General features: G+C 45.1%; 1 protein-coding gene across 2 annotated transcripts; it reads left to right on the forward strand.

Moving 5' to 3' along the window:
• The first annotated feature begins 4,000 nt into the window (after window positions 1-4,000).
• On the forward strand, window positions 4,001-102,814 carry gxylt1b (glucoside xylosyltransferase 1b). Of its 2 annotated transcripts, none has more exons than XM_070900640.1 (7): window positions 4,001-4,421; window positions 68,325-68,520; window positions 69,089-69,220; window positions 81,872-82,123; window positions 89,149-89,272; window positions 89,637-89,809; window positions 100,528-102,814. In XM_070900640.1, the coding sequence occupies exons 1-7, from the start codon at window positions 4,240-4,242 to the stop codon at window positions 100,687-100,689; spliced, it is 1,221 nt and encodes a 406-aa protein (XP_070756741.1). In that variant the 5' UTR covers window positions 4,001-4,239; the 3' UTR covers window positions 100,690-102,814. The 2 variants fall into 2 exon arrangements, with proteins under 2 accessions (XP_070756741.1, XP_070756742.1); XM_070900641.1 differs by lacking the exon at window positions 4,001-4,421 and adding an exon at window positions 34,530-34,619.
• Window positions 102,815-144,179: the final 41,365 nt, after the last annotated feature.

The following is a 144,179-nucleotide window of genomic DNA, read 5'->3' on the forward strand; positions in this document are numbered from 1 at the left end:
TCATGAGGCCATAGGTTGTTGCCCCACAGACGGTAAGGAGGATCGCCCTTTGTTTGGCAGCGTTCTCGTCCCCTTCCAGCTCGTTGGCCACGAAGTATTGGTCGAGTCGCTCCACGAAGGCCTCCCAATTGTCCCCTTCTGAGAATTTCTCCAGGATACCAACAGTTCTTTGCATTTTCGTGCGGTTGTTCGTTATCTCATCGGCAGTTGTTAAGCTCATGAATAAAGTAATGCAACTGAGTACTGTAGACAATGAGTAAGTGTGACCTTAACTCCTTTATTCAAACATCCAGAGTGCTGGTACAGCATGGGAGGCCTGCCTATATACAGTGCTCCCAAGGGATGCTGGGGTCCCTTGGGACTCCAATGGGCGAGACCTCTGGTGGCGGTATGATACGGGTTGCCTAGGGTTGCATACATAACAGAGGGTGTCCGAGAAGGACATCTGTAGCTTCCTCTACACACACACACAGCTGTCTTCCCAAAGCCATGAGGCAGCCACAGCAGAGACACTGCGGCATACTGCAAGGATAGGTCTGCATCAGAGGGGTAATAAGGAGTTGGACAAGGGTGATAATGGATGTTGTGAGTGTTTTGGAGACCCATTGTTTGGGTTGTAATAAATCCTTATTTAGTGTTTGGGGTTTGTGATCAGGTCTGTCATTTCAGTGTGTGGGAATGGTTTGTGAAAGTGCTCACAGGTTGGCCCATGGACACAGCCAGATGCAGGCTGAAGTGGGCATCGACTTATGTGAAGCAGGCAGCTATGAGACGGCGTTGAGCTTCCTTTGCGGGGTTAGGATGGGGACGCTGCCTCCTGCATGGCTGCCCACCCACTTCCTGCTCCTCCTCCTCAGCCTCCTCCTCCTCATGGGCCTCCTTCTCCAACTCCTCCTCCTGCACTGCTGCGTCGTCCTCCAATGGCTGTGCCCTCATGATGACGAGGTTGTAGAGCATGCAGCAGACCACCACACATCTGGAGACACACTCTGGCGAGTACTGCAGCACACACCCTGAGTGGTCGAGACAATGGAACCTCTGCTTCAGAATGCCCATAGTGTGTTTGATTATGACCCTGGTGGCCGTCAGACTCTCACTGTACGCGACCTGCCCATCAGTTCTCGAGTTGCGCAGAGGAATCATGAGCCAAGTGCTGAGTGCGTAGCCCTCGTCACCCTGCAGTCCGTTCATTGGGACCAGTGAAGACGCGTGGCACACCGCTCTGGTGCAGTATGATTGAGTCATGGGTGCTGCCAGGGTATCGGGCATCCACGTGCATTATCTTGTGGCTGTGGTCACAAACTAGTTGCACATTGAGGAACAGGAAGCTCTTACAGTTCCTGAATTGCTCAGCAGCCTGGTGGGTTGTCGTGAGACATACATGGTGCAGTCACATACCCCCAGGACCCTGGGGAAGCACACAATGCACATGAATCGAGTCTGGCATTCCAACTGCTGCTCCCTGGTCATGGAGAAGGAGGTGTAGTCGATCCTCCTCACATAAAAAGCATCTGTGACCTCACGTACCGCTGTGTGGGCTGCAAACTGTGAAATGTTGCAGATGTCCGCAGTGGCAGCTTGGAACGAGCCTGTGGCAGAGAAGTTGAGGGCTATAGTGACCTCCGATGGCTGTCCTCACCCGGCTGCAGGAGATTACAGATCTCAGTGACAACGTCCTTCTGAAATCAGTCTGTAAAGGCACTGACCGTCACTTATATGTGTGTATGCAAATTGCTGCTGGAAGACCCTTCAGCGATATGCCCTCTTGCCCCCACTTCTCTGTGGCCGTCTTTCTATGTGAGGTGGTTCATTCGCTGCTCCCTGCTGCTGTTCTGCCCCCTTCAACTCTGCAGGCTGCTGCTGCCCAGCATCTGGCTCCTCTGCAAGCTGCCTCCTGGGCTGCTCGCCCATTATCTGGCGGGGGAGGGGGGTGGGCCGACGTACCAGACTCTCCTCCTTTGGTGGAGGCCCTTGCTGAGGGCCTTCATGTGGCACCTCTCTTGCTTGCCCTCTGTGGCTATCTCCCTGGCCCTCGCCACTCTGGTCCGCTATGATGTCTGCGGTCCTTGCCTGCTGCCTCTGCAGCCGTTGCCCCTAGCGCCACCTTCTCATCCATGCCTCGGCGGCATGCACAATGCGCAGGACGCATTGGCCTGGAAGCACTGTCCCCATCTCCAAGGCCTCCACAAGCTCAATCTCCTCGAAGTGGCCTTGCACTGCTACTTAAAGAATGCAACAAAGTTGCCGAACATAGTCAGGGAGACTAGAACTAGAGGAAATGATCTTAGAATAAGGGCCGTACATTTAGAACTGAGATGAGGAGAAATTTCTTCTCTGAGGGTTGTGAATTTGTGGAATTTGCTACCTCAGAGAGCTGTGGAAGCTGGGATGCTGAATAAATTTAAGACAGAAATAGACAGTTTCTTAAACGATAAAGGGATAAGGGGTTATGGGGAGTGGGCAGGAAAGTGGAGCTGAGTCCGCGATCAGATCAGCCATGATATTGAATGGCGGAGCAGGCTTGAAGGGCTGTATGGCCTACTCCTGTTCCTATTTCTTATGTTCTTATAAATCTAACTAAAGCACCAACCCTTTAATCTACTCCGGCGGTCCGAATCTCCAACGATGCACCACTTCAAAAATCCAACTCTTCGCACCGCTGAGTGGCCAGACGACTTTTTAAGGGGAATGTCGCTTCCGGTCCGGGACCTCGGTGGTGCGCGTGGACTGATGATGCACTTAAGAGTGCTGTCAATCACCGCCGCGGAAGTGACGGGGGAGAGGTGTGGTGCGGCACATGGCGACTAAGCCGTGTCAGGGCAATACCTATAGTGGCGGCCATCCCACGAAACCTCGACGGTCACTGGACTCCACAGCATGGCCGTCAGGTTGAGCTGCAAACAGGCCTTTCTCAGAGCGCCAATTTCAGCCCCAAGAAGTCTTACTACAATTATATGGAATTCTCTACCCCAGAGAGCTGAAGATGCTGAGTCGTTGAGTATATTGAAGACAGAGGTCGATACATTTTAGGGAATTAAGGGAAATGGGGATAGTGCGGGAAGGTGGAGTTGAGGGAGAAGATCAGCCATGACCTTGATGAATGGCGGAGCAAGCTCCAGACTCCCCACCCACCCTTTCCTTCAACCACTGTCTGTCCCACCTGTGATAGAGACTGTAATTCCCGCATTGGACTGTACAGTCACCTCCATTATTTGAAAGGGCTGCTCCTCAAATTCTGGCTGCACTTCAATCCCACACTCCTGATCTTTGGGCACCCTGTGCGGAGGGGAACGGGTAGGTCTGAGGGCCTCCTCGAAGGACTGCTCCTGGGCACGGCCAAAGGGGCCATCAGCAGGTCCAGGCAGCCGGCGGTCGAGGGGGTTTCAGCCTGACTGCCTGCCTCTCTTCTGCGGTTACATCCGAGCCAGGGTGTCCCTGGAGATGGAGCACGCGCTGTCCACCGGTACGCTCGCGGCCTTCCGCGAGAGGTGGGCGCCGGAGGGACTGGAGTGCATCATCACCCCCGGCAACCAAATTTTAATTTGATTTAATTTGATCTGACAAAGGTTCCCTTTAATTTCCAATTGTTAAATTGTGGTTTTTGATGCCCTCAAAAAGGGAGGCACTTGATTTAAAGTTACTTTTCAAAATAGTTGTTCAGTCACCTGAGAACTCACTTTGAGAGTGGAAGCAAGTCTTCCTCGATTTCGAAGGACTGCCGATGATTGATTGGAGGGACTAGAGTGCTTCATCGACACACGGAACCAAATTTAATTTGTTAAGTTGCATTTCTTTTCATGTTTAATTTACAATTTATTGGTTGTGCCCCTTTAAGAAGGGGGTTACCACGTGATCCTTCCTCATCGTGGATGACCTCAGTCATTAACCGCATAAATTAACATAATGAGGCGCACACCTGTTGCCGAGCAACCAGTGCCCGCAACTCAACCACCAATCAGACCTGGGCACCCCCCCTCCTCCGCAGGGACCAGAATGTGGGCGAAGCCGCCGTTTAACCCTTCCTTGAAGAAAGTTTTCATGTTTTAAAAAAAAAGAGCTCGAGACACTTTCCGAACGGGGAGGGCGTTCGGATTTAAATATAACTGTCAGTGCGCACGTGCGAGTCCGCGCCTCGGGGCCGCGTAGTGCGCGAGCTGGGGCTCAGAGGCGCGCATTGCGGGAGCGAGGGCTCGGGGCCGCGCGGGGACTCGGGGCCGCGCAGGCGGGAGCGGAGCTGGGATGCGGCGCTACCTGCGGGCGGTGCTGCTGTGCTCGGTCTTCGCCGCCTTCTTCATCCTGTATGTGTTCAACGAGATCGCCGAGGCGGAGGAAGGAGATCGGGGGCCGCCCACTCGGGATGGCCGAGGTCGCGTTCGGGAGGCGGGCCCGCCTGGTGCGGCGCGGCCGGAGCCGCTGGACAGGTAGGGGGGAGAGAGAGGGTCTCTGAGCGGGGATCCGGGTCCCTCAGCACGGGCACCTCATCACATGGGGCCCCGGCCCCCCATCCCACGGTGCTGGGGGTAAATGTACCCCCCCCCCTTCCCCATGGTGCTGGGGGTAAATGTACCCCCCCCCCCCTTCCCCATGGTGCTGGGGGTAAATGTACCCCCCCCTTCCCCCTGGTGCTGGGGGTAAATGTACCCCCCCCTTCCCCCTGGTGCTGGGGGTAAATGTACCCCCCCCTTCCCCCTGGTGCTGGGGGTAAATGTACCCCCCCCCCTTCCCCATGGTGCTGGGGGTAAATGTAACCCCCCCTTCCCCATGGTGCTGGAGGTAAATGTAACCCCCCCTTCCCCATGGTGCTGGGGGTAAATGTACCCCCCCCCTTCCCCATGGTGCTGGGGGTAAATGTACCCCCCCCCTTCCCCATGGTGCTGGGGGTAAATGTACCCCCCCCTTCCCCATGGTGCTGGGGGTAAATGTACCCCCCCTTCCCCATGGTGCTGGGGGTAAATGTACCCCCCCTTCCCCATGGTGCTGGCGGTAAATGTACCCCCCCCCCTTCCCCATGGTGCTGGCGGTAAATGTACCCCCCCCCCCCCTTCCCCATGGTGCTGGCGGTAAATGTACCTCCCCTCTCCATGGTGCTGAGGGTAAATATACCCCCCTCCCCTCTCCATGGTGCTGGGGGTAAATGTACCCCTGCCCCCCATGGTTCTGGGAGTAAATATACTGCCCCCCCCCCCCAATCCCATGGTGCTGGGGTAAATGTGGTCACTATCCAATGGTTCTGGTTAGAAAGTGAGAGGACAGGATTTTACAGCCTGCTGACATGCATTGTCTAGGCTAAAAGGAACTGAACACTGAAAGGGATACTGGTGAGCTTCCAAGACACAAAGAACCTTGCCCAAAAATATTAATGCTTTCAGGAAACCAGGAGAGAATAAAGGTTTTGGATAGCTTTAAGGATGGAACTGTCTGTCTTTACCCTCCCCCCGAGCTTATAAGGCAGTGGTTTTCAAACCTCTTGTTATGGGAACCTGTGGCAATAATGGTACTTAATATTCTCACTTTGAAAGATTGTGTCAGTTATCCAAAGAGGCATATTGCCGAACATAGTTAGTATACAGCTAGCAGTTTAACAAATACAGTAAAAAAAAAAATATTGAATATAGAATTCTTGAGATACTGAGTTTGCAGCGTGCAATATGCCTGGCCCCACACGAACAAAAATCTGATCACCTTGTGGAGCTCCTAAAGTTCTCCAACAGCTCCCAGTTATAAAATCTATCTTCTAAGGTAGTTGTACTGGGAAAAGAAAAGGAAGAAATTGTTTTTAAAGGAGAAGCATAGATTAGATTCTTCTTCTGAGGCAGTCCCCTGGAGTTGAGGATGACTTGCTTCGTGACTAATGAGTTCTATGCGGGATCTACAGACTCTGCCACAGGTGGGGCAGGTGGTGGTTGAACAGACGGGTGGGTGGGTGGATTGCTTGCTTGGGTTGTTGTGCGCTCCTTTCGCTGGTTGTACTTGGCTTCCGCACGCTCCTGGCAAAGAAACTTGACGTGTTTGGTGCCTTCGCGAACATTTCTCCTCCACTTTGAGCGGTCTTGGGCCAGGAATTCCCAAGAGCTGGTGAGGATGTTACATTTTTTCAAGGAAGCTTTGAGGATGTCCTTGAAGCGTTTTCTCTGCCCTCCTGGGACTCGCTTGCTGTGACGGAGCTCGGAGTAGAGTGCTTGTTTCGGGAGTCTTGTATCAGGCATGCGGATATTGTGGCCCATCTATCGGAGCTGATTGAGCGTGAACAATGCCTTAATGCTGGGGATGTTGGCCTAAGAGAGAACACTGACAAGTTGCTTCATGGCAACACCCTCGTTCCAGGCATTGGCATCTGTTTGACCACGTCATCGTCCGAGCAAGGGATCGCAAGGATGTTCGCATCACCCGTGCCATGACAGGAGCTGACGACTGCTGGACTGACCACCACCTAACCACCACTCTGTTATTTCCATCAACCTAGCTTCGGAATGGCGACTGCAACAAAAATGCTGCAGCACTCAAAGACCCTGCAAAGAAAGCCCTATTCAGTCAACGCCTCAGAGCCAACCTGACAACTCCCAATGAATCAGTGCCTGGTCTATCCTGAAGTCCACCATAATTAGCACCTGTGAAGAGATTCTTGGTTACTCTACCAGAAAACATCAAGACTGGTTCGATGAGAACGACGAGGAGACCCAGGAGATAATAAATCGTAAACGCAAGGCGTTCTTAAATTGGAAACAACATCACGACTTGAGGGAAAGAAAACGGATCTACAGACAACTAAAGGCCGAGGTCCAACAAAAAACTCATGACCTCATCATCATCATAGGCAGTCCCTCGCAATCAAGGAAGACTTGCTTCCACTCTAAACGTGAGTTCTTAGGTGACTGAACAGTCCAACACTGGAACCGCAGTCTCTGTCACAGGTGGGACAGACAGTCGTTGAAGGAAAGGGTGGGTGGGACTGGTTTGCCACACGCTCCTTCTGCTGCCTGTGCTTGTTTTCTGCATGCTCTCGACGACGAGACTCGGTGCTCAGCGCCCTCCCAGACTGATCGAGGGCGCTAACGTTGGTGCGTCTGTCCTCCCAGGGGATTTACAGGATAACAGATCTAAAGACAACTGAAGGCCAAGGTCCAACAAAAAACTCGTGACCTAAAGAACAGATGGTAGGTGGAAAGAGCGCAGATATCCAACAACTAACCGACAATCATGGATTAGATTAACGTGATAGTGGCCAGGGACTGAGCTTTCTATAGGGTAAGTCAGATTTATAATTAATGTGTCCTTTTATTAGCTGTCAGTTTGGTTTAGTTGCAGCACTCTGGGCCCTGAGTCAGAAGGTCATAAATTCAAGTCCCACTCCAGAGATTTGAACACATAATTTAGGCTGATGCTTCATTGCAGTACAGAGGGAGTGCAATACTGTCAGAAATTCCACCTTTCCGCCAAGATGTTAAACCAAGGCTGTGTCTGCCTTTGTATGTGAAAGTAAAAGATCCCATGCCATGTTTCACAGAAGAACTGGTGTCCTGGCCAATATTCATCCCTCATTCTACACCACTAAAGCATTAATCTCATTGCTGGGACCTTGCTAGGAGCAAATTGGCTATTGTATTTCCTCGCACTTCCTGCATTGCAACAGTGACTACACTTCAAAATACTTAATTGGCTGTAAAGTGCTTTGGGATGTCTTGAGGTGGTGAAAAACGCTATATAAATGCAAGTTCTTTCACCGATTTATGGTTCTCATCAAAATAGATAGATTTAAAGAATTTAATATCTGATTAAAAAGCCCAGATTACCTGTATCATAATAAAACTGCAGTTTGATTTAATTATTCACTTTAAGTCAATGGCCCTGATATTAAATTGTGTATTAGATGTTATAACATCTCTGTTATAAAACACTGTATCCTATGATCCACTGAGCGATGCCATGGAAGATCTGCTAGTCAGTAGATATTTGTATCAAATTATGCACATCTGGTCGGAATGATGGATGTATGATACTAGTTACAAGGTAGAAATCTAATCGAGGTATTCAGATGACATCCAACTACAAGAGCAAAGCTTCAGTTGTTTGTTAATCATCTGAACCATGAGATTGAATGATTTCCTTGTATTCCTGTGCCACACACCCACATTTTAAATCAGTCAGCATTGCTGCTTTGAGATGGTGTTAGACTCTAGGCTATTGAAGCAAATAGACAGATAATCTTGGCTAACACAACTTGCAATTCTCCTCCATATTATGGTCAAATGTCTGAATTTTTATTTATATTGTAGAACGAAGGCAGATTTATAGACCAACAACAAAAGCCATAAGTGCAACTTTAAAGTAATTACACATGCATCATCTTGGGCAGGCACACTTTATGGAAAATCGCATGTTTATTCAAACTGGGCAGTGCTTTTATCCACAAGCAATTGGAAGACCTGCTTGCCCTAGAGGGAAGACCACTTGTTTTCATGAAAAACAAGGAGAAAGGTCTGTGATGTAAAACAACACAAAAGTTAACAAGAGTAAAAGCGATGAGGTAAATCTGGAGGCAGTGATTAAGTGATGCCCAGCCGAGTTCTTCAAATCCAAAAATCACATGAGGGAGGAATGACTTAGCAATATATGGAGTTTAACATTAGTGTAAAATAAGGAGAAATTGATGAGGAAGATATAGCTTTAAAAAATTTCATTTCATCATTCACTCTGGGGCATTGAGAGTAAGCAGAGGGAATAAAGCACAGCTACTTTGCTGTTGTTGTGGACTTGATGTGAATCACAGATTGATTCCTGTTTTTAGCCAAAGTAGATGGCACCCTTATTGAGATCATTGAAGTTTTGTTGGCAGTCTTGTATCCATTATATTTTTGCTGAGTGAAGAAGCTACAGAGAAAATGCTTTTGCAGGCATCAAAATTGAACTATTTAAGAATTTGATATTTTGATGGAGAACTTGAATTTCGAATTTATCATAAAACAGTTGAAACCTCTAAGTTTAAAGTTGCCTCTTTTTTCAAAATATACTTTATTCATATAAAAAAAAATGTGCACAATACATTTGAAAGCAGTTCGGTACATTTGGATGCGGTCAGCAATTCCATACATTACATTTGGATGCTGACCGCAGTTCCGTTCAATACATTACTTTACATTTCAAGGTACGATTCATACGATCCAGGATACATTGAGGTACATTCATCAAGTTACATTACATGTGTCACCATATGGTACACAGTGAGGGTACAGTTACATTTGTTTCCAACGTGCATTAAGCAACAGGACTTGCATTTCACATGGCACTACATAGGTGTTTGCAGATCATGGTGCTCTATGTATACAAAAGGTTTACCATTGCAGCCCGAGGGAAGTTTTATACTGATTCCATCCCCTGGGTTTACTGTGGCGGAAGGGATTTAAACTGTGGCTCTTCCCTTGTCCACTCTACTAGTTACATCTTCAAAAAATTCTAGAAGATTTGTCAAGCAGGCTTTCCCTTTCATAAATCCATGCTGACGTGAACCGATCCTGTCACTGCTTTCCAAATGCGCTGCTATTTCATCTTTAATAATTAATTCCAACATTTTCCCCACTACTGATGTCAGGCTAACCAGTCTATAATTACCCGTTTTCTCTCTTCCCTCCCTTTTTTAAAAAGTGGTGTTACATTAGCTACCCTCCAGTCCATAGGAACTGATCCAGAGTCGAAAGACTGTTGGAAAATGATCACCAATGCATCCACTATTTCTAGGGCCACTTCCTTAAGTACTCTGGGATGCAGACTATCAAGCCTCGGGGATTTATCGGCCTTCAATCCCATCAATTTTCCTAACAATTTCCCGCCTAATAAGGATTTTCTTCAGTTCCTCCTTCTCACTAGACTCTCGGTCCCCCTCCAAAATGTCCTTCAACCACTCCAAGACATCCATGACCCTTGCACCAGGGAGGCAACATACCATCCTGGAGTCTCGATTGCGGCCGCAGAAAAGTCTTATCTATTCCCCTTACAATCGAATCCCCTACCACTATAGCTCTCCCACTTTTTTTCCTGCCCTCCTGTGCAGCAGAGCCACCCATGGTGCCATGGACTTGGCTGTTGCTGCCCTCCCCTGATGAGTCATCCCCCCCCCCCCCCCAGTACCCAAAACAGTGTATCTGTTTTGCAGGGGGATGACCGCAGGGGATCCCTGCACTACCTACCTTCCACTGTTCCTCCTGTTGGTCTCCCATTTTCTATCTGTCTGTGTAACCTTTATCTGCAGTAAGACCAACTCACTAAACGTGCTATTCTCGGCATCCTCAGCATCGCGGATACTCCAGAGTGAATCCACTTGCAGCTCCAGTGCCGCATTGTGGTCTGTCAGGAGTTGCAGCAGGATGCACTTCCTGCACATGTAGTTGTCAGGGACACTGGAAGCGTCCCAGAGTTCCCACATAGCACAGGAGGAGCATGGCACATGTCTGAGCTCTCCTGCCATGACTTAACCGCTAGATTAACTAACTTAATTTGGCAACAACAATGATAAAGGTTACCTACTGATAAAGAAAAGAAAAACTACTCACCAATCACCAGCCAATCACTTACCCCCTTGGCTGTGACGTCACCCTTTGATTTCTTTCTACTTTTTTGCCTTCTCTCCCTGCTGCAGTTGCACCAGCTGGCCTTTTATAGGCCTCCTGACACTGTCGCTCCGCCTCCTCAATGTCCCGCTGGCTCCCGACGATTGTTGGGCCTCTTGACGCTGCTCTGTGGAATCCCGCTGGAAACAGCCTTTCAGTCACAAAAACATCTGTCGCCCATTACCTTTTGTTTCCAGCCACTGAGCCAATTTTGGATCCAGCGTGCCACTTTCTTTTAAGAACATAAGAAATAGGAGCAGGAGTAGGCCATTTGGCCCCTCGAGCCTGCTCTGCTATTCAATAAGATCATGGATTCAGCTCCACTTCCCTGCCTGTTCCCCATAACCCTTTACTCCCTTATCGCTCAAAAATCTGTCTATCTCCGCCTTAAATATATCCAGCTTCCACAGTTCTCTGGAGCAGAGAATTCCATAGATTTACAACCCTCTGAGAGAAGAAATTTCTCTCATCTCGGTTGATCCTCTCTGCATCCACCTTGTCAAGCCCCCTCATAATCTTATACATTTCGATAAGATCACCTCTCATTCTTCTGAATTCCAATGAGTAGAGGCTCAACCTTTCCTCATAAGTCAACCCTCAGCTTCGGAATCTGTCCCTCAGAATTTTTTCCAATAATTTGTCCACCGCCAAGGTTGGGCTGACTGGCCTGTAATTACTTGATCTAGTAGCCCTTTCTACTTTTTTAAACAACGGTACCGTCCAGCACCAAGCCTGTAGCCAGAGAGGATTGGAAAATGATGGTCAGGGCCTCTGCTATTTCCTCCCTTGCTTCTGTTAACAGGGGATACATTTCATCCGAGCCTGGTGATTGATCTACTTTCAAAGATGCTAACCCCCTTAATATTTCCCCTCTTTTTTTTTTATCTCATCTAATATTTCACACTCCTCCTCCTTAACTAATTGAGTTGTATAAATTGAGGGGCCTAGATAGAGTGGATTGGAAAGACCTATTTCCCTAAGCAGAGGTCAATAACAAGGCGGCATAGATTTAAAGCAAGGGTAGAAGGATTAGAGGGGGGTTGAGGAGAACTTTTTTCACCCGGATAGTGGTGGGGGTCTGGAACTCACTGCCTGAAAGGGTGGTAAAGGTAGAAACCCTCATATCATTTACAAAGTACTTGGATTTGCACTTGCAAGACTATGGACCAAGGACTGGAAAGTGAGATTAGGCTGGATAGCGCTTTTTCGGCCGGCATAAACAGGATGGGCCGAATAGCTTCCTTCTGTGCCGTTAACTTCTATGATCCATGCCGGTGTTTATGTTCCACACAAGCCTCCTCCCACCCCTCTTCATCTAACCCAATCAGCATAACCTATTCCTTTCTCCCTCATTTGTTTATCCAGCTTCTCCTTAAATACATCATATAGTGCCTTAAGTGCTCTACTTATTTTGGGCAGAAAGGATTGTGCTTACTCACTTTTTCCACATTAAATTTAAAAAGAAGGACCAATTTCTGCTTCCCAACAGGTTCTATTTATTTTTGTGGCACTATTTTCATGTTTCAGGCTGTTGTTTGAGAAGATTATTTACCAGCTGAGCTCCATTGTGTAATATAGAAACCTGTTTGCAGACTGGCCGAACCTGCTCCCACGCATTTAGCTTGGGTGATGAGACCCACTTGATCCAATGGCTGACTCGGAACCTGATTTTCATTGGTCTACGTGCCCTCTATTCTCTGCAGGTTAATTATATACTGTGCACTTGTATGTGGAGCAAGCCACATGCTCTGGGTTAATGTCCCTTTCAAAGTTATCCACTCCATGGCTCACTATTATAGAATCATAAAATACAGAAGGAGGCCATTCGGCCCATCATGCCTGTGCCGGCTCTTTGAAAGAGCTATCCAATTAGTCCTACTCCTCTGCTTTTTCCCCATAGCTTTGCAATCTTTTAATCCCCTTTGAAAGTAACTATTGAATCTGCTTCCACCACCCTTTCAGGCAGTGCATTACAGAACATAACCACTCGCTGCATAAAGACATTTCTCCTCATCTCCTCCCTGGTTTTCCTCCCTGGTTCTTTTTGCCAGTTACCTTAAATCTGTATCCTCTGGTTACTGACCCTTCTGCCAGCCGAAGCAGTTTCTCCCCTCATCAAAACCCCTCATAATTTTGAACACCTCTATTAAATCTCCCCATAACCTTCTCTGTGTTCTAAGGAGAACAATCCCAAATTCTCTAGCCTTGCTACATAACTAAAGTCCCTCATCCCTGATACCATGCTAGCAAATCTCCTCTGCACCCTCTCCAATGCCCTGGCATCCTTCCCAAAGGTTGAGGCCTTTTTTGTATTAGTACACGCAACCTACTGTGCCACTGGAAAGTTTCCAAAAAATGTCTGGCACTGCAACTGAAATTACTTTTTTTTAAGCAGTACCGCCTTATACCGGCCATCACACGAACACGCCCACTATAAGCCCCCATTTCATCATCCTGTCTTGGAGCGTGTTTACATTTCACCGATAAGATGACCTCATTTCACACCTTCGATTTGCAAGCTTTTGAAAGTGATCTATAGATTCCCAAATACTAATATGTAACTCAGTGTTTAAGCTGTGCAGTAGGCCTCTAATCTTCACATTTCCAACATCATTGGTACAAATGTGAAAGTGCTTTCCAAAAGCACATTTGTTGTTGATTTCTGTGGAATTAATCTGGCAACCTATTCCCCATTGTAGTGCTTAGCTTCAGGAACAGCAGATCATGAAACACAATGTTTGAAGCTACATCCAACTCAAGGCATGTGTAATGTATTTGCTTCATGGTTTCTTTGCTTAAGAATTAAGAACTAGTTGTTTTATTAACAAAGGTTTAAAAATTAAACTACATATTATCGGTTCATCCACAACTGCATACCTCGTGGATGACCTAGACTCAATTGACTGGTCTTTTATTGAATTTTGTGAACGTCACATGACTGGCTAAGCCATTCACAGTGCAACAGCTCTACAATTCTTTTAAATTATAATTTTAAGCCAAGTGCCCCCTTTGGTAAGGGCACTAGAACCTGCAAATTAACAAATAAACTTTAAGGGAACCTTAACAAATCAAATTAAAATTCTGTTCCCTGCTGTAATGATGCACTCCAGTCCCTCCGGTGCCCACCGCGTGCTCCATCTCCAGGGACACCCTGGCGCAAACATAGCCACAGAAGGAGGCAGGCAGTCGGGCTGAAAGACCCCCTCGACCGCCCGCTGCCTGAACCTGTTAATGGCCACCTTGGCCAGACCCGCGAGCAGTTCCACGAGGAGGCCTTCCGACCTGCCCACTCCCCTCCACACCGGGTGCCCAAAGATCAGTAGCGAGGGACTGAAGTGCAGCCAGAAATTGAGGAGCAGCCCCTTCAAATAAAGGAAGAGGGGCTGCTAACTCACACAATTGTATAAAAACATGGAACATGGACTCTTCCAGGCGCAACAGCTCTACAACTATTTTGCTGGAACTTTAAATCAAGTGCCCCCTTTTTGTAAGGGCATAGCTACAGTTCTACAACTATTTTTGGTAGAATATTAATTCAAGTGCCCCCTTTTGTAAGGGCACAACAAAACCACAAATTACCTAAATTAACTAACAAACATTAAAGGAACCGTGACAAATTAAATTAAAATTTTGTTCCCTGTTGAATTGATGCACTCCAGTCCCTCCGCTGCCCACATCTTGCGGAAGGCCACGAACGTACTGGTGGACACCACATGCTCCATCTCCAGGGACACCCTGGCGCGAACGTAACCGCAGAAGAGAGGCAGGGAGTCTGGCTGAACGACTCCCTCCACCGCCCGCTGCCTGGACCTGTTAATGGCCACCTTGACCAGGCCCAGGAGCAGTCCTATGAGGCGGCCTTCCGACTTACCCCCTCTCCCTTCCACACCGGGTGCTCAAAGGTCAGGCGCGTGGGACTGAAGTGCAGCCGCTTCAAATAATGGAAGAGGGGCTGCAATCTCATGCACTGTATAAAAACATGGAACACGGACGACTCCAGGCGCAACAGCTCTCGCAGGTGCATACATTATTATAGCACGTGACAGTTTTATTGGCATTGAGCATCCAATCTGCTCAGACGAGTTTTGAAGTAGATGAAACATCCCAGTGGCATAGGTGATCAATCTTTTCCAAAAAGCCAAATTCTTAGCCACGAAGGCAACTACAAATCCCTTTTTGATCACTAGAATACTTCAAATAATGAGTTATCTTTACATACTGAGCTAATTATTAAAAATAAGGGCGTGGAATGAGAAACAGTAGCACTGTCCCATTTGTCAGATGCAGTGTAGCAGGTCTTGACTACACCTGTTTCTGGCGGCAATTAATTTTCATAATTAAAAATCGTGACTGTCAGGAAGGAACTGGCTAAATAACTGACTTTATTTTGCAAAGCAGTGACAGCGCACAAGCATCCCTCTTCCTTTTATGCATTGATTTATCTATTCTAATAAATTTGATCATTTGTGACTTCAGTGCGGCACTAATAATAATGCTTTTATTTATGTGTGATAGTATGGATACTACTTTGTACATAACTTAATCAACAATCTTCCACATGTTGGGTTTAAAAAGAGCAAAGCAACAAGAAAACAATCATACATTTAGTAACATTTGTTAAATTTATTCTGATTCAGAAAAATGTTATGGTAAAAATAAATATTTTTGTCCAAAATATTAATCAGTAAGACTGCTTCCAGATAAAACTGTAGCATTGGTACTAGGAAGAAAAGTAGGGTTGCTCCACCATTGGTAGAGGGGAAACAAATCTGGCTGCAGTGGCAAATTATTTTTCCAATTCCGTGCTATATTTTATTCTGCTGAGGAGGAAGCCTGTTTGAGGATTGATTTCCTAAGTAAAGTTTGAGAGTACGGTTGTATTAATAAAGCAATGGACAAATTTATACGCTGCCTCAAATTCAGCTCTGGATCATCACAGCATTTATGCTGATGCTGTCCGTAAATTTAGAGAATTCAGAATAGACTTCGTTAAAGAGCTCCTCACTGCCACACTGAGGTTATTCAGTGAGTAACTGAGCCATACAAAGCGAGAATATTCCAGGTTCAATCCTTGGTTTGTGGTGAGTTTAAGCAGTCTCCACTGAGGGTTTGGTAGGGCTCGACATTCTGTCTTAGTGAGCCTGGTTTAAGGAGGAGGAAATTGGCCACGATACTTGCTCCTGATTGGCAGCCAGTGACCACTGCTGAGAAAATGTGTGAATGTCATGCGAAGACCGAATCTGCCTGGTTGTGATGCCCCTTTCGCTGAATAACCTGCTGACTGTCTCTAGCTCGCACAAGAATAATTGCGACTAGTGAGTGGAACCATTCCCCAGCAAGGAGTCAGTGGGAGAGAAAGGGAGGGAATTGACAAAAAACAGTTTTTAATTACAAATAATTTTCCCGGGATATATGAATGCAGCTCTCCTAATTCAGTTCCAGTTTGCAACTATAAACAAGTTATTGGAAGAGCAGTTTATCTGATTTAGAAAGGGGGACATAAGAAGTTGCCTGCATTGATGTCAGGTAAGGTTCCTAAAAGGTATGGACTGCCTGAGTTCTATATGAATAAGTTAACTAACAGTTGAATGTTGCGATCATAAGATGTCTAGCAGTCTTGGTACTTTGAGAAAAACAACTTCTCCTCTTGCAGAATTGCTGTGTTCTCATCTTTGGTTCTAACCATATGTTGATTTTCATTTATTGAATGTTTCAAGTTACTTAGTAAATCCATTAGAGTTTATTCGAAATGTTGTTTTGTTCAACTTTATGTCTGATATACTTAAGAATCTCCCAACCAAAAGCCACACTGGTGGAGTTTCTTGTTGTCTGATATGGAGTGCACACTTCCCATACACATCTCGCTTACCTAAGTTCAGGGAGTTTAGGCTCGGGTTGGCAAAGTCGAGGTTTAGAGCTTGCTCAGGATTACTGCTGGATTGTTAAAAGAAAAAGAAAAACTTGCATTTATATAGTGCTTTTCACGACCACCCAAAATGCTTTACACTGTTGTAATGTAGGAAATGCAGCAGCCAATTTGCGTTCAGCAAGCTCCCACAAACCAGATAATGACCAGATAATCTGTTTTTGTTATGTTGGTTGCAGGTGATGAGTGCAACTCACCATAAACTGTGCACAGCCACCATCCTCCTGATCACAGCATGGACGGGGAAAACTCCCCTGCTCCTCTTCGAAATAGTGCCATGGGTTCTTTTATGTCCACCTGAGAGAGCAGACGGGACCTCGATTTAACGTCTCATCCGAAAGACACCACCTCGGACAGTGCAGCGCTCCCTCAGCTGTGAAGTGTCAGCCTATATTTTTGTGCTCAAGTCTCTGGAGTGGGTCTTGAACCCACAACCTTTGGACTCAGAGGCGAGAGTGCTACCCACTGAGCCACTGGCTGACACCAGCCAAAACCACCTTTCTACTGCCTATCTAGCCAGGATCCTCCTATCCATTGGGACATTGGCTTACAGAGTTATTTAGAGTCAGGTGTGAAGAATACCATTCACCAGTGACTTGTCCTATCACTGAAGCAAGCTGCATGGTTAATCATGATTCCCCCACAGTAATCCTTTGATTATGCATGTACAGCTCTTTCCAAGTCCTCTCCAGTACTGTAAACTTGCCTGGCTCAGGTATTGGATTATTGAGTCTGCTATTGAGTATATATTTGGTTCCAAAATGGCATCAGTGGCCATGCCATTTTTCAATCAACTCCATCCTAAAGAGAGCCTGCTTACATCCATCTCCCCCAAAGAAATGTAGTCATTAGATGGAAATTAGACAGCTGATGAGAGTGGGTTTCAATCCTGGTGAGTAGGTACCAGGAATAATTGTGAGCAGATGATGAGTGCAACTCGGCATAAACTGTGAGTGCACAGCCACCATCCTCATGATCACAGCATGGACACATACCATGGCCCTTTAAATAATGGTTTCACTAGTTGGAGGAGGTGTGAAGTTACAGTAACCGCTGCTATTGCCATTTCAATCAAGGTAGGCACACTGAGGTTTAAATACTAAAAGGGCAATACACAAAACAAAATGATCTGAACTATTTTTATTCTAATATGTAATAATCAGCACTTTGGAGCGGTGCTTTTGAAATGTGTATTTTCATATAATTTACTTTGAAAGCATTTGAGGGAAGCTATACATTTGCCAATGGAAGTATGACAATATCTTCTACTTGGAAAGAGCTGTACATGCATAATCAAAGGATTACTGTGGGGGAATCATAATGTATATTGGAGTTTGGTTAAAAGATTAGTGAGAATCGTGTGTAATGTGAAACAGTCCTCAGTTGGAGATTATAGTCTGTACCACAGATGAAAGTTTTGAATTCATTTTTTTGAAGATTAAAAAAAAACTTATTATTTGCAAAAATAAAATGCGTACAGATAGTGAAGAGACAAAATACAAAAACAATTTTGAAACCACTGAGCTTTGACAATTGGCAAAGAGCAGAAAGTTAGAAATTTTAAGTATCAAGTTAATCCAAGATCAATCTGGAGCACTGGGAGAATAAGGAATGCTGCAGAGCACAGCAGACTAAGGGAACGTTTTGAAGGCTTGAAAGGAAAAGAACAAACAGAGCAATTTCTGATTAAAATGCTGAGAATAGAATCCCATAATGCAAGGAAAAACGGAGACAAGCACAATCAAAAAAACCTGACTGTTTTTGGGTGGGAGTGGGGAAGAAGAGGAGGAGGAGAACAGTGTAGACCTACACATCACACAGCTAATCCAGAAACACAATGAATGGGAAACCTACGGAGACGAAATCATAAAACGGAATCCCTATCAAGAGGTTAACATAGAATTACATAGGATTTACGGCACAGAAACAGGCCATTCGGCCCAACTATTCCATGCTAGCGTTTATGCTGCACTCGAGCTTCTCCTGTCTTTCCTCAGCTAAATCCATCAGCATAACCCTCGACTCATTTCTCCCTCATGTTTTGTACAGCCTCCCCTTAAATGCATCTATACTATTCACTTCAACTATTCACTTCAACCACCCACTGTGGTAACGAGTTCCACATTCTCATCACTCTTTGGGTAAAGAAGTTTCTTCTGAATTCCCAATTGGATTTCTTGGTGACTATCTTGTATTGATGATCTCTAGTTATGCTTTTCCCCACAAATGGAAACATTCTCTCTATATTGACGATATCAAAACCTTTCATAATTTTAAAGACCTCTATTAGATCACCTCTCTGCCTTTTTTCAAGAGAAAAGAGACCCAGCCTGTTCTTTTTTTCCAGTTATGTATACCCTTGCATTTCTGGTATCATGCTTGTAAATCTTTTCTGCACCCTCTCCAGTGCCTCTATATCCCTTTTTTAATATGGCGACCAGAACTTTACGCAGTTAAGTGTGGCCTAACCAAGGTTCGAAACAGGTTTAGCATAACTTCCCTACTTTTCAATTCTATCCCTCTAGAAATAAACCCTAGTGCTTGGTTTGCTTTTTTTGGGGCCTTGCTAACCTGTGAAACAACCTTTAGTGATGTGTATTTGTACTCCGAGATCTCTTTATTCCTCTACCCCACCTAGACTCGCATCCTCCAAGTAATAAGTGACCTCTCTATTCTTCCTACCAAAATATATTACCTCGCATTTATCTGTGTTGAACTTCATTTGCCAATTATATGCCCATCCTGCAAGTTTATTAATGTCTTCCTGTAATTTGTTGCATTCCTCCTCAGTATTGACTATACCCCTAATTTGGTATCATCTGCAAATTTAGAAATTGTGTTTTTGGTTCCAAAGTCTAAATCGTGAATGTAAATTGTGAACAGCAATGGTCCCAGCATTGATCCTTGTGGAACACCACTACCCTCCTTCTGCCACTGTGAATACTCCAACTCTCTGCTTTCTGTCTTGAAGCCAGCTTGCAATCCATTCTGCTACTTGTCCCCTGACTCCGCAGTGTCTAACCTTATTCATCTAGATAAATTACATCTACTGCATTACCATTGTCGACTCTCTCTGTTACCTCTTCAAAAAATTCAATAAGGTTGGCCAGGCAAGATTTTCCCTTTTGGAATCCATGCTGACTATTCATTATTATACTATTTGTTTCTATATGTTCTTGTATTCTCTCCTTTAGTAGGGATTCCATTATTTTTCCTACCACTGATGTTAAGCTGACTGGTCTGTAATTCCCTGGACATGTTCTATCTCCCTTCTTAATTTTAGGTAATACATTAGCTATCCACCAGTCCTCTGGCACTACAAGTTTTTCGAATAAATTATTAAATATGTGTAGCAATGCCTCTGCTATCTCTTCCCTAGATTCTTTTAAACTGCGTGGTTCCAATCCATCCGGACCAGGGGTTTTTGATCCTCTTTGAGTTTGACATATTTAGAACAAATCTAAGATGTCCTCCAGCACCATAGTGAAGAAGGGCCATCACACCTGTTAAAACTTAATCATAATGGGGTCAAGTTTCGGGCCGTGCCGAGAACAGCGCAGCCCCGCGAGCCACGCCTGATTTCCGCGCACAAAACCGTGCCGAAAACTTACCTCGGTATTCTCCACTCCCTCAGGTCGATCTAGGCTGTCGGCGGGGGGGCAGCACGAGTTGTGGAGGGCGGAGCCAGGTCCCTGCGCTGAAAACAGTGCCAGGACCACTGCACATGCGCTACAATGTACGCGCATGTGCAGTAGTTTCAGGCGCCCGAAACTGTGTGGGAGGGGCCCGAAGCACGCCGCCCCTAGCTTTGGCCGAATGGCCTCACTGGGGCGGCGAAGATCGGATTGTACCTCCCTCCCCCAGCTCCTGCTCTGGCTCCGGCTCCCCCCTCTGTTCAGCTCACGCTCCCTCTGGCTCTCTCACCTCCCTCCCTCCCACCCCACCCCCCAGCTCCCGCTCCGCTCCGGCTCCCCCCATCCCACCCCTTCAGGTCCGGTCCACTCACTCTTCCTTTGGCGGGGCCCGCCTGCCCGGCCGGCATCTTGCTGGGGGCGGGCCCTGCCTGAAGTGTTCGGCCCGGCTTCTTCACGTCAGCTAGACCCATTCTGCTCTTTTCCCCCTCTCCTCTCTCTCCACCCCCCTCCCCTCTACTCTCTCCCCCCTCCCTCTGCTCTCCCCCCTCCCTCTGCTCTCCGCCCTCCCCCCTCCCTCTCTGTCTGTCAGTGTCTCTGTGTTTCTGACAGCGAGAGAGACTCTGTGACACTGACAGAGAGAGAGAGATATACTGACAGAGACAGAGAGAGACACACTGCGGGGGTGGGGTGGGGTGCGTCCCAGGACGCTGTTGGAGGGCTCCCGGTGCTGCAGTCGGTGAGTAGAAACTTATTTTTTTATTTATTGATAAAAAAAATTTTAGTTTTGATTGATTTATTGGTTGATTTATTGATTTATTTATCATTTATTATTGATGATGGTTCTTTATTTGTAATAGTGATGTGTTTCATGTTTGTAAACACCCCCCCCCCCCCCTCATTCCCTACACCTGATTTGTAACCTACGCCTGATTTTCTAAGTGTAGGCAAGGTTTTTCTGAGCGTACAAAAATCTACACGTACTCCATTCTAAGTTAGTTTGGAGTAAGTTTTCGCTGCCTAAACTTTCAAAACAGGCGTAAGTGGCCGGACACGCCCCCTTTTTGAAAAAAAATCTGTTCCAAAATGAAACTGTTCTAACTGACTAGAACTGGAGCAAACTAAATGCCGAAAATTGCAATTTCTAAGATACTCCATTCTAAACGTTGGCCTTCATTGCAAGAGGGATGGAGTACAAAAGCAGGGAGGTCTTTCTGCAACTGTATAGGGTATTGGTGAGGCCGCACCTGGAGTACTGCGTGAAGCTTTGGTCGCCTTACTTAAGGAAGGACATACTGGCTTTGGAGAGGGTACAGAGACGATTCACTAGGCTGATTCCGGAGATGAGGGGGTTACCTTATGATGATAGATTGAGTAGACTGGGTCTTTACTCATTGGAGTTCAGAAGGATGAGGGGTGATCTTATAGAAACATTTAAAATCATGAAAGGGATAGACAAGATAGAGGCAGAGAGGTTGTTTCCACTGGTCGGGGAGACTAGAACTAGGGGGCACAGCCTCAAAATACGGGGGAGCCAATTTAAAACCGAGTTGAGAAGGAATTTCTTCTCCCAGAGGGTTGTGAATCTGTGGAATTCTCTGCCCAAGGAAGCAGTTGAGGCTAGCTTATTGAATGTATTCAAGTCACAGATAGATTTTTAACTAATAAGGGAATTAAGGGTTATGGAGAGCGGGTGGGTAAGTGGAGCTGAGTCCACGGCCAGATCAGCCATGATCTTGTTGAATGGCGGAGCAGGCTCGAGGGGTGAGATGGCCTACTCCTGTTCCTAATTCTTATGTTCTTATAAACCAGTTGCTCCAAAAGAATAGGAGCAACTCGGGTAGAAACTTGACCCCAATGGCACTCAAATTCGGTGATCTTCCATGACCACTTGACCCACTTGTGGTGTTCTGCCAACTAGATCCAAAAGGCTGAGATACACTGAGATGGAGCAAAAAGAATGCAGTCAGTTATTAGTCCATACTGAGATCGAAAGGGACTTCCATCCTGGCATACAGTAGGTCTTGTACGTAATCATTAAGTGCCCCACATGCAGGCAATTGCTTGTGAAAATTTTGTGAATATCTTAACACGTATCCTTCCAGTTCTTCTCTCAAATGTCCATGTCAAAGCAGTCCTCTCTTATTTCTTGAAAGCATGATAAGCTCATTGGGTCCATATTAGGCAAAACAGAACAGAACTGTGAAATCAAATTGTCTTCAGAAACAGAGTCAGCCAAAGTTGTCTCCAGTGTGGATACCTTGCTGCAAACCTTTTTAAATGAGTGGTTTGGAGAAAGCAAAATAAATGACTGCCTTTGAGAGAAAACTGATGCTATAAAGAAGAAAAGATCTAACTGTCCCTACCCACCCCCAGTAGATAGATGTATTGGGACTAAAAGCAGAAAAAACCCCTGGACCTGATGGCCTACATTCTAGGGTTTTAAAAGAGGTGGCTACAGCGATAATCGATGCATTGGTTTTGATCTTCTGTAATTCCCAAGATTCTAGAACGGTCCCTATGGATTGGAAGGTAGCAAATATAACCTTGGAAATATTGTTTGACAAATCTGGGCTTTTTGAGGGTGTAATTAGCAGGGTAGATAAGGTGGAACCAGTGGATGTAGTGTATTTGGATTTTCAAAAAGCATTTGATAAGGTGCCCCACACACATTATTACAGAAAATTAGGGCTCATGGGACCGGACAGAAAACAAAGTAGGAATAAACGGGTCATTTTCAGGTTGGCAGACTAACTAGTGTGGGGTACTACAAGGATCAGTGCTTGAGCCTCAGCTATTTACAATCTATATCAATAACTTTTATATGAGGCGACCGAGTGCAATGTATCCAAGTTTGCTCACGATACAAAGCTAGGTGTGAAAATAAGTTGTGAGGAGGCTGCAAAGGTTAAGTGAGTGAGAAAGAAGATAGCAGATGGAATATAATGTGGAGAAATGTGACGTTATCCACTTTGGTAGGAAAAATAGAAAACAGAAAATATTTAAAATGGTGAGAGATTGGGAAATGTTGGTATTCCTTGTACATGAATTGGAGGAAGTAACTTAAGAACATAACATAAAAATTAGGAGCAGGAATAGGCCATATGGCCCCTCGAGCCTGCTCCACCATTCAATAAGATCATGGCTGATCTTCGACCTCAACTCCACTTTGTCACCTGATCCCATATCCCTTGATTCAGCATTGAATATACTCATTGACTTATCATTCACAGCCCTTTGGGGTAGAGAATTCCAAAGATTCACAACCCTCTGAAGAAATTCCTTCTCATCTCAGACTTAAATGTCCAACCCCTTATCCTGAAACTATACCCTCTAGTTCTGGACTCCAGCCAGATGAAACAACTTCTCAACATCAACCCTATCAATCCCCCTCAAAATCTTATGTTTTAATGAGATCACCTCTCGTTCTTCTTAACTCCAGAGAGTAAAGGCCCAATCAATTACAATTGTAGTAAGACTTCCTTACTCTTGTACTCCCAAGGTACAGCAAGCAATTGAAAAGTTAGGAAAGCAAGTGGTATGTTAGCCTTTATTACAAAATGATTGGAGTACAAGAGTAGAGAAGTTTTACTGCAGTTATCTAGGGCTTTGGTGAGACCACACCTGGAGTACTGTATACAGTTTTGGTCTCCTTGCTGAAGGAGACCTACTTGCCTTGGAGGAAGTGCAACACAAGTTCTCCAGACTGATTCCTGGGATGGTGGGGTAGGGGGGGAGGATTGTACTATGAGGAGAGATTGTGTAGACTTGGCCTATATTCTCTAGAGTTTAGAAGAATGAGAGGTGATCTCATTGAAACATATAAAAGGCGCTTGGCAGGGTAGATGTTGGGAGGATAGGCTCAATTTTGGCTGAGCCCGTTTTTCGGCACGCTTACCAGAGTTGCGCCGCTTTTGTACGTTCCCAGATGTGCTGAAAAAAAATGTTGGAACTTTGGCCGCTGTCTGGCCTCTTCACTGCAGTTGCGCAGCGTGGCCAGTCGTTCTTTGCTGGAAAATGTGTCAGGACGTCTGCACATGCGCAGTGGTGATTATTGATGTCCGCGCATGCGCAGTAGCGCTGCGAGTCTGCGAGTTGGCAATCGGCCATTAAAGAGCTGCTTGTGCCTTTGTGACAGAATTTCTGAGGTAGAATCTCTTGCTTTCTTGTTATTTTATTCATCAATTTACTCAGGGCTTATGTATTAATGCTCTCGCTCTTAAAGCTAAGTAGGATACAGAGAAAGGCAATAGAGATGATTCTCAGATGCAAGCAATGCGGAGAGAGACCGAGCTGAACTTTGTTTCATTGGAGAAAAGATTAAAAGGGGGGAGGGGAGAATATGAATCCAGTCCTTAAAATTCTGAGAAGCACTAATTATGTGCCATTTATTTGGATTGAACTCTGGACATAGTGGGCCCAAGTTTCGGGCCGCGCCTAAAACGGCACAGCCTGGACCTGGATGCCCGTTTTTTGCGCCACAAAGTGCGCCTAAAAAAAAACTCAACTATTCTCCGGCTCCCTGCAGGTCCTCTGGAGCTGGGCGCGGAGCAGCATGAGCTGTGGGTGGCGGAGCCAGGTCCCTGCGCTGAAAACAGGCGCACAAAACTGTGGGAGGGGCCCGAAGCACCCAGCCCCGAGCCCTGGCCGAATGGCCTCACTGGGGCTGCGTGAATAAGGCTCACCTGCCACCCGACCCGACTTGACTCCTGTTCCCCGGACCCGACCCAACCACCGCTCTCCCAACCCCAACCCGACACAACCCTCGTTCTCCCCACCCCGCCCCAGCGACCCGACCTCCGCTCCCCCCCCCCCCAACCTCCGCGACTCTCTTTTCCCCCCCCCCTCCGACCTCCGCGACTCTCTTTCCCCCCCCCCCTCCGACCTCCGCGACTCTCTTCCCCCCCCTCCGACCTCCGCGACTCTCTTCTCCCCCCCCCCGACCTCCGCGACCCTTTTGCCACCCCCCCGACCTCCGCGACTCTTTTGCCACCCCCCCGACCTCCGCGACTCTTTTTCCCCCCCCCCACCCCGACCTCCGCGACTCTCACCCCGCCCCCCCCGACCTCCGCGACTCTCACCCCCCCCGACCTCCGCGACTCTCACCCCCCCCGACCTCCGCGACTCTCACCCCCCCCGACCTCCGCGACTCTCACCCCCCCCGACCTCCGCGACTCTCACCCCCCCCCGACCTCCGCGACTCTCACCCCCCCCCGATCTCCGCGACTCTCACCCCCCCCCGATCTCCGCGACTCTCACCCCCCCCGATCTCCGCGACTCTCACCCCCCCCCGATCTCCGCGACTCTCACCCCCCCCGATCTCCGCGACTCTCACCCCCCCCCGATCTCCGCGACTCTCACCCCCCCCGATCTCCGCGACTCTCACCCCCCCCCGATCTCCGCGACTCTCACCCCCCCCCGATCTCCGCGACTCTCACCCCCCCCGATCTCCGCGACTCTCACCCCCCCCGATCTCCGCGACTCTCACCCCCCCCCGATCTCCGCGACTCTCACCCCCCCCCGATCTCCGCGACTCTCACCCCCCCCCGATCTCCGCGACCCCCCCCGATCTCCGCGACCCCCCCCGATCTCCGCGACCCCCCCCGATCTCCGCGACCCCCCCCGATCTCCGCGACCCCCCCCGATCTCCGCGACCCCCCCCGATCTCCGCGACCCCCCCCGATCTCCGCGACCCCCCCCGATCTCCGCGACCCCCCCCGATCTCCGCGACCCCCCCCGATCTCCGCGACCCCCCCCGATCTCCGCGACCCCCCCCGATCTCCGCGACCCCCCCCGATCTCCGCGACCCCCCCCGATCTCCGCGACCCCCCCCGATCTCCGCGACCCCCCCCGATCTCCGCGACCCCCCCGATCTCCGCGACCCCCCCCGATCTCCGCGACCCCCCCCGATCTCCGCGACCCCCCCCGATCTCCGCGACCCCCCCCGATCTCCGCGACCCCCCCCGATCTCCGCGACCCCCCCCGATCTCCGCGACCCCCCCCGATCTCCGCGACCCCCCCCGATCTCCGCGACCCCCCCGATCTCCGCGACCCCCCCCGATCTCCGCGACCCCCCCCGATCTCCGCGACCCCCCCCGATCTCCGCGACCCCCCCCGATCTCCGCGACCCCCCCCGATCTCCGCGACCCCCCCCGATCTCCGCGACCCCCCCGATCTCCGCGACCCCCCCCGATCTCCGCGACCCCCCCCGATCTCCGCGACCCCCCCCGATCTCCGCGACCCCCCCCGATCTCCGCGACCCCCCCCGATCTCCGCGACCCCCCCCGATCTCCGCGACCCCCCCCGATCTCCGCGACCCCCCCCGATCTCCCCTCCCCTTCTCCCCCCTCCCCTCCCCTCCCCTTCTCCCCGCTCCCCCCTTCTCCCCCCTCCCCCCTCCCCTCCCCCCTCCTCTCCCCTTCTCCCCCCTCCCATTTTCGCCCCTTCTCCCCCCGCCCCTTCTCCCCCCGCCCCTTCTCCCCCCGCCCCTTCTCCCCCCGCCCCTTCTCCCCCCGCCCCTTCTCCCCCCGCCCCTTCTCCCCCCGCCCCTTCTCCCACCCGCCCCTTCTCCCCCCGCCCCTTCTCCCCCCGCCCCTTCTCCCCCCGCCCCTTCTCCCCCCGCCCCTTCTCCCCCCGCCCCCCCGCCCCCTCCCCCCGCCCCTCTCCCCCGCCCCTTTCTCCCCCGCCCCTCTCCCCCCCCCCTTCTCCCCCCAGCCCCTTCTCCCCCCGCCCCTTCTCCCCCGCCCCTTCTCCCCCCGCCCCTTCTCCCCCCGCCCCTCTCCCCCCGCCCCTTCTCCCCCCGCCCCTTCTCCCCCCGCCCCTCTCCCCCCTCTCCCTTCTCCCCCCCCCTTCTCCCTCCCCCCCCCTTCTCTTCCACCCCCCTTCTCTTCCACCCCCCCTTCTCTTTCCACCCCCCTTTCTCTCCATCCCTCTCTCCACCCCCCCTTCTCTTCCACCCCCCCTTCTCTTCCACCCCCCCTTCTCTTCCACCCCCCCTTCTCTCACCCCCCCTTCTCTTCCACCCCCCCCTTCTCTTCCACCCCCCCCTTCTCTTCCACCCCCACCTTCTCTTCCACCCCCCACCTTCTCTTCCACCCCCCCCCTTCTCTTCCACCCCCCCCTTCTCTTCCACCCCCCCCTTCTCTTCCACCCCCCCCTTCTCTTCCACCCCCCCCTTCTCTTCCACCCCCCCCTTCTCTTCCACCCCCCCCTTCTCTTCCACCCCCCCCTTCTCTTCCACCCCCCCCTTCTCTTCCACCCCCCCCTTCTCTTCCACCCCCCCCTTCTCTTCCACCCCCCCCTTCTCTTCCACCCCCCCCTTCTCTTCCACCCCCCCCTTCTCTTCCACCCCCCCCTTCTCTTCCACCCCCCCCTTCTCTTCCACCCCCCCCTTCTCTTCCACCCCCCCCCCTTCTCTTCCACCCCCCCCCTTCTCTTCCACCCCCCCCCTTCTCTTCCACCCCCCCCCCTTCTCTTCCACCCCCCCCCTTCTCTTCCACCCCCCCCTTCTCTTCCACCCCCCCCCTTCTCTTCCACCCCCCCCCTTCTCTTCCACCCCCCCCCCTTCTCTTCCACCCCCCCCCTTCTCTTCCACCCCCCCCCCTTCTCTTCCACCCCCCCCCCTTCTCTTCCACCCCCCCCCCTTCTCTTCCACCCCCCCCCTTCTCTTCCACCCCCCCCCTTCTCTTCCACCCCCCCCCCTTCTCTTCCACCCCCCCCTTCTCTTCCACCCCCCCCTTCTCTTCCACCCCCCCCCTTCTCTTCCACCCCCCCCTTCTCTTCCACCCCCCCCTTCTCTTCCACCCCCCCCCTTCTCTTCCACCCCCCCCCTTCTCTTCCACCCCCCCCCTTCTCTTCCACCCCCCCCCTTCTCTTCCACCCCCCCCCTTCTCTTCCACCCCCCCCCTTCTCTTCCACCCCCCCCCTTCTCTTCCACCCCCCCCCTTCTCTTCCACCCCCCCCCTTCTCTTCCACCCCCCCCTTCTCTTCCACCCCCCCCCTTCTCTTCCACCCCCCCCCCTTCTCTTCCAACCCCCCCCTTCTCTTCCACCCCCCCCCCTTCTCTTCCACCCCCCCCCCTTCTCTTCCACCCCCCCCCCTTCTCTTCCACCCCCCCCCTTCTCTTCCACCCCCCCCCTTCTCTTCCACCCCCCCCCCTTCTCTTCCACCCCCCCCCCTTCTCTTCCACCCCCCCCCCTTCTCTTCCACCCCCCCCCCTTCTCTTCCACCCCCCCCCCTTCTCTTCCACCCCCCCCCCTTCTCTTCCACCCCCCCCCCTTCTCTTCCACCCCCCCCCCCTTCTCTTCCACCCCCCCCCTTCTCTTCCACCCCCCCCCCTTCTCTTCCACCCCCCCCCCTTCTCTTCCACCCCCCCCCCTTCTCTTCCACCCCCCCCCCTTCTCTTCCACCCCCCCCCCTTCTCTTCCACCCCCCCCCTTCTCTTCCAGAAACACAGACACTGACAGACAGGGAGATAGAGACACACAGACAGACAGGGAGATAGAGACACACAGACAGACAGGGAGATAGAGACACTGACAGAGACACACTGGGGGGGGCCATCCCTGCACGCTGTTGGAGGACTCCCGATGCTGCAGTCGGTAAGTAGAAAATGTTTTGTTTTATTGATTTTTAAATTTTTTTTCATTTTTTATTAATTTTTTTTGATTGATTTATTGGTTGATTTATTGATGTATTTATCATTTATTATTGATGATGGCTCTTTATTTGTAAAACTGAAGTGTTTATTATTTGTAAACTTCCCTTTAAACCCCCCCCCCACCATTCACTACGCCTGATTTGTCACCTACGCCTGATTTTCTAAGTGTTGACAAGATTTTTCTGAGCGTGCGAAAATCTACACGTACTCCATTTTAAGTTAGTTTGGAGTATGTTTTCACTGCCTAAACTTTCAAAACGGGCGTAAGTGGCCGGACACGCCCCCTTTTGATCAAAAAAATCTGTTCCAAACTGAAACTGTTCTAACTGACTAGAACTGGAGCAAACTAAATGCCGAGAATTGCAATTTCTAAGATACTCCATTCTAAACCAGTTGCCTCAAAAAAACAGGAGCAACTCAGGCCAAAACTTGGCCCCAGTGAGACTAGAGCTTGAAAGTTCTTTTGGCACCTCCCTCCCTTCCTCTTTCCCCCTCCCCTCCGCCTCCGCCCCCCCCCCCCCCCCCCCCCAGCAGCACTAAGAGATTGCACCGGGAGGCCACTCGGCCAGGGGCGGGCAGGAGAACTGATAGTGCTCCTGCCTGCCGGTGATTTCTATCAGTTCTCCTGCCTGGCCCAGGCCGAGTGGCCTCCCGGTGCGTTGTCCCAGGCCTAGTGGCCTCCCGCACCGGCCCACTGCCTTCCCGGGCCGAGTGCAGAAAGGTGAATTGCAGTTTTAAGATGAAGGTAGGAGTTTAAAAATTTCTTATTGTTTGCAGACATTGCTAAAGGTAAGGCTGGGTTGGTTTAGGTCCGGGTCCTCTCCGCTTCCTGTCCCTAGCCCAGGCCGAATGGCCTCCGATGTACCTACCTGCGCAGATTTCTTTGTCTCTCCGCAAGAGTTTTCTCAAGTGGCCACATACGCTGGCCTAAGTAGAAATGGAATAATTATTAGCTGGCCAAAATTGCCTAAATGGGCAGAACTGGCGTAGGTGGCTGGTAATGCCCCCTTTTGAGAAAAAAAACTAACCTTAAAAAAAAAAAAAAAAAAAATTTACTAATTGAGTTACGCTGGTGCAAATTGATTGGGGGAAAATGGGATTTTTAAGTTATGTCAGAAAAAGCAGGTTACTCCAAAAAAAAACAGTATCTCCTGGCCAAAATTGAACCCGATGTTTCTGCTGGTTGGAGAGTCTAGAACTAGGGGTCATCGTCTCAGAATAAGGGGGTGGCCATTTAAGACTGAGATGAGGAGCAATGTCTTCATTCAGAGTTGTAAATCCTTAAAATTCTCTATCCCAGAAGGCTGAGGATTCTCAGTCATTGAGTATATTCAAGACTAAGGGAATCGAGGGATATGGAGATAGTGCGGGAAGGTGGAGCTGACATAGAAGATCAGCCGTGATCTTATTGAATGGCAGAGCAGGCTCGAGTGGCCCAATGGCCTATTCCTGTTCCTATTTCTTGTGTTCTTGCGTATGAATAACCCAACTGGTTCCAGCCGTGGAAACTCTGACATGTCATCGAGGGTGTTAGAAGGCAGCATGGGGCTTAACTGCTCTGTGATGTCTGAAACTTGGTTACTGGGACTTTCAGGGCTCCCAGACACCAGCAAAGTGGAATTGTAAACATTTTTATTTGTGATCGGTTCCTCCAGCTGTTCCATGGAAAATAAAAAAGCAATTCTATGTATTAGGACTGTTTCAATTCTAAGATTTCTTGTACATGTGATGAGGTGGAGAATTCCAGTGCATGAAGGGTGCCATCACAGTTGAATAATTTGAAGTGACATCCTTACTATAGTGTAAATCTGATGTGTACATTCGTTGATATTGTACTTGTGTCCCCTTGAAGTATGTCAAAGGAGTGCCATGAGCCAAGAACTCATGTATTGGTTTGCATAGGTTTGCTTATTAGCATAATTTGTATCCTCCAGCCACTACCACATGGCTTGTACTAAACATCATTCTTATGGTGTAAAATCGCATGACAGAGGGGTTAGAAAATGGATGAAAGCAGAATTTCTATGTTGTCATATGCAGAACATTTTTTAATGACTTTAGATGGAGTAAAATCAGCTTGATATAGCCATTATCCTTAAAGGTGCCTTTGCCTTTGTGGTAGGATAGTGGACAGTACACAAAATATAATTTATCCATTTTTTCTTTGTTGGACCAACTGTCTATTGGTTAAGAAGAAGGCGCTTGGTTGGTTTCAGGTGAAAACAGAATTTGTGGTTTCTTCAAGGGCAGTGGATATTTGATCTGTTAGCTCCAACAGTTGTCTGTCAGGCACGAGAAGGGTTAATGTTGCTGGCAAATTTCACAGTCTGGGTTTACAGAGAAAGCTCCCTTGATGTGCAACCTTTTGAATCAAATGTCAATAGCAAACAAGGCATCAGATGGATTGTAGACTACTGTTTACACCTTATCCGATGTTAGACTAGGGTAACATCTTAATTATCCTAACTGTCGAGAAGAATATATTTGATCATCAAATGAGTCTGCTTTAACATCTAAATAAAGTCAGACATTCAGTTGAGGAACCAGTTCCCTGCTTTGCAATGCCTCAACTAACCAGGGCTAAGGATTTCATGTGAGGTCAATATCACACACATCTATCTATCAGAGATTCAATTGAAAAGAACTACATGGATTACCGAGTGCTTTTGTTTCACAACAGTTTATGTATAGTGTAATATTCAACTACTTGTTATGTCCTTGCTTCTGTGTAATATTTTTTGGCGAAATATGTGAATTAGGTTTAGCCTGAAAATAATTGTCAATCTGTGGTATTTACAGCCTTTCAGAGTAGATAGGAGAATATGGTGGGCACCCCAAGTGATCTCCAGTGCAACGCTGTATATGTAAATGGTAATTATTAGTCCCATAGTATCTTATTCATGACATACCTAAGAATTTGGGTATCGGCTCATGGAAGAACTCTGCCAGTGGAAATTGTATTTTTCTTGTGAACGTAACTGAAATTGTTGGGAGGAAGCTCGAACCATTAGTGTGATGTTTGCCGTGAATAAAGCAGATTATGCTGAAGTCATTGCAGGAAGAAAATGTGTTCAAATATTATGATGCAGTGACAATACTCTAGAGTAGTGACTCTGATTTTGCAGCTTTTGCTTAGCTAATTTAAAATGTCCTTGCATGGTTTCATCAGCAGAAGGGAGAAAGCAGTGGCTCAAAATGTTGGTTACCACCTGCTTCCTGTTCCTCCTTTTCAGCTATTGAAGTGGTTTAAAGGAGCACTTTCTGTTGCTGAAGTTCTTTTTATCTTGCATTATAAGACTGATTTTAATTTTTAAAATTGTGCCCGACAAACTTTTTGAATTTTTAATTTGGTGAATTTTAAATTGCTAAGCAAAAGGAGTCACAACACTAGTTAAATTAGCATCATTTGTGTATGAAAATTTATTTGGCGGCTGTTATTTTTGGTTATTATTGGCTTCACTTTATTTGCCACTATAGTTATGGGGTTTATACTAGTGGGAAAATGATTAACTTTCTTGTGCCTTTTGGAAACACACCCAGAATGTTGATTTTGTTGGATTTTTTTGCAATACTCTAGTTTGTAGCGCACATGGGAGCTGAATCGTGTATTATTTGTAATTACAAATGAGGTGTCATACTAGACAATGAATGGATGTCCCACTCTTCTCTCTTCTCCCCGCGCCCACAAAAAAAGGGGCAATGTGGTAGATTAGAATGCATCTTGTACTTGATCCAGATCAAACCCAGTCAGCTGGGATTGATAAGAATTTTGATCAATCTGATTGTAAGCATCCTAAGTCAGGGATACCCACCCTTTTGGAGTGGTGGGTCAGATCTTTATGATGTAACCAGCGAGTGAGCAATGTCTGATTAATGGTGCATTTACACTATAACCTGGGGGTGAAATGGAAGCTACCTTGTCCTAATAAAGTTCAACTATAAATTGCTTTCTCCTCTATTTCTGTCTCTCACCTCCTTCACCTCTCTCTCTCTCTCTCTCTCTCTCTCTCTCTCTCTCTCTCTCTCTCTCTCTCTCTCTCTCTCTCCACTTAAATCATGTTTGTATATGTGTCTCCATATTCATTTCAGTTTTTTCTTCTTGCTGTTTTCACTACTGGTTCTTTCCTTCGACCCCTGATCTTTAAATTTTTTCCCTTATTCTTTTTTTATAAGCTCTCTAAGTATCATCATCATAGGCAGTCCCTCGATAACTTGCTTCCACACCAAAAGGGATGAGTTCATAGATGTTTCAATGGAGGACCCGATATTCCAGTCCTGAACTCCAGGGGTGGAAGATGCCTGTGCGTGGATTTTTTTTAACGTGTGGTGACCGTTGCACATCAGCCACCAATTGGGGTTCACAGAGCTGGACCTTTATCCAGTGGCAAGGGTAAACCAGGATGACTAGAGACCTGCTCTGCTGCACGACCTAGTGCGCGCAAACATCGCAGTGTGGGCTGGCCTGTGCTGCCCTTGGGGCCCTCGGCTCTTCTGGGCCCCGCACCCTCATTTGCTGCAACTCTGCTACGACCTTCCTGCTCCTCTGTTGTGCCTGGGCCCTGCCGTTGTTCCTGCCCACGCTCTAACCGGCGACCTTGGCCTGGATGATGTCACCCAATCGCCCACCTCAAAGTCGTTGCACACTTGGGATGACTTGCGCTGGAAGCTGTAGTGGCCTGCTCTAGCTCTTTATACTCTCAACCTGCGGTGGTGTCCTCTTGCAGGTCGGGGTGGCCCACGATGTTGCAGGGGCCCGGCGCTCCGGCTCTTATATTCCCGACCTGCGGTGGTGTCTTCTTGCAGTTCGGGGTGGCTCACGATGTTGCAGGGGCCCGTGCTCCAGCGCTCGAAGTATGGGTGGTTAGAGACAGCAGCATTGGGGTTTAGGTGAGTGTCCAGGTTGGTGGCAGCAGAAGACAGGGATTTGGGTAGTAGGTAGAAACAGCAGCATCAATATTTAGATGGGTGGGTAAGTTAGAAGTGGCTACAGTGTCTGGAACATGTTGGGAAGGGATGTTAGTAATGCTGCCGTGTATTGAGGGTAGAATCTCAGATTTTGTTGGTAGGTAGCCAACTGTAGGGCAGGTATGCTGGCAACCTTCAGCTAAGCCTTTGTGAACCTGGGGCACTCAGATGGGCGATCTTCCTTCTGCTCCCATCGTCAGTACAGAGCACAGACAAATGAGTTGTGTGCTGATCATGAAAAGTGCTCACCCCTGAAAAACCCAACAGAAGAAACAGATGATTTTCATTCTCTCCAAGGAATGAAAATCTAAAGTGACTTGGACAGCATCTGGTTCCCTCAGAAGAGGGTTTAAAGCATTCTTTACACTTGTATTAATCCTTGTTAAGGTACAATATAAAATGTAAACAATTTAAAAGTTACACACAAGTGGCATAAACCCCAAATATTCAATGAGGAAATTTGGAAAAGAAAAATCTAGATCCTTTCATTATGCTTAACTTGTGTGAAATTCTCTGCTCTTTCAACTTAGTAATTTCAGACAAATGTGTTAAGCTTCATAAACGACTATTCGATAGCATTAATTTTAGGTCATTAATGTTTTATTGACAGAATATATAATATGTAAACTGAATTCAGTAGCACTTTTCATGGTTTCCTTAATGCTTGGTAATGTTATTGTACTTTGCTTAAGAAAAGAGAACTTATTTTTCATACATAGCCTACTTTGTTTTTATTCAATCAGGTGTAAGGATGTTTCTGTGTCTTTCTGGAATCCATATTGGATGCTGCCCACTGGTGTTTGTGCAGCGAACTGCTTTTGGGAATCTGCATTTAGGTAGGCTGCCTTGTAATTTGTATGCAGAATAGTCTAACTTCTATGCTCCAGTTTTCATAGGATTGGTGTTTGTAGTGTTGTGGAAAAAATGTGCCTAAATTTGGAAAACGAGCAGAAAATAGTTACAAGCTGGTAGTTCTAATACACACAACAGTGTATTCCTATACACATGGATGCAAGCAAGTGCTTGCGTGTGGAGAAGCAGATATGCTGAATTTTAGATATTGAATGACTGAAATGTCGTTTATGTAACACGGGTATATTTCATATGCTTAGAACCATGCTGCTGACTGTAGCAAGGAATAAAGATGAAGGAGACAGGTGTACAAAGTTCAGTCTTTTTTTATGCCCACTGTCTGAATCTGTGCATTGAGTAGTTGAGCTAGCCAGGGAAGGTCCTAGACATAATCCTTGTCCGTAATCTGAGTTTGTTGAACACAGCCAAATTTCTACATTTGGACTCGGCAACCCCAGGTTAGAGAGGGAGGAGAAATCAGCCAAGATTAATCTGATTACAGAACAGTATAATGTGATTTCACCAATTTTGAGGAAGACAAAACCCTGATAAGAGAGTGAGCAGAGCTGGTGCTAATGAGAGGCAAAGAGATGGAGGCAGGCATGGTATAAGGTAGAAAACATTTTTTGCATCTTTTAGGCTGACACTTCAGTGCAATATTCAGGGATTGCTGCTTTACAACTACCTTGCACTTGTGTCTGTATCTGGCACTGCTTCACCAATTGATGTATTTTAGCTAACTTTTCTTCTACCCTCCATAAACATGAGGTCATCCAAAACTCTGCTGCCCATGTCCTAACTCTCACCAAGTCCAATTCATTTTTCACCCCTGTGCACGCTGTTGAGCCTCGATTTAAAAATTCTCATCCTTGATTTCAAATCGCACCATGGACGTGTCCATCCTTATTTCTGTAACCTCCTCGAGCCATACAACCCTCTGAGATATCTGCGATCCTTCAATTCTGACCTCCTTGAGTATCTCCAGTTTTAATAGCTCCACCGTTGGTGGTCATGTCTTCAGCTGCCAAGGCACTAAGCTCTGGAATTCCCTCCCTAAACCTCTCTACCTCTCTTTCCTCCTTTAATACACTTCTTAAAACCTCTTTGACCAAGCTTTTACTCATCTACCCTAATATCTCCTTATGTAGCTCGGTGTCAAATTTTATTTGATTATGCTCCTTTGCAGCGCCTTGGGATGTTTTACTGCATTAAATGTGCTACAAAAATTATTGGTGGTGGTGGCAGCTACCCTTACTTAATTCAGTTTCAACTAATTTTTAAGCAATTTACGGTGAGTTTCTGAATCCAAGTTGTTGTGGTAGAGACAGGGGATGCAGTACTGTTCTCTGTGGGCACTCTTTCAATACTACTTCTCTCCCGCCTCACAATTTCTACATAAAATATCCACTGCTTCCTTTCCTTCAGCCAATTTCTGATCTCTTTTGTAGGTTTTCTTTTCAGTTTCCTCTGCTTTCAGCCTCTACAGTAATCTTTTGTCTGTCAAACTTCATGGGGACACTAGCGCCTGAATCAGATGGGACCTGTGTCCTAGTGGAAAGGGTAACTAGAGAGTTGGCAAAGGCTTTAAACTAGTAAGATGGGGGGAGGGATCTACAAGAAATGTAACCAGCCTAAATATGAACAAAACAGGAAAAGAGAGCATAGGAAAGAATACGGTAAGGAAGGACATTGATGGCAAGGGAATAAATAGTTATAGAACAGGAGTCTTAAAAAGCTGGTTAAACATAAAATGGGAGGAAATCCTATTAAAAATGAGTTAAACTGTCTGTACAGCAATGCACACAGTGTCCGTAATAAAACGGGGGAGCTGGAAGCAATCAAGTGTTGCGAGGAACGAGACGTAGTAAGGATTACTAAGTCATGACTGCAGAAAAATCAGGACTGGGAATTAAACATGCAGGGTATAATATATTTAGAAAAGATCGAGAGGGAAAAAGGGGAGGTGGAGTAGCTGAACTTATTAGGGATAACAATGGTAGTAGAAAAAGGTGACGCAGCTATCAGCAAGACAAAAATAGAATTCATATAGGTAGAGATAAAAGATAAAGGATCAATCACACTAATGAGTGTAGTTTACAGACCACCTAATAGTAGAAGGGAGGAAGAAAAATACAGACAAATTAGGGAAACAAGTAAAAAAAACATTGAATAATAATCATGGGGGATTTCAAATGACCTCAATGTTAATTGAATAGAAGAGACAGGTAAAGGGGATAGGGGAATGGAGTTCCTACAAAGTGTACAGGACTCTTTTTTTTTAACCCTAAATGTAAAAAGCCCAATAAGGGAGGATTCGCTATTGGATCTCCTAATGGGTAATGAACCGGAGCAGATAAGAGAAGTAAAAGTAGAGGAATATCAAGGCAATAGTGGTCATAATACTATATGCTTTAAGATTAGGAAAAGGGGAGGTGCAACGAGACCTGGGTGTCATGGTTCATCAGTCATTGAAAGTTGGCATGCAGGTACAGCAGGCGGTGAAGAAGGCAAATGGCATGTTGGCCTTCATAGCTAGGGGATTTGAGTATAGGAGCAGGGAGGTCTTATTGCAATTGTACAGGGCCTTGGTGAGGCCTCACCTGGAATATTGTTCTGTTTTGGTCTCCAAATCTGAGGAAGGACGTTTTTGCTATTGAGGGAGTGCAACGAAGGTTCACCAGATTGATTCCAGGGATGGCCGGACTGACACATGAGAGACTGGATCAACGGGGCCTTTATACACTGGAGTTTGGAAGGATGAGAAGGGATCTCATAGAAACTTACAAGATTCTGACCGGACGGGACAGGTTAGATGCGGGAAGAATGTTCCCGATGTTGGGGAAGTTCAGAACCAGGGGACACAGTCTTCGGATAAGGGGTAGGCCATTTTAGGACTGAGATGAGGAGAAACTTCTTCACTCAGAGAGTTGTTAACCTGTGGAATTCCCTGCCGCAGAGAGTCGTTGATGCCAGTTCATTGGATATATTCAAGAGGGAGTTAGATGTGGTCCTTATGGCTAAAGGGATCAAGGGGTATGGAGAGAAAGCGGGAAAGGGGTACTGAGGTGAATGATTAGCCATGATCATATTGAATGGTGGTGCAGGCTCGAAGGGCCGAATGGCCTACTCCTGCACCTATTTTCTATGTTTCTATGACAATTGAGAAGGACACAAGTATGATGAAAACCAGGGTAAAAGATTGGAGAAAAGCTAATTTTGAGGGGCTGAGAATAGAACTTGGGGGAATAAAATGGGCAACAATAGTGACAAAAAACGATGTAGAACACCAATGGAAAACATTTAAAACCGTGTTCAACAGAGTGCAGGAACAATATATTCCGCTCAAAGGAAAGAACAAATTAAACACTAATGAGACTCCATGGATGAATAAATCCATAAGGGAACAATTGAGGGTAAGGAAAGAGGCATACATTGTTGTGGAAAAATATTTCCGAGACTGTATAATATATAAAGAGAGGTTTATTAAATCGGAGACAAAGCTTTGGGAGAAGTGTTAAAGACCCCTGTCTTTGAACCAGTTCTCAAATTGGTATCTTCAGTGAGGTTCTTTTATCTTACAAATTATGTCACTTTACATCACATGCTTTAGCACTACAAAGCTTTTACTATCGAAGGCTAAGCTTTTGATATAAACCATCCTGCATTGTGACAGGGCAGTATAAACAAGTGCAGGCTTTTGGCACCGGTATAAACAAACATACCCAGCACTTAACTCTCCAGTGTTCATTATCTCACTTTCCTATCTCCATAACTCAAGGCCAGCATACCTCGAAGTCTAACAGTTTTTTTATATAAAGCATAATGCATGAGTATTGTCCCTTACAAAATTCATTAAAGGGGAAAATAAAACAAATGTTTGGTCCCGTATACTAGTCCAGTATATGTCCAAAAATCCGCTCCAACAGTATTCCCCCTTTTGGTCCTGGATGATGTTCACGAAATCCAGATGACCACAATGATCCGTATGTCCACCTTGCCTGTAGCTCTAGGCTACCCTTCAAAGATAGTGGTCGGTGTCAACGTCGTCTGTTTCTTCATCCTTGGTGTCTTCAGGTATTTCCATCAGGTGTGCTTCTTCTTCGGCGATTACGCTGGCTACTGGCATCAGTCGAGCCATCATAACTTTACAGCAGATATTAAAACACCCGATAATCAGACAGCAAGTAATTATTATTACAACCAGAATAATTACTCCATGCATAAGATAGGACCCCCAGGATTCCCCTAACAGCCAGTCAAATCAGCCAGATCCTCCTGCTGTCGTGGATAACTTCTTTACCTCCCTTCTTATGTGATCAGCGAGGTTGATTATGTTTTCTGAATTATTGGGAATGTAAGTGCAACATTCAGCTCCAATTAAGGCACATTGTGCGTATGGCTACCATTTCAGCCGTTGTGCCCTCCATTGCTTCAGCAGTGTCATTAACTATCTGTTCCAGTACCCTCTCTAGGTTACGTAATTCATCCATGGTGCATTCTATCCTGAATGGGAGCATCATGACCCCAAATAGCGCCTCTACCGGGGTAAGATCTCGTCTTAGTCAACCTGGTGTCTGTACTTCTGCTAAAGTACGTACCCGTCTGACAAAAGGGACCACATATCCCAAATAACAGGACCCCCTCCAGTCCTGAGGCAACCAGGGGTAGGCCTTGTGCCCGCACACAAAATAAGTGCCATTGTATGCTGTTAGATTCGATCCCAATCTCTCTCTCAGCCCCCGTCGCCACCTAAACTTAGGGTCCCAGTCCTGGCTACTTGTCTGTTTTTTCAAACCCTCTATTTCAAAGAACCCCTGGTTTGTTGTTTTGCTGGCTATTATGTTCCACCTGGCGAGGTTAAAGTATCCTGCTACAAAACCTGTTTCCTCACCGGTCAGGTTTCTAGTGAAACAAATGTCAGCGGTGGGCCTTCCAACTCCTGAGGTGTTGGTCAAAACCAGGAACGGGGGTCGTACCGACCTATTGTATTCCGGCTGGTACCATCCGTCAAATGCATCCAAAAGGTAACCACCCCGATCTCCACGTTTCTTTATCCCCACTCTAGTTCCAAGTATCATTTACTTCCCCTGTACCGTTTTGTCGCATTACCCACTCCGCTACTTCCGAAATGTTAAGGAAGATTGACCTCAAAGGGATGCCTCCTTTGTTATGTATGGGGATGTGTGAACATACCCAGCAACTGGAAAAATTCTCATTTTGCGCATAAACATAAGACATGTACAAAAAAGTATTTACATGTAACTCTCGTTTCGGTCTAGCTAGCAGGCCGGACCTAACCCGAACTATGATAATCGCACCGATCGCAATATATAATTTCATCATCTTATTACTCTATATTTAACAAATAGTCAAAGGCAAAATGGCCGTATGGCTTGCTTGAAGAATCTCTCGCTGTCAATCTGTAAATAGACAAACAACAACAACTAATTATTGTGCTAAACGGCTGGTTCAAAAACCTTAAGCTGGGTCCGATGCTTCCATTGTCCGTTCCCTTTAACATCGATGCAGGCACAAGTGTCCCTGCTGATTATAACCTCATACGGTCCTATCCATTTTTGGGGCAAACCCCGGTTTTCCCGGGAGGACCCTTATCATAACGCGACTTCCTGCCAACGGGACTTCAGGGAGCTTTGTAAGCTCTGCTTCCGCGTCTCTTTCTTCCTGATTGTCCCTAACTAATTTACGCATCCCTTTTAATTGAGTACTTAGTTCCAAAACATACCGTTTTATTTTGTCTTTTAATGGGCCTACATCGGCCCCCCCTGTTATGATGTTCTCTGGTAATTGCATCGCCCTTCCTGTCATTAGTTCATAAGGAGTTAATCCGGTTGTCCGGTTTGTCGTGGCTCTTAACTTCATCAATATAATGGGTAATACTTCTGTCCACGTTTTTCCTGACGTTTGCATGGCCTTTGCCAGGGCGTTCTTAAGGGTATAATTCATGTGCTCTACCATCCCAGAACTCTGCGGGTGGTAGGGGATGTGGAATTTTTGTTTTATGCCCATCAGCTGGCATATTGTTTTTACAATTTTCCCGGTGAAGTGGGTGCCTTGGTCGGAATATCCTTGCCACTGTTGAGGCAGTGCAATCACGTGTGGGGAAAGCTTCCACCCACCGGGTAAATTGATCTATAATCACTCGGCAATATCTTTTTCCATGGGATGGGGGCAAAGGACCTGTGAAATCAATTTGTACATGTTCCCATGGCCCCCGTGGACGGGGCTGGTGTCCCATTTTAATTTTAATGGGCCTGCCTGGATTATATTGTGCGCACATAACGCATCGATGGCAATATTTGGCGATATCTCTCCCTATCCCTTTCCACTACCAATCTCTCCCAAGACTCCCGGTCATGGCCTCTCATCCTGAATGAGACAGGCCATGATGCAACTCCAATAATGTATTCTGTATGCATTCAGGCGCCATTACCTTGACGTTTCGTCTCCAAACGTTATCCTTCCCTTGCGTTGCGCCCTGCTTTGTCCACATACCTATTTCCTCCTCAGAAGTGTCCTGGTGTAGTTTCTCAATACTTATCTGTTTGTCTCGGGCCCCAGTGGCACTGACTTAATTTTAATAATTTAAAATCATTATCAATGGAGAGTGTTTTTTTTTTACCTCTTCAAATTCTTTTTTTTTTAGTTAAACCAATATCTTTTTCACAGCTGATATCAACTGGTATTTAGTAAGTTATGTCTTTATCCATCACAAACACCCCTTCTCCCCCATGCTGTCATATAATCGTGTACTACCCCAAATGCATATCTACTGTCCGTATAGATATTAACAATCTTATTTTCCGATAATTCCAGTGCCCGGGTGAGGGCTACCAGTTCTGCCACTTGAGCTGACAACCCCCATTAATTCACCCTGATTCAACTGTCTCTAGATCCTGGTTAACTACGGCCCATCCAGTACGAGGTAGTCCCTCTACGTATTTTCGTGAGCCGTCCACAAACAAGGTTTGTTCTGCGGTTTGAAGGGGGCGTCTTTTATTCTATCCTCTTCCATATCCTCACATACCTCTTCGCAAAAGTGGGGTACCCCCTCACCCATCATACCTTCTGCGGGGTTGTTTCCTACATCCCTAATTATGGTTACCGCTTTGTTGGGTGTTAAGAGGACTGCTTCCCACTTTGCCCGTCTCATATTAGATACGGTTCTCAGTTTTCCTGTGTTTAACATTTCTACCAATGTGTGTTTAGTGTGGAGAATGATGTTTCCAGTCATCACCACAGGCTCGCTTAATTTTACCGCCCAAGCTGCGCAATCTAGCGCGGGTATACATCTGGATTGGTAATGGATATTGAGGCTCCTGTGTCCACTAGCATCTCACACTGTCGGCCCCCTATTAGTGCAGACACATATATCCTTCCCTCCTTTTTACTTTGTACAGGGGCCGCCGGACATCACCGGGTGGCTTTGTACGCCTGCCACTTCTGGTATTCCTGTTCTGACAGGGTCCTTGCCTTATTAGGATAGCCATTTTTACCATAGTATGTCGCTTCCAGGTGCCCTTTCTTACCACAATACGTACATTGCTTTTCACTGCCTTTCCCTTTGCATTCCCTGGCAAAATGGCCCGGTTTTCCACAATTGTGGCAAGTCCCCCTTTTCTGCCGCCCTCCTGATCCCGTGGCAGAGACCTTTTCCTGCTTTATCATTTTTCTTTTCTAAACTGCTAAAGCTTACTGTTTTAGCCTTTTTCAAAAGTCCCTTTTACACCTTCACAGATAGCTCACCACTCGCCCAGGATTTTGACCTGATCCCTGAAGGTATTTCTAAATTTAAAACTTTTTTTTTTCTGAGCTAGACGTTTTCGTGTCAAGGTTTTACACAAGGGAAAATGGGAGCGTTTTAAAAGGCATTTTTTTCTCATTCCTGGACTAAATTTATGTCTTTCAACCCAATTGCATGTTTTCTTTCGACAAGTAAGTGAGCATGTCAAATTCTTTTTTTTTTACTACCGGGACCATGTATTTTTATCTTTTACTCAACAAACCTATCCTTTGTGCATTTCCTAGCTCCGTAACTTATCATCCGAATATATCCACACCTTCGTTTCTAACTTAAAATGTAATACCATAAGGTTCGCAGTTTCTTAAACTTCCCACATACAGGACAACACTACGAAGGGTTAAAAAAAAACATTTCACTCTGTTTGGAAAGAGTGGGTGGAGCTAAAACAGGCAGGCAACTCCACACCTTCCCAAGCAGGCTTTCATTCATTCCACAGTCAAAATCACTCGAGTACTCTCTTCATTCAAAATAGACACTCACAAAAGTCTCTCTTCATTCAACAAAGCTTATGTCTGGATCCATATGTCACTTAAGATAGTCACTATCAGCTTTTTTATGGCATTACGTAATTACGCAAGTTACAATTAATGATAGGAATTAATTAATGACTCGGGCAGCCCGCGTTTTACATTCCCTTCCTTACCTTCCATGTTCGCCAGTCTCGGACGTTTCTCTTTGTTTCTGTAATACTCACGGCCACGACTACTCTGTGGAGACCCTTTGTCTTCACAACAAAGCTTGCGTGTTTCCTTACCACCGGAGTTTTCGGCTCTAGGTTGGAATGATCAGTTCCCTTCCGCACCGACCTTATTTACTAAAGGGACAACTCAAACTGGTTAGTCAGCCTCTTCCCGCTATCTGTTTACTCGTATCTTATACACTATCCCGTCGTGCCCGTACACCTCTCTTTTCAGTCTCAACACCAGATTCCAGATACTGTCTTAAGTGATCACGTCTATCCTGTTCCTGTGACGCCATTTTGTTGTGGAAAAATATTTCCGAGACTGTATAATATATAAAGAGAGGTTTATTAAATCGGAGACAAAGCTTTGGGAGAAGTGTTAAAGACCCCTGTCTTTGAACCAATTTTCAAATTGGTATCTTCAGTGAGGTTCTTTTATCTTACAAGTTACGTCACTTTACATCACGTGCTTTAGCACTACAAAGCTTTTACTATCGAAGGCTAAGCTTTTGATATAAACCATCCTGCATTGTGACAGGGCAGTATAAACAAGTGCAGGCTTTTGGCACCAGTATAAACAAACATACCCAGCACTTAACTCTCCAGTGTTCATTATCTCACTTTCCTATCTCCATAACTCAAGGCCAGCATACCTTGAAGTCTAACTGTTTTTTTTATATAAAACATAATGCATGAGTATTGTCCCTTACAAAATTCATTAAAGGGGAAAATAAAACAAATGTTTGGTCCCGTATACTAGTCCAGTATATGTCCAAAAATCCAGATGAGTGCATGATGAGGGAGAATACAAAGAGTTTAGGAGAGAAGTCAAAAAAGCAAAGAGGAACTATGAAATTAAATGATCAAGGAACATAACACAAAATAGTAAAATATTTTACAGGCACATCAATAAAAAAGGAAGGTTGGGATGGGGTTATGGAATACTGGATAGATAGGATAATACCACAGGTGACGATAGAGAGATGGCAGAAATATTAAATAATTATTTTGTATTTACCAGGGAGATAGAACAGGCGGACATGACATTGGATGATGAGATTAGTAATGAGATAAGTGTATTTAAAATTTTTTAAAAAGGGGATATATTAAATAAACAAATCAAACTCAGAGGATAAAAACCCTGGTCCGGATGGATTTCATCCACACGTTTTAAAAGAATCCAGGGAAGAGATAGCAGAAGCATCACTACATATATTTAATAATACATTAGACAAAGGTGTGGTGCCAGAGGTCTGGTGGATAGCTAATGTAATACCTATATTTAAGAAGGGGGATAGGACATGTCAAGAGAATTATAGACCAGTCAGCTTAACATCGGTGGTAGGAAAAATAATGGAATCCCTACTAAAGGAAAAAATAGAAGAACATCCAGAGATCAGAAATATAATAATGAATAGTCAGCATGGATTTCAAAAGGGAAAGTCTTGCTTGACCAACCTCATTGAATTTTTTGAAGAGGGAACAGAGAGAGTAGACAATGGCAATGCAGTAGATGTAATTTATCTAGATTTTCAAAAGGCCTTCGATAAGAGACCTTAGAATAGACTGATGAACAAGGTCAGAGACTGCGGAGTCGGGACGAGTAACAGAATGGATCGCTAATTGGCTTCAAGACAGAAAGCAGAGAGGAGGGGTAAAAGGTAGCCATTCACAGTGGCAGAAGGTTGATAGTGATGTTCCACAAGGATCAGTGCTGGGACCACTGTTGTTCACAATTTATATTAACGATTTAGACCTTGGAATCACAAACACAAATTCTAAATTTGTGGATGACAGCAAACTGGGGGTTATAGTCAATACTGAGGAGGACTGCAATAAATTACAGGAGAACATTAATAAACCTGCAGAATGGGCATATAATTGGCAAATGAAGTTCAGCACAGATAAATGTGAGGTATTACATTTTGCTAGGAAGAATAAGGAGGTCACTTATTACTTGGAGGATGCGAGTCTAGGTCGAGTCGAGGACAGAGGAATTTTGGAGTACAAATACACAAATCGCTAAAAGTTGCGACACAGGTTAGCAAGGTAATTTTTTTAAAAAGCAAACCAAGCACTAGGGTTTATTTCTAGAGATATAGAATTGAAAAGTTATGCTAAATGTGTATTGAACCTTGGTTCGACCACACTTAACTGTGTACAGTTCTGGTCGCCATATTATAAAAAGTATATAGAGGCACTAGAGAGGGTGCAGAGAAGATTTACAAGCATGATACCAGAAATGCGAGGATATACATATCAGGAAAGAATGAACAGGCTTGGTCTCTTTTGGGAAAAAAAGAAGGCTGAGAGATGACCTAATAGAGGTCTTTAAAATTTATGAAAGATTTTGACAGAGTGGATACAGAGAGAATGTTTCCACTTGTGGGGAAGCGCATAACTAGAGGCCATCAATATAAGATAGTCACCAAGAAATCCAATCGGGAATTCAGAAGAAACCTCTTTACCCAAAGAATGGCGAGAGTGTGGAACTTGTTACCACAGGAAGTGGTTGAAGCGAATAGTATAGATGCATTTAAGGGGAGGCTAGACAAGCATATGAGAGAGAAGGGAATAGAGGGTTATGCTGATAAATTTAGATGAGGAAAGACAGGAGGAGGCTCGAGTGGAGCATAAACTCTGGCATGGACTGGTTGGGCCGAATGGCCTGTTTCTGTGCCGTATATCCTATGGAATCCTGTTTCTGAAAGGCTAGGTACAACATATGTGGTTTTCCACAGCCCACTTGGGATACCAATTTCTCCACAATATCTGAGCTTAGTCAGGCAATCCTTGAAGCCTTGTTGGCTGTTATCTTACCAGTTGTTGATCTACGGCTGAGGTATTTATAGTTGTCTGAATTGGATTTAAACCCTTTTGCATATGGTTACTTAAAGAATACGGGAAGAAATAAGTCCCCTGGTCCTGATGAAATGCATCCCAGGGTATTAAAAGAGATGGCGGAAGTTATAGCAGATGCATTCGTTATAATCTACCAAAATTCTCTGGACTCTGGAGAGGTACCATCGGATTGGAAAGCAGCTAATGTAATGCCTCTGTTTAAAACAGGGGGCAGACAAAAGGCAGGTAACTATAGGCCGGTTAGTTTAACATCTGTAGTGGGGAAAATGCTTGAAGCTATCATTAAGGAAAAAATAGCAGGACATCTAGATAGGAATAGTGCAATCAAGCAGACGCAGCATGGATTCATGAAGGGGAAATCATGTTTAACTAATTTACTGGAATTCTTTGAGGATATAACGAGCATGGTGGATAGAGGTGTACCAATGGATGTGGTGTATTTAGATTTCCAAAAGGCATTCGATAAGGTGCCACACAAAAGGTTACTGCAGAAGATAGAGGTACGCGGAGTCAGAGGAAATGTATTAGCATGGATAGAGAATTGGCTGGCGAACAGAAAGCAGAGAGTCGGGATAAATGGGTCCTTTTCGGGTTGGAAATCGGTGGTTAGTGGTGTGCCACAGGGATCGGTGCTGGGACCACAACTGTTTACAATATACATAGATGACCTGGACGAGGGGACAGAGTGTAGTGTAACAAAATTTGCAGATGACACAAAGATTAATGGGAAAGCGGGTTGTGTAGAGGACACAGCGAGGCTGCAAAGAGATTTGGATATGTTAAGCGAATGGGCTAAGGTTTGGCAGATGGAATACAATGTCGGAAAGTGTGAGGTCATCCACCTTGGGAAAAAAAACAGTAAAAGGGAATATTATTTGAATGGGGAGAAATTACAACATGCTGAGGTGCAGAGGGACCTGGGGGTCCTTGTGCATGAATTTTTTCTTTTTCTTTTTTTTTCTCGTTTGACTCTAACAAATTTATTTCTTGAATCATCTCTTACGGAATCACTACTCAAATTAAATTACAATCATCCCAAAAAGTTAGTTTGCAGGTGCAGCAGGCAATCAGGAAGGCGAATGGAATGTTGGCCTTCATTACGAGAGGGATGGAGTACAAAAGCAGGGAGGTCCTGCTGCAACTGTATAGGGTATTGGTGAGGCTGCACCGGAGATGAGGGGGTTACCTTATGATGATAGATTGAGTAGACTGGGTCTTTACTCGTTGGAGTTCAGAAGGATGAGGTGTGATCTTATAGAAACATTTAAAATAATGAAAGGGATAGACAAGATAGAGGCATGGAGGTTGTTTCCACTGGTCGGGGAGGCTAGAACTAGGGGGCACAGCCTCAAAATACGGGGGAGCCAATTTAAAACCGAGTTGAGAAGGAATTTCTTCTCCCAGAGGGTTGTGAATCTGTGGAATTCTCTGCCCAAGGAAACAGTTGAGGCTAGCTCATTGAATGTATTCAAGTCACAGATAGATAGATTTTTAACCAATAAGGGAATTAAGGGTTACGGGGAGCGGGCGGGTAAGTGGAGCTGAGTCCACGGCCAGATCAGCCATGATCTTGTTGAATGGCGGAGCAGGCTCGAGGGGCTAGATGGCCTACTCCTGTTCCTAATTCTTATGTTCTTATGTTCTAAGAATCTCTGGGATCTTCTCAGCATTCAGTGATACCCTCATGATTTTTTGCACCCGTGAAATAATTTAGTTACCATAATTTGGCTGCAGAAAAGCTTTTATTTTGTGGAGTAGATAGTCCGCTTTCAAGTTTAGACATAAGCAGATAACATAGCAACATCCTCAGATTTTTGACATGTTCTTTGAATCAGCTTCAAATGTTGCAATTTGAGCTGTATATATTGTAACCACTTGAAGTTGCTACTTTCTTAATTTCATGAAATGGACAGTCAGTAGAACTTAATCACATTATGACTGATGATAGCTTTTTGGCACGACAAGCTATCATAAAAGGGTTCACATATCATTCGAACAAGAAGAAAATAATTGGAGTGGAGCTATCGGCAGGCTGCTGTTATATAAATCCTGACAATTAGGTAAGAGTGACATTGCTCCCTGGTCTCTCGTTTTAAAATGCATTCATGGGATGTGAGTGTTGCTGGCAAGGCCCGCTTTTATTGGCTATACCTAATTGCCCTAGTTAAGGGTTTCAGTGGTGCTGTTGAAGCTTTGGCGAGTTGCTGGAATGCATCTTGTAGATGGTATGCACTACAGCCACGTTGCACCAGTAGTGGAGGGTGAATGTTTAAGGTGGTGGAGGATGGGGTGCCGATCAAGTGGGCTGCTTTGTCCTGGATGGTCTTGAACTTCTTTGTTGTTGGAGCTGCACCCATCCAGGCAAGTGGGGAGTATTCCATCACACTCCTGACTTGCACCTTGTAGGTGGTGGAAAGGCTTTATTGAGTCAGGAGGTGAGTCACTTGCCATAGAATACCCAGCCTCTGATCTACCCTTGTAGTCACAGTATTTACGTGGCTGGTCCAGTTAAGTTTCTGGTCAGTAGTGATTCCCAGGATATTGATGTTGGGGGATGTTGTCCTGATCTTGCTCCATGTGGGCACGGACTGCATCGTTATCTCAGGAATTTCCAATGGAACTGAACACTGTGCAATCATCAGTGAACATAATGATGGAGGGAAGGTCATTGATGAAGCAGCTGAAGATGGTTCGGCCTAGGTCACTGTCCTGAGGAACTCCTGCAGCGGTGTCCTGGACCTGAGATTATTGGCCTCCAAATAACCATTACCATCTACCTTTATGCTAGGTATGAGTCCAGCCAGTGAAGTGTTTTCTCCCTGATCCCCATTGACTTTAGGGCTCCTTGGTGCCACGCTCGGTCAAATACTGCCTTGATGTCCAGGGCAGTCACTTTCGCCTAGCCTCCCCTCTGGAATTCAGCTCTTTTGTCCACGTTTGGACCAAGGCTGTAATGAGGTCTGGAGCCGAGTGGTCCTGGCCGAAACCAAACTGGGTATCAGTGAGCAAATTATTGGTGAGTAAGTGTCGCTTGATAGCATTGCCGACGACGCCTTCCATCACTTTGCTGATGATTGAGAGTAGGCTGATGGTGTGGTAATTGGCCGGATTGGATTTGTCCTGTTTTTTGGGACCGGAAATACCTGGGCAACTTTCCACTTTGTCGGGTAGATGCCAGTGTTATAGCTGTATTTGAACAGCTTGGTTAAAAGCACAACTAGTTCTGGAGCACAAGTCTTTACCACTATAGCTGGGGTGTTGTCGGGGCCCATAGCCTTTGTTGTATCCAGTGCGCTCAGCCGTTTCTTGTTATGACCTGGAGTGAATCGAATTGGCTGAAAACTGGCATCTGTGATGGTGTGGACCTCGGGAGAAGGCCGATATGGATCATCCACTCAACACCTCTGGCTGAAGATAGTTGCGAACACGTCGGCCTTGTCTTTTGCACTCATGTTGGGCTCCACCATCATTGTGAATGGAGATGTTCATGGAGCCGCCATCTCCTGTTAGTTTAATTGTCCACTAGCAGTCACAACTGGATGTGGCAGGACTGCAGAGCTTTGATCTAATCTGTTGGTTGTGGAATCACTTTTAGCTCTTGACTGTATTTGTGTATAGTTCTTCATAGCAGCAGCACAATGGGGTAGAAAAGCATTTTAAAAAGAAAAATGGAATGTGCCCTCACTGCGCACATCCAACTCCATGCTCCCAAAATGCAAAGAATTAGGGGATAAAAGCTTCCTGAAAAAAACTATTGAAAGAAGAATTTGGGAAATAAAAATGACTAAGGAAGAATAAATGAAATAAAAAGAGAGAAAAGAAAATTAAGGACAAAAATTGGTGGTGGTTGTAGGGTATTTACTCGAATAAAAGATAAGCAGCCTCCATGTATAACTACTTAATAGAATTGGTCTTGTCCAACAAGAATATTTCTGTTGCATTATGCTGATGGATACAAGCATACATCAACTAGTGTTGTCACCAGACTTATTTAGTACATTGGTACCATGACAATTTGGACTGCTTCCCAGTACTCTATTTGTGTTCTGCGCAAAGTCATTTTCCATAGGGAACCGCATGCTTCCTTTTAGTTGAAACTTGACCTTGTGTGAAATATCTGGGCTAACAGGCTGCATAGCAAACAATGCACCTGTATGCTGTTAGGATTTACACCTGAAATAATAGCAGATACCACATTTTTTAAAATATTTCCAGAGCAACAGGAAAAAAGCTCTTGACCGGCTGTATAGCTTGGGCTAAAATGTTCTAATCCTGTTTATTATAAGAAATATAATTATATAGAAGAAAGAATAAATTAGCACACTAGAAAAGCAAACTTAATGTCCCTTGATGCATTCGCTGTTTTTTGAGTCCAACATCATAAATGTTTTTTGAGATTCCAAATCCTTTTCCAGATTGCTTATGTGTGATTTAAAATGTCTAATCATAGACATTACTATCTCCATGGAATCCCATCTCATTAGGCCATGTGTTACAAGTAAGTGAACTGATCTAAAGTAGCAAAAGCTTGTCATATTTATTACCAAATTCAGACAACTTCTGCTTACAAAACTGTCCATCAAAATCAGAACCCAATACTAACCCATCACATTACATGAGCAATGGTACTTTGGCTATATTACCCAGGAAATACTAATGCTGACACAATGGGCTGGATATTAACTTGGAGGTGGGGAGAGAGCAGGGGTGGGGGAGGGGCTGCTTTGAGGTTGGGAAACCCGGAAGAACGGGTTGCCTTCGTGGCCTGCTGAACCTGCAGGATCTGATTACCATTTTTGTCCGTAGCCAGCTAGATTAAGCGGCTCGCTGGCTGTTGGGCGTGTAGGCGGGAGGGTCTGGGGCAATGTACCCTCTTAATTTTTTTTGACTCGCATGGCCCCTTTAATAGTTGTGCGGGCCATTCAAAGTTGCACGCATGCGCGGTTTTTCTATTGAAAAGCCGGCTCACTGGCTGCGCGGGACCTGCAGAACACTGCGTGGCTGGGAACGTTGGTCGGGAGGTGTCCAATATCAGGGGGTGGGTGAAGCAGGTAATCTGGATCCAACAGGCAATTGGAAAGGCACTTACCTCCTGGATCCAGCAGTCCTCACCTCCGTTTAGCCACCGGGTTTCTCGAGATCCGAAAACTCAGCCGGCCAGGGTTAAATTTAAATTGGTGGTTAATTATGAGGAAGCAGCCTCATTATAATATTTAAATTACCAACCGAACTCCTGGGAGCTGATTGGTTACCCGCCTCCCATTCCGCCTCCGGTAAAACAGGAAGTAGGTGGGTTGGGGATGGGATTTGAGTTTTTTCACATTTTAACATCCCACCCATCCCAAAAGTGCCCAAAGTTTTACCATGCAAATATGATATCTTATCAATTAACATCAAACCATTTGGCTTGTGTTCTCAGACAGTGTAATTGTTCTCACTTAATAGTCTCAAAAGAAAGGACCGTTTTCATCTAGTCAATTTAGAATAATCAATTCCTGGTTCCCTACAAATGTAATTGAAGAATAAAGGAAGAAATATATATCATTGTACAAACTAGATCATTAACGAAAATAGTAAATAGCAAAAGTCCGAACACCGATAACCAGTCTCTAACCAGATCCAAATCCTTTGACAACCACTACGGGCATACAGCCAATTCTCAATCCACCGCAGCAGATTGGCAATGTTCAAAAAGAACAACTTGCATTTATATAGCGCCTTTCATGACCACCGGACGTCCCAAAGCGCTTTACAGCCAATGAAATACTTTTTGAAGTATAGTCACTGTTGTGATGTAGGAAATAAGATTCTATTTTGTAGAGTGATCTCTTCTGCGGAATCTTACCAATGCCTACTGGGTCACCCTTATCCACGAACCTGGTGACTCCTTCAAAAATTTCAGTTAAATTGGTAAGGCACAACCACCTTTTCCAGAAGCCATGTTAGGTCTCCCTGAAACGGCTGCTTTTGTTTAAGTGGTCATATAGTGTATTCCTAATAATGCCCATGAGCATTTTACCTATTGCTGATATCAAGCTAATGGGTAAGTGGTTACTCGATTGTGCCTTAACCCCCTTTTTAAAATTGGAGCTATATTAGCCTCCTTCCAGTCTAGGGAAATTGCCTCCAACTCTGGTGCATAATACCTATCTCATTTCCTTAAGGACTCCTTGGGTGGATCTTAATTCTGAGTTACTGATGAATAAAATCCTTGATTCACTATATGCTACAGTGCGTTGTCCAAACCAATATACCCCAATTGTTTTGTCATTTGATTTGGTAATTTCTGCTTGTTGAAGCACTCTGTTAATCAAAATATTTGTTTGATGTTTGTTGTGTGGAGAATTTAAATGATCATAGTTTTAATATCTTGCAGGCAGGCCAGTTTTTCGATGGATGCTCTACCCTTTCTATTTTGGGTGTATACTGCCCTCTACTGTATTATTAGTAAATTGCAATTGATACTGATTTTTATTTTAAAGACTCCTATACTTCACTGTTTTATATTTAAAACCTTTCAATGTAAATAGATTTGTATTGTCGTAAATAGGTGAAAAGGTGTAGCTATAAAAAATATTATTTCAGTGGTGGTATCGCAGGAGCTGTAGAAATTTCAAATCAAGATGTCTTGTCAAAAACGCTGAATGATTACTTTGAAAAATGTGATGGTGCAGCAATTAGCAGCAGAGTATTCCTTACATTCAGTTTGTGCTTGTCTAATAGTCGAGGCTCAGTCCTAAATGCATTGATTCATCTCCATGTAGTCAATTGAAAAAGAAGACAAAATTGAGAACTGATTAAAAGTAGCTGCATTGGGATTCCAGAGCAGCTCTGTATAGCCATCTCATGGAGCCCATAAACCATGTAGTCAGACATTATCCAATCACAGATTGAGTTGAGCTATTGGTGTTGCTTGCACTGTAAATTCCTTTTAACCTAGAGTGGTGGATATGTCCCCTTTGCCCAGCTGTCATAAATCTGATGGATGGGGCAGTCTCATCCGATACCCTTGTATATGGATATTCCCACCAGTTAGCACAGATGTACCTTTTGATATACACCACATCCAAGTTACAATTATTTGCTATGCATCACAGTTGGTAGGCTTGATACGTACAGTTCCATTAGTTTCAATGAACATCAGAGGTCATGGTTCTTTTGCTTATCATGTCGATGTTGGCTGATATTTCTAGTATTGATCAAGCGGAGATCCTATTGTAGAGTTTGCCTTCAGAGAGGATAGAGCATTGTCTTTTCAACTGGTACACCTGAGTGTGCACGTCATCCTGGTTCTATGCAATGAATGTAATAATTGTAATGGAAATGGAGTATGCACATAGGAGGGCAAGTTGTAACAAATTTAAGATCTTGCACTAGATATTTTCCAGTTTAATATCAGCGGTCTCTTCCATACGGTTAGGAGTTTGCCTTTACTACCCAGGATCTAGTCATATAGCATTACCTTGGGGTTGTAACAGTGAAACCCTTTGTTGTGCGAACTGATACTGAAATCTCTTGCACTCCCCAACGTGTCTCCCTCTCATGTATTCCAGAAGATGGACTGATGTATGTTCTAGTGAGATGAGTCCAATTGTAAACCAACAAGCTAACGTGGATAGCACGTTTAGCGAGCTGGTCACACCGCAGGTAAAGGTTACACAGGCAGATAGAGAATGGGTGACCATCAGGAAGAGCAAGGGAAAGAAGGTAGTGCAGGAGTCCCCTGCGGTCACCTCCCTCCAAAACAAATATACCATTTTGGGTACTGTTGAGAGAGATGGCTCATCAGGGGAAGGCAGCAGCAGCCAAGTTCATGGCACCAGGAGTGACTCTGCTGCACAAGAGGGCAAGAAAAAGAGTGGGAGAGCTATAGCGATAGGGGATTCTATTGTAAGGGGAATAGATAGATGTTTCTGTGGCTGCAGCGAGACTCCAGGATGGTATGTTGCCTCCCTGGTGCAAGGTTCAAGGATGTCTCAGAGCGGCTGCAGGGCATTCTGAAAAGGGAGGGTGAACAGATAGTTGTCGTGGTGCATATAGGTACCAACGATATAGGTAAAAAAACGGGATGAGGTCCTACAAGCTGAATTTAGGGAGCTAGGAGTTAAATTTAAAAAGTAGGACCTCAAAGGTAGTAATCTCAGGATTGCTATCAGTGCCACGTGCTAGTCAGAGTAGGAATAGCAGGATAGTTCAGATGAATACGTGGCTTGAGGAATGGTGCAAGGGGGAGGGATTCATATTCCTGGGACATTGGAACCGGTTCTGGGGGAGGTGGGACCAGTACAAACCAGACGGTCTGCACCTGGGCAGGACCGGAACCGATATCCTAGGCGGAGTGTTTGCTAGTGCTGTTGGGGAGGGTTCAAACTAATATGGCAGGGGGATGGGGATCTATGCAGGGGAGGCAGAGGGAAGTAAAAAGGGGGCAGAAGCAAAAGGTAGGAAGGAGAAAAGTAAGAGTGGAGGGCAGAGAAATCAAGAGCAAAAATAAAAAAGGGCCACATTACAACATAATTCTAAAAGGACAAAGAGTGCTGAAAAAAAACAAGCCTGAAGGCTCTGAGTCTCAATGCGAGGAGCATTCGTAATAAGGTGGATGAATTAACTGCACAGATAGCTGTTAAAGGATATGATGTAATTGGGATTACGGAGACATGGCTGCAGGGTGACCAAGGCTGGGAACTCAACATCCAGGGGTATTCAATATTCAGGAAGGATAGACAGAAAGGAAAAGGAGGTGAGGTAGCGTTACTGGTTAAAGAGGAAATGAACGCAATAGTAAGGAAGGACATTAGCTTGGATGATGTGGAATCTGTTGTGTATCTGTAAAGCATGCACTCCCATGTTCCGCCACCAGGGCGTGCATCCCCTGAAGTCCCAAGGGATCCCAGCATCCCTTGGGAGCACTGTATATAAGCCGGCCCCTAAGGCTTGTTCCTCACTCTGGAGTGTCTTATTAAAGACTGAAGTCACTGTTACTTTAATCTCCCTGTGTGCAGCGTCATCTGTGTTAGGAACACAATAACTGGCGACGAGTATACAAATCCAATGCAAAGATGCAGCAAACTGTGGGCATCCTGGAGAATTTCTCGAAGGGTGAGGACTGGGAAGCCTATATCGAACGGCTAGACCAGTACTTTGTAGCCAACGAGCTGGACGGAGAAGGAAGCGCTGCAAAAAGGAGAGCGATCCTCCTCACAATCTGCGGGGCACCGACTACAGCCTCATGAAGAATCTTCTGGCTCCGGTGAAACCCACAGATAAGTCGTATGAGGAGCTGTGTACACTGGTTCGGGAGCATCTTAACCCGAGGGAGAGCGTGCTGATGGCGAGGTATCGGTTCTACACATGCCAGCGATCTGAAGGTCAGGAAGTGGCGAGCTACGTCGCTGAGCTAAGGCGACTTGCAGGACAATGTGAGTTTGATGGCTACCTGGAGCAAATGCACAGAGACTTTTTTGTACTGGGCATTGGCCATGAGACCATCCTACGAAAACTTTTGACTGTAGAGACACCAACCCTCAGTAAGGCCATTGCGATAGCACAGGCGTTTATGTCCACCAGTGATAACACCAAACAAATCTTTCAGCACACAAGTGCTAACAATGTTCATAAATTAACTGGAACTGTGTTTGCGAGCAGAAATGTACAGGGCAGAAACCACGAGTCTGCAACTGCCAGCAGGCCTCAGGTGACCCAGATGACTGAGTCCGCAACAAAGGATGAATGCAAGGCAACTCACGCCTTGTTGGCATTGTGGAGGCTTCCATTCAGCCTATTCATGCCGCTTCAAAGGATATGTTTGCAAGAGCTGTGGAACAATGGGGCACCTCCAACGAGCTTGCAGATGAGCTGCTAACCACCATGTGGCAGAGGAAGATCGGTCCATGGTGAATCAAAGCAATTTCGAGTCTCAGAGAGGAGGCAGATGCTGAAGTACACGGGGCACACACATTTTCGACGAAACGTCCACCTATAATGCTAAACGTAAAATTGAATGGCTTACCCGTAGCCATGGAACTGGACACCTGCGCTAGCCACTCCATCATGAGTGAAAAGATGTTTGAGAGACTGTGGTGCAACAAGGCATTCAGACCAGCCCTGAGCCCCATCTACACGAAACTGAGAACGTACACCAAAGAGCTTATCACTGTCCTGAGCAGCGCCATGATCAAGGTCACCTACGAGGGCATGGTGCATGAACTGCCACTCTGGATTGTCCCGGGCGATGGCCGCACACTGCTTGGGAGGAGCTGGCTGGGCAAAATCCGCTGGAACTGGGATGTCATCTGAGCGCTATCAAATGTCGATGAGGCCTCATGTACCCAGGTTCTTAACAAATTTCCTTCCCTTTTTGAGCCAGGCATTGGAAACTTTTCCGGGCGAGGTGCGGACCCACTTGGTCCCAGAGGCACGACCCATTCACCACAAGGCGCGAGCGGTACCTCACATGATGAGGGAGAGAGTGGAAATCGAGCTGGACAGGCTGCAACACGAGGGCATCATCTCCCCAGTGGAATTCAGCGAGTGGGCCAGCCCGATTGTCCCAGTACTCAAAAGTGATGACACGGTCAGGATTTGGGGCGATTATAAAGTAAATATTAATCGTTTCTAGCTGCAGGACCAATACCCGCTACCTAGACGACCTATTTGCGACGCTGGCAGGAGGCAAGACGTTGACCAAGCTCGACCTGACTTCAGCCTACATGACGCAGGAGCTGGAGGAGTCTTCGAAGGGCCTCACCTGCATCAACACGCACAAGGGACTTTTCATTACAACAGATGCCCGTTTGGAATTTGGTCGGCTGCAGCGATCTTCCAGAGAAACATGGAGAGCCTACTCAAGTCGTTACCACACACGGTGGTTTTTCAGGACGACATATTGGTCACGGGTTGGGACACCACCGAGCACCTACAAAACCTGGAGAAGGCCCTCCAGCAACTGGATCGCGTAGGGCTGCGGCTGAAGAGGTCGAAATGCGTCTTCATGGCAACATAAGTGGAGTTTTTGGGGAAAAAGATCGCAGCGGACGGCATTTGGCCCACAGACGCCAAGACAAAGATTATCAGGAATGCACCCAGGCCACAGAATGTCACGGAGCTGCGGTTGTTCCTGGGACTCCTCAACTATTTTGGTAACTTCCTACTGGGGTTAAGCACCCTCTTAGAGCCCCTACATGTGTTATTGCGCAAAGGTGAGAACTGGGTATGGGGAAAAAAACAAGTAATTGCTTTTGAGAAAGCCAGAAACATTTTATGCTCCAACAAGCTGCTTGTATTGTATAACCCGTGTAAAAGACTTGTGCTAGCATGTAATGCGTCATCATACGGAGTCGGGTGTGTATTACAACAAGCTAACGTTGCGGGGAAGTTGCAACCTGTCGCCTATGCTTCCAGGAGCTTGTCCAAGGCCGAGAGGGCCTACAGTATGATTGAGAAAGAGGCATTAGCGTGTGTGTTCGGGTAAAGAAAATGCATCAGTACCTGTTTGGCCTCAAATTTGAGCTGGAAACCGATCACAAGCCCCTCACAAGCCTGTTCGCTGAAAACAAGGAGATAAATACTAATGCCTCAACCTGCATACAAAGGTGGGCACTCGCGCTATCAGCGTATAACTGTACCATCCGCCACAGGCCAGGCACCGAGAACTGTGCGGATGCTCTCAGTCGGCTACCATTGCCCACCACGGGGGTGGAAATGGCGCAGCCTGCAAACTTGTTGATGGTGGCGCAGCCCGCAGACTTATTGATGGTCATGGAAGCGTTTGAAAATTATAAATCGCCTGGTCACAGCCTGCCAGATTAGAACTTGGACCAGCCAAGATCCTCTGCTGTCCCTAGTAAAAAAAACTGTCAGCTGCATGGGAGCTGGGCCAGCATCCCTGTTGAAATGCAAGAGCTCATCAAGCCGTTCCAGGGGCGAGCTGCCCATTCAGCGTAGTGCTACCAAAAAAGGGCAGGGAGACGTTCGTCTCGGAAGTCCACAGCACACATCCGGGTATAGTAATCATGAAAGCGATAGCCAGATCCCACGTGTGGTGGCCTGGTATCGACTCTGACTTAGAGTCCTGTATACGGCAATGCAGCGTATGTGCTCAGTTGAGCAACGCGCCCATCGAGGCACCACTATGTTTGTGGTCTTCGCCCTCCAGACCATGGTCGAGGATCCATGTCGACTATGCGGGCCCGTTTCTCGGTAAAATGTTTCTGGTGGTGGCGGTGGATGCTTTTTCAAAATGGATTGAATGTGAAATAATGTCTGGAAGCACCGCCACTGCCACCATTGAAAGCCTGAGGGCCATGTTTGCCACCCACAGCCTGCCTGACATACTGGTCAGTGACAATGGGCCATGCTTCACCAGTGCCGAATTTAAAGAACTCATGACCTGCAATGGGATCAAACATGTCACTTCGGCCCCATTTAAACCAGCCTCCAATGGGCAGGCAGAGCGGGCAGTACAAACCATCAAACAGAGCCTTAAATGAGTCACAGAAGGCTCACTCCAAACCCGCCTGTCCCGAGTACTGCTCAGCTACCGCACGAGACCCCACTCGCTCACAGGGGTGTCCCCGGCTGAGCTACTCATGAAAAGGACACTTAAAACCAGACTCTCGCTGGTTCACCCCAACCTGCATGATCAAGTAGAGAGCAGCGACAGCAACAAAATGTAAACGATGATCGCGCCACTGTGTCACGGGAAATTGATCTGAATGACCCTGTGTATGTGCTAAACTATGGACTTGGTCCCAAGTGGATCGCAGGCACGGTGATAGCTAAAGAAGGGAGTAGGGTGTTTGTAGTCAAACTAGACAATGGACAAATTTGCAGAAAGCACCTGGACCAAACGAGGCTGCGGTTCACAGACTGCCCTGAACAACCCACAGCCGATATCACCTTTTTCGAGCCCACAACACACACCCAAAGGATCAACGACACCACGCCGGATCAGGAAATCGAACCCATCACGCCCAACAGCCCAGCAAGGCCAGGCTCACCTAGCAGCCCTGCAGGGCCAACAACAACACCAGCCCAGCGAGGGCACAGCCAATACACCAGAACAGACATTTGTACCGAGGCAGTTCACCAGGGAAAGAAAGGCCCCCGACCGCCTCACCTTGAAAATAGTTTTCACTTTGACTTTGGGGCGGGGGGGGCGGGGGAGTGATGTTGTGTTTCTGTAAAGCATGCACTCCCATGTTCCGCCACCAGGGTGCTCATCCCCTGAAGTCCCAAGGGATCCCAGCATCCCTTGGGAGCACTGTATATAAGCCGGCCCCTAAGGCCTGTTCCTCATTCTGGAGTGTCTTATTAAAGACTGAGGTCATTGTTACTTTAACCTCCATGTGTGCAGCCTCATTTGTGTTTGGAACACAATAGAATCAATATGGGTAGAGCTGCGAAACACCAAAGGGCAGAAAACGTTAGTGTGAGTTGTGTACAGACCACCAAACAGTACCAGTGAGGCTGGGGATGCCATCAAACAGGAAATTAGGAATGCTTGCAATAAAGGTACAGCAATTATCATAGGTGACTTTAATCTACATATAGATGGGGTTAACCAAACTGGTAGGAGGAGGATTTCCTGGAGTGCATAAGGAATGGTTTTCTAGACTAATGTGTCGAGGAACCAACTAGAACCCAGGCCATCCTAGACTGGGTCTTGTGTAATGAGAGAGGATTAATTAGCAATCTTGTCGTGCAAGGCCCCATGGGGAAGAGTGACCATAATATGGTAGAATTCTTCAATAAGATGGAGAGTGACACAATAATTCAGAGACTAAGGTCCTGAACTTAAAGAAAGGTAACTTCGATGGTATGAGACGTGAATTGGCTAGGATAGACTGGCGAATGATACTTAAAAGGTTGACGGTGGATAGTCAATGGCAGACATTTAAAGATCACATGGATGAACTACAACAATTGTACATCCCTGTCTGGCATAAAAATAAATCGGGGAAGGTGACTCAAACATGGCTAACAAAGGAAATTAGGGAAAGTGTTAAATCCAAGGAAGAGGCATATAAATTGGCCAGAAAAAGTAGCAAACATGAGGACTGGGAGAAATTTAGAATTCAGCAGAGGAAGACTAAGGGTTTAATTAGGAGCGGGAAAATAGAGTATGAGAGTAAGCTTGCAGGGAACATAAAAACTGACTGCAAAAGTGAGTAACGTATGCAGCACGCACAGGGCTGACACCAGTTGCTTAGCAACAGGCCAGTGCATTTAGTTGATGGCGGATAGCTGTTTGTGTTCTAAGAAGGAATGGGCAGGGTATGGTTCCTCACGGAAAAGAATCTCGTTTAGATTAATGTTCGCACAGCTACGAGAATTCCTAAATGACAGAGGAAATAACAGCTCTGCACACACACAGGAAGCACAGGGAGTGCAAAGACATTTCGGTATATTTTTGAGGAAGAGGCAATTCTTGGAGTTCCATAAATAGTTCAATAACAGGATACAGTGTCAGCTGTGTCTCAGTGGGTAGCACTTTCGCCTCTGAGTCAGAAGGTCGTGGGTTCAAGTCCCACACCAGGGACTTGAGCACAAAAATCTAAGCTGACTCTCCCTGTGCAGCGCTGCACTGTTGGAGGTGCCGTCTTTCGGATGAGACGTTAAACCGAGGCCCTGTCTTCTCTGTCAGTTGGATGTAAAAGATCCTGTGGCACTATTTCGAAGAAGAGCAGGGGAATTATCCCTGGTGTCCTGGCTAATATTTATCCCTCAATCAACTTAACAAAAACAGATTATCTGGGTCATTATCACATGACTGTTTGTGGGAGCTTGCTGTGCGCAAATTTGCTGCCATGTTTCCTACATTGCAACAGCGACTACACTTGAAAAGTACTTCATTGGCTGTAAAGTGCTTTGGGACATCCTGAGGTTGTGAAAGGCGCTATATAAATGTCAGTCTGTCTTTTATGCGTGAGCCCAGACAGAGAGCATCAGTAGGTTGTTTGATTAGGTGCAACATCACAACAGCACCGAGGGAATGTCACCTTGGGAAAAAATATTCGTGACTCTGGGGCGGAATTTTTAAATGCAGGGATCCAAGAATGGATTTTTACAAAACTGGACTGTTTGATTCATAAGAACATAAGAATTAGGAGCAGGAGTAGGCCATATGGCCCCTCGAGCCTGCTCCGCCATTCAATAAGATCATGGCTGATCTTCGACCTCAACTCCACTTTCCTGCCCGATCTCCATATCCCTTGGTTCCCTTAGAGTCCAAAAATCTATCGATCTCAGCCTTGAATATACTCAACGACTGGACATCCACAGCCCTCTGGAGTACAGAATTCCAAAGACTCACAAGCCTCTGAGTGAAGAAATGTCTCCTCATCTCTGTCCTAAATGACCGACCCCTTATCCAGAGTGAGAATGCACAGTGGACCTCCGGGAAGCATCAAAACCAAGCCAGATTCTGTCTTCACTCAACAGTCTTTGGAACAGAGGAGGCTGAGGGGAGATCTTATTGAGGTGTATAAAATTGAGGGGCCTGGATAGAGTGGATAGGAAGGACCTATTTCCTTGAGCAGAGGGGTCAACAACCAGTGGGCATATACTTAAAGTAATTGGTAGGAGATTTAGAGGGGATATGAGGGGAAATTTCTTCACCCAGAGGGCGGTAGGGGTCTAGAACTCACTGCCTGAAAGGGTGGTAGAGGCAGAAACCCTCACCACATTTTAAAAAGTATTTGGATGTGCACTTGAAGTGCCATAACCTACAGGGCTACAGACCGAGAGCTGGAAAGTAGGATTAGGCTGGGTAGCTCTTTGTCGACCGGCACGGACATGATGGGCCGAAATGGCCTCCTTCCATGCTGTAACTTTCTATGATTCTAAGCTTATAGATATGTGAAGAGAAAAAGATTAGTGAAGACGAATGTAGGTCCCTTGCAGTCAGAATCAAGTGAATTCATAATGGGGAACAAGGAAATGGCAGACCAATTGAACAAATACTTTGGTTCTGTCTTCACTAAGGAAGACACAAATAACCTCCCGAAAATACTCGGGGACCGAGGATTTAGCGAGAAGGAGGAACTGAGGGAAATCCTTATTAGTCAGGAAATGGTATTGGGGAAATTGATGGGATTGAAGGCCGATAAATCCCCAGGGCCTGATAGTCTGCATCCCAGAATACTTAAGGAAGTGCCCCTAAAAATAGTAGATGCATTGGTGATCATTTTCCAACATTCCATGGACTCTGGATCAGTTCCTATGGATTGGAGAGTAGCTAATGTAACCCCACTTTTTAAAAAAGGAGGGAGAGAGAAAACAGGGAATTATAGACTGGTTAGCCTGACATCGGTAGTGGGGAAAATGCTGGAATAAATTATTGAAGATGAAATAGCAGCACATTTGGAAAGCAGTGACAGGATCGGTCCAAGTCAGCATGGATTTATGAAAGGGAAATCATGCTTGTCAAATCTTTTGGAATTTTTTTGAAGATGTAACTAGTAGAGTGGATAAGGGAGAACCAGTGGATGTGGTGTATTTGGACTTTCAAAAGGCCTTTGAGAAGATCCCACACAAGAGATTAGTGTGCATAATTAAAGTACATAGTATTGGGGGTAAAGTATTGACGTGGTTGGCAGACAGGAAGCAAAGATTAGGAATAAACGGGTCCTTTTCAGAATGGCAGGCAGTGACTAGTGGGGTACCGCAAGGTTCAGTGCTGGGACCCCAGCTATTTACAATATACATTAATGATTTAGACGAAGGAATTGAATGTAATATCTCCAATTTGCAGATGACACTAAGTTGGGTGGCAGTGTGAGCTGTGAGGAGGATGCTAAGAGACTGCAGGGTGACTTGGACAGGTTAGGTGAATGGGCAAATGCATGGCAGATGCAGTATAATGTGAATAAGTGTGAGGTTATCCACTTTGGTGGCAAAAACAGGAAGGCGATTATCTGAATGGTGACAGATTAGTAAAAGGGGAGGTGCAATGAGACCTGGGTGTCATGATACATCAGTCATTGAAAGTGGGCATGCAGGTACAGCAGGCGGTTAAGAAAGCAAATGGCATGTTGGCCTTCATAGCGAGAGGATTTGAGTATAGGAGCAAACAGGTCTTGCTGCAGTTGTACAGGGCCTTGGTGAGACCACACCTTGAGTATTGTGTGCCGTTTTGGTCTCCTAATCTGAGGAAGGACATTCTTGCTATGGAGGGAGTGCAGCAAAGGTTCACCAGACTACTTCCCGGGATGGTAGGGCTGACATATGAAGAAAGACTGGATCGACTAGGCTTATATTCACTGGAATTTAGAAGAATGAGAGGGGATCTCATCGAAGCATATAAAATTCTGACGGGATTGGACAGGTTGGATGCAGGAAGAATGTTCCTAATGTTGCGGAAGTCCAGTACCGGGGTCACAGTCTAAGGATAAGGGGTAAGCCATATAGGACCGAGATGAGGAGAACTTTTTTCACGCAGAGAATTGTGAACCTATGGAATTCTCTACCACAGAAAGTTGTTGAGTCCAGTTTGTTGGATATATTCAAAAGGGAAATAGAGGTGGCCCTTACGGCTAATGGAATTAGGGGGTATGGAGAGAAAGCAGGAGTGGGGTACGAAAGTTGCATGATCAGCCATGATCATATTGAATGGTGGTGCAGGCTCGAAGGGCCGAATGGACTGCTCCTGCACCTATTTTCTATGTTTCTAACATATTTTCTTTATATTTTACATGAAATATGTAAACAAATTAAGGTTTACGCTGAATTTTAATTCATTCCATCGTGCTCCTTAGGTCAAAGAAAATGAAGCATGCCACACTAGCCCTGTTCGTGGGCTAAATTCACTTTTCGAATTAGCAATTCTCTGAAACTAGTTCGTGCTATGCTTGAAGGTGTTAACTTCTCTGACATCCACTCCAGATTCCCGCAGACAGGTTTTGTCTCAGTTCAACAGGAAGCCAATGACTTGACCTCTAACCCTCCCCTAGTTTTCTGTGCTTGGAGATTGTCTAGTTGAGCTACCAATTAAAATGAGTACTGGCCTCTTGAGTGAAGATGTGTGAATGTTTACTGGAATGTTGTACTAAACCTCCGTTGTCTTCAGCTGATATATGTGGGAAACCTAATTTCTCCAGTTGATTCACCTGGATCTAATCCACATTCCCAAAAGCGTGTGGGTGCTGTGCATTTAATCCCTTGTCTACAGAGTTTAATTTACTATCAGTTTCTAAATGAATCTGAAATCCCTCCTAAATCCATGGTCAAACATCCCGAAATATAACATAAGCTAGAGGACTGTTTGAATTTTGTTTTGGTAATATCCAGTGAACATCATAATTATAAAGGAGTATGAACTGAGTAGATTATGCATTTCATTTCTTGGATTGCTTACACAACAGTACTGAGCACACCACATGGCACTTCGGGCTTGAGTACAGTGTTGACCAGGTGCAGAGTAAAAAGTTCCTGCAACTGCACGCAACTGCAGAAGAGTATCTCTACCTCTCAAGTGTGAATCTTCAATACCAGCTGGCCTTATTACCAGATTAGTGTCAATTTATTCTGTAGATTCTTCTGTGAGGAATTTGTTCAGACCACCAACATTTATTTCATGATTGGCAGAGTTAGGGTTTAAAGGAGATTTTGCTATTGCACTGAGCCACTTAGTTGCAACACATCAGGGACTATTGCAGATTCGCAGCTCAGCTGTGAAAATGGATGTGGGTGAAGAAGGACACAAGTCTCCGTTTGAAACTGATACTGGATTGTTGACCTCGTCAGGGGTCAGTGGTACAGATATGGCACGAGAACCATTTTTATTTACTTTTTTTGGTGGTGTGAGGGCATGTGATATTCAACAGTATTACCATCGCTGAATCCCCCACCATCTACATCCTGGGGGGTCAACATTGACCAGAAACTTAACTGGACCAGCCATGTAAACACTGTGGCAGCAAGAACGGGTCAGTGGCTGGGTATCCTGAGGCAAGTGTCTCACCTCCTGATTCCCCAAAGCCTTTCCACCATCTACAAGGCACAAGTCAGGAGTGCGATGGAATACTCTCCACTTGCCTGGATGAGTGCAGCTCCAACAACACTCAAGAAGTTTGACATCACCAGGACAAAGCAGCCCGCTTGATTGGCACCCCATCCACCGCCTTAAACATTCACTCCCTCCACCACCGCACACCATGGCTGCAGAGTGTACCATCTATAGGATGCACTGCAATAACTCCCAAACCCGTAACCTCTACCACCTAGAAGGACAAGGGCAGCAGATGCATGGGAGCATCATCACTTGCAAGTTCTCTTCCAAGTTATGCACCATCCTGACTTGGAAATATAACGCTGTTCCTTCATTGTCGTTGGGTCAAAATCCTGGAACTCCCTAACAGCACTGTGGGATACCTTCACCACACGGACTGCAGCAGTTTAAGAAGACGGCTCAACACTACCTTCTCGAGGGCAATTAGGGATAGGCAACAACCACCCACATCCCGGAACGAATATTTAAAAAAGTTGAATTTGTGTGCTCACCTAGGTGAGGATGTCATTGCTAGGGAATGAAACACTTGTTTTATTCCTTCAGTGACTCGAGGAGTAGCTAAGCTATACAGATTCTGAAGGGCTCAGGTTCAATCCCTGGCTCGTGCTGCCTGAGATAGTCACAGTTGGAGTGGCAGTACAAGTAATTAGAGTGGCAGTAGACGTACTGCTACTTACATCAGAGTAGCTGGGTGAGAGAGCAGAATATAAGAAATAGGAGCAGGAGTAGGCCATTTGGCTCCTCGAGCCTGCTCCATCATTCAATAAGGTCATGGCTGATCTGATCATGGACTCGGCTCCACTTCTCTGCCCCCTCCCCATAACCCTTCATTCCCTTATCACTCAAAAATCCACCTATCTCTACCTTAAATATATTCAGTGACCCAGCCTCCACAGCTCTCTGGGTTAGAGAATTCCACAAATTTACAACCCTCTGAGAAGAAATTCCTCCTCATCTCAGTTTTAAATGGGCAACCCTTTATTCTGAAACTATGCTCCCTAGTTCTAGATAACCCTACGAGGGAAAACATCCTCTCTGCATCTACCTTGTTGAGCCCCCTCAGTATCTTATATGTTTCAATAAGATCACCTCTCATTCTTCTAAACTCCAATGAGTATAGGCCCAACCTGTCTACATAAGTCAACCCCTTCATCTCAGGAATCAACCTAGTGAACCTTCTCTGTACTGCCTCCAATGCAAGTATATCCCTCCTTAAATACAGAGACCAAAACTGTATGCAGGGCTCTCGATGTGGCCTCACCAATCATCTCATTCATAGGCAGTCCCTTGAAACGAGGATGACTTGCTTCCATGCCAAAAAAGGATGAGTTCACAGGTGTTTCAATGAAGGACCTGATATTCCAGGTCCCTTACTACATCCTGAAGGGTGGAAGATGCCTGTGGTGGATTTTTTTAACGTGTGGTGGCCGTTGCACACCAGCCACCACACGGGCTTGACAGAGCTAGGTCTTGGTCCAGTGGCAAGGGCTAACCAAGACGACTGGAGACCTGCTCTGCTGCACGGACCTAGTGCGCACACACATCGCAGTGTGGGCTGGTCCGTGCGGCCCCTGGCTCTGAACTCACGCCTCTCCTGGGCCCTGATCGCATCCCTCCACAATCTCTCACTGCTCCTTCGCCTGACCTCGCCGCTCCTGCTGTACCTGCCTCTGCTCCAATCACCGACCTGAACCTTGATGATGTCACTCTTTGCTGCCATCACCCTCCTGCACGAGCTCTCCCTGCTCCCTGAAGTAGTCTGCCTCCACGCTGCTCCTTTTATGGCCCCGACCTACCGCTGGTGTTCTCGCGCAGGTCAGGGCCTCCACGCTGTGGCCTCCCTCCCTAACAGCACTGTGGGAGCAGCACCTTCACCACATGGACCTCACCAATACCCTGTACAGCTGTAGCAGGACTTCTCTGCTTTTATACACTATCCCCTTGCAATAAAGGCCCACATTCCATTTGCCTTCCTGATTACTTGCTGTACCTGCATACTAACTTTGTGTTTCATGCACTAGGACTCCCAGGTCTCTCTCTCGCTCCTGCAGCATTTTGTAATTTCCATTTAAATAATAATTTGCTTTTTTATTTTTTCTGCCAAAGTGGATAACCTCACACTTTCCCACATTATACTCCCACCTGCCAAATGTTTGCCCACTCACTTAACTTGTCATATCAGCTGGGCTTCTTATCCAGCAAATTCTTTTGGAGAGTGCATGTGGCTGGACCTCGGGTAGGACAAGATCAGGCTTGGGCTGTGATTCCCTTCACAGTCTGGAGTTTAGCCACTACCTGTAGAACTGTGCCCAAACAAGAAGCAGCACCTTCAGGAGATCAAATGTAAGAAGAATGTATCTCTTTCTACTACAGTGAATTATTTTTCATTTCTTGCACTAATCTTTCTGAATGTGATGGAAATGTAATACTTACATAAGAATGGTCAACTATATGTCGAGAGTCAGTCCCCACTGGGTTAAGATTGTTCAAACTCCATTTCTTGTACAATACTTACTGCCAACACCAAGAGGATAGGTTTGGTCCAAGAGTATAGAAAAACTGTGCCATTTCGCCCCACAGATACCCATTTTGATTTCGGGAGATGTTGCCGAGACTATATAGTTTGCGGAAGAGTTGACCAAAATTGATTATTTTCTTAATGTTCCATTTTCTTGAAAATTGTCCGTTCGTGCAGTTAGAATTAATTTCAGTAGTACTGGGGAAATTTGATGTATCGTTGGAAGAGTCTAATTTGGAGAAGAGATTGTACAAGACATTGAGACATTCGAAAGATTAGTTCATCATTCAGGCTTTAGATGTGAAGTGTAAAAAAAAAAGTGAAGCGCATGGACTACTGATTTATATAGACTACAGGTGTATAGATTCCAGACAGCACTGTAGATTGAAACTTCCATTAGATTCCTCAATTATATGTTTCCTCTCGTAAAGTGTAAAATTGTTTGAAACAGTTTAAGGGGGTAATTTTCACCTTCAGCACCTAGAGTAATCTCCAGCCCGTTGTAGAATGCACCTGAATTTCATCCCATTAAAATCAGTCAAAATAAAAAATCACCGGGTTGTACAAAGGCCGGGAAATCCACTTCACCAGATTACCTCCAGCAGTGAAAGTGAAAATATCCCCTTTTGTGTTTGGTCCTGGAAATCCATTCCACATCAATGCACTGAGGAAAAACTCATTTTTGACTAGAAGATACATCGGTTTAAGATTGTTTTGACGGGGAACACATTAGATCTAAACTCTCCAGTGTCCCAGATATATTTTCAACAAAATCTTGGTATGATTAATTCCACAGGCATGAAGTCGGAAGACTGGGCCCTTCAGGCTCATCAGAAAACTCACCAGGGATGATGCATCTGGCAGTGGTAGCTTGTGGAGAGAGACTGGAAGAAACTCTAACTATGCTGAAGTCTGCAATTTTATTTAGTCAGAAACCACTTCATTTCCACATATTTGCAGAGGATGATCTCCATGATAAGTTTAATAACTCGGTACGTCTCTATAGTCGATATTCACATTTAATTTCTCGTTTAGACAGATTCATAAAGACATTTAGTAAGTGTCCCATGGGTATATTGAATTTCTGATCATTTCAAAACTTTTAAAAATATTTCTTTTTTCCTTCTCTCGTCATGCTGAGTTAAACATAATTTTTATTGAGGATTACCTCCTCTCCGACATCCGCCATTGCCACTGTTTAGACAGCAGTGAGGTGACAGTGGCCCTGTAATAACGACCTTTGTTTTTTTTTCTACCCACCCTGGAATGAAAAGATACCTGGGATACAATTTCGGATAGGTTGGCCCATTCACTTGTCACCGGTCGGAAAGACCTTTTAGAGGAGGTAATTGCCCTTAAAGAGGGGGCCAATTTCGCCTCTCTGGACTCCACTTGATATCTTCCCATCACAAAACACATCATTGGATTGGCAGGAAATATTGCCCCAAAGCATTATGTTCCTCTTGCATCATTTAATTATTTTATTTTAAGGTAGCGCTTTGCAGGAAAATAATTTTGGTAGAAGGTCCTGTTATTAATGTAGCTCTATTTTACACACAGCTGGAGACCTGGAAGAAAGTGTTTCATCAGAAGTTCAGTCATACCATCTATCCAATAACATTTCCAGCCGAGACTGCAGGACTGTGGAAGAAACTTTTCAAGCCCTGTGCTTCACAAAGACTCTTTCTACCTGTAAGATTTATTTTAAATATTTTATATTGAGATCCATTGCAACATGTTACTTGGTACGACTTTTCTATTAATGAAATGATCAAAAGAAAGTCATTAAGAATACGAACATAGAAACAGGAGTAGGCCATTTGGCCCCTTGAGCCTGTTCCGATGAGGCTACCATATTTCTTTGTTCAGCTACTACTGTCTCAATGTGGGGTTTTTTCTGATACCGTGGAACAAAAATGATAATGGAATATCCTAATGCTGCCATTTTTCAAGCTAATATGCAGACATCTTGATATTTCTTGTAGAACCTTTTACAATTAGGCCACTCGGTTAGGCTTGGCATTTAATTAGTCTTCCCACTCAAATAACCTGAACACCAGAAATCTATGTTTGGGTATAGATTATATATAAAACATATTTCCAGCTGGCTGTTTTTCAGTTCAGAAACATGAATTACAGTGTTAAAGGTAGGGAGGCCTCGTCATGGACAGCAGTTCAATCAGGTAACTCATGAGATACTCTCACAAAATGGGCTGTAGTCAGCCTCAGGAGAGTAGTTATTTATCTATCCATACTCCGAGCCAAAATACCAAGTTGAGGAAAATCAGTTGAAGTTACTTTGGTATCACACTGGTGGAAATTACTCATTGGCCCTGACATTCTGGTCGGAGGCTTCCCGCAGGCAATTGCCTCCAACCGAAGAATTTTTCCGAAAGTACCTGGTGGTCCGGGAGGAGTGTGAGATTCCGTTGGGGAGGCCTTCTCTTCCCACGCTGTGAAGCGCGCTCCCGTCCTCCAGGTTCCCAAGCAGAAAGTGCAGTCACGTGTGACTGCTCAGCCAATCCAGTAAAGTATTCGCAATGAATAGCAACGGGAACTCCGTATCGACGAGTTCTCATTGCTATTAATTGAGGAGAAAAAAATAAACACTAACGCCAATTAAAAAATAAAAAACACACCTCACAATTAAAATTAATTGAAATTAAAGTTAATAAATATCAGAGAAAAAAAAGAGTTTTTTAAAAGTTTAAATTATGGTTTAAAATAAATTTTAACGCAGTGAGCAGGGTTTTAAAAAAAATAAAGTGTATTTTTAATTTTATTTTTTAAGATTTGAAGACTCTTGCGCCTGTAAAAGTAGGCTATGCGCCTGCTTTTATCAAGCATAAGAGTTTTGAGGACATTTGCTGGGCAAAATATGGGTAAATCCCGCAATCTTGCCCTTGCAAATGTCCTCGCTCCCGAGATGCGGATGATCTGTCAAACTCCAGCTTGACAGATCGGAAAAGCCGGTTTTCAGCGCATGTGCGCTGAAAACTGGCTTTTCTGATGCCTTCCCGGGTCCGTAGAACATAACTTAAGAACAGGAGTAGGCCATAAGGCCCCTCAAGCCTGCTCCGCCATTCAATAAGATCATGTCTGATCTGATCATGGACTCAGCTCCACTTCCCTGCCTGCTCCCCATAACCCCTTATCCCCTTATCGTTTAAGAAACTATCTGTTTCTGTCTTAAATTTATTCAATGTCCCAGCCTCCACAGCCCTCTGAGGCAGCAAATTTCACAGATTCATAACCCTCAGAGAAGAAATTTCTCCTCATCTCAGTTCTAAATGGGCGGCCCCTTATCCTAGTTCTAGTCTCACACCCCCCCCCCCCCCACCCCACCCCACCAGTGGAAACATCCTCACTGCATCCACCTTGTCAAGCCCCCTCATAATCTTATACGTTTCTATAAGATCACCTCTCATTCTTCTGAATTCCAATGAGTAGAGGCCCAACCTACTCAACCTTTCCTCGTAAGTCAACCCCCTCATCCCCAGGATCAACCTAGTAAACCTTCTCTGAACTGCCTCCAAAGCAAGTATATCCTTTCGTAAATATGGAAAGCAAAACTGCACATAGTATTCCAGGTATGGCCTCACCAATACCGTGTACAGCTGTAACAAGACTTCCTGCTTTTATACTCCATCCCCTTTGCAATAAAGGCCAAGATTCCATTGGCCTTCCTGATCATTTGCTGTACCTGCATACTATCCTTTTGTGTTTCATGCACAAGTACCCCCAGATCCCACTGTACTGCAGCACTTTGCAATCTTTCTCCATTTAAATAATAACTTGCTCTTTGATTTCTTCTGCCAAAGTACATGACCTTACATTTTCCAACATTATACTCCATCTGCCAAATTCTTGCCCACTCACTTAGCCTGTCTATGTCCTCCTGCAGCCGCTTTATGACCTCCTCACACATTACCTTTCCTCCTGTCTTTATATCGTCAGCAAACTTGGCTACGTTACACTCAGTCCCCTTTTCCAAGTGGTTAATATAGATTGTAAATAGTTGGGGTCCCAGCACTGATCCCTGCGGCACCCCATTCCTTACTGATTGCCAACCAGAGAATGAACCATTTATCCCGACTCTCCATTTTCTGTTTGTCAGCCAATCTTCTATCCATGCTAATATATTACCCCCAACCCCGTGAACTTTTATCTTGTGCAGTAACCTTTTGTGTGGCACCTTGTCAAATGCCTTCTGGAAGTCCAAATAAACCACATCCACTGGTTCCCCTTTATCCACCCTGTTTGTTACATCCTCAAAGAATTCCAGCAAATTTGTCAAACATGACTTCCCCTTCATAAATCCATGCTGACTTTGCCTGACCAAATTTTGCTTTTCCAAATGTCCTGTTACTGCTTCTTTAATAATGGACTCCAACATTTTCCCAACCACAGATGTTAGGCTAACTGGTCTATAGTTTCGCGCTTTTTGTCTGCCTCCTTTTTTGAATAGGGGCGTTACATTTTCAGTTTTCCAAATTGCTGGGACGTCCCCAAAATCCAGGGAATTTTGGTAAATTACAACCAATGCATCCACAATCCCTGCCGCTCTTCTCAAGACCCTAGGATGCAAGCCAACAGGTCCGGGGGATTTATCTGCCTTTAGTCCCATTATCTTACTGAGCACCGTCTCCTTAGTGATTGTGATTGTGTTAAGTTCCTCCCCCCCTATAACCCCTTGACTATCCACTGTTGCAATATTGTTAGTGTCTTCTACGTAAAAACTGATGCAAAATACTAGTTTAGAGTTTCTGCCCTCGCCATGTTCCCCATTACTAATTCCCCGTACGGATCCGGGAAGGCCAGAATTTCTGGGCCATTGTCTTCACTCAGCATTCTGTACACAGTGCTGGAGTTGAGATGGCAGATTAACTGTTCTGCTGCAATTTACATGGTGGGTGGTGTCTTCATGTGTTTTAAGAACATAAGAATTCGGGGCAGGAATAGACCATTTGGCCCCTCGAGCCTACTTTGCCATTCAATAAGATCATGGTTGATCTTCTACCTCAACCCAACTTTCCTGCACTATCCCCATATCCCTTCATTCCCTTATTATCCAAAAAGATATCGATCTCTGGCTTGAATATACTCAACGACTGAGCCGCCACAGCCCTCTGGGGAAGAAAATTCCAGAGATTCACCACCCTCTGAGTGAAGTAGTTACTCTTCATCTCAGTCCTAAATGGCCGACCCCTTATTCTGAGACCGTGACTCCTGGTTCTACACTCCTCAGCCAGAGGAAACATCCTCCCTGTCACGCCCTGCAAGAATTTGGCATGTTTCAATGAGATTACCTCTCATTCTTCTAAACTCGAGAATATAGGCCTTGTCTACTCAATCTCTCCTCATAGGACAGTTCCCCCATCCCAGGAATCAGTCTAGTGAGCCTTCGTTGCACTCACTCAATGGCACGCATATCCTTCCTTAGGTAAGGCGACCAAAACTGCACTATATTCCAGGTACGGTCTCACCAGGGCCCTATAAAGTTGCAGTAAGACATCTTTACTCTTATATTCAAATCCTCTTGTAATAAAGGCCAACATACCATTTGCTCTTTTAACATGCAGGTACAGCAAGCAATTAACACCCGGAATCCTTGGAATTGAGTCCGTGCCGGTTTTTCAGATTTCAGACACAATTAATAGTCTGAAATCCCGAATCTTCAACTGAATCCATGCCGGGTTTTGAGCAGCCAGGTCCGAAATCTGGCAAAACCCGAAATCTGGCACGGATTCGGTCGAGGATTCTGGATTTCAGACTATTGTTTCTCTTGTCTGAAATCCCGAATCGGTGCCGGATTTCGGACCACGCTGCTTGCCGATTCCCGCGGCCCCTCGGCGCTGTGCTTTTTACCCGGTTTCTTTGTCCTTTGCTGCCCGATGTTGCCATTTTGGCCGCCTCAAAAATGTTCCGGACGTTTCCATCTGGGATGTGCAAAATGTCCAGTTTTCAGACAGTTGCGGTTTTTGGAGTTCCGGATTCAGGACGTTGCACCTGTATATCCAAGTTCGCTGATGGTACAAAGCTAGATGGGAATGTAAGTTGTGAGGAGGAGAAAGAGAGTTCAAGGGGATATAGATAGGCTAAATGAGTGGACAAAAACATGGCAAATGGAATATGATGTGGCGAAATGTGAAGTTATCCGCTTTGGTGAGAGGTTGGGAAGTGTTGATGTTCAGAGGGATTTGAGTGTCCTTTTACATGAATCACTGAAAGTTAACATGCAGGTACAACAAGCAATTAAAAAAGCAAATGGTTGTTTGCCTTCAAAATACAGGTGCAACGTACCGAATCCGGAACTTCGAAAACCGTAATTGTGCGAAATTTTGCTCATAGCTGATGGAGCTGTCTGGAATCCAGACACAAAGGGGCAGAAATTCTGAGGAGAGCTTCCCACGGGCAAATCAAGAAAAAATAGAAATGAAATGCGCAGTTACCAGAAGCTGCTGCGCCCGCTGGAACTCCCGATCCACAGGCCTCCTCTCCCTGCGACGCGCAACCTGTGCACGTTGGGACATTCGCAGGGGTCACGTGGGCCTAGACACCAATCACAGGTAAGTATTTTCTCATTCATAGTAATAGGAGTTACGAATCTCCTATTACTATGAATGAGAAAAACCCCAAAACGCACAAACACTACATAAACCGGCTTTCCGATGCCTTCCCGGGTCCGTAGAAACTTTGTACGGGCCCAGGAAGTCAGAATTTCTGGGCCAAAGTATTTGTTTAATTTCTCTGCCATTTCCTTATACCCCATTATAATTTCTCCTGTCTCAGCCTGTATTCTATTTTCCCTTTCATTATCAATTTCTTGGTCCTCCTTTGTTGAATTCTAAAATTCTTCGAATCCCCAGGCTTACTGCTCTTCTGGTAAAAGGCTCCTTTACTACAAGATTATTAATTAACCCTTTCTCATTGCACAATACTTGATCTAAAATAGTTTATTCTCAAGTTGGTTCCTCAACATACTGATCATGAAAACCATCTTCTATACATTCCATGAACCCCTCCTCCTTTTCCATTTTGCATATCTCTTCTAAAAGTTAAGTATCCTGGAATATTAGATCAAATCTATTCATTTCTATCTGCACTATCAATTCATCTATTTTGTTGCGAATGCTTTGCGCATTCAGATATAGTACCTTTAACTTTGATTTTTTTCTATTTTTCCCTGATGTCACCTTAGTCAGTAATGCTGTATTACAGGTTGAACCTCCCTTATCCAGAACTCCCTTATCCGGAACCACCCCTCGCCCAGAACTGTTCCCGGCCACCGGGTGGCGCATGCGCAGAGCTCCGACATGAACAAATTGAAGTTCTTCCTCACTGCCGACTCCTGCAATCGCTGGCCCCCCCATGATCTCTCTGCCGCACTTCCAGCCCCAAGCCAGCCAGCCCCGATATCCCCTTGCTGAGTACCTGAACCGTCCGATTTAACGCGATCACCCCTCGTCCGGAAAAATCCCTTATCCAGAACAGGTTCCGAGGGTTCCGGATAAGGGAGATTCAACCTGTACCTTTGTTACTCTCTCTATCCCTTCCTGACCCATTCTGCTTATTTTTACCCAAAACTCTGCTCTGCTCTAGATCCTTGACATTTCTCTTGTTGCTTTTAAATTTACTCTTTCCTGAATCCTCCCACCTTCATTAGTTTAAAACCCTGTCGACCACCCTAGTTACTCGATTCGCCAGGACACTGGTCCAACGGAACAGCTCCCTCTTTCCTCAGTACTGGTGCCTGTGCCCCATGAAGCAAAACCGCTACCTCCCACACCACTCTTTGAGCCGCGCATTTAACTTTCTAATCTGCTTATCCCTATACCAATTGGCGCGTGGCTCAGGTAACAATACAGAGATTATTACCGTTGAGGTTCTGCTTTTTAATATGGACCTCATGGGGTCAGGCCAGTGATTGCGGGAGTCGGCAGCGAGGAAGGGCTTCAATTTGTTCATGTCGGAGTTCCTCAAACAGAACCTCATTCCTAGTTCTACCTATGTAGTTAGTTCCTACATGGACCAAGACAACTGGGTCCTCCCCTTCCCACTCCAAGTTCCTCTCCAGTCTTTAATCCTGGCACCGGGCAGGCAACACAACCTTCGAAACTCCTGGTCGCAGCTGCAGAGAACATTATCTATCCCTCTGACTATACTGTCCCCTACCACAACTACATTCCCTTTCACTCCTCCCACTTGAATGGCCTCCTGCACTATTATGCCATGGTCAGCCTGCTCATCCATCCTGCAGGCTTTTCCTTCATCCACACAGGTAGCAAAACCCTCATACCTGTTGAATAAGGGCAAAGGCTGAGGCTCCTCCAACACTACACCTGGGGTCTCCTTACCTGCCTGAGTTGCAGTCACCCCCTCCTGTCCCTTACCACTAACCAGACCTGCACCACTACCTAACCTAAGGGGTGTGACTGCCTCCTGGATCAAAATGTCCAGGTAACTCCCTCCCCCCAATGCCCCGCAAGGTCTGCACCTCAGACTCCAGCTCAACAACTTTGAGCTGAAGTTCCTCAAGATGCAGGCCCTTACTGCAAACATGGTTGTCCAGGATCACACTGCTCTCCACAAATTCCTACAACTCTTTTTGGGGAGAAAAGTAGACATTAAATCAAGTACCCCCCGATCTGGGGGAACAAATTCCTACATGTTGCAGTTGCGACACACCACCTGCACTGCCATCCCAATATAACCTTGTTCTATTTAATTAAATGTAATTAAATTTGTATTTAAGTAAATCAGTTTATAGTTTAGTTGCTTGACTTCTTAATTGACCTGTATTAAGTAAGGGTGATGAAATTAAATATCTACCTGTAACACAAAGCACTATCATTAGTGTGGGCAAAAAGCTGCAACTTGTCCCCCCTCGTCTCTAATTCCCACTCTTTCTAAAATCCCAAAGGGCTCAATTTTGGCCACGAGTTGCTCTTTTTTTTTTGGAGTAGCTTGGTTTTTCTGTTGTAACTTAAAAATCCTTATTTTCCGCAATCAATTTGCACCAGCATAACTGAGTTACTTACAATTTTTTTAGGTTCGTTTTTTTTCTCAAAAGGAGGCATTACCAGCCACCTACGCCAGTTCTGCCCATTTAGGCAACTTTGGCCAGCTAATAGTTACTCCAAATCTACTTAGGTCAGCGTATGTGGCCACTTCAGAAAACCCTTGCGGAGAGTTAAAGAAATCGGCGCAGGTAGGTACATCGGAGGCCATTCGGCCTGGGATAGGGGCGGGAAGCGGAGAGGACCTGCACCTAAACCACCAAGCCTTACAAACCACCAAACCTTGCAAACAAAACCTCGAATGATAGGCTACGGAAAAATAGAAACTCGACACTGCAAAAAACATTTGCTCAACCTGACCGTAGTAAGTGCAACCAGTTCCATAAAGGAAAGAGATATTCCATTCCTTAGCCTTTATCTTAATGCACAAATAAATTCACCAAGATACTCTGTCATAAAACTATAGGGTAAAATCAGCAGTCCCACAGGAACCATGCTCAAAGGGTTTCCTTTGGGTTTTCTTTCAGTACAGCCTGGAGGCCACTCAGCCAGGGCTAGGGGTGGGCAGGAGAACTAATTGTGCTCCTGCCTGCTGGTGATTTCTACCAGTTTTCCTGCCCGCCCCTAACCCAACAAAGGAGGCAGAATAAATGAAGAGAACTTTACCTGAAGGAGCCCATCGCTACGCTCTGAAAGTGAGAGAGACCTACTGTTGTTGCAGACTCACAGCTACTGCGCATGCGCGAACATCACCAGTAGACTCCACTGCACGTGTGCAGACGTCCCAGCACAGTTTTCAGCGCAGAATGCTGACTCCACCCCCAACTTGACTGGGAACGGACTGTAGTGAAGAGGCCGGACAGCGGCCAAAGTAGCAACAACATTTTCCGGCGCACTTCGGAACGCAGATAAGCAGCGCAACTCCGGTAAGTGCGCCGAAAAACGGGCTCGGCCAAAATTGAGGCCAAGAAGTCCACTTCTGTGAACTACAGTTTTAAAGTTCTAGGTTTAAATTAAAATGTTAAACTAAATTTCACTTTTATACTTGCCCAATACTTACCAGAAATTCCCACTCTTTCCAAATTTCCAAATAAACCACTCTCTACGACCATTCTGTGCTCTGAAAAACTGTTGACGTGTTAATACACTTAAGAGCTACACCCAATTTTAAAGTGTTGACTCAGCTCTCCTATCTCCTGTGATTAACACCTATTCAAGACTAACACTTATAGCTGACTGACAGTTAACTGACGGTTAATTGCCACTGGCAGGCAACTTCTGTTAACTACAGTTTTAAAGTTCTAGGTTTAAATCAAAATGTTAAACTAAATTTCACTTTTTACAGCTTCTACTTACTCAATATTTATCAGAAATTCCCACTCTTTCCAATTTTTGGTTATTGGAATACATCACTGTTGGATTGCATGAACAGATTTGTTATCTCTCTGCTCTCACACTGCAAAAAAAGGCCTCAACATGAAACAAAACAAAAGTTCTCTTTTCCTTAAGCTGAAACAACGTTTTCTATAACCAAGCCCTTTAGGTTAATTCTTAAACCAGTCAGAAATCGATATCCATCTGTTTTCTATGGTTAGTTTATTAGCGTTACCCCCTCCCCGCAACGTTAGCTCTGGTGTCCCCCAAGGATTTATCCTTGGCCCCCCTCCTATTTGTCATCTACATGTTGCCCCCTTGGCCACATCATCTGAAAACACAGCGGGGCTGAAATTGCTTTCCGCACCGTTTAGGGTGGATAATTCGAATTAAGTGGCGAATTACCGCCAGTACTGATGGGGCGGGGAATAGAGTGAAATTGCCCACTTTGTCGTTAAAAATCAATGGGGCAGTGTTGGGACGTCAGAGGGGCGGGAGCGGGGCGGAAGGTGGGCAGTGTCATCAGCGCCGTGCTGAGCACGTCAGCGCGACGTGGACATGCCTTGCCATGCTAACGCGTAGCAATGTCCCTCCCCTTCACTTAAAGGGGAGGGACGCGAGGCCTATTGAGGCCTCCTTGGCACCCATTGGGCCACCAGGAGGGCTTCACCGAGCCAGCGGCCCGACACCAAAGAGGGGGTGCCGGGCTGCCTGTTGGTGGCCCGGCCAAACCCATGGCCGCCATTGTTGGGATGACTGCAGAGTCAGCTGACAATTAGAATAAACTGGCGGCCGTGGTGGTGCGCCCTCCCCTTTAAGGGCAGATGCGCCGCCCAATCACTGGCAGCTTCCCACCACGCGAAACTGTCGGGGGCACCGACTGCCGCTGGCCGTACTCCCGTGGGGCATTTCCCTCGCAGGGAGGAAAGGGGTTGGCTCGTGCCCGACAATGGGCGGAAACACTGGGCACGCTGGAAACCTGTTTTTGCTGCCCCTGACGAGGGGGCAATTCCACACGAGTCGGACCATCTGCCTGCCCCCAGTCGGAAAAGCCTTACCTGCCCCGTTACCGCCTCTTAGAGGCAGTGACGGGCCTTAAAGAAGGGGACAATTTCCCCCAGTGTCAGTTTCCACCTGTATGCTGATGACACCCAGCTCTACCTCACTACTACTTCTCTCGACCACTCCAGCTGCTTGTCCGACATCCAGTACTTGATGAGCAGAAATTTTCTCCTATTGAATATTGGGAAGTCCAAAGCCATTGCTTTTGCCTCCCGCCGCAAACTCCATTCCTTAGCGACTGACTCCATCCCCTTTCAAACTTCTGTCTGAGGCTGAACCAGACTGTAGGAAACCTTGGTGTCATATTCGACCCTGAAATGAGATTTCGACCACATATCCACAGCATAACTAAGACCATGTATTTCCACCTCCGTAACATTGCCCGTTTCTGCCCTTGCCTAAGCTCATCCGCTGCAGAAGCCCTCATCCATGCCTTTGTTATCTCTAGACTTGACTATTCCATCGCACTCCTGGCTGGCCTCCCACATTCTACCCTACATAAACTCCAAAACTCAGCTACCCGTGTCCTAATTCGCACCAAGTCCCGCTCACCCATCACCCCTTTGCTCGTTGACCTGCATTGGCTCCCGGTTACCTTGATTTCAAAATTCTCATCCTTGTTTTCAAATCCCTCCATGGCCTCGCCCCTCCTTGCCTCTGTAATCCCCTCCAGCCCCACAATCCGCCAAGATGTCTGCGCTCCTCCAATTCTGTCCTCTTGAGCATTCCCTGATTGTAATCGCTCAACCATTGGTGGCCACTCCTTCTGTTGCCTGGGCCCTAAGCTCTAAAATTCCTAGCCTAAAACTCTCCACCTCTCTCTTCTCCTTCAAGGCGCTCCTTAAAACCTACCGCTTTGACCAAGCTTTGGTCACTGCCCTGATTTGGTCACTGTCGAACTTTTTAGCTCATCATACTCTTGTGAAACGCCTTGGGACGTTTCACTACGTTAATGGTGCTATATAAATACAAGTTGTTGTTCCAAAGTTTCTTTTTTGTTATTGTTCAGCAATTGCTTATAGTCCAACTGGACTAACTATGGGCATCGTCAAATGACACCAACAGTAAAAAATATATATATCGGATTCAAATTCCTCATAATTTCTCCGGCTATACACAACCTCAAGCCACTCTACCTCTGCAACCGTGGTATTCAGTCCCCTGGCCTGTGCTACATTCTCTCTCTATTCCCGCATCGGTGGTAGAACCTTCAGCTGTCTTGGCCCGACTCTCAAGCTCCTTCCCTAAACATCATGACCTTGCTACTTTTTTCTCTGTTTTAAAACCAAACTTTTTTTTAACCTTGCTTACAATGGCATGCCTTTACTCTTCTACCACTGTGAAGCATTTCTCCTCTGAAGCACCGTGGCACATTTTCCACGTTAAAGGTTCTACATAAATACAAGTTGTTTTCTCATTTTCCTAAGCACTGATGGACACCTGTCACAGTCTGTATTGTTTGACGTGTAAGTTTCCCATTAAAAATATGGCACCACATCTTCGTCCAGCAAACAGAAAGACTACTCCGAGTGCAGCGTAGCACAACTTTCACCACTGCCGATGGCCACGATAGATGCCTCTCTCCCAAAGACAATGGCTGGAGTTTTGCTGAGGTTTTCTACATGTGTTTGCCAGTCCGTGATTCCCACCTCCCCCACCTTCCACTGGCCAATTGTTTTAATGGACAGAAAAATCCGCCTGGTGAGCCCACAATGGAAAAACCCAACAATATATCCATTTGCAATATTTATCTTGTATTTTATACCTGCTCCACTGAGGCTGATGTCTGTGACGTCCTGCATTCTGCAGAGCAATATTGAAATGAGGTGAAAACACATGGCGAAATCCACTGGCCATGCTGCGATAAGTGGAAATGTCACTGGCACCTCTCCTTCAGCAATGCTGAGCATCGTTTGAGCCTAACAAAGTGAAGACCAAGACTAAGCACCTGTCCTGTCATGCCCAAGTTCAGCATTAATCAAGATCTAGTCAGAGAGGGAGCAGACCACATCCAAATTGCTGACTTCTACTTCACAGACATGTTGCAGATGCCATCCCAATGGTATGGATTGAGTCGAGCTAGTTGATGCCCTGTCATTGTCCAGTGTCAGACAGTTGGATAAAAGAGTTCCCCAACAGTGTTGATAATTACTGAGTTGTCTGTGCCCGCTACTGAAATTGTGCGTGCTGGTCTTGGCACACAAACTCCCCAATTATTGTGTATCAAAAAGAGACTAACATCAAAATATCACCAGAAGAAGATATTCTACCTAAAATGTGTCTTTGCAGGCTGCCTCAGACCACCAGTTTTAAAATATGGTACATAGGGAAGACTGAGGGATACCAGAAAGTGTGAAGTTAGCTTTAGCAAGTTTGGATTAGGCTAATCAGAAGGCTTCCTTTAAATTCAGTAACATCCAGGTAATTGAAAATCTGTTTAAGGGAGTGGTGTTGCTCCAGAGCTAAGCCTTGATTGGTCTCTTAGCAAGACTAATAAGCAGGAATCTCCAACCCGTGCAGTGGACACACTGAAGAACGTTCCTTATTGAATGCCAGTGCACGAAAATGTTCTGTAACTGAAGATAATTCCAAAACAAACACTGCTGTCAAGGATACTTCTAAGAAATTGTCAGTACAATCACTCACCTATCTATCAATGGACTGCTAGTTGTAAAGTACATTAAATTTTGTCGTTATGTAAAGCATTTGGTGCTGAAAAACCTGACAGCACAGATTGTGATCTGTGCTGAATAAAACTGTTACCAAATAAAGACCTGTCTCAAGCAATCTGTATTCAGTAAATATCTGCACTAAGCTGATTCAACAGTACCTATTTTTACCTGCCTATCCGTTCTTCCTGACGTGTTTGTCCTTTTTTTTTAAAAAGTTGATTCTGAAGGACGTGGATTCCTTGCTCTACGTGGACACGGACATTCTGTTTTTGCGCCCTATGGATGATATATGGGCATTTCTTGAAGATTTCAATCATACGCAGATTGCTGGAATGGCACCAGAACACGAGGAACCACGAATTGGCTGGTACAACCGTTTTGCCAGACATCCATATTATGGGAAGACAGGAATCAACTCTGGAGTTATGTTGATGAACATGACCCGTATCCGAAAAAAATATTTTAAGGTAAGCCTGTCTGGATTTGTTTTGGTCATGATTAAACTACAGCAATATTTTGTGTACATTGTGGTTTGTTTGATCTAATGTAATGTACTTTAAAGGATTATAGGAAGTAAATGAACACACATTGGGATTCTTCCAAGTTGATTATAGCACAGTGCGTTTCTTTTTCATACCTTTGTGTTCGTCCATTGTCTTTTAGTGTGGAAATTCCAGTGTTGAGTAACTGTTGCTTTTGATTATTTAGTTGATAAATGTTTAATTTGTACAGTAATGACTTAATTGTATTTAATTTATAAAATAATACACAAGAATAAAATATAATTGCCAGGACACAGCCAGTTAATAACAATTGCGTAGTAACTGAATATATATTTTTCTTGGCTCCAATCCGCTATGTGTTTAATTTGAAATATTATTTTTAATCCCTCTTTTTCCTGAAGACACTGACTCATAGTGTACAGTTACATGGGGACAAGCACCCAGTGTGTTAATCATGGTGTTGTTTTTTGTGTATGAACCAGACAATGAGTATGGGGGGAGAGGGGATAGTGATCAAGGTGGGGCACCCTGGCTGATATTTCCCCCTGCTAATAGAATTCAATCATTAAACAGCAGACCTTTTAACAAGTACCAAATGACATCATTGGTTTGCAGCAAAATAATCAGAGTTAGTGACCAAATTAAAGAATCTTGTTATAGCAGACATTTTCCTAATTAATGACTGTAATCTCTAATTACAATCTAGAAAGGTCTCTGAATTTAATGTTCTGAAGGGTTGAATGTTAGTACTCGCTTTGACCAGAAGATGGCGCTATTAGGCTGTCCTTTGGCACCACTGAAACTATTTTTGGCAGAGGGAAAAAGGTTTGATTTCAATTTAAACATGGAATAAAGCTAATTACTGAATAGTGCCTGATATGTCACAAGCTCGCATAGTTTCAAATTGCTTTGTTTACCAGCTGAAACACACTTAATAAGCAACTAATTTATCTTCTTTAAGATGGGGCAGCTGACTATAGTACTGTAATAGTTATTTTCTTGAGCCGTTAGATTTGTGTAGCTTTGCACTGCTCAGGTTTTACTCTGGTGTGTATAATTAGGAATTTAGTCATCTTTTCTGTGGTGGATTCTGTAGAGTATTAGATGGGAATATTTTTCATCTACACAAGCACTTTTTCAAATTCATCACAATATGTACTTCAATTTTTTTTTTAAACTACTGAATATTAAGCATCAAAGAACATTTGAACAGTTCATATTTTTATCAGCTATATGAAAACAAAACAGCTATCAACATTTATTTTGGTGATATTTTTGAGTCCTTTGATTGCAAGAGCAAAAATGGACTATTTAGTGTTCTGAGATTTCCAACATTCTCTGTTTTCATTTAGTGTTCTGAATAGGCATCAGTATTACATGCCAGTTTGTTGAATTTGATATCCATTTGGAGTGCAAAATGCTGAGAATTTAGCAACTCCACCTGACCTCAGCCTTGGAGACCAATCTAAATCTAAGGCCTTGTCAGAGATGTGAACCAAATTGGAGTGTAGACCACAAAAATACTATTACTGCCTCTCATAGTTTACCTGCACTTGTACTTTCATAGTTGGCTTACAGTGGCTTTTTTCTGATTTGCATTGTTTGCCACATTATTGGGGGAAGACTTCAGACTTTTTCCCTACTTGCAGTCTCACAAAACTGTCTTTAGACTGAGCAGTTGCCTTTATAGTGCATATTGCAGGAAATTAATAGGTTTGTACCAACCTCTTGTGGCAATAAATGCATCACCTACATCTTGTGAAATTTAGAAAACCCACATATGGGGCCCAAGTTTCCACACGCGCCTAGAACGGCACAGTCCCGACCTGGACGCCTGTTTTTCGCGCCACAAAGTGCGCCTAAAAAAATCCTCCGTATTCTCCACCTCCCTGCAGGTCCTCTGGCCCTCGGCGCGGCGCAGCACGAGCTGTGGGGGGGAGGAGCCAGGTCCCTGCGCTGAAAACAGTGCCGGGACCTCTGCACATGCGCGCTACAGTGGGCACGCAAGTGCAGTAGCTCCAGGCGCCCGACGCACGCATCCCCTAGCCCTGGCCGAATGGCCTCACTGGGGCTGCGTGAATAAGGCTCCTCCCACGGCCAGCTCCTGCTCCCCCCCCCCCCCCTCCCCCCCCCCGACCGGACCCGACACCTGCTCCCCCCCCCCCCCGCCCCCGGACTGGACCCGCCCCGACTCCCTCTCCGCCCCCCCCCCCCCGGACTCGACCCGACCCCTGCTCCCGCTCCCGCTCCGCACCCCCCCCCCCCCCCCCCCCCCCCCGACTGGACCCGACCCGACTCACGCTCCGCCCCCCCCGGATTCGACCCGACCCGACCTGCGCTCCCGCTCCGCCCCCCCCCCCCCCCCCCCCAACTCGACCCAACCCGCGCTCCCGCTCCCCCCCCCCCCCCCCCCCCCCGGCCCGACTGAACCCGACCCGACCACCGCTCCCGCTCCGCCCCCCCCCCCCCCCCCCGACTGGACCCGACCCGACCCGCGCTCCTGCTCCTCCCCGACTGGACCCGACCCGACTCCCGCCCCCGGACTGGATCCGACCTGACCTCTCCCTCCCCCTCTCTCTCTCCCTCCCTCCCCCCTGACCCGAACCGAACCAACCCGACCCAACGCCACCTACCTGTAAATCTGGTGCTGGGGACGGGCCCTGCCCGAAGTCTCGGGCCGGCCCGTTCAGCCTTCGGTCCTGAAAGGCCTGCCTGAAGCACTTTCACACAGGTAGGAAGATGGTTTATTTAATCTTTTCTTTGCTTATAAATGTTTATTCAGGTTGGATTTATTTGTATAATATTTGTATAAGTATATAAATAAGGATTTATTATAGAATTTAATGACTTCCCTTCCTCCCTCCCCCCCCCCCCCCCACCTCGTTCTGGATGCCTAATTTGTAACCTGTGCCTGATTTTTTTAATGTGTAGAACAGGTTTTTTCAGTTCTACAAAAATCTTCACTTGCTCCATTCTAAATTAGTTTGGAGTACGTTTTCACTGTGGAAACTTTGAAATCAGGCGTCAGTGGCCGGACACGCTCCCGTTTGAAGAAAAAATTCTGTTCCAAAGTAGAACTGTTCTACCTGACTAGAACTGCAGAAAAAAAAAAGTGGAGAATTGCGATTTCTAAGATAGTCCGTTCTCCACCAGTTGCTCCTAAAAATTAGGCGCAAATCATGTGGAAACTTGGGCCCTTAAAACCTGTTACAAAAGTCACTCTTGGTGTTTAATGTCTGTTAAGTCACGTGACTACTGCATGACATGCGTGGAGCAGAATACTGGATGGCACAGTGAGCGAAAGACGATGGCTTTTCAATTGTAGGACCCATGTTCAAATACAGCCCACAGATTGACTGAGTGCCTCCTCTGTCTGCTGGCCTTAAGAATCCTGTGTGAAATGAGTTTGAGCCTGTCTTGATCACTCTTCATAGTGAGGCAACAGCCCAAAACTGCCTAATTGAGCACTAATTATCAATCTTGCTCAGGACAAATGAATAGCTGGTGTGGAAAATGGAAGTATGCCATGGTTGTGTGTGCAGTACTAGGTACTATTCCAAGACTGGGACAAAGAAATGGGGAAAATGGAGCTTTACTGTGCATTTACCTATGTTACATTTGACATGAAGGTGAATGAATAGTGCGCCATACCCAGTATTCTCATTTTCTCTCTGTATACAGGTGTTCCAGCTCACTCGTACTATTGCTCACATTACTAACTCCAATAAAATAAAATATTTCTTAGCGGGAATACATTTTTATCTTCGTTTTTTTTTTAGACCTTTTAAAGTGTTATTTTTCTTGCCTACTTTATCCTTTTCTCAGCAGACGGTGTCAGCCTGTCTCCCCTGAATCACTTGCAATGACACTTTCAAGCTGCCAACTGCATAGCCTTTGCTGCAGCTGTCGAAGTGCTCAAGCACTTTATCACCTCCAGCTTTGATGCCAGTATAACCTTTTACCTCGGTCATTCCTCCTGGTATGGCCCCCACTTTCCTCCAGTTAAACATTGGGAAGACCGACAGCATTGTCTTCAGGCCTTGCCACCAGTTCTTACCCCTCTCGCTGGCCAGTTTCTCAGGTTAAACCTCTGTGTTGCAATCGACCATGAGCTTCTGAAACCTCAGACATGACTATTCCAATGCTCACCCCCCACCCTCCATCTTCCATTCTCTGTAAACTTCAGCTCATTGAAAACTCCTGCCCTAGTCTAACCTGCACCAAGTACTACTCTGCTTTCATCCTGGACCCCCAACACCTCGGATTTAAAATTCTCATCCTTGTGATTAAAGTCCTTCATTGCCTTCCCATCTCTGTAATCTGCTTCAGCCTGACAAACTCACCCAAATTCTCTGTTCCTTTCTTTCGCCCCACCAACAGCAGCAGTCGTGTAAGCCCCACACTCTGGAATTCCCTCCCTAAAGTCTGCCACCTCTCAAATCGTTCTTTTCTCCTTTTTAAGACCCTCCTTGCAAGCCGCCACTTTGACCTCCTCCTACTGTCCCCTTCTTTAGCTCAGCATCTTTTGCCTGATGATGCTTTGTTCTATGTAAAGGCACAATATATGTGCACGTATCTGTTGCTTAACATGTTTTCTTAGGTGGGAAGCCAAAAATATAAATAGGATTTAAAAAATTTATTTTTAAAATCTAATGAAGATTTTAGGTAAACGACAGGTTTCCTGTGTTGTCAGTGGCTATCCTGTACTCCAATTCAAAATAACTTGTGCCATAATTAACAGCTCTATTAAAATAGGCAGAGGAATGCCATATGAAGGCATTTATCATTTGTATAATATCATAAACAATAATTTCTGCTTTGGTATCTTGGTCCAGGCTTACAATTACATTTTGTTGCTGAATTACATGGTGGTCCCCTTACTGTGGCATTGAAAGCTGCCTGTGACCCACTTCTACAACAATTATTTTTGTTTCTTTTTGTGCTTGCAAATGGAGTAGTCTCTTGTGTGTATTCAGCTCTGTTTCAAAGGAAGATAAAGGTTTACATAAGAACATAAGAAATAGGAGCAGGAGTAGGCCATTTGGCCCCTTGAGCCTGCTCCGCCATTCAGTAGGATCATGCCTGATCTGATCTTCACCTCAACTCCGCTTCCTTACCTGCTTCCCATAACCCTGACTCCCTTATCATACAAAAATCTGTCTATCTCCACCTTAAATATATTCAATGACCCAGCCTCCACAGCTCTCTGATGTAGAGAAGAAATTCTTCCTCATCTCTGTTTTAAATGGGCGACCCCTTATTCTGTGACTCTGTGTTAGAGAAATTTGGCATTCGGGGTACCAACGGGACAAGGGTTAAAGTGCTGGTTCCTGCAATGGCCCATAAGGAGGTAAAAGGCCTCTCTTCGGCCTTGTACCAAGGCTCCAGAAGTTATCAATTCAATAATATTCCGACAGGATACGATGTGAGAACCTAAACAGACATTGATAAGACCTTGCGAAGAGGCTCGAGGCAACTCACAGGCACCAAGGAAATGTATAACAAATTCCGACCGAATTCCGGCCTAAAGCGGTGTTCCCGGACGTTCGTAATAAAGATCGTTATACTTTGCCATCCGTCTCTTGTCTGCTAACTTCGAGAATTGCTACGTGGGCTGGGGCGAGCGTCGACCCTCTATATCAGTGGGCCCGCTCGTGGGAGAGGAAGCCTTCCCATCTCCCCCTTACATTTGGCGCTGCGAGCAGGGTACGGACTTCCCGAACGGAACAATGACCCAGCTGTTGGGGTGAGTATGTTTTAATTTACCACCTTCAAGTTAGAGCTGTGGCATTGTAAACCGCAAGGGAAGGACATCCGTACAAAAGAACCATCTGTAGTGAGTCCCGGAGGGACGGAGACAGAGGACAAAGACGATCTAGGGGTAAAAGGGGGTCAAAAGGTGCATCCTAAAATGCGCGCGTGGAGGTAGCACGGCAGTGCAAGGGTACGACGCAAGGGAACATATAGAGGGAGAGGGAGGTCTATTGACCCAAAGCGGTACGAGCGCACGGTGCTGGGACGAAAGAGATAGAGACAACGTCCCTGAGCAGTGACGGGATATATTGACCCAAAGCGTGCAGTGGTACGAGTGCACGGCACCAAGGGAAGACATATAAATAGCGTCCTGCATACCTGACACGAATTTAAGGGAGTACCCAAGACCCTCATAGCCCGAAGAAGATGGGTAACACGGCTAGTAAAAAGGCGAATAAAACCAATCATTAATTGTAACTTGCGTAATTACGTAAGGCCATAAAAAAGCTGATAATGACTATCTTAAGTGACAAATGGATCCAAAAATAGAACCGGCCAACCAATTAATAAGCTTTGTTGAATGAATGTCTGTTGTTGAGTGAGAGTCCCTGTGTGATTTTTTGATAGGGTAATAAGAAGAGGGGTGGGAGGAGACTTGTGTAGAGCATAAACACGGACTTAAACTAGTTGGTTTGAATGACCTGTTTCTGTGTTCGATATACTCGATTTACCTCTGAATTGCTCTTATTATTAAGTCTACCCATGAGCTGGAGTTGCTTTGGACTGAGCTCTCTGAAACAGAAAATTTGGCAGATTTATATTGCCATTTTAAGGTTTGAATCATGCCCATTTTTGGTCTGCTCTGCCCTTCAGGTGCCAGTGTAAATTGGGTACAAAATGTGCTTCAAGCATTTGGAACAAGGTGTAGTGACGTCTGATGACTAAAGTGTCCAAAATAATCAATGGATGATCTCAAGTAAATGCAAAACTTCCATTTGAAATATTCTTGCTGTGTAGGCAAATGGATAACTGTTAATTGGTGCTTGGAACTGGACATTTGAGGAGTTTAATTAAGTGTTTTAAGAACCTGGACATTTTTCTTTGAAAATATATCCGTTCCTATTCCTGTTTCTGATTAGAAATATTGCTCAACCTCTTTCAACTGTTTATACAACAAAATAATTATTGATTGCAGTGTTGTAATGAGTAATGTGGATTTTTTTTCCATCATGTAGAATGATATGACGACTGCGCGACTGAAATGGGAAGATTTACTTCTCCCCCTCTTCAAGAAGTACAAGCTCAACATTACCTGGGGAGACCAAGATTTACTCAATATTATTTTCCACCACAACCCAGGTACATTTTTTCTGCCCCCTCCCCCATTAATATTCTACTTGTCTAAGTCTTGCAGAAGAGCCATTCATGTTTTAAATAACATTGTGGCAATGCAATTTGCGTCGTGAACTCCTGATGCCATTTTAGTTTTGCATGGCATGTTGGATGTCTTAACGATCCCTGCAGATACTCTGCAAGAATGTTTCTGTGTTGTTTGGGGACGTTTGAATCTTACCAGAAAAATTGAGGTGGAATTTTTGCATAAGATTTCATCACTTTTAAAGATCCATTTATGCTTAACTTAAAATAAAAAATAAAGACTCGTCTGGGAAATAACCATTTGAACTGCACTATCTGATATTTTATGTTCTTTTTCCCATTGCAGAAAGCCTGTTTATTTTTCCATGTGAATGGAATTATCGTCCTGACCACTGCATGTATGGGAGCAACTGCAAAGCAACAGAGGCTGAAGGAATCTTTGTACTTCATGGAAGTCGTGGCGTCTACCACGATGAAAAGCAGCCAGCTTTCAGGGCTGTGTATGAAGCAATAAAAAGTGTAAGTAATGCATCCCAGAAATATAGCCTCAAAAATAATGAAAGGTCTTTATTCCCTCTGTTTGAAATGATCCATTGCTGTACCATAAGTGTAACATTTTAATACTGTTGCAAAAAAGTATTTTCCTGAAATGTATGCAACACAGCTGCCTGGGTCTGGTGCTGTTCTGTGTATTAATTTTTCACTTGTAAGGGGTTATCTACTTGGCTCCTGTTACATGCTTTTTAAGACTGGGAAATTCAAGCAATGGTTTCCTGTGTTGAAATATGATGTAGCTGTAGTTATTTTTCACTAAAAATCAATAGTAATGGGCCTTGTAATTAGTCCAATGCACATAGGGACATTTTTTCTTTTTCATTCTACAGCAAAGTTGCATCAATTAAAGGCACCACTCTGGCAGGTAATGAGCTCTTGTGTACATAAAGTCCTTCCATTCACATATACAACAGTTGTAAGCTCCTTTTGTGTTCAATGCTGTGGTATAAATTAATAGATCATAATGTTGTTCCTGCCACAAGTTATGAAATGCCAGCCATTAGTGCTTCTCTTCATTAGAATGCCTATCAACATTTTGTTAATTTTAAGTGAAGTTGGCTTCTGTTTATGTTTTTTTAATTTTAAGCATTTTTTAAAAAACTTGTCCTCCATAGGAATTTTAGTTTTTAAAAAAAAACATGAATATCTCTTTGGGTAGCATACTTGCCTCCAATTTTAACTAAGCCCTGCAGCTGTCCAGAGTTAAGTACGGTGATGCTATGTTGTGGAGTCTATCCAATTTGTATCTGTATTGTTCAGTACCATATCTTGGATGTAGAAAAAGAGCAGAGAACAGTCTGCTTGCCACTCTGTTGCAGAGTCTGTCTTCAGATGCTTGCGACTGTTCATAAATAGAAACCAGGCTCAGGATTTATCCAACAGACCAATTGAATGTCTAAAGGAGATCAAACTCAGTGGGTTAACTTTTCTCTCTCATAATGTTAAACTACCAGTAGATAGGATAAATAGTGAAAGCATTTTACAATTCAGTGGACATGATGGAGATATCAATTAAATTTATATATTTGCCATATTTATTACCCCTACAGCTCTTTCTGCAAAAGGTGTCTGCCCTAAACCTTTGCTAATGTCGGTGTTCATCTAGTTGCTTGGAAACACAGCAGTGACCAACCCTCCAGTGATTCTGTCAACCCTTTATCCTTGTTGCCTGTAGGGAAGGACCAGGTCTTCACTCCTCAGTTCCCCACAGTGATACTGTTGAGGTTGTTAGAGCCACTTCATGATGGTACACATTGGTACTGCAGTGCATTATGGCACTATGCTGCGCCTCAGTTTTTAGATTTATTACTAAAGTTAGATAGCTATTTTTGTACCTTTTTTTTTCTTAATTTCTTTCCTTTCTCACCTATTTTAAAATTCCTGTCCCATATATGGAAGATAACTACAGAGCAACCATGTGGCAAATTATGAGCTCGAAAAAGCTAAAATTATTCCTTTTTTTGCAGCTGAGATTAATTTTAATTTCTTTTTACTCTCCATGCTGACCTCCACTATTCGCACTAGAGTTTATGCTAATTACCTAGCCAAAACCATGAGGGGAAATCATTGTAGGAAATACATGACCTCTATTCTTCAATAGATTTCTACTGAAACTTTTGTAACTTTAAATACATTTTATCTTTTCAAACACCTATTGTTATTTCCTCCCCTCTTTTGCTATAATTGTACTCTTTCTCATTCTCACTGACCTGCCCTAAACAACTTCTCTCAGTACATAAGAAAATTACTTCTGTATACAGATAATTCCAATTTCTTAAATGCACTGACTTGTATCTCCAAGAATCAAATGTAGTATCTTAATTCCAGTACTGTATATTGCTGTAGAATATGTGCCCATTGGTGGCACAGTAACATTAGGCAGCATTTTGAATCTTCTTATTAAATTATTGTGCACAATAAAATGTCAACTCACTCACTCTTTGCTCCTGGCCACTCCATATTTTTATCCTCCACACTTATCACTCCATCTGTGATGTCCATTCTCGCTGATATGCCCCTATAGCTGAAAAACAATGCAACAACAACTTATATTTATATAGCGCCTTTAACATAGTGAAACGTCCCAAGGAGCTTCACCGGAGTATTATGAGATAAAGATTTGACACAGAGCTGCATAAGTAGAAATTAGCACAGGTGACCAAAAGCTTGGTCAAAGAGATATGTTTTAAGGAGCATTTTGAAGGAGGAAAGTGAGGCAGAGAGGTTTAGGCAGGGAGTTCCAGAGCTTGGGGCCTAGGCAACAGAAGGCATGGCCGCCAATGGTTGAGCGATTATAATCAGGGCTGCGCAAGAGGGCAGAATTAGAGGAATGCAGGAGATACCATTTGAGATTGCGCTATCCCCGCACTCTTACGCTATGAAACTAGCATATCCTGACCATCTAGACAGATTTAAGAGTAAAAACTAGATTCTTTCCCTGTGAAGGCAGAAAGGAACACAAGATTAGTGCTCCTAGGATTGGTGGTAATGTATCCGCATGGATTGAGGATTGGTTAATGGACAGAAAACAAAGGCTGGAATTTTGTGAGGGTCAGTGGGCGCGATTGATGGCGGGTCGGATGGAAAGGGTTTTTTTTCCACAGTGGGTCAGGACTTTCCCAATGTCGGGTCTGTCAATGCTGAGCAGACCCGACACCCTGCGGTGGGGGACCCAATTCCGGTCATTAGTGGCTTGTTTAGAGCCACTTAAGAATGATTTTCAGCTTACCTTTTGCATTTGACAGCTCGCCCAGAGGGTCCACGCTGGCCGTGGACCACATCTGTCAAGCTGAGACGGAAGTTCAGTGGCCATTGAATCAGCTGTTAAATTGTCAGCTTCAAATGTAAAGTAAAAGTTCCCACCCTACAGAGATATCTTCCCTCAGCCACAAGCTCTTTCTCACTGCATTTCCACAACAGATTCACCATGCTGCAAGTCTTTACACAAGTCTCCATTTAGTCTGACCTCATTACCCCTCTCACCATTGACAGAATGCTTCTGTCATCTCTACTTCACCTGCCATCTATTCCATCAGCATGGTTGCCCTTTATACTCTCTCATCTTGGTCCTCAGAATCCCACCATGATCAGCCCCAAAACCAGCAGTACCAACACCTCCAAACTTCTCCACAATCACTTCATGCTGCACAGGACAGAGGGCATCAGCACCTAACCACATCGCTGCCTGGGAGGCCAGGGATGGCCTCACCATGGGCAGATTTACTTCACTTAATGCAATACACTCTGGCTGCCACACAATGCGCTAGGTTGGCGCCACCCCACACCAGCACCATAAAGCATCCCTACAATGCCAAGCCATTACTTTCACACTCATCACTATTGCGGGGGTTACCGTTATGTCTCACCATTCACTGCAACTCACTAAGCCGCTTCTAAAAGTACACACAAATCTGTCCAAGATTGCAAAGTGTTGAAAATAAAGGTTTCAATGTTTGACACCACATTAACAGAAACTTTCCACAGGATCATTGCATAAAACACCCAAGTGCCTACCCTTGTGTGTTGTTAGTTGGTATGATTGCATTCAGATGAGTGTGAGGGTTGGCTACCGAGATGGGGATGTGATAATATAGATAGAGGGATGGGTGGAGGTGCAAGGTGAGTTGGTGTGAATAAGGATGAGTAGGAGTAAGGTAGGAAAAGCAGAGGGATAGGAATGTGTTGAGAGGCACAGCAGGATGAGGTTGAGTGTGGCTTTGTACTAACATTTTGTGATCGACTGAGATCATTGAAACATTTGTGGCACTGCACACGAGTCCTCCTGACCACATTCCTGCCTGTGCCCTCCTCTGCAATGTGCAACAGGTTGTGTTGTTCTCCTGGGGAGGTCTCTTCTATCCATGGGAAAGGAAGAGCACCTTCTTGCGTGCTGTGAACCCCTCTATAAACATATGGAAGGAGTCATGGGAGAGCCTGGGTGCAGTCCTGTGCCTTTGTGCAGTGTTTGCAACATCTGAATGCGAGAGAACACCGACAGCACTAATGTCAAAATAAAGTTGGCCATGATCCCTTTAAGGAAACCGGCTGATGACGTGTCATCAAATAACATCACCAGACCCGCTTCCTCTAATTGGTCAGGAAATGCACTGGGCGGGCTTAACTAGCCCAATCATGGGAAATCCATTTCACAGGGTGGGATGGAGCCAGCAGCAGGGTTAGGACCTGCCATGAATGTCACCCGCCAAGGTTAGTAAAATCACGGCAGAGGGTAGGACAAATGGGTCATTTTCGGGATGGCAGAGTGTAACTCGTGGGGTGCCGCAAGGATCAGTGCTTGGGTCCCAGCTGTTTACAATCTATATCAATGACTTAGATGAGGGGACTGAGTGTAATATATCCAAGTTTGCTGACAAAGCTTGGTGGGAAAGTAAGCTGTGAGGAGGTCGTAAAGAGGCTGCAATGGGATATAGATTGGGTAAGAAGGTGGCAGATGGAGTATAATGTGAGGAAGTGTGAAATTATCCACTTTGGTAGGAAGAATGGAAAAGCAGAATTTCTTTTAAAAGTGAGAGACTAGTAAATCTTGGGTGTCCTTGTACACGAATCAACATACAGTACAGCAAGCAATTAGTAAGGCAAAATGGTATGTTAATTTTTATTGCAAGGGGGTTGGAGTATAAGAGTAAGGAAGTATTGTTGCAGTTATATAGAGCTTTGGTGAGACCACACCTGGATTACTGTGCATAGTTTTGGTCTCCTGAGCTATGGAAGGATATATTTTCCTTAGAGGGAGTGCAATGAAAATGCACTAGATTGATTCCTGGGATGAGAGGGATATATTGTGAGGAGAGGTTGAGTGGATTGGGCCTATATTCTCTGGAGTTTAGAAGAGTGAGAAGTGATCTCATTGAAATCCATAAAATTCTTTGAGGGTGTGACAGGGTAGATGCTGAGAGGTTGTTTCCCCTGGCTGGAGAATCTAGATGTAGGAGTCAAAGTCTCAGGATAAGAGGTCAGCCATTTAGAACTGAGATGAGGAGAAATTTCTCCACTCAGAGGGTTGTAAATCTTTGGAATTCTCTACCCCGGAGGGCTGTGGATGCTCATTCATTGAGTATATTCAAGACTGAGATCAGTAGATTTTTGGGCACTAAGTAATCAAGAGATATGGGGATAATGCGGGAAAGTGGAGTTGATGTAGAAGTTCAGCCATGATCTTATTGAATGGCAGAGCAGGCTCGAGGGGCAGTAATGCCTATTCCTGCTCCTATTTCTTGTGTTCTTAACAGTGTTACATATTGGACACGTGATGTCCGGCGAGGGAAGTTTCTGAAGCACTCCGGGTACCTGCTAGTACTATCTGAGTGGTGATATTAGTGGTCATGCTTTGGTTTTAGTTGCATCTGTAGGTTCTATGTATGATTCATAATACAATATGAACAGTTCAAATTTAGTTTGAATATTGTGAGATGGTTAGGCAGTCCACACTTGTGCGCGCACACACTCACTCCTTCTGACAATATTCTAATATAATATTGAGTAATCACAGTAGACTTGGGCTGGCTTGCAGTATTTTTATAGACATTCAATGTCTTTTGGGCTTTCAAGTGGAGGCTGCCTGAAACTCAGAGTTAAAATTTATATTTAAAAAATCAATATCAAGTGGCTAGTTTTCCACAATAGAAATTAAGATATCTGCTGTTTAGGAGTTAAAACTGTATTGATTACAGCGGAAGTGTATTGCTATAAAACTTTTGATTGGAGCCTATGTCCTGTGAGTATCATAAAAACAGTATATACAAAGTGCTTTTATCACTCAATGCAATTTCCTTGATGGTCTTGTTTTGCATTCTGCGTATGCTAGCATTAAGGTCAATGTATTAGAAACATAAAAACATGAAAGGCTTTTGTTTGAAGAGCATAAAAATAAGTATTCAAAAAGGTTCTGGTGGTTTTCACAGTACAAAACCTGCACAGACTTTTCATATAGTCCTAATAATCTGGTGTGGATTTATTGGCTAAGGTGTGTGTTACAAAATATAACTGATCATATTGAATAAAAAATCTCGAATGATCCGACTCACTCATGATACGCTGCTTTATTAACACACAAACATTACACACTGTAAGATGCAATGAATTATTCTGCTTCTAAAGTGTAGATTGTGTCCCTTTAAGGCTATAAAGTCTAATTGATAAATACTGGTTGAGATTGTGCAAAGATTAATTGTTATTCAGACTGGAATCATAGGGCTTAAAATTGGCCATGACTTGCTCCCATTTTTTTGGAGTAAGTTGGTTTTTCTAGCGTAAGTTTAAAAAACGCCACTTTCCCCAATTAGCTTGCTCCAGAGTAACTCAGGTTAGGTACGATTTTTTTTTCAAAAGCGGGCGTTCCCAGCCACTTAGACCAATTTTGGCCATTTATGCCACTTTGGCCAGCTAAAACTTACTCCAAATCGACTTAGGTCAGCGTATGTGACCAGCTCTGAAAAACCTTACGGGCAGTTAAGAAATTGGCACACATTAGTACATCGGTGGACATTCGGCCAGGGATAGGGGCAGGAAGGGAACTGGAGAGGACCTGAAACTAAACAACTAAGCACCAAACATTGCAAGGAAAAGCTCAAACAATTAAAATACTAATAGAAATCAAATAAATCCTACCTTAATCTTTAAAGTCGGCCTGGGAAGGCAGTGGACCGGCCTGTTCGTGAGGCCAGTCGGCTTGGGATAGGGGCGGCAAGACGCGCACCGGGGGTCCAGTCGGCCAGGGCATAGGGTGGCGGCAAATGAACGGGGGTGGGGGGGGGTGCGGAAGCAGAGCAACCGGACGCGGCATCGGTGGGGGGAGAGAGAGAGAGATACTGCCCTTTAAATCAACGGGGGTGGGGGAGCGGCGAGGGGGGCAGTGGGAGTGGAAGAGAAAGGCATGCAGCACTTAATTTGAGGAACCAAAGCAGGCAGGACACTGCTGCTTGTATTCAGCAGTTAATTCGGTTCACAGCTCTTATTCTGGCATGAAAACAAAACCAGCTGCGATTACCTTTAAAAATGGCCGAGTGCCAAGTTTCGGCGCTAATGAGCATGCGCGCAAAGCGGACCCGACACCAATGCGCATGCGGAGAGCTGCCAGCAGAGTTTCTGGCACAGGGCCTTAGCTCCACCCCCCCAATCGACTGGCCAGGCTGCGCCAAGCCACGGGACACGCAGCAGAGCGGCCAGGATGGGGGCACATTTTCTCAACGCACAGAGTCGACACATCCCGTGTGAGTGTGCTGAAAAAAGGGGTTGGGGAAAATTGAGCCCATAAACTCTGGCTTTGTTTGTGATAAGGTCAGTTGTATGTATATCTAGTCTTTTTTGTTTTTCTGTAAAATGCAAATCGCAGCCTTTCTTCCTTCTAATACTTGGAAGTATGATGCAGAAATTCACTTTAAATTCTGTGACATTTAAAGTGTGATGGACAGAAAGTGTCAAGCTGTGGAAAGTTTTTCATGTATTCGATAGATTGCCCTTGAAATGTCTGCAAGTATTTGGATGCAAACGTATTTTCTTTTGTGAACTGTTTTAAAGGACGTGCTAACCAGTTTAAAATAAATGGATTAGAGGTTTTATTAAAAAAGCAATTTCATTTGGATGCACTAAGTTTGTAAACTAATATTCACACAGTGCAACTTGAAGGCCATTGTTTCTTTACACGTATCACAGACTAGTATATAACTTATCACTGTATTATAATCTTCCAGCCACCACATCGAAGTTAGCAATCACAGCTGTTTTTTCCCTCAAGTTAATAAGGTCATGATTCGCAAAGAAATACAAGATGCAAAGGCAAGAGAAGTAGGATTTTATTTTGCTATGCATCCAAAATTGGAAGTGAGGCCCAAGAGATCCTTCCCTTTTATGTAAACTCAGTGATTTGTCCCCATGGTGATGTAATTTAAAATTTGTTTCAGATGTGAAACTGCTGAGGTTTTGGGGAAATTTTGGTACACTATTAATCATAAATACAAAACAAAACAGTGATACAGTGCTGAGTGGAAACAGCTTTTGGCAGATTTCAATTCTGTTCTTTCAATATATTGAATAATGTATACTGTGCTGTTGACTCCGGCATGAAACCCATGACCTGTTTCTCCCCTCTCTTTCTCCCCCCCCCCCCCCCCCAAATCCCTAAAGATGGTGACTCATGCTGGAGTATGATTCCACAGGTGTCAGAAGTCTTCCAGCACTTTTAACATGTTCAGTTTTAATGTGTGAGCCAGTGTTCACATACCATTTGAGCACGGAGGGCATCAGTCAATCCTGGACCTGTCCCTCACCTGCGGTTCATGTGTAAATACTTTCCGAGGGTGGACATATAGTTGCAAATTCACTCTGTTGCTGAGTGCTGCCCCCTCTGATGCTCAGAAGGCTATTCCCTCTTGCTCCCTGTGCTTCTTTAGCAGCCCAATTTTCTCCTTATGGTGCTTTAGCAACCCAGGCCACCACCTCCTGAGGCCTACCTGCACCTGCTTACCTTGGCCTGTCTGCTCCCTCCCTGCTGCCTTCCCACACCTGTAGTTTCCTCAAGCAACAGCAAAACAATACAGGAAGTCAAGTAAATAAAAATGTTGTAAGGACAAATAGAGAGCTAAGAAAGGGGAAGAGAAAAAAGGAAAGTAATTTTGGAAGAAGCGATAGGGAAGAGAAGAGGGAAGGAGAACAAAGTTTGGGAGGAGGAAGAAGTGGAGGGAGGAAAGAGATTGGAAATGAAGAGTGAGATAGAAATAAGTGGAGGGGAGAGAGACGGACAGGTGTACACATGCAGACCATGTTCCCCCTAAGGTGAGCAATCACACAGTAATCTTTAAGGCTCCATGCAGGCCGCTCACTAGCTTCTCCATTGTAAATAACGCGCATGTGCAGAAATTTAAAGGGATTGTGCATTAAAAGAGATAAGCCACGCAGAACAAAGCGCAGCTCACAGGGGACATTGCATGCAGACATATTTTTCTTGTAGTCTCACCGGTACAGGTAATCATGGCTAGAGAGACATGAGTGGCTCAAGGTTTTTGTTGGAGCCCGGCCTAAAAAGTTTGAGAGCTACTAAATTAGATTCTGGTGTGTATATATAGTTGACCATAGTTGGGGTTGACCTGTTGTATGAATGAGCTGAAAGCAAAATAGGCTTAAAATAAAATAAAATGTCATTTAGCTTCCGGGTTTTGCTCTACTAGAATTACCCGTTCCTGACTTTCAATATAGTGCCTTTTCCTGAATGTGGTTACTTGTAATTTATCAAATGTAGCTATTTGTAATTTGTCCTTAATTTATGTGCTTCATATGTTGTGTCTAGTTAATAATTTGTTACATAAGAACATAAGAAATAGGAGCAGGAGTAGGCCATTTGGCCCCTCGAGCCTGCTCCGCCATTCAATACGATCATGGCTGATCTGATCATGGACACAGCTCCACTTCCCTGCCCGCTGCCCATAATCCTTTACTCCCTTATCGCTCAAAAATCTGTCAAAAATTGTTCATCCAGAACAACATAGCAAGTGGACTACTTCCACATTTCTGCTATGTCCTGTGAGCTATCAACTCCAGAGAGCAGAGGAATTGCAAGAAAGCACTAAAGTATGCGCCTCCCCCCACCCCCCCCCCCATACACAAACTGAGACAGATCACTTCTCACTATGGTGCTCCTGGATACTGTGTTTAAGGTGTTAATGAGTATGCATCGTTAACAGTACAGTCTGCCACAAGCCCATTGTTGTTGCTGTGTATTTGTATTATTTGATGTGGAAAAGGATAGTTTTGGGTGCAGTATTATAACACCAGATGGAGATTAAATTAAATTTTGTACTGCCGGTAATTTATAATGTACAGGATTAGAAGAGACCATTTAGGAGCAACTGGCCAAACCCCCAAATTTAATGCATGTCATACACTGCGTTTTCTCTCTCTCTCTCTCTCTCTCTCTCTCTCTCTCTCTCTCTCTCTCTCTCTCTCTCTCTCTCTCCCCCTCCCTCCACTCCCCCAATTGGTTTCTCTGCGAAGTATGTGTACAGTTCCCTGTTGAGCCCTTTTCACCACCCTCTGAATAGTTAAACTTAAGGTATCAATCAGTTCACCACATTCCTCGTGAAGTTGATGTGATTATGTGGAACGTATTTTTAATGTTCAGTTCATCTGCATGCCTTAGAATCTTGAATATTTCAAGTAAATCTCCAGGCACCACCTATTTTTCAATGAAACATTCCCACTTTTCTCATAGCTCAAGTGCCCAATCAAGGTATAAATTTACTTGTCCTTTACTACACCCTCTCCAATGATGACAATCTCCTGACTGTGGCAAAACAAACCAAATTATTAAAGTATGGCATGTGGAGCCATTACCAGTGTTTTGTATCAGCTCATTATATTTTTATGTAGTGATATACAGGAAAGTTATAGCATCTGTTTATTTCATTGACCGCAACAAGTTAGGAAATACTAAATTGTAAATGGTTATAGTAAGATTATTCATTCACTGGTCTCTAAAACGTCGATTCAACTGCTTTTTGAATTCCTGAAAATCTGAGGTACATCTGAAGGGTAGGTAATTGTTCGGTGTTCAAAAGCTGGTATTTGAAGATTGAATTAAGTTTTGCTTTTCGAATAAAAGAAAATGTATGTTTTTACTTCAAATGTAAGTAATTCATTTGTATATCATTCTTGTCTTGCACTCTCTACAGTACCCTTTTGGAGAAGATCCCATCCATTCACTCCTACACCCACTTGAAAAAGAATTGCAGAAAACTACAAATACATACTGTGGAAAGATCCATCGGGTCTTTACACAACAGCTACAGAAGAGTATTAGAACTTTACAGGGAAACATTTCAAGAGGAAGGTGATTTTGCAAATCACTATAAAAGCTTTTTTCAGAGAGTACATTTTTGTCTTGAACTTCAGGGACTTGACTTTTCACATGACCTAAATAAAGGTCTGAAGGATGTTCTTAAAATATTGAGGTGACATACGGAAGTGAAAGTGCCTACACCAAGCACTGTATCTACACTGAAACCTCAAGGCCAACTTTTGTGAATGTAATCATTATCTCACACTTGAGCACTAATTTACCTTTTTAAAAATTGAAGAATTTATTTAGTTTACAGAGATAGGAATGTTATTCTGTCAAGTGAAGATATACTAGAATTGTCGACAATCTGTATGATGTGTGTTTCATTATGAAATTATGGTAATTAATCTGTAGTTATGCGTTACAAAGTTAACGTCAGGAGTGTCTTCTATGTTTATGACAATCAGGTCTTGAATAGTACACCACATTAGGTGTTTTTTCTCTACTCCAAGTGTAAGGATCAGTGTAATATTGTGTGAAGATAACAGTACTGTGTAATTGAGTTGATTGCTTGCCTGATTATTGAAAAACAAACTGAGCAACTAAAAATAGTTCACTTTAGCCGATTACAATCTTGCCAGCAATAAATACATACTAGACAATATGCTAGATTGATTCCTTTTATTGAAAATGTTTTCTCATCTTTGCATAAATGGAATGGAATCACCTTGCATGATGTAGCTTCATTTCAAGTCTAAGTGCAGACAGTTTACATAGCAAATGAGCTTGCACCTGAAATATGCAGATGCAAAGCTCAATAAATAACTCTACCCATTTTAATACAAGTCAGTGAAATTTGTGTTACAGCTGATAATGCAAGAAAAACATAGTCTCTTCCATTTAAAATGCTAAAAGATAATCGCCACCCTGGATGCATTGAAATGTAGTCATTGCCTCTTAACAGACAATTTTTGTTTAGTTGATATGACATCAGAGAGTTTTATAGGAGTCAAAATCTTCCACCAGCCAGATATTTGTGAAGGCTTTCTGGGAACTAGCATATTATGAAAACAGACTAACGGGATAAAATTGAGGTAATAGTAGCAGTTTAGATGTGTGCATAAATACCTTATTACTTGGATTTATATAGCATCTTATGATATAGAAATATCTGATTCGCACAACTACTTTTGGAATGCAGTGATTGTTATGTAGGTAAGGCAACAGCAATTTACCTAAACTACTCCTGGAATTTTCTCTTAAAATTATTATAATAATTGCAGGCATAATAGAATTTCACAATGTAGTGATAATATGAAAATAATAACTGGATTAGTTCCTTTTTTTTTTGTTATATTGACTCTTACTGTGAGCTTACTCTTGGTTTACAAAGCCTCATCACCTCAGTGCATTGATTCTCCCTTCTTCATTCTCTTCCCCCTAAACTCAATGTGTCCAGTTACTGAAAACCTGTTTGTGCTACATTATAATGTTTAATGCCCAGGTAGATGCTGTCAATGTTAGAACAGCAGGTTTGGAAGTTACGAATATAGGATTCTAACTTTGAATTCAAATTCTGAAATGGTTTGTATTAAAGTTTATTTTGAGCAGTGTTTACGTCTAGCTTTTTACTCTGGAATTCAACTAACTTCACTTTTTTTTTTCTTGTTTAAAAATGTTCATTTGATCCCTACTGTTACTTCAATACAAGCTGTTTAGTGATCTTTTCAGGTCTCCATACATAAAGCTAATTGTAAATGTAATAATTTGACCAGAATAAAGAAAACCCACAGCTAATTTTATCTGACATGGCAGTCTCTTTAAAGCCACTCTGGAGAGCATTTGATTTATACAGTCTTACTAACCGTGGGTATCACAAAGGGTGTTAACGTGCACTTCTTAAAAACAAAAAGAGGCAGAAAAAAATGCTTTTTAGCTTCATTCTTGATATTTTGATACTTGCCTCAAATTTAGTGGCAACTTAATGAGAATTGAGAGCCACTATTTCATAAGCTTTTCAGCTTGAGTGCTTATTATTTTAGTGCTTTCCAATTGTAGCCTCTGGTGGAACATAGCTTTTACAAGTCAGTGCCAAACATGGAATTATCTATAGGTGTTTTTTAATAACTGTGACATTGATTATATACTTCAAAAATTGTTATGGTAAACTTTAATATACAATGTGCTCTTTTACTGAAATAAAATTGAATATGAAATCTGCATGTGAACCATTGTGCATCATATTGCCCTGAGATCATTCAAAGTAGTACTGGAGCAAGGAATGTGAGAAACTAAGTTAGAAGCCTTGAGATTAAATGAGTCCTGGAGAGATTGATCATAAATCAAAATGAGCAAGTTGGGTGTTCAGATTGAGGTTTGCTCATCCGAAGTCTGGTATGCCCATCCGAAGTCTGGAACGCCAGCTGTCTGAAATGCTGGTGGTTGGGATAACAACAGATGGCAAAATAGACAAAAAATTGGGTGAGAATTGAACCGTACTTGTACACTAATGGTGTTCTGTCATCATATTCTTTCCACCACCAGCATGCTGCAATATGAACAAGGTGAAATCTGCAACCTTGGCACCCAGGACCCAAAGTTTTGTGTGTCCCGAGAGTAAAGGTCAGAGGCACAGAGCCCAAGTTCCTTTTCCTTCCAAAAGAGATTAGCAGCAGGAAGTAGGAGAGTGTCGCTCTGAGGTCGCAACTCTCTGCTTGAGCACTGCTCCCCTGGTACCTGACCACCAGTGTAACAATGGCTATAATTAGCAAGACTGGTGATTCCTATACGAAATTTGTGAAAACAGGATTGTTTCTTGCACGTTAGTACTGTAACATGTTATATAATGGCTAAAGTTTCTAGAAAGGATAGCAGGTTGTAAAGAATCTTTGCAACATTGCAAAAAAGTAAGACTTGTAAAATATTTTGTGGCTTAATAGCTTAACTCTCTGAACCCAAGAGTAAAGTAACAGCATACAGTACAGAGATAAAATGTGCATGGTTAGTTAAACTAGGATGAGTAGAAGACAATTAAAGAAGACAACAAGCACATATGACTCCCCAGAGGAGAAGCTGAGTATCACAGATGAAGACCAAACTGATAAACATTACTGCAGCCAACCTACTCAAGGGAGGAGTTTGTATGTTTTATGTTCATATTTCGGAGGAATAGCTGAATGCTAGAAATTTTCAGTAGCACATTGAATGCAAATTGTAAACTTAACCATGCTCAACTATACCGTAATCATGGACATTGAACATAGCTCTATAATAGTGTTATTAAGTGAAACCCAGGTACGGCTGAAATATTGGGGAGGTGAGCCAACTTTGTAGAAGAAAAACCACGCCTAAAACTTACTTTGGTATTCTCCCCGCTGCTGGAACGTTGCAGGCCCTTGGCGTAACGCAGCAGAAGCAGTGGGGACGGAGCTAGGGCTGTGCTGGATCAACACAGCCGGCATGGGGGGTGGGGCTAGGGCCCAGCGTGTTTGTGAGTGCCGGCAGCATTGCGCATGCGCATTGGAGCGTGCGCGCATGCGCAATGGGTCAGAAACACTGGCAGTCGGCCATCGTCCCCGTAATGGCTCTCCTGCTGCTGCTTGCCTGCCTCCTGCCCCTCCCTAGCCCTGGCCGAAGGGCTTACCTGTCGGTGCGGCGTGTCGTCCCCGAAGGGCTCTCCTGCTGCTGCTTGTGCGTGCTGCAGTCGGCGAGGTAGGCCTTTTTATTTTTAAGTAATTTATTTTCATTTATTATTGATGGTTTTTAATGCTTTTTTAATGTTGTTGTGAAGATGTTTAGTACTTTTCAAGGTCCTCTCACTTCCCTCCCCCCCCCCCCCCGCATCTCCGGCTACCTGCGTTAATTTCTTAGCACACCGCAGGGTTTTTCTGTGCAGACACAAGTGGCCACATACGCTGGCCTAAGTTAGTTTGGAGTAACTTTAAGCTGTCTAAACTTAAATAGCCAAAACAGGCGTAAGTGGCTGGCAACGCCTCCTTTTGGAAAAAAAACTAAACTTAAAAAAAAACCTAACTTAACTCACTTTCACTGGAGCAAATTAAATGGGCAGAATTGTGATTTTTAAGATGCTCCAAAAAAATCTAGTTGCTCCAAAAAAAATGGAGCAACTCCTGGGCAAACTTGGGCCCTGTGTCTACGATGAGCCAGACTTTAAATGTGGGACCTTCCTGATCTGTACAGCTCAGTTCCTCATTGGATAAACTTACTGAGCCAATGGCAAGGGGACAAGCAAAAATGTCTTTTTTTAAAACACGATGGTACCTTGCATTGCATTTAGATCACTAGCCAGACCTCATTTGGAATATTTTCAGTTTTATGTGCCTCCTTTACTAAAGACATGATGGTCTTGAAGGAAGTTCAACAACAATTCATGTGACTAATACCTAGAGCATCTGAACTTGGTCATGATGAGAGACTGTGTACATTTTGATAACATGACCTAGCAATGAGTTCACATTGTGATCCAAATTGAGGTGTTGAAAATAATAAAGGGAATTAATATGGCAAATAAGAAATGACACCTCTGAGGAATCCAGAACAAGAAAGAAAGACTTGCATTTCTATAGCGCCTTTCACGATCAACGGACATCTCAAAGCGCTTTACAGTCAATGAAGTACTTTTTGGAGTGTAGTCACAGTTGCAATGTGGGAAACATAGTAGCCAAGTTGCGCACAGCAAGCTCCCATAAACAGCAATGTGATAAATATTGGCCAGAACACCGGAGAGAACTCCCCTGCTCTTCAAATTAGTGCCTTGGGATATTTTACGTCCACCTGAGAACAGACGGGGCCTCAGTTTAATGTCTCATCTGAAAGACAGCGCCTCCGACAGTGTAGCACTCCCTCAGTACTACTCTGGAGTATCAGCCTAGATTTACGTGCTCAAGTCCCTGGAATGGGAATTGAACCCACAGCCTTCTGACTCAGAGGCGAGTGTGCTACCCACTGAGCCACAGCTGACACAAGGGGATATAATAAAATTACAACTAGTCTGGTTGATGGCAAATTCAGGGAAAAACTTCATACAAATGGTTGTCTGAATGTGGAATACTAAAAGTATCCCAATAATAGTAGAAAATAAGGAGATAAAAGGGAGGGAGGAAATTAAAACAATCATCACTAGAGAAAAAGTGCAAGGCAAACTACTGGGACTAAAGGCTGACAAGTCCCCTGGACTTGATGGCCTGCATCCTAGAGTCTTAAAAGAAATGGTTGCAGAGATAGTGGATGTATTGGTTGTAATCTTCCAAAATTCCCTAGTTTCTGGAGATTTGTCCAATCTATACGAAGATTAAAGTCGCCCACGATTATTGCAGTACCTCTCTTACAAGCCCCCATTATTAATGTATACTCTGTCCAACAGTGTAGCTACTGTTAGGGGGCCTATAGATTACTCTCACCAGTGACTTCTTTCCCTTGCTATTTGATATCTCCACCCAAACTGATTCTACATCGTGATCTTCCGAGCCAAGATAATTTCTCGCTACTGTACTGATCTCTTCCTTTATTAACACAGCTACCCCACCTCCTTTTCCTTTCTGCCTATCCCTCTGAAATGTCAAGTACCCCTGAATATTCAGTTCTCAGCCTTGCAACCATGTCTCTGTAATGGCTATCAGATCATACCCATTTATTTCTGTTTGTGCCATCAATTCATCTTGTTATGAATGCTGCGTGCATTCAAATAAAAAGCCTTTAATTTTGACTTTATATCATTTTTCCCTACTCTGAACCTATTTGCTGGTGCATTCTTATGTTTGTACGCACTGTCCCTGTCACACTCTGGTTATTATTACCCATATTGCTACCCTGCACTATTGCTTTGTCTTTTTTCTCTAACTTTCTAAATTTCTCCTCACTTGAACCCTCTTTCTCCCCCCCGCCCACTATTTAGTTTACAGCCCTAGTTATTTGGTTCGCCAGGACCACTGGTCCCAGCACAGTTCAAGTGAAGCCTATCTCAACGGACCCAACACCCTATAAAGATATTGATGCTGACTCAATTGAAGAGTTTAGAAGGGAGATAGATGCTTACCCGAGATGTAACGGGTATTAATGCATTTGAAGAAAGGGTGGAAAATGATAAGCGGTTGTCATGGCTAACAGAATGGTGAGGTAGAATCATTGGACTGAAAGGCCTAACCTTGTTCCTGTAACAAAATTGTTCGTATATTGGTCATTTGAAAGAACAAACTTGTATAATGTGTTTCATGATCTCGGGACACCCTAAAGCGCTTCACAGCCAATGCATTACTTTTGAAGTGTAGTCAATTGCCAGCACGTACAGAAAAGGTCCCACAAACAGCAATGAGATAAATGAGCAAATATGTTTTTGGTGGTGTTGGTAGGGAACACTGGGGAACTTCCCCTGCTCTTCAAATCATGGGATATTTTGCGACCACCTTGAAGATAGATGGGGTCTCATTTTAACGTCTCATCCAAGCACCGGCACCTCTGACAGTGCAGCACAACCTCAGTACTTCACTGAAGTGTCAGCCTAGATTATGTGCTGAAGTTTCTGGAGTGGGACTTGGCCCACTTGGCAAGCTTTCTGGCACAACAACAATAACGTATTTCTATACTGCGTTTAACGTCATAAAACATCCCAAGGTGCTTAACAGGAGCGTTCTAAAACAGTATTTGACACCGAGCCACATAGGAACTATTGGGGCAGATATCTAAAAGCTTGGTTAAAGAGGTAGGTTTTAAGGAGCTTCTTAAAGGAGGAAAGAGAGGCGGAGAGGTTTAGGGAGGGAGTTCCAGAACTTAGGACCTTGACAGCTGAAGGCACAGCCGCCAATGGTGGAGCGATTAAAATCAGGGATGCCCAAGAGGCCAGAGTTGGAGGAGCACAGATAGGTCAGAGGGTTTACGGCTGGAGGAGGTTACAGAGATGGAGAGGGACAAGGCCATGGATGTATTTGAAAATAAGGATGAGAATTTTAAAATTGAGGCATGCTTAACTGGGAGCCAATGTACATCAATGAGCACAGAGGTGATGGGTGAACGGGACTTGGTGTGAGTTAGGATACAGGCAGCAGAGTTTTGGATGAGCTTAAGTTTATAGAGGATAGGAGTGTATTAGAATAGTCAAGTCTAAAGGTAACAAAGGCATGGATGAGCTGAGGCGGGGGCAGAGTCAGACGATGTTATGGAGGTGGAAATAGGCATTCTTAATGATGACGCGGATATGTGGTAGGAAGCTCATCTCGGGGTCAAATACGACACCAAGGTTGCAAACAGTCTGGTTTAGTCTCAGACAGTTGCCAGGAATAGGGATAGAGTTGGTGGCTAGGGAATGGAGCTTGTGGCAGGGATCAAAAACAATGGCTTCGGTCTTCCCGATATTTAGTTGGAGGAAATTTCTGCTCATCCAGTACTGGATGTTGGACAAGCAGAGTGACAATTTAGAGACAGTGGAGTGGTCAAGAGAAGTTGTGATGAGGTAGAGCTGGGTTTCATCAGCTTGCATGTGAAACCCGACGTATTTTCGGATGATGACGCCGAGGGGCAGCATGTAGATGAGAAATAGGCGGCCTAGGATTGATCTTTGGGGGACACCAGAGGTAATGAAGCAGAAGAGGGTAGATAAGCCATTGCAGGCTATTCTCTGACTATGACTGGCTAGATAAGCATGGAACCAGGCGAGTGCAGTCCCACCCAACTGGATGACGGAGTGGAGGCGTTGGAGGAGGATGGTGTGGTCAACCATGTCAAAGGCTGGAGACAAGTCGAGAAGGATGATGAGATATAGTTTACCACAGTCACATAGGATGTCATTTGTGACTTTGAGATGAGCTGTTTCGGTACTCTGGTAGGGGTGGAAACCTGTTTGGATAGATTCAAAGATGGAGTTCTAGGATAGATGGGCAGATTTATGAGGTGACAGCACGTTCAGTGGCTGGAGAGGAAAGGGAAGGTTGGAAATGGGGCAGTAGTTTGCAGAGAGGTCCAGGATTTTTTTTTGAATAGAGTGATGATGATGGCAGATTTGAAGGGGAGGGGGACAGTAGCTAAGGAGTGGGAACCATTAACATCAGCTAGCATGGAGGCCAGAAAGGGAAGTTGGATGGTCAGCAGTTTAGTGGGAATAGGGTCAAGGGAGCAGGAGGTGGGTCTCGAAGACAAGATGATCTTGGAGAAGGCTTGAGGGAGATGGAAGAGAAATTGGAGAAAGATACGAGTACAGGGATAGGGCAGGGGGGAACCTTAGAGGATGTTTGGCCTGATGGGCATGGGGAAGGGAGGGAAACAGCAGAGGCAGCTGAACAGATGATCTCAATCTTCGTGACAAAGAAGACTATGATCTCCTTACACTTGGTGGAGGAGACGGGCAGAAGGGTTTAAGACTGTTTGCAGTTAAGAAAAGAAATTGGGGATTATCTTTGCATTCCAGGATGAGCAGTTTTGGCAGAGGAGAGTAGGACCAGACAGTACTACCACTGAGCCAATGCTGACATTTGTTCATATGTAGCTAGCTGATATATCCTTCGAGATGGTAGACTTGAGCTTAATGGTTTGCATTATTCTAGAAACAGAATGTTATAACACAGGTACGATATTTGTTCCATTACATCTGAGGCAGTGATTTGCTCTCCATAAGCCCCCTAGTCTAATCCCAGGCTCTTGTTCCCTATAATGTTTAATATTGCTCTTTTTCAGGCAACTAATCATCTTTTAAAATAATTTATGGGCTCTCAGACAATAATTTGTAGCAGAGAATTCTAAATTCTAGCTATCCTGCATAGAGATTTTTTTCCAACCTCCCCTTTTTTTATGATTCTTTCTTTAATGGTGCCCTTATTGCTGTCTCCTCAATCACTGGAAACAATGCATCACTAATTACCTTGTCATAACCCTCCAGTATCTTGAAGACCTCGAGCAGGTCATTCTGTAACCTTTCAATATGAGCAGCTAGGGGCTAAATTAAAAAGCAGAACCACAAAGGTAATAATCTCTGGATTACTACCTGAGCCACGAGCAAATTTGCATAGGGTAAATAAGATCAGAGAGATGAATGCGTGGCTCAAAGACTGGAGTGGGAAAAATGGGTTTCAATTCACGGGGTATTGGCACCAGTACTGGGGTAAGAGGGAGCTGTCCCGTTGGGACGGGCTTCATTTGAACCAGGCTGGGACCAATGTCCTGGCGAATCGAATAACTAGGGCTATAGATTTTGGTTTTTAATTAATTAGTGGGGGGAAGGATCTGGTGAGTGGAAATTTAAAAAGTCTAAAGAGAAAGGAGAAGGCAATAGTCCAGGGTATCAATAAGGGTAATGATAACCAGAATGTGACAGGAAGGGACAGAGCGTATACACACAAGAGTGCATCAGAAACTGTGGTCAGAGTAGAGAAAAATGGTAAAAAGACAACATTAAAAGCTCTTTATCTGAGTGCACGCAGCATTCGTAACAAGATAGATGAGTTGACAGCACAAATAGAAATAAATGGGTATGATCTGATAGCCATTACAGAGACGTGGTTGCAAGGTGACCAAGGCTGGGAACTGAATATTATGGGGTATTTGCCATTTCGGGGGATAGGCAGAAAGGAAAATAACATGGGGTAGCTCTGATAATAAAGGATGAGATCAGTGCAGTACAGAGAAATGATATTGGCTCAGAAAATAGAGATGTAGAAGTAGTTTGGGTGGAGATAAGAAATAATAAGGGAAAGAAGTCACTGGTGGGAGTAGTCTACAGGCCCCCTAACAGTAGCCACACTGTAGGACAGAGTATAAATCAAGAAATAATGGAAACTTGTAAGAAAGGTACGGCAATAATCATGGGTGATTATCACCTTCGCCGAGGCGTATAAGAGCACAGGCCTTATGCTAAACAACTGTGAGACAAAGGTCCTCTACCAACACGATCACGCCACACAGCACTGCACCCCCCCCACCCCCTGATTATCAAAATCCATGACGAGGCCTTGGACAACGTGGACCATTTTCCATACCTCGGGAGTCTACTATCAGCAAGGACAGACATTGACAACGAGGTCTACCACCGCCTCCAGTATGCCAGCGCAGCCTTCGGTTGCCTGAGGAAGAGAGTGTTTAAAGACAAAGACCAGGACCTCAAACCTGACACCAAGCTCATGGTCTACAGGGCAGTAGTGATACATGCCCTTCTATATGGCTCAGAGATGTGAACTATATACTGCAGACACCTCAAAGAGCTGGTGAAGTATTACCAGCGCTGCTTCTGTAAAATCCTACAAATCCATTGGCAGGACAGACACACCACGTCAGTGTTCTCACTCAGGCCAACATCCCCAGCATCAAAGCATTGACCACGCTCAATCAGCTCCATTGGGCGGGCCACATCGTCCACATGCCCACACGAAACTCCCAAAGCAAGCGCTCTACGCGGAGCTTCGACACGGCAAGCGAGCCCCGGGTGGGCAGAGGAAATGCTACAAGGACACTCTCAAAGCCTTCTTGACAAAGTGCAACATCCCCACCGACTCCTGGGAATCCCTGGCCCACAACCGCCCAAAGTGGAGAAAGAGCATTTGGGAGAGCGCTGAGCACCTCTAGTCCCATCGCCGAGAACAAGCAGAAACCAAGCATAGACAGCGGAAGGAACATGCGTCAACCCAGGCTCCCTACCCACCCTTTCCTTCCCCATCTGTGAGAGACTGTAGGTCCCGCATTGGACTCCTCAGTCACCTGAGAACTCACTTTTAGAGTCATCCTCGATTCCGAGGGACTGCCTATGATGATGATGATTTTTGATCTTCATATTGATTGGACAAATCAAATTGGCAAAGATAGCCTTGAGGAAGAGTTCATATAATGTATGCGGGATGGTTTCTGAGAACAATACATTGGGGAACCAACCAGGGAGCAGGTTATTTTTGATCTGGCAATGTGTAATGAGACGGAATTAATTAATGATCTCGTAGTAAAGGATCATCTTGGGAAGAGTGATCATAGCATGGTAGAATTTCAAATTCAGTTTGAGGGTGAGATAACTACGTCTCAAACTAGTGTCTTGAACTTAAATAAAAACAAGTACAAAGATATGAAGGCAGAGTTGGCTAAAGTGGACTGGGAAAATAAATTAAAGGGTAAGATGGTAGATAACCAGTGGCAAACATTTAAGGAGATATTTCATAACTTTCAGCAAAGATATATTCCAGTGAGAAAGAAAGACTAAGGAAGTAAAGGATGGTATCAAATTGAAAACAAAGGCATACAATGTTGAGCAGCATAGTGGAAGACCAGAGGATTGGGAAATTTTTAGAAACCAGCAAAGGATGACTAAATAAATGATAGAGAGAAGGTAGTTTATGAGAGTAAACTGGCAAGAAATATAAAATCAGACAGTAAGAGCTTCTACAGGTATATAAAAAGGAAGAGAGTGGCTAAAGTAAACATTGGTCCCTTAGAGGATAAGACTGGGGAATTAATAATGGGGAACAGAGAAATGGCCGAGACTTTGAACATATATTTTGTAGCGGTCTTCACTGTAGAAGAGACTAAAAGCATCCCAATAATTGATAATCAAGGAGCTATATTTGGGGGGGGGGGGGGGGGGGTGGTAAATTAAAACAATCACTATCACTAGAGGAAAAAGTACTAGGCAAATTAATGGGACTAAAGGTGGACAAGTCCCCTGGACCTGATGGCCTGCATCCTAAAAGAAGTGGCTGCAGAGATAGTGGATGCATTGGTTGTAATCTACCAAAATTCCCTGGATTCTGGAGAGGCCCCAGTGGATTGGAAAACCATAAATGTAATGCCCCTATTTAAAAAAGGAGGGAGACAGAAAGCAGGAAACTATAGACCAGCTAGTCTAACATCTGTCATTGGGAAAATGCTGGAGTCCATTATTAAGGAAGTAGTAGCAGGACATTTAGAAAATCATCATGAAGTCAAGCAGAGTCAGCGTGGTTTTATGAAAGGGAAGTCATGTTTGTCAAAATTGCTGGAGTTCTTTGAGGATGTAACGAGCAGGGTGGATAAAGGGGAACCAGTAGATGTCGTGTATTTGGAATTCCAGAAGACATGCGATAACAAGATAAGAGCTCATTGGATTGGGTTAATATATTAGCATGGATAGAGGATTGGCTAACTAACAGAAAACAGAGAGTCGGGATAAATGGATCATTTTCAGGTTGACAAACTGTAATTAGTGGGGTGCCACAGGGATCAGTGCTGGGGCCTCAACTGTTTACAACCTATATAAATGACTTGGATGAAGGGACTGAGTGTAATATAGCCAAATTTTCTGATGATACAAAGATGGGTGAGAAAACAAATTGTGAGGACACAAAGAATCTACAAAGGGATATAGACAGGTTGTGAGTGGGCAAAAATTTGGCAGATGGAATCTAATGTGGGATAATGTGAGGTTATACACTTTGGTAGAAAAAATAAAAAAGCAAATTATTATTTAAATGAGAGATTACAAAATGCTGCGGCACAGAGGGATCTAGGGGTCCTTGTTCATGAAACACAAAGTTAGCATGCAGGTACAGCAAGTAATTAGGAAGGCAAATGGAATGTTGGCCTTTATTGCAAGGGGGATGGAGTATAAAAGTAAGAAAGTCTTGCTACAACTGTACAGGGTGTTGGTGAGGCCACACCTGGAGTACTGCGTACAGTATTGTTCTCCTTATTTAAAGAGGGATATACTTGCATTGGAGGCAGTTCAGAGAAGGTTCATTAGTTTGATTCCTGAGATGAAGGGGTTTTCTTATGAAGAAAGGTTGAACAGATTGGGTCTATATATAATCTAATATAGATTGTAAATAGTTGAGGCAAAGGGTAATGGTTGGATGTTTTTGTGACTGGAAGGCTGTTTCAATGGGGTTCCGCAGGGCTCAGTACTAGGTCCCTTGCTTTTTGTGCTATATATCAATAAGTTAGACGAACGTAGGGAGTACGATTAAGAAGTTTGAAGATATTACTAACATCAGCTGTGTGGTTGATAATGAAGAAGAAAGCTGTAGACTGCAGGAAGATATCAATGAACTGGTCAGGTGGGCAGAACAGAAGCAAATCGAATTCAATCCGGAGAAGTGGGAGGTAATGCATTTGGGGAGGGCTAACAAGGCAAGGGAATGCACATTAAATGTTATGCCACTGAGCAGTGTAGAGGAACAAAGGGACCTTGTTATGCATGTCCACAGATCTCTCAGAGGCAGAAATCCTCACCACATTTTAAAAGTGCACTTGAAGAGCCGTAACCTACAGGGCTACGGACCAAGAGCTGGAAAGTGAGATTAGGCTGGATAGCTCTTTGTCGGCCAGCATGGACATGATGGGCTGAAATGGCCTCCTTCCATGCTATAAATTTCTGAGTTCTATGATTCTAAGAGAGACAAAGGCCGAGAAAGAGAAAGTCTTTGCGAGATGGGCAAAGTGGGAAGTATAAGCATTAAATTCAACATGTCCCAATTATTAGTTACATGCGAGGTCGATGATGTGTAAAACACATGCTCCTCAGCAATGATCTGTCGGGGATAATGAACTGATCTGACCGCAGCCTTTGGACAAGTTAACATTGGATGATGTTCTCTGGGGCTTTAATTCCGACTACAGATCTGTGGAAATCTGAAATAAAAACTGGAAACATTCAGCAGGTCAGGCAGCATCTGTGGAGAGAGAAACAGAGTTAAGGTTTGAGGTTGATGACCTTTCGTCAGAACTGGAAAAAGTTAAAGATATAACTGGTTTTAAGCCAGTGCAGGGACATGGTGGAGCTGCCATTTACAGTTCCTCCAGACCCATCTCTTGTTTCTCTATGAAAGCAAAATTCTGCAGATGCTAGAAATCTGAAATATAAACAGAAGAAGATGGAAATACTCAGGTCAGGCAGCATCTGTGGAGAGAGCTATGGAGTTACCATTTCAAACTGGCAAATGTAACTGTTTTTAAGCAAACAGAAGCAGGGAAGAACAAAATGGAAGGTTTGTGATGGGGTGGAGGGCAAGAGTGATTAAGTAACAAAACGGGGTAGTAATGAGACATGCAAAAAAACAGATGGGTTTAGAGAAGATGTAAATGGCAACATAAGAACATAAGAAATAGGAGCAGGAGTAGGCCATTTGGCCCCTCACGCCCACTCTGCCATTCAATAAGATAATTCAGAGAAGGTTCACTAGGTTGATTCTGAGATGAAGAGGTTGTCATATGAAGAAAGGCTGAGCAGGTTGGGCCTATATTCATTGGAGTTTAGAAGAATGAGAGGTGATCTTATTGAAACGTATAAGATTCTGAGGGGACTTGTCAGGGTAGATGCAAAGAGGATGCTTCCTCTCATGGGGGAATCTAGAACTAGGGGGCATAGTCTCAGAATAAGGGGTCTCACATTTAAAATGGAAATGTGGAAGAATTTCTTCTGAGGGTCATGAATCTTTGGAATTCTCTACCCCAGCGAGCTGTGGAGGCTGGGTCATTGAATAATTTTAAAGTGGAGATAGATAGATTTTTGAAGGATAAGGGTTATGGGGAGCAGGCAGGGAAGTGGAGTTGAGGCCAAGATTAAATCAGCCATGCTCTTATTGAATGACGGAGCAGGCTCGAGGGGCCAGATGGCCTACTCCTGCTCCTATTTCTTATGCCATGTCCTTAATCTCAAGTAAAAATAGCCTTAATTCCTCAAGTCTTTCTTCTTAACTATAATTCTTCAACCCTGGTAACATGCATTGTTCTTATGCATTGAATCTGCACTACATTTTTCCCATAGTTTCTATATCATTTCCTGAAATCGAGTGCTCAAGACTGTGCACAATACTTCAACTACAGCCCAACTAAGATCTTGTACCAATTCAACATTATACCTCCTTGCTTCTGTATTATATGCCTCTAGATGCAAATCTAAGACCATATTTACTTGAGCCGTCATCCTTAATGACCTGTGCATCTGCTCTTCTCTATTTAGAATTTTGCTGTGCAATTCCTTTTCCAAATATTACATTGAATTTTATCCACCCATCCTGCCAGCCTGTCTATGTCCTCTTGCAATTTTGAAGAGAGAAGTCTGACTTGCCACTGTCCAGTCCCAGTCCTCTGGCACAATTTTCCTTCCCACAGAATTTTGGAAAATTAACATTGAAGCCTTTAATGTTTTTCTCTAGCGTCCCTTGGGATCGTTGGATGTGAACCATAAGGTCCCTATGGTTTGTCTTACTTATATTTGAGTAACTTCTTCAATATCATTTCTCTTTAAACAGTAACCAGCACTGACCATTATACGCCCACCTCTGATGGTTCTGCAATCTCAGAGGTAAACTTTGGCCAGGAGTTGCTCCGTTTTTTTTTGGAGCAACTTGATTTTTCAGGAGTATCTTAAAAATCCCCATTTTGTACATTCAATTTGCGCCAGTGTAAATGAGTTAGTTAGGATTTTTTTAGTTTAATTTTTTTTCTCAAAAGGGGGCGTTACCAGCCACCTACGCCCGTTTTGGCCATTTAGGCCACTTTGGCGAGCTAACAATTACTCCAAATCTACTTAGGCCAGCGTATGTGGCCACTTCAGAAAACCCTTGTGGAGACTTAAGAAATCAGCGCAGGTAGGTACATCGGAGGCCAGCAGAACTTAATGACTTGACTAAAGAATGTGAATAGGATCAAAAAGCTATACAGGACATCATATGACAAACTTCGCAAAGTTAATTTACTATACAACAGAAGCATTCATGGAAGCTTAAACTATAAAAATAAAAGAAGTAAAAGATAGTTGCATTAAATTGCCCTAATCTCACAACTAATTTAAACAACTATTTGTTTGCAATGATTACACTGGGCCAAAATTCAGCCCATATTATCTAAATAAAGTCTACTTCAATAAATAAGATATTCTCTCAGTGTTCCTCCGTCACTTATGTTCTTCTGTCACAATAGCACCAGGTGAATAGGCTTGACAAATGGTCACCACTATTCACAAGAGACAAAATATATTTACATAATTCTTTCAAAATATTCAAATGTCCAGGAAAATGACAAGCCATTAAGAAAGTTCAAAAATAGCTATAGTGCATAAAATTTCAAACCTGAGGTCGATCACATTGCAAGGCCACTCGGCCAGGGCTAGGGGCGGGCATCGGGTGTCACACACACAGCGGCTGCAGCACGCACACAGAGAGGCTGGGACACTCCACTGCGCATGTGCAGATGTCCCGGCACTGCACATGCTGGCTCCGCCCCCGACCTGACTGGCCACGCTGTGCAACGACCGAGGAGAGGCCGGACAGCAGCCAAAGTGGGGAGCGATTTTTTTCGGCGCACTTATCAATGGAGAAAAGCGGCGCATCTCCGGTAAGTGCACCGGAAAAAGAGGTGGGCCAAATTTGAGCCCTTAATAACAATGAAGATTGGGCCTCTTGATGCAGCTAGGACCTGTTTAGATATGCGTCTGTGCCATTGAGTGGAGCATGTGTTGAATCTAACACCTGGTACATTAAGTGGCTGTATAGGAGGTAAAACCAAGTGCAACAGAAGGCAGATAAAACCAAGTCCTGATTGCATCTAAAGGCTCTGTAATTATTTTCAAATTGGATGTAAGACAGGTTAAACTAATACTTAAAGTTGCACTCAATGAGATGCCAAAGGGTTATTTGGTATTTAATGGGTTTATGAACAATCTGAAATGATGATTATTAATTAAAGTTCTGTCCGTTTAATGAGTTCAAAGTCCATTTAAGACTATTAGCTCAACAGGCACTGATTTTGAATTTCAGGATTTGTTTAATAGATGTAATTACTTATTATAGCCATGTGCATTATAATTAGAGCCAACTGCAAATAAATCTTCATTTACAATGCTTCTTTATAATCATTTTCAGTTCAAAACTCAAGATAACCAGCAGTCTAGGGCAATGTTCTTTTATTCACTGTAAATGTGCACAGATGCATTTTACAATGTTATACCTGTACAGCACACAGTGGATTAGTCAGTCATGTAGTCACCACCAAGAAAATGTGGCCAAACTTTATCGATTGGAAAATGATGATGGTCTAATCAGAATATTTTAACCAAGTTGCTGCTATCATTGGATATCTATTTAAATTTAGGTGGCAGAATCCCCCTGTAGACGGTGAATTCATTGCCATCTGGTTTATGTTGCAGGAGCATACAGTGGTAGCATTGGCTGGGAATTGCTTCAGAGGAGCGATGGCCATTTGATTTCAAAACTATTACATTTGCACTATATAAAAAATGTACAAATCTCAGACGATTATATTGGACCACGTTAAACAGTTTACTTTCTGTACTGAAAGGAAGAGTGTGCTGGAGATGGAATGATTTTACCACATTTTAAATATTAACATCACCTGACAGTAAGATGTCCGGAATAATCGAATGACCGTAAGTCTGTTTTGAATAATTGATCTCATTTTACAGTCGGTAGTAAACTTGAACAAAAACCTGTTATCTCCCACTTTATGTATTGTCTGGCAATTTATGGACGTGTGTCAGATAAATTTACAACCAGTGGTTAAACTGTGTAATGGAGGTCACTGTATCCTTTTATAACACAGACCTCAATCTACATTGCTGCTATTTGTTCAAACACTGTAAAATACTTTATGACCAACCTGCATTTCACTCTTGCAAGAGATATCATGGACATAATCATAAAAATACTGGATCCACACCTCCATTGAATTTCAGGATTTGCTGAGTTTCCCACATTGAGTGACTACACTCCGAAAAGTACTTCATTGGCTGCAAAGCGCTTTGAGACGTCTGGTGGCCGTGAAAAGCGCTATATAAATACAAGTCTTTCTTTTCTTTTTCCATCCTAGTTTGATTTGTACAGTAGATCTGATCTCATAGAAACATAGAAACACAGAAAATAGGTGCAGGAGTAAGCCGTTCGGCCCTTCGAGCCTGCACCACCATTCAATAAGATCATGGCTGATCATTCCCTCAGTAACTCTTTCCTGCTTTCTCTCCATACCCCTTGATCCCTTTAGCCGTAAGGGCCATATCTAACTCCCTCTTGAATATATCCAATGAACTGGCATCAACAACTCTCAGCTGCAGGGAATTCCACAGGTTAACAACTCTCTGAGTGAAGAAGTTTCCCCTCATCTCAGTCCTAAATGGCCTACCCCTTATCCTAAGACTGTGTTCTGGACTTCCCCAACATCGGGAACATTCTTCCTGCATCTAACCTGTCCAGTCCCGTCAGAATCTTATATGTTTCTATGAGATCCCCTTTCATCCTTCTAAACTCCAGTGTATAAAGGCCCAGTTGATCCAGTCTCTCCTCATATGTCACACCAGCCATCCCGGGAATCAGTCTGGTGAACCTTCGCTGCACTCCCTCAATAGCAAGAACGTTCTTCCTCAGATTAGGAGACCAAAACTGTACACAATATTCCAGGTGAGGCCTCACCAAGGCCCTGTACAACTGCAGTAAGACCTCCCTGCTGCTATACTCAAATCTCCTAGCTATGAAGGCCAATATACCATTTGCCTTCTTCACTGCCTGCTGTACCTGCATGCCAACCTTCAATGACTGATGAACCATAACTCCCAGGTCTCGTTGCACCTCCCCTTTTCCTAATCTGCCGCCATTCAGATAATATTCTGCCTTCATGTTTTTGCCCCCAAAGTGGATAACCTCATATTTATCCACATTATACTGCATCTGCCATGCATTTGCCCACTCACCTAACCTGTCCAAATCACCCTGCAGCCTCTTGGCATCCTCCGCGCAGCTCACACCGCCACCCAGTTTAGTGTCATCTGCAAACTTGGAGATATTACACTCAATTCCTTCATCTAAATCATTAATGTTTATAGTAAAGAACTGGGGTCCCAGCACTGAGCCCTGCGGCACTCCACTAGTCACTGCCTGCCATTCTGAAAAGGACCCGTTTATCCCGACTCTCTGCTTCCTGTCTGCCAACCAGTTCTCTATCCACGTCAATACATTACCCCCAGTACCATATGCTTTGATTTTGCACACCAATCTCTTGTGTGGGACCTTGTCAAAAGCCTTTTCAAAATCCAAATACACCACTTCCACTGTTTCTCCCTTGTCCACTCTGCTAGTTACATCCTCAAAAAATTCCAGAAGATTTGTCAAGCATGATTTCCCTTTCATAAATCCATGCTGACTTGGACCGATCCTGTCACTGCTTTCCAAATGCGCTGCTATTTCATCCTTAATAATTGATTCCAACATTTTCCCCACTACTGATGTCAGGCTAGCCGGTCTATTATTACCCGTTTTCTCTCTCCCTCCCTTTTTAAAAAGTGGTGTTACATTAGCTACCCTCCAGTCCATAGAAACTGATCCAGAGTCGATAGATTGTTGAAAAATGATCACCAATGTGCATGCACTATTTCTAGGGCCACTTCCTTAAGTACTCTGGGATGCAGCCTATCAGGCCCTGGGGATTTATCGGCCTTCAATCCCATCAATTTCCCTAACACAATTTCCCACCTAATAAGGATATCCTTCAGTTCCTCCTTCTCACTAGACCCTCGGTCCCCTAGTATTTCCGGAAGGTTATTTGTGTCTTCCTTTGTGAAGGCAGAACCAAAGTATTTGTTCAATTTGTCTGCCATTTCTTTGTTCCCCATTATAAATTCACCTGATTCCGACTGCAAGGGACCTACATTTGTCTTCACTAATCTTTTCCTCTTCACATATCGATAGAAGCTTTTGCAGTCAGTTTTTATGTTCCTGGCAAGCTTCCTCTCGTACTCTATTTTCACCCTCTTAATTAAACCCTTTGTCCTCCTCTGCTGAATTCTAAATTTCTCCCAATCTTCAGGTTTGCTGCTTTTTCTGGCCAATTTATATGCCTCTTCCTTGAATTTAACACTATCCTTAATTTCCCTTGTTAGCCACGGTTGAGCTACCTTCCCCGTTTTATTTTTACTCCAGACAGGGATGTATAATTGCTGAAGTTCATCCATGTGATCTTTAAATGTTTGCCATTGCCTATCCACCATCAACCCTTTAAGTATCATTTGCCAGTCTATTCTAGCCAGTTCACGTCTCAAACCATCAAAGTTACCTTTCCCTAAGTTCAGGACCCTAGTTTCTGAATTAACTGTGTCACTCTCCATCTTAATAAAGAATTCTACCATATTATGGTCACTCTTCCCCAAGGGGCCTCGCACAACAAGATTGCTAATTAGTCCTTTCTCATTACACATCACCCAGTCTAGGATGGCCAGCTCGCTAATTGGTTCCTCGACATATTGGTCTGGAAAACCATCCCTAATACACTCCAGGAAATCGTCCTCCGCCGCATTGTTACCAGTTTGGTTAGCCCAATCAATATGTGGATTAAAGTCACCCATGGTAACTGCTGTACCTTTTATTGCCACATCCCTTATTTCTTGTTTGATGCTGTCCCCAACCTCACTACTACTGTTTGGTGGTCTGTACACAACTCCCACTAGAGTTTTCTGCCCTTTGGTATTCCGTAGCTCCACCCATACCGATTCCACATCATCCAAGCTAATGTCCTTCCTTACAATTGCATTAATTTCCTCTTTAACCAGCAATGCCACCCCGCCTCCTTTTCCTTTCTGTCTATCCTTCCTAAATGTTGAATACCCCTGGATGTTGAGTTCCCAGCCTTGGTCACCCTGGAGCCATATCTCCGTGATGCCAATTACATCATAACCGTAACTGCTATCTGCGCAGTTAATTCATCCGCCTTATTCCGAATACTCCTCGCATTGAGGCACAGAGCCTTCAGGCTTGTCTTTCTAACACACTTTGCCCCTTTAGAATTTTGCTGTAATGTGGCTCTTTTTGCTTTTTGCCTTAGGTTTCTCTGCCCTCCACTTTTACTTTTCTTCTTTCTATCTTTTGCTTCTGCCCCCATTCTACTTCCCTGTGTCTCCCTGCATAGGTTCCCATCCCCCTGCCATATTAGTTTAACTCCTCCCCAACAGCACTAGCAAACACCCCCCTAGGACATTGGTTCCGGTCCTGCCCAAGTGCAGACCGTCCAGTTTGTACTGGTCCCACCTCCCCCAGAACCGGTTCCAATGTCCCAGGAAGTTGAATCCCTCCCTTCTGCACCACTCCTCAAGCCACGTATTCATCTGAGTTATCCTGCGATTCCTACTCTGACTAGCATGTGGCACTGGTAGCAATCCTGAGATTACTACTTTTGAGGTCCTACTTTTTAATTTAGCTCCTAGCTCCCTAAATGCATCTCATAGGACCTCATCCCGTTTTTTACCTATATCTTTGGTACCTATATGCACCACGACAACTGGCTGTTCACCCTCCCTTTTCAAAATGTCCTGCACCTGCTCCGAGACATCCTTGACCCTTGCACTAGGGAGGCAACATACCATCCTGGAGTCTCGATTGTGGCTGCAGAAATGTCTTTCTATTCCCCTTAAAATAGAATCCCCTGCCACTATAGCTCTCCCATTCTTTTTCCTGCCCTCCAGTGCAGAAGAGCCACCCACGGTGCCATGAACTTGGCTGCTGCTGCCCTCCCCTGATGAGTCATCCCCCTCAACAGTACCCAAAGCGGTGTATCTGTTTTGCAGGGGGATGACCGCAGGGGACCCCTGCACTACCTTCCTTGCACTGCTCTTCCTGTTGGTCACCCATTCCCTATCTGGCTGTGTATCCTTTACTGCAGTAAGACCAATTCACTAAACGTGCTACTCACGTCATTCTCAGCATCATGGATGCTCCAGCGTAAATCCACCCGCAGCTCCAGTGCCGCAATGCGGTCTGTCAGGAGCTGGAGGCGGATGCACTTCCCGAACACGTAGTCGTCAGGGACACTGGAAGTGTCCCTGACTTCCCACATGTTACAGGAGGAGCATAACACGTGTCTGAGCTCTCCTGCCATGACTTAACCCTTAGATTAACTTAATTTGGCAGCAACAATGCTAGAAGGTTACTTACTGATAAAGAAAAGAAAAACTACTCACCAATCACTCACCCCCTTGGCTGTGATGTCACCTTTTGATTTCTTTCTACTTCTTTTTTGCCTCCCTGTTGCAGCTGCACCGGCAGGCCTTCTATAGGCCTCCTCGACGCTGCTGCCGCTGGGCCTTTTATAGGCCTCCTCGACACTGCTGCCGCTGGGCCTTCTATAGGCCTCCTCGACACTGCTGCCGCTGGGCCTTTTATAGGCCTCCTCGACACTGCTCCCCGACTGCCTCCTCGACGCTGCTGCCGCTGGGCCTTTTATAGGCCTCCTCGACACTGCTGCCGCTGGGCCTTCTATAGGCCTCCTCGACACTGCTGCCGCTGGGCCTTCTATAGGCCTCCTCGACGCTGCTGCCGCTGGGCCTTCTATAGGCCTCCTCGACACTGCTCCCCGACTGCCTCCTCGACGCTGCTGCCACTGGGCCTCTCGCAGCACGTGTAGCAACGTCTCTAGTGGGTGCCTCCCTGTCAAGTCCACAAGCTGCATAAAAGCTCTTGAAACCAGGGCCAACACAGTGTTTTACTTGTACAGCAACGAAGAGCAAATATATATATTTTTAATTGGTCTAGAATCAAAAAATGAATTCAACGACTATTGACTGGCAATATTCCAGATTGAGTCACAGTGAAGTGTTGGAGTTGGGCGAGCTCAGTCAATTGCAGTCGGCACTGGGTCAAACGTTACAGGGACTGTCATGGAATGTGGGCCTGTAGCCTACTTTTTTTATTACTCATTCTCGGGATGTGAACGTCACTGGTAAGGCCGACATTTATTGCCCATCCCTCGTGCCCTTGAGAAGGTGGTGGTGGGCCTTTTTTCCAGCAATTCAATACAACTAAGCGCCTTGCTCGAGCTCTTCAGAGGCAAGTAAAGAATCAATCACGTTGGTGTGGGTGTAGATGTTCCCTTTGATTTCTTGCAATTGCAACATTTTGATTGTTGCATATTTTCATAAATTTAATGAAATTGAGCTGTGAGTGTGATGGGATAGATACGATTTACTCAGGCCTTCCCCCCAGGTATCTTTAATTGAATTGTAGTTGGTGACTTAGGTTTTCTGAATAGAGCAAGTGTTCTGGTGTGAAATTTGATTATGTGGTGCAACAGCTAGCTTGCAGTATTAGAAAGTGATGTCACACTGGTTACGAGACCACAGCCATTGTATAATTAACTCATACTGTGCTCCATTTACTTTGTCACTCAGAGGACGGGGCAGGCTCTGTGTCTGCACCCATCAAGCTCACAGTGTACAATTAATGTACACTTGACAAATTTGTGCACTCCGAGTCGGTCCTGGCACAAACGAGGCCTACCTCTCGGGGCCAATTTGTAAACTGTACTGTGTTAACTGTCAGTGGATTCGCTGCTGAATTAACCATTGAAGAATGTGCATGACCTGGGGCCAGCAGGAGGAGCTGGATTAGGATGAAAAATGGCGTAATCAGGGACTTGGGCTCACCCTGGGGACTCAAAACGCTCGCACTGCTTACTTTGTTTAGAATGAAGAGTGAAACTCCCCAACTTCATTAAGTTGACAACAAGCTGCCCATTTATTTACTTGGGTTAAAACAATGTGGGCTTCAGCACTCATAATGACAGAGTGAAAAATAACTTGTGATTTGTACAGGCCATTGCAAACAGCCTGTCGACTTTTATACATGATGTTGTTGGAAACTGGCTCCGATTAATGTTTCTGAATGATGTGCTCATTAATAATGGTAACATAGTTAGAAATGAAAGCTCACAAACCCAATCTTATTGTAACCTGCAGATACGTTGTGTCAAAGTACAAATGCACACAAACAATGGATGGAAGTGGAGAGTTTACCGTGTAAGTGAGGAAGCTCAGCTGAATTCAGCATTGGGCTCCTCTGATGAGCCTGGACTAGGAGTTGGGATTTCACAAAGATAGTGGGCCGAAAATTGCGGCTTCTCTGGGTGCATGCGATGTGCACACACCCGAAGAGGCCTCGCAAATGGTGTTTTTCGGCGCACAATGTGCATGCGCTGAGAACCGGCTTTTGCTATTTGTCAACATTTCTTTGGACAGATCACACGCGTCCCCACAGGAAGGACATCCACGGGGCAGAGATTGGGCTATTTGCCCAACTCTTGCCCAGCGAATGTCCTTCAAACTCTTATACCTGGTAAAAGCACAAGTATAGCCTACTTTTACCATGGCAAGAGTATTAAAACATAGAAAAATTAAATTAAATCTAATTTTTATATTAAAGACCCTGTCCATTAAGTGAGTTTATTTTTAACCCTAATAAAACACATTAAAAACATTTCAAAAAATTTTTTTTTTTCTAAAACATTTAATTACATTCAGTTTCAATTAATTTAATATTTGAGGTGTGTTTTTTATTTATTGTGTTTTTTGGGGGTATTTTCATTGATAGTAATGGGAGCTCTTGGAGTTCCCATTATTATTAATGAGAATACTAGATGTTCATTGGTGGTCCAGGTCCACGTAATCCCAGGCTACGAATACGTACTGTTGCCGTACACTGGACTGCGAAACTAGGCCTCCGACCACAATCCTACGTTCCCCTGGGACCATCAGGTATTTCCATTAAAAAGTTTCCGGTCGAAGGCATACGCCCGAAGGAAGCCTCCGACCGCAATTTTCCCCCAAGTGTCGCTGCTATTTAGTGAGATTTGTGTGTCACAACTAGACGTAGACTAGAGGTTTTAGATGAAGCAGATTAAGAATATTAGTGTACGTGATCCTTCAATTTTAACATTATAAATTAGGTTAATCCCCCTTCCCCCTCCATCAGTCTGCCCCTTTCATTTGGTGTGTCCCGGTTCACTCACATTCATGGTCTGTGCATGCTGGATATTCCAATCAGTCTAACATTGTAATCTCTGGTCTGCGTTAAATTGAATGATTTCAGCCTGGCTGGAAATGTGGGGTGGGGGAGGGGGGAACGATAGGTCTGGAGTTAGCCTCATAAATGAGATAACTGATCAGCTAATTTGTATTTGGTGCTGTTGGTAATGTTTAAATTAAGTCTCTGGATGTGGAGTCACACATAGGGCAGACCGGGTAAGGATGGCAGCTTTCCTTCCCCAAAGGACATCAGTGAACCAATTGGGTTTTTATGACAACCCGACAGCTTCATGGTCACTTTTACCGATACCAGCTTTTTAATTTCAGGATTAAAAAAAAATGAATTCAAATACTCAAATTGCCACAGTGGAAGTTGAACTAATTCTCTGGATTATTAGTCCTCTACCATAATTCGCTACATTTCTGTACTCTTCAGTGGCCAGGAGTTCTCTGATTCTCTTTCCATACCTCAGGAGCCTATTATCAGCAAGAGCAGACATCGACGACGAGGTCCAACACCACCTCCAGTGCGCCAGCACAGCCTTCGGTCACCACCAGCGCTGCCTCTGCAAGATCCTGCAAATCCCCTGGGAGGATAAACACCAACATCAGTGATCTTGCTCAGGCCCAACATCCCCAGCATCGAAGCACTGACCACACTCGACTAGCTCCGTTGGGCAGGCCACATCATCCGCATGCCCGACACTAGACTCCCAAAGCAAGAGCTCTACTCGGGACTCCTACACGGCAAGCGAGCCCCAGGGCAGAGCAAACGTTTCAAGGACACCCTCAAAGCCTCTTTGATAAAATGCAACATCCCCACCAGCACCATGGGAATCCCTGGCCCAAGACCGCCCTAAGTGGAGGAAGGGTATCCGGGAGGGTGCTGAGCATCTCGAGTTTTGTCGCCGAGAGCATGCAGAAACCAAACGCAGGCAGCAGAAGGAGCGTGCAGAAAACCAGTCCCACCCATCCTTTCCTTCAACAACTGTCTGCCCCACCTGTGACAGAGACTGTAATTCCCATATTGGACTGTACAGTCACCCGAGAACTCACTTTTGGAGTGGAAGCAAGTCTTCCTCGATTTCGAGGGAGTGCCTATGATGATAATGATGATCCTCTTTGAATAGTGTCCTGGGATTTTTATTTTTACATCCTGCTGAACAGGTTTTTGCATCTCATCCAAAGGAGTGGGACTTGAAATACTGGACCAAGCTGACACTGATAGAAGGGAAGAGAATTACAGGAAGATTGCGCCAAAGACAGAGAGAGAAAGATGGTGAGGCAGACACACACAGGAAAAACCTGTGACCGCCATAAAGAGAAAAAGGGTGGAAGATAAAAACAGAGTGACACAGAAAGAACTGGAGAGGGGCAAAGAAGCAGACTGTTGCAGCAATGGAGAGAATTAATTTTGTCCATACTGTTGTCTGGTGTAATGCTTCTATCATAGAGAATCCTCTGACTCATCAGCAACAATGCCATGGCAGATCAATTAGGATTGTATAATAATACTCATTTGTGTCAGCCGTGGCTCAGTGGGTAGCACTCTCGCCTCTGAGTCAGAAAGTGGTGGGTTCAAATCCCACTCCAGGGACTTCAGCACATTAGGCTGACGCATCAGTGCAGTGCTGAGGCAATACTGCACCATTGAAGGTGCTGTTTTTCAGCTGAGCTGTTAAACTGAGGTCTCATCTGCTCTCTCGGGTGGATGTAAAAGATTCCATGGCATTATTCGAAGAAGAGCAGGGGTCCTTACCAATATTTATCCCTCAACCAACATCACAAACAGATTATCTGATCATGATCACATTTCTGTTTGTGGGACCCAGCTCTGCTCAAATTGGCTGCTGTGTTTTCTACATTACAACAACGACTACACGTCAAATTGGCTGTAAGGTGCTTTGGGACGCATGGAGGTCGTGAAAGGTGCTATGTAAATGCAAGTCTTTTGTTTTCTTTCAACGCAAAAAATTGTGGGTGCATTTACAGTGAGAAATATCTACAAATAGAATCTGCGAGCTGCATGCAAACTGCAGAGGAAGCTCATTAAGGTCCTGAATATCCTGCAATTTCAGGTACCTCCCATAAAGGTGTGAAATGGCCGGCGAGCCCAATCACAGTTCAGGTGCTGAGCATCAACTTCCAATGGACGCTTCAGGGAGACCTGCTTCATAACCTGAGCCAATACAATCGATTTGTTTCTGCAAGCCAAAGATCAGGCTGAGTACCCCATTTTGCTCCTGCAGTGCACTCTTACACTTTTAGATGGTCATGAAATAAAAAAGATTGTGCTGCCAATCTTTCATTATCCTTTATAAAAGTGTACCACTAATTCATCTGGTGGTATTTTAAATGTGGCTTGATCCTTAAATAAAAATGATGGCTTTAATCTCGTACCACAAAAATTAAATTCAAAGTATCTCTTAATCAAAATTGCCCTTGGAGTCACTTTGCCCTTTTGCATTGTATTTGATTTTATTAAATCATCCTTTTCTCATGGATGAATCGATATCCGTAGTAAAATAGCAGCACTGCAGAATGAAGCAGTAGTGACATTTTTATAAATGTTTATTTGCATTGGAAAGATCATATCCCGCACATAGTAATGATAAAACTGGTCTGTTATGCTGTTGGTTCTCAGTTTGCTGGCTGATTAAGATATTTCAACCTTAAGTAAACTAATCTCTACCAAATGTACTACCAACTAACCTCTTCAGTATTAATCATGGTATTGTTAGTATTCAGCAACAACTTGCATTTATATAGTGCCTATAATGTAGTAAAATGTCCCAAGGCGCTTCACTGGAGCATAGAGAAAAAGACTTGCATTTATAGAGCGCCTTTCTTGACCAACGGACATTCCAAATTACTTTACAACTAATGAAGTACTTTTGAAGTGTAGTCACTGTTGCAATGCAGGAAACGCGGCAGCCAATTTTGCACAGAGCAAGCTCCCACAAACGGCAATGTGATAATCACCAGATTAACTGCTTTTGTTATGTTGATTGAGGGATAAATATTGGCCAGGACACCGAGGATAACTCCGCTGCTCTTCTTTGAAATAGTGCCATGGGGTCTTTTACATCCACCTGAGAGGGCCTTGGTTTAACGTCCCATCCAAAAGACGGCACCTCTGACAGTGCAGCATTTCCTCAGTACTGCACTGGTGTGGCAGCCTAGATTTTTGTGCTTGAGTCCCTGGAGTGGGATTTGAACCCACAGCTCTCTGACTCCGAGGTGAGAGTGCGACCCACTGATCCACAGCTGACACAAAAGTCAGTCAAAATAATTACACTGAGAAGAAAAAATTAGAACAGGTAACCAAAAGCTTGGTCAACGAGGTAGGTTTTAAGGAGTATCTTAAAGAAGGAGAGGTTTAGGGAGGGTATTCCAAAGCTTAAGGCCTAGACAGGCCATGGATGCACACACAGAAAGCAGGCCATGTGTGTGAGGAGCAGCCTAGTAACTCAAGCAGTTGAATATTTGACTCCCAAAAGGACAGGTTAAAGTTGGAATTCCATAATTTCTCATTTGCACAAATGTCGAAATTGCCAGGGGTAGCATGGCAAGATTGCATATTTACACAGTGAATGGAAAGTGAAACAAATTAATTGTCTACATAATTGGCAATAATAACCTTTTGGAAGGCATAAGGAAATTGCTTCTGTTGCACTTAGTGTCGCAGCTCCTGATTAGTATAAGCAGGGCTTTAGACCCAGGACAGCTAATTGAACTGAACCCTCTCAGTTTTTTAGAAATGCCCATGCTTTTTATCTTCGTGGGTCACTTATTTGCATACCATGAAGCCTCTCGGGCCAAGTGTAAAGTTTAAATGAATATACCCATTAATTTTCATATGTTTCCACGGTGCAGATAGTAAAAGATCTAGGCATTCTGATTATCCAACAGCCCACCCCATACCTCCAGCCCCATGTCATTCAAACAGGACAAACAGTACGTACGAAGTACAAAGTGCAAATGGGACAAAGTTGCGCATTCATGGGCTGGATTTTACAGGCCTCACAAGCTGTCCCTGAATTCTGCAAAACACTCCCCTGACTATTAACATTGGGACTGTGGAAAAGGGAAGCCATTTTAGACAGGTTTTGAAATAAATGATTGAAGCTTGTCACTTGATTAGTCAGCCACAGGGATTCTGCTTATCAACATCATACACCTGGTTGTTGTGGATTTTGCAGTGCTGTCCTAGAGGCATCAGAGAATTGATCCTACTCTAGCTGAACTATTTGTCAAAGGACATGTGATAATTTCCACAGATACGGGCAGAAATGCAATTGACATATTGACATTGATCAGGGAATACTGGTGGGAGAAAGCATTGAGGATTGTTCTTCATTAACTTAACGTTTTCAGAATTTGTGCTCTGACTAGCAATATTATTTTAGATGCCACACAAAAAGATTGGAGAATTGCTCAAAGGGTAATTGATTCAAATCTCGTCATGAAAGAAACAACTTAATCAAAACAGCCTTTGAGATTTTTTAACCCTTTGCATTATAGTTAATTGTATTATGTTATTTCTGGTTTTCTGGATGAATCTGAAAACCTTAGTTAAAAACATGGCTTTGCAGAATGACCCAATTGTAAAGTCTTTTCTTTGTTGTATTGTAGGTTGGGGGTTCTGCGCAAGCAATTTTTTTTATATTCATTCATGGGATGTGGGCGTCGTTGGCTAGGCCAGCATTTATTGCCCATCCCTAAATGTCCTTGAGAAGGTGGTGGTGAACCGCCTTCTTGAACCGCTGCAGTCCGTGTGGTGAAGGTACTCCCACAGTGCTGTTAGGGAGGGAGTTCCAGGATTTTGACCCAGCAACGAAGAAGGAACGGTGATATATTTCCAAGTCAGGATGGTTTGTGACTTGGAGGGAAACGTGGATGTGGTGGTGTTCTCATGTGCCTGCTGCTCTTGTACTTCTAGGTGGGGAGGTGCTGCCGAAGAAGCCTTGGCGAGTTGCTGCAGTGCATCTTGTAGATGGTACACACTGCAGCCATGGTACGTTGGTGGTGGAGGGAGTGAATGTTGGTGGATGGGGTGCCAATCAAGCGGGCTGCTTTGTCCTGGATGGTGTCGAGTTTCTTGAGTGTTGTTGGAGCTGCACTCATTGAGGCAAATGGAGAGTATTCCATCAGACTCCTGACTTGTGCCTTGTAGATGGTGGAAAGGCTTTGAGAGTCAGGAGGTGAGACACTCGCCACAGAATACCCAGCCTCTGACCTGCTCTCGTTGCCACAGTATTTATGTGGCTGGTCCAGTTAAGTTTCTGGTCAATGGTGACCCCCAGGATGTTGATGGTGAGGGATTCAGCAATGGCAATACCGTTGAATGTCAAGGGGCGGTAGTTAAACTCTCACTTGTTGGAGATAGTCATTGCCTGGCACTTGCGTGGTGCAAATGTTACTTGCCACTTATCAGCCCAAGCTTGAATGTCGACCAGATCTTGCTGCATGTGGGCATGGATTGCTTCATTATCTGAGGAGTTGCGAATGGCACTGAACACTAAGCAGTCATCAGTGAACATTCCCACTCTGACCTTATGATGGAGGGAAGTGATATATCCTTACTATACAGTATAAATGCACACGAGGCCCATACTTGAGGGAAGGTCACTCTGTGACCAGTTACCTTTATTACCAGACCTCAAGTGATGAAGGTGGGTGGAGCTTCCTCTTTTATACCTGAAAGTCCAGGTTAGGAGTGTCTCCTACAAGTTCGCCCCCTTGTGGTCAATGTTCTCAAGGTGTACAACTTAGGTCAGCTTATACATGGGTTACAATGATAGTTGAATACATGACATCACCTCCCCCCAAAAGTCTTATTGGGATCATAGGTTAAGTCTCTCTGGTGGTTTACGTTCCCTTGTAGAGCGCCTGAGTTGGGGCTCCGGTTGTTGGGCGCTGGCCTGAGTGTCTGCTGTTTGCGGTGCCTCAGGCCTGTCCGGACTGCCCACAGTGACTGGGCTCTCTTCCACTTGGTTCCGGTGTTCGGTCACCTGTGGTGGAGTAAACTCACGTTGTGTTCTTCCTCTGCTTCTTCTATGGGGTTGCTGAACCTCCTTTTAGTTTGATCCACGTGTTTGCGGCTGATTTGTCCATTGGTAAGTTTAGTTACCAAAACCCTGTTCCCCTCTTTGGCAATCACAGTGCCTGCAAGCCATTTGGGCGTAATTAAGGACAAAAACAGGGTCATTGACATTAATACATCGCGCCCTCGCATTCCTGTCATGGTAGTCACATTGTGACTGACGCCTGCTCTCAACAATTTCTTTCATAGTGGGGTGTATAAAGGATAACCTGGTTTTGCATGTCCTTTTCATTAGCAGCTCTGCGGGTGGAACCCCTGTGAGCGAGTGTAGTCGGGATCTATTGGCCAACAGGAGGCATGATAAGCGGCTTTGTAGGGAACCCCCTTGGATTCTGAGCATCCCCTGTTTGATTATCTGCACTGCTCGTTCCGTCTGGCTGTTTGAGGCCGGCTTGAACGGTGCCATTCTGACATGGTTGATTCCATTGCCTGCCATGAAGTCCTGGAATTCAGTGCTTGTGAAGCACGGGCCATTGTCGCTGACCAAGACATCTGGTAGACCATGGGCGGCGAACATTGCCCGTAGACTTTCTACCGTGACAGAGGATGTGCTTGAATTTAAAATGGCACACTCAATCCATTTGGAGTAGGCGTCTACTACAACCAAAAACATTTTTCCCATGAAAGGACCTGCATAGTCCACATGGATGTGTGACCATGGCTTGGCGGGCCAGGACCAGGGGCTAAGGGGGGCTTCCCTGGGTGCGTTGCCCAGCTGAGCACACGTGTTGCACCTGCGAACACAAAGTTCCAGGTCTGCATCTATCCCTGGCCACCAAACGTGTGACCTGGCAATTGCCTTCATCATGACAAGGCCCGGGTGCTCATTGTGAAATTCTCTGTGAAACACCTCTCTGCCCATCTGGGGCATGACTACTCGGTTTCCCCACAGTAGGCAATCGGCCTGAATCGAGAGTTCATTCTAGCGCCTATGAAATGGTTTAAATTCCTCAGGGCATGCCCCATACGTGGCTGCCCAGTCCCCATTCAGGAGACATTTCTTAACTAAAGACAGTAGCGGGTCTTTATTTGTCCAGACTTTAATCTGACGGGCTGTCACATGTGAGCCTTCGCTTTCAAAAGCTTCAACAGCCATGACCATCTCAGCATCATGCTCAGTTGCCCCTTCAGTGGTGGCTAGTGGGAGCCTGCTGAGTGCATCGGCGCAGTTTTCAGTGCCCGGTCTGTGCCGAATTGTGTAGTCATAGGCGGCTAACGTGAGTGCCCACCTCTGTATGCGCGCTGATGTATTCGCATTTATGGCCTTGTTGACACCAAAAGGGACGTTAGGGGTTTGTGATCTGTCTCCAGCTCAAATTTCCTGCCAAACAGGTACTGGTGCATTTTATTTACAGCATATACACATGTTAGCGCTTCCTTTACTACCATCCTGTAGCCCCTTTCTGCCTGGGACAGACTTCTGGAGGCATAAGCTATCGGCTGTAACTGACCATTGGCATTCACTTGCTGCAATACATACCCGACCCCATAGGACGACGCATCGCACGTAAAAACAAGTTTCTTACATGAATCATATAATGTTAACAGTTTGTTGGAGCACGCAATTTGTTATGCTCTATTAAAAGCCCTTTCCTGGCTGTCCCCCCAGACCCATTCGCGACCTTTGCGTAGGAGCACGTGTAGCAGCTCTAGCAGCGTGCTCAATTTGGGAAGAAAGTTACCAAAATAGTTCAGGAGCCCCAGGAACGAACGCAGCTCCGTCGTGTTACGGGGTCTGGGTGCTCTCTGGATCACTTCCGTTTTGGACGCAGTAGGTCTGATCCCGTCTGCTGCTATCCTCCTCCCCAGGAATTCTACCTCTGGAGCTAAGAAGACACACTTCGCCTTTTTCAGTCGCAGCCCTACCCGGTCCAGTCTGCGTAGCACCTCCTCCAGGTTGTGCAGGTGTTCTTCAGTATCGCGACCCGTGATGAGGATGTCACCTTGAAAAACCACTGTCCTTGAAATCGACTTGAGGAGACTTTCCATATTTCGCGGAAAGATCGCGGCGGCCGAACGAATCCCGAACAGACATTTGTTATACTCAAACAACCCCTTGTATGTCGTGATGGTGGTCAGCTTCTTCGACTCACTCGCCAGCTCCTGGGTCATGCAAGCTGAGGCCAGGTCCAATTTTGAAAAAAGTTTGCCACCGGATAGCGTCGCAAAGAGATCCTCCGCTCTCGGTGGCGGGTACTAGTCTTGGAGTGACACCCGATTGATGGTGGCCTTGTAATCGCCACATATCCTGACCGACCCATCCGCCTTGAGCACCGGCACGATCGGGCTTGCCCAGTCACTGAATTTGACTGGCGAGATGATGCCTTCCCTCAGCAGGCGGCCCAATTCACATTCTATCTTTTCCCGCCTCACGTACGGCACCGCTCTGGCCTTGTGGTGTACTGGCCTGGTGTCCGGGTTTATGTGAATCACTACCTTGACCCCCATGAGAGTGCCGATGCCGGGTTGAAATAATGAGTCAAATTTGTCCAGGACCTGTGAGCATGATACTCGCTCCACAGAAGAAATTGTATTGACATTGCCCCATTTCCAGTTCATGACAGAAAGCCAACTCCTCCCGAGTAGTGTGGGACCGTCCCCCAATCGAGAGTGGCAACCTGTTCTCCGAATCTTTGTGGGTCACGACTACCGTGGCGCTGCCTAGCACCGGAATGATCTCCTTTGTATATGTCCGTAGCTGTGCATCAATCGGCAATAATTTTGGCCCCATGGCCTTGGACACCCACAACCTTTTGAACTGTTTGATACTCATCAGGGACTGACTGGCTCCCGTGTCTAGCTCCATTAATACTAGGATGCCATTGAGGAGCACTTTCATCATTATCGGTGACGTCCTGGTGTATGAACTGTGTATGTGCTCCACATGAACTCGCGGAACTTCAGCTTCCAATGATTTCCCCCAGTATTCATTTGGCCTCGTAGGGCTTGCATCGGGCCCGTCCTCCTCGTACATCAATCTGGCTAAAGGCTTCCTGCACATACGCGCCAAGTGACCGCTGACGTTGCAGTTTCTGCAGGTATATTGCTGATACCTGCAAGCTCTGGCTGGGTGTTTGCCTCCACACCTCCAGCATGAGCTGGAGGTCCCGTTGTTGGAAACAAAAGGTCCATTACCAGTCGATCGTCTCTGACTGTCTCTGTAACTGTCCTTAAGCGCACGATTAACAGTTGTCGATGGCCCCATTATTGGCCGGATTGTCCATTGCGATGGCATGAATTGCCGTTCAGCTAGCCATTGTCTCTGTTGAATTTCCCCTTTGGGTGCGACTACATGCTGTGGGGCATGTCCGATTGCCCTTGTCTGCCTAGAGAACTGTGTGCTGCGTTAACAATGTTAACACCCTGGTCGTTTGCTGCATTTGAGCCAAGATTTTTGTCATACATCATTCTGGTCTCTTCCTCCCCTGAGATAAATGTTTGGGCTATCAGAACCGCCGCTTCCAAGGTCAAGTCTTTGGTCTCAATTAGTTTCCTGAAAACCCCAGCGTGCCCGATGCCCTCAATAAAAAAAAGTCTTGCAGCATCTCCACTCTGCATACATCTGGGAACTTACATAGGCTCGCCAGTCGCCGGAGATCTGCCATGAAGTCATAGAAACATAGAAACATAGAAAATAGGTGCAGGAGCAGGCCATTCAGCCCTTCTAGCCTGCACCGCCATTCAATGAGTTCATGGCTGAACATGAAACTTCAGTACCCCCTTCCTGCTTTCTCGCCATAACCCTTGATCCCCCGAGTAGTAAGGACTTCATCTAACTCCCTTTTGAATATATTTAGTGAATTGGCCTCAACTACTTTCTGTGGTAGAGAATTCCACAGGTTCACCACTCTCTGGGTGAAGAAGTTTCTCCTCATCTCGGTCCTAAATGGCTTACCCCTTATCCTCAGACTCTGACCCCTGGTTCTGGACTTCCCCAACATTGGGAACATTCTTCCTGCATCTAACCTGTCTAAACCCGTCAGAATTTTAAACGTTTCTATGAGGTCCCCTCTCATTCTTCTGAACTCCAGTGAATACAAGCCCAGTTGATCCAATCTTTCTTGATAGGTCAGTCCCGCCATCCCGGGAATCAGTCTGGTGAACCTTCGCTGCACTCCCTCAATAGCAAGAATGTCCTTCCTCAAGTTAGGAGACCAAAACTGTACACAATACTCCAGGTGTGGCCTCACCAAGGCCCTGTACAACTGTAGCAACACCTCCCTGCCCCTGTATTCAAATCCCCTCGCTATGAAGGCCAACATGCCATTTGCTTTCTTAACCGCCTGCTGTACCTGCATGCTAACCTTCAATGACTGATGTACCATGACACCCAGGTCTCGTTGCACCTTCCCTTTTCCTAATCTGTCACCATTCAGATAATAGTCTGTCTCTCTGTTTTTACCACCAAAGTGGATAACCTCACATTTATCCACATTATACTTCATCTGCCATGCATTTGCCCACTCACCTAACCTATCCAAGTCACTCTGCAGCCTAATAGCATCCTCCTCGCAGCTCACACTGCCACCCAACTTAGTATCATCCGCAAATTTGGAGATACTGCATTTAATCCCCTCGTCTAAATCATTAATGTACAATGTAAACAGCTGGGGCCCCAGCACAGAACCTTGCGGCACTCCACTAGTCACTGCCTGCCATTCTGAAAAGTACCCGTTTACTCCTACTCTTTGCTTCCTGTCTGACAACCAGTTCTCAATCCACGTCAGCACACTACCCCCAATCCCATGTGCTTTAACTTTGCACATTAATCTCTTGTGTGGGACCTTGTCGAAAGCCTTCTGAAAGTCCAAATATACCACATCAACTGGTTCTCCTTTGTCCACTTTACTGGAAACATCCTCAAAAAATTCCAGAAGATTTGTCAAGCATGATTTCCCTTTCACAAATCCATGCTGACTTGGACCTATCATGTCACCATTTTCCAGATGCACTGCTATGACATCCTTAATAATTGATTCCATCATTTTACCCACGACTGAGGTCAGGCTGACCGGTCTATAATTCCCTGTTTTCTCTCTCCCTCCTTTTTTAAAAAGTGGGGTTACATTGGCTACCCTCCACTCCATAGGAACTGATCCAGAGTCAATGGAATGTTGGAAAATGACTGTCAATGCATCCGCTATTTCCAAGGCCACCTCCTTAAGTACTCTAGGATGCAGTCCATCAGGCCCTGGGGATTTATCGGCCTTCAATCCCATCAATTTCCCCAACACAATTTCCCGACTAATAAAGATTTCCCTCAGTTCCCCCTCCTTACTAGACCCTCTGACCCCTTTTATATCCGGAAGGTTGTTTGTATCCTCCTTAGTGAATACCGAACCAAAGTACTTGTTCAATTGGTCTGCCATTTCCTTGTTCCCCGTTATGACTTCCCCTGATTCTGACTGCAGGGGACCTACGTTTGTCTTCACCAACCTTTTTCTCTTTACATACCTATAGAAACTTTTGCAATCCGCCTTAATGTTCCCTGCAAGCTTCTTCTCGTACTCCATTTTCCCTGCCCTAATCAAACCCTTTGTCCTCCTCTGCTGAGTTCTAAATTTCTCCCAGTCCCCAGGTTCGCTGCTATTACTGGCCAATTTGTATGCCACTTCCTTGGCTTTAATACTATCCCTGATTTCCCTAGATAGCCACGGTTGAGCCACCTTCCTTTTTTTTTATTTTTACGCCAGACAGGAATGTACAATTGTTGTAGTTCATCCATGCGGTCTCTAAATGTCTGCCATTGCCCATCCACAGTCAACCCCCTAAGTATCATTCGCCAATCTATCCTAGCCAATTCACGCCTCATACCTTCAAAGTTACCCTTCTTTAAGTTCTGGACCATGGTCTCTGAAATTACTGTTTCATTCTCCATCCTAATGCAGAATTCCACCATATTATGGTCACTCTTCCCCAAGGGGCCTCGCACAATGAGATTGCTAATTAATCCTCTCTCATTACACAACACCCAGTCTAAGATGGCCTCCCCCCTAGTTGGTTCCTCAACATATTGGTCTAGAAAACCATCCCTTATGCACTCCAGGAAATCCTCCTCCACCGTATTGCTTCCAGTTTGGCTAGCCCAATCTATGTGCATATTAAAGTCACCCATTATAACTGCTACACCTTTATTGCATGCACCCCTAATTTCCTGTTTGATGCCCTCCCCAACATCCCTATTACTGTTTGGAGGTCTGTACACAACTCCTACTAACGTTTTTTGCCCTTTGGTGTTCTGCAGCTCTACCCATATAGATTCCACATCATCCAAGCTAATGTCTTTCCTAACTATTGCATTAATCTCCTCTTTAACCAGCAATGCTACCCCACCTCCTTTTCCTTTTATTCTATCCTTCCTGAATGTTGAATACCCCTGAATGTTGAGTTCCCAGCCCTGATCATCCTGGAGCCACGTCTCCGTAATCCCAATCACATCATATTTGTTAACATCTATTTGCACAATTAATTCATCCACCTTATTGCGGATACTCCTTGCATTAAGACACAAAGCCTTCAGGCTTGTTTTATTAACACCCTTTGTCCTTTTAGAATTTTGCTGTACAGTGGCCCTTTTTGTTCTTTGCCTTGGGTTTCTCTGCCCTCCACTTTTCCTCATCTCCTTTCTGTCTTTTGCTTTTGTCTCCTTTTTGTTTCCCTCTGTCTCCCTGCATTGGTTCCCATCCCCCTGCCATATTAGTTTAAATCCTCCCCAACAGCACTAGCAAACACTCCCCCTAAGTCTGGAACGCTTTGCCCTTCTCGCCGCCGGTGCATGTAAAACCGGTGTCTCGCCATGTGCATGCTGCTCGCCGGTTTAAGGTGTTCCCCGATCAACTTACTGAGCTCTTCGAACGTCTTGTCCGCCGGCTTCTCTGGCGCTAGAAGGTCCTTCATCAGGGAGTACGTTCTGGATCTACAAACCGTCAGGAGATGAGCCCTGTGTTTGTCGGCCGAATCCTGTCCCAACCATTCCTCAGTGACAAAACTTTGCTGTAGTCTCTCAATAAAGTCGTCCCAATCATCACCAACACAGTACCTCTCTTCTGTGCTGTTAGTGGTCATGCTCGCGTGGTTTAAATCCCAGTTTCTCGTCGCCAATGATATATCCTTACTATACAGTATAAATGCACACGAGGCCCATACTTGAGAGAAGGTCACTCTGTGACCAGTTATCTTTATTACCAAGACCTCAAGTCTTGAAGGTGGGTGGAGCTTCCCCTTTTAGACCTGAAAGTCCAGGTTAGGAGTGTCTCCCACAAGTTCACCCCCTTGTGGTCAATGATCTCAAGGTGTTCAACTTAGGTCAGCTTATATATGGGTTACAATGATAGTTGAATATATGACAGGAAGGTCAATGATGAAGCAGCTGAAGATGGTTGGGCCTAGCACCTTGTCCTGAGGAACTCCTGCAGTGATGATTGGCCTCTAACCACCACAACCATCTTTCTTTGTGCTAGGTATGACTCCAGCCAGTGGAGAATTTTCCTCCTGATTCCCATTGACTTCAGTTTTACTAGGGCTCCGTGATGCCACACTCTGTTAAATGCTGCCTTGATGTCGAGGGCAGTCACTCTCACCTCACCTCTGGAATTCAGCTCTTTTGTCCATGGTTGAACCAAGGCTGTAATGAGGTCTGGAGCTGAATGGTCCTGGCGGAACCCAAACTGGGCATCGGTGAGCAGGTTATTGGTGAGTAAGTGCCGCTCGATAGCACTGTCAATGACACCTTTCATCACTTTGCTCAGAGCAGACTGATGGGGCTGTAATTGGTCAGATTGGATTTGTGGACAGGACATAGCTGGGCAGTTTTCCACATTGCCAGGTAGATGCCAGTGCTGCAGCTATACTGGAACAGCTTGGCTGGAGGCGCGGCTAGTTCTGGAGCACAGGTCTTCAGCACGGCAGGTTTGGTATCCTTCGTGCTGTAGCTGATGTTCCTGGATCCTAAAGACAAAAACAGCTACAGTTAAACAGCTTTATTAAAGCTCATGGAGTGCAGCATACATAAAGCCATCCAGGCCCCTATCCCCTCCTCACTGCCCCCTATAGTGTGTACCTACATCTTGTGTTCTCCTTCCCTCCCAAGCACACGCAAACACAGACACGCACGCACGTACACACGTAAGGGCCAATTTTCCTTTTCTGCACTTGGGCATAAAGTACTGCCTGAGTGGAGTGCAGAGAAGATGATCAGGCCGGGGGATTTTGCATACCCGTGAGGTGTACTGACCGAATATACGTCCATTTAAAGAGGAAAATCTGACCCAATATTGAGTTCAGAGAAAGCTCTTTTTCTTTTAATTAGCAACTTATGACTAAGTGAAACTGTGAAGCTCCTCTAAATAAACAGCCAAACACTGGGCCCAGCTCAGTTGCCTAGAGATGATGTTCACTTTCTGTCTCGCCACGAAACTGGCAACAGTTGAAGTGCAGTCTTTCAAGAGTTCACACTTGCTCGTCACCGTATAGACCCCCAGCTTAGATTCCCATTGGATCATTGGTAAAAAATAGAAATAAACGTCACAGTGGAAAGACAATTAATTACAGCCAGGCACGGCCTATCTTTCTCAGAGAATGTTACAAGAATATCATCATCATCATCATCATAGGCAGTCCCTCGGAATTGAGGAAGACTTGCTTCCACTCCTGAAGTGAGTTCTTTGGTGGCTGAACAGTGCAATACGAGAGCCACAGGTGGGACAGATAGTCGTTGAGGGAAGGGGTGGGTGGGGCAGGTTTGCCGCACGCTCTTTCCGCTGCCTGCGTTTGATTTCTGCATGCTCTCGGCGATGAGACTCGAGGTGCTCAGCGCCCTCTCGGATGCACTTCCTCCACTTTGGGCGGTCTTTGGCCAGGGACTCCCAGGTGTCAGTGGGGATGTCACACTTTATCAGGGAGGCTTTGAGGGTGTCCTTGTAACGTTTCCGCTGCCCACCTTTGGCTCGTTTGCCGTGAAGGAGTTCCGAGTAGAGCACTTGCTTTGGGAGTCTCGTGTCTGGCATGTGGACAATGTGACCTGCCCAGCGGAGCTGATTGAATGTAGTCAGTGCTTCAATGCTGGGGGTGTTGGCCTGAATGAGGACGCTGATGTTGGTGCGCCTGTCCTCCCAGGGGATTTGTAGGATCTTGCGGAGACATCGTTGGTGATATTTCTCCAGCAACTTGAGGTGTCTACTGTACATGGTCCACGTGTCCAAGAATATCACCTTGAAAGTCGCGAGCAATGGTCAGGAGGAAAGGCACAAGCGATGGTAATCATCAGAACCATTCCCATTTACACCTCTTCTAGAGTAACCTTTTTTTTCTTTACTCGTCTCATTACCATCTCCTTTTGCTTTTTACTATCATCCCTTTTGTCATTTAATCACGCCTGCCTTCCCCCCTATCACAGACCTTCACTTTTGTTCTTTCCTCTCGTCCCCTTTCCCTGTCTCCTGCACTTGCTTAAAATCTGTTACATCTCTGAACTTTTTCCAGTTCTGACGGAAGGTCGTCGCCCTGAACCGTTAACTCTGTGTCCCTCTCCACAGGTGCTGCCTGACCTGCTGAGTGTTTACCAGCATTTTTTGTTCTTACATCAGCATATAGGGTTTGGTTTCAGAAATTAGTGTCTGCATAAAACAAAGGTTAACAACTGCAAACTGCTGTCAAATCTCTAATACCGAAGATTTGCTGAAATGACAGGAGTGTCTTAGTGCTTTCTGCCTGACTGCCGCTGTAACAACTTTTTAAATTATGTAAATGATCAATTTGAATCACTAATGTAGATTTATAAATTCACATTGTTTTCACACTGCTTCTGAAATAATATTACTGCTGATCAAATGATGTTGTTTACTCATGGGTGTCTGCTGTCTGTCCACTATGATACACTGTTGGCAAAAAACAAACTCCCACTGTAAATGGCCAAATATAAGAATTCATTGATTGGAGATAGCTCCAGTGGCCTGTAATCTCATTGCAACCCCTTTGCAAGACCACAAATGGATACAATGAAGAAGGTCATTCGGCATCTCTATAATCGTCCATGTAGAAAGACCCTGCGATTCCAGCCCACAGCATTTTCTTTTTAAATGATTGCAGGGTTTTTGTCTCCATTACCATACCCAGAAATCCAACCTCACATCGATCATGTTTTTTCATGAAAAAAAAACTTTCTGATATCGTTTCGAAATTCACCCATTGCTACTTTGATCCTGTGCCTTCTTGTCCTGCTTTCGTGGATTAGCTTGAAGCGGTGTTCCGAACTTAACTTAGTTACCACATTTGCCATTTTAATTGGCTCTACCCCATCTCTTAATCCCCTCTCTTTTGTAGACAAATAGCCTAAGTTCACCCACTCTTTTCTCATAATTCAGTCCTCCCAATGCCAGGGATCAGTCTGGTGCTCTTTGCTACACTGACCCCAAGTCACTCTTTCGACTACCTTTGCCAAGCTGAACGCAGTAGTCCACGTGTGTTGCTGCTTTGGACACAGCAGGCTGTATCACCCTGCAATCTTTGTACACAGGTCATTTCTGCCCACTCTGGATCAAGTGGACGGTTCCGTGTACACATTCTGCACTCTCACATCTGTCCAAATCCAAGTATTTCTAGCTTGTTGTGCACAAGGCAATAATTCTGCACCACTACATTAGACCTGAAAGGAAGTTGCCTTGGGTTCTCTGGAATTGATTCAGTCATAAATGTGCAGTTTTAAATGTTTTTATTTAACACTTGTGTAATATGTCACCTGTGGGTGTATTTGACATGAAGGGTTCATTGATGTTCATGTAATTTAATGAAAGATGTGATTTGCAGTGACCTTGGGTGCTTCAGAAAAGGGGAGAAACCATTTGACATCCCACAGTTGGGAAAAAAATGCCTCAAATCAATATTTTCCTTTGAAAAGATGAAAAAGAAAGCATTGGTTTGAACATTTATTCTTCTCGGGCTGTGTTCCATATATCCAAAATCAATTGGAGTAACAATATAAATTGCCTTGGAGTGGGGCAGGGTACGTGGGACTTCCCATGCAAAAGAGAAAAAATTAAATTCTTTTGCAAATTGCTGCAGAAAGATGTGTCCTTTACTCCTGTCCCTCAAAATATCTGCAGTACCTATGTTGACGCTAAACTCAGACAGTGGATTCACCGGTGCTGATCTGGTAACTCGATGGTAACAGGAGATGGACATTTTTATTTTCTCGTGGGTTTTAAAAGGTATGGGTGCAAGCTGCAAACTGAGGGGAGAACATTTTTCACTTAATTTAGCCAAAGGAGTCACCTTTAGACTTCTCCTTGGCTTCTGGTGTCAATCCATTTCCACAGGTTAGTTTGCAGAAAGATCACTTGCCCAAAGTAAGGCTGGGAGAGAGGGTTTTTTCCCCCTTTTTTGTGAGTGGAATGACGAAGATTGAAGTTTGGCTTAAACATACATATTAGACATCCATCATTACATCTTGTCCCTTTAAATCTGGCTCCGTGATTGGGGCTGGGACAAAGACCTAACTCGACACAGGCCTAGACGATTTAACTGAAAACTGTTCCAGGTCTCAGTGCTTTTCTGTAAACTGTGAATGGATCAAGATCAAAAGCCATTGCATTTTTCTTATTTTTTTTAAGCTATATACGTATATATGTACACCGTAAGTTATACTATCAGTGTCCAGTTCCCCCACCATCAACATCCTGGGAGTCACCATTGACCAGAAGCTTAACTCCACCAGTCATATCAACAATGTGGCTACAAGAGTACGAGGGGCCGAAATTCAGTACCGCAAGAAAGCTGGTGCACCTATGAGTTTTTTCCGTCTTTACTGCAGGGATCCATGATGCAGCCGGATGATCGATTTTCCATCGGAAGTCAGTCACAATGGGGGCGGGAGATCGCCAGGAAGGCAGGCTGAGGGCCTAAATTTGAGTCGGACCGGGACTCCGCCGCTGTTACTCAGCAGTGGTGACATCACAGTGTGTGTGCGTCACCACGCTCTCTCCCCTCTGTTAAAGGAGAGAGAATTAGGTATTTTAAATCTTTGGCCACTGGGCCACCAGGGAGGGTTTCGGCTGGGCCAGCGGCCTGGCACCCAAGAGGGGGTGCCAGGTTGCTTGTTGGCAGCCCGGCCAAACCCGTGGGCACTATTTTGCCGGCTGATTGGGAAATCAACCAGAAAAAATAAATACATGGTGGCTGCGGAAGTGGGCCCTCCCCTTGAAGGGCTGCCACGCTGCCGGGCCACACACACTCCGGATAAGGTGCACTGACAGAAAAAGCTGTCGGGGGCACCGTGCGGCAGAGCTACGATCTTTCAACCTGAATTTCGGTCGGTGCATTTTTCAGATGAGGGAGAATGGCGGTGCGCGTTTTGATGATGTGCTTGTGGCAGTCATCAGCATTGGGACGGAATCGGGTCCAGGCTGTAAAGTTCCCGGCCTCAATTTGGGTCGGGTCGGCCAGTTGACCACAAAGCGGCAGCCACGGGATTCCGACGCGTGGCCGCCGCAAACGGGCAGTAACGGGTCTTTCTGGGACCCTGAATTTCGACCCCCTAGAGTTTATACTGTGTGTGCTGTAACCTGTGAATCCAGTGCGGTTACTAAGAAAGCATCATTAAAATGAGAAACTGATGGCACACAGCTTAGAAAGTATGACCAGGACATGGTAATCGGTAAAAGCACTTGCATCAGGTACATATCATTTAGGCAAG

The sequence above is a fragment of the Pristiophorus japonicus genome, chromosome 15 (genome assembly GCF_044704955.1).
Source record: "Pristiophorus japonicus isolate sPriJap1 chromosome 15, sPriJap1.hap1, whole genome shotgun sequence".
Taxonomy (NCBI): domain Eukaryota; kingdom Metazoa; phylum Chordata; class Chondrichthyes; family Pristiophoridae; genus Pristiophorus; species Pristiophorus japonicus.

Bases quoted from the DNA above. Each gene is read 5' to 3' on its own strand.
- gxylt1b (XM_070900640.1), top strand. From the start codon at position 4,240: ATGCGGCGCTACCTGCGGGCGGTGCTGCTGTGCTCGGTCTTCGCCGCC. The intron at 4,422-68,324 runs GTAGGGGGGAGA...TTAATTCCACAG, and splicing joins CGGCCGGAGCCGCTGGACAG to GCATGAAGTCGGAAGACTGG. The intron at 89,810-100,527 runs GTAAGTAATGCA...CACTCTCTACAG, and splicing joins TGTATGAAGCAATAAAAAGT to TACCCTTTTGGAGAAGATCC.